Source organism: Mixophyes fleayi, chromosome 3, assembly GCF_038048845.1.
Source record: "Mixophyes fleayi isolate aMixFle1 chromosome 3, aMixFle1.hap1, whole genome shotgun sequence".
Lineage (NCBI taxonomy): Eukaryota > Metazoa > Chordata > Amphibia > Anura > Limnodynastidae > Mixophyes > Mixophyes fleayi.
The window spans coordinates 348,045,599-348,166,169 of NC_134404.1; the positions used below are offsets into that span (position 1 = coordinate 348,045,599).

At 46.1% G+C, this 120,571-nt stretch overlaps 1 protein-coding gene across 8 annotated transcripts; it reads right to left on the bottom strand.

Annotated features, from left to right (window-relative positions):
- Nucleotides 1–24,590: 24,590 nt before the first annotated feature.
- On the bottom strand, nt 24,591–102,789 carry TTBK1 (tau tubulin kinase 1). Of its 8 annotated transcripts, XM_075204514.1 has the most exons (18): nt 102,602–102,789; nt 93,283–93,441; nt 92,892–92,956; nt 88,921–88,944; nt 79,863–80,021; nt 71,689–71,836; nt 69,004–69,077; nt 68,162–68,302; nt 67,435–67,539; nt 65,838–65,903; nt 65,130–65,222; nt 64,913–65,038; nt 64,392–64,546; nt 59,488–59,707; nt 57,895–58,067; nt 50,632–51,172; nt 27,166–28,631; nt 24,591–25,946 (listed from the first exon to the last, which is right to left on the bottom strand). In XM_075204514.1, the coding sequence occupies exons 3-18, from the start codon at nt 92,892–92,894 to the stop codon at nt 25,523–25,525; spliced, it is 3,918 nt and encodes a 1,305-aa protein (XP_075060615.1). In that variant the 5' UTR covers nt 92,895–92,956; nt 93,283–93,441; nt 102,602–102,789; the 3' UTR covers nt 24,591–25,522. The 8 variants fall into 8 exon arrangements, with proteins under 8 accessions (XP_075060615.1, XP_075060616.1, XP_075060617.1 ...); XM_075204515.1 differs by lacking the exon at nt 93,283–93,441; XM_075204516.1 differs by lacking the exon at nt 88,921–88,944.
- Nucleotides 102,790–120,571: the final 17,782 nt, after the last annotated feature.

Consider the following 120,571-nt stretch of genomic DNA (forward strand, 5'->3'; position numbering starts at 1 on the left):
CAGTCTTCAATCCGTGGGACACAGGTCACATTGTATTATCAGAGTAATGCGCCCTTTATCTATTGAAGGTCACCAGGCCCATCTCGCCCCTATGAGGAGGCACAATTATAGATCTGCAGAGTTCTCTATTCAGGTGAGAGGGCCAGAGATCTAAGGGGGGGGGGGGACGTCACGTGGCCTCACAGAAGTAAAAGGCTCATACGGCCTGAGAAATGACTAGAAGAGTAGAGAATGGGAGTGATCCAGTGTTAGAACCGTCGGATGTCTCTATAAACTCTGGTTCCATGGTGGACGATGTCCATATACAACTAATAGATATAATGATGTATAATCCATCTGGTCACACACTGCACTACGCTCTGAAATACTGATGTCTCCCAGATGATTAGATATCACGGATACAATCTCATCATTAAATAAAGGCCACTTTGTGTGACAGCAGCTTAACCACAGCAGGACAGAGGTGTCCAGCAGCCGCGGCGCTGTCAAAGGAGCGTCCGCGGCGGTGCTGTATAGGACAGTGCCGCTATGGTGGGCACTAAGTTAGCGCAGGGGGGGGGGTTCTGGAGACTCAGAAACCCCCCCTGCATGCGCCACTGGTCATTGGTTTCACCAATGTACAATAAAATATAAATCAAGGAGAACAGAACACTGCCACCCAGTGGACAGATTAACGTGTAGTGCACGTGATATAATATCATGCAATAAAGAACATTTATCAAACTGCACAAGATCAGTACAAATGCTGTCTTGTGGCATCAGCCCCTAATATTGCCCCTGATTTTATGGTTAGGTGGATGGATTTGTGGGTATGTGGGGGGAGGGTGAAATCTCGCTGATTCTAGTTGCAACATCTGGGGAGATTGGGGGTTTCCTGTCTGAATTTGTGCACTTACCTTGTATTGTGGGATGTGAGGTAAACAATGTGAAGGTTTGTAGAGCGAGCACTGAACGGGATGTTACCGGATTTGCACTGTGCTCCCTGCAGATTACTTGCATTTTATGGGAAATCAGGAGCCACCCACAGGGCACAATTAAGGAGACACATGTAATACAGACAGTCCTGGTATCCCCTCACTCTCAGGACACATGTAATACAGACAGTCCCCGTGTCCCCTCACTCTCAGGACACATGTAATACAGACAGTCCTGGTGTCCCCTCACTCTCAGGACACATGTAATACAGACAGTCCTGGTGTCACCTCACTCTCAGGACACATGTAATATAGACAGTCCTGGTGTCTCCTCACTCTCAGGACACATGTAATATAGACAGTCCCTGTGTCCCCTCACTCTCAGGACACATGTAATATAGACAGTCCCTGTGTCCCCTCACTCTCAGGACACATGTAATACAGACAGTCCCGGTGTCTCCTCACTCTCAGGACACATGTAATACAGACAGTCCTGGTGTCTCCTCACTCTCAGGACACATGTAATACAGACAGTCCTGGTGTCCTCTCACTCTCAGGACACATGTAATACAGACAGTCCCGGTGTCCTCTCACTCTCAGGACACATGTAATACAGACAGTCCTGGTGTCCTCTCACTCTCAGGACACATGTAATACAGACAGTCCCGGTGTCCTCTCACTCTCAGGACACATGTAATACAGACAGTCCCTGTGTCCCCTCACTCTCAGGACACATGTAATACAGACAGTCCTGGTGTCCTCTCACTCTCAGGACACATGTAATACAGACAGTCCCGGTGTCCCCTCACTCTCAGGACACATGTAATACAGACAGTCCCGGTGTCCCCTCACTCTCAGGACACATGTAATACAGACAGTCCCGGTGTCCCCTCACTCTCAGGACACATGTAATACAGACAGTCCTGGTGTCTCCTCACTCTCAGTACACATGTAATACAGACAGTCCTGGTGTCTCCTCACTCTCAGGACACATGTAATACAGACAGTCCCTGTGTCCTCTCACTCTCAGGACACATGTAATACAGACAGTCCTGGTGTCTCCTCACTCTCAGGACACATGTAATACAGACAGTCCTGGTGTCTGCTCACTCTCAGGACACATGTAATACAGACAGTCCTGGTGTCTGCTCACTCTCAGGACACATGTAATACAGACAGTCCTGGTGTCTCCTCACTCTCAGGACACATGTAATACAGACAGTCTCGATGTCCTCTCACTCTCAGGACACATGTAATACAGACAGTCCCGATGTCCTCTCACTCTCAGGACACATGTAATACAGACAGTCCCTGTGTCCTCTCACTCTCAGGACACATGTAATACAGACAGTCCCGGTGTCCTCTCACTCTCAGGACACATGTAATACAGACAGTTCCGGTGTCCTCTCACTCTCAGGACACATGTAATACAGACAGTCCCGGTGTCCCCTCGCTATATGGACACATGTAATACAGACAGTCCTAATGTCCCCTCGCTCTATGGACACATGTAATACAGACAGTCCTGGTGTCTCCTCACTCTCAGTACACATGTAATACAGACAGTCCTGGTGTCTCCTCACTCTCAGGACACATGTAATACAGACAGTCCCTGTGTCCTCTCACTCTCAGGACACATGTAATACAGACAGTCCTGGTGTCTCCTCACTCTCAGGACACATGTAATACAGACAGTCCTGGTGTCTGCTCACTCTCAGGACACATGTAATACAGACAGTCCTGGTGTCTGCTCACTCTCAGGACACATGTAATACAGACAGTCCTGGTGTCTCCTCACTCTCAGGACACATGTAATACAGACAGTCTCGATGTCCTCTCACTCTCAGGACACATGTAATACAGACAGTCCCGATGTCCTCTCACTCTCAGGACACATGTAATACAGACAGTCCCTGTGTCCTCTCACTCTCAGGACACATGTAATACAGACAGTCCCGGTGTCCTCTCACTCTCAGGACACATGTAATACAGACAGTCCCGGTGTCCTCTCACTCTCAGGACACATGTAATACAGACAGTCCCGGTGTCCCCTCGCTATATGGACACATGTAATACAGACAGTCCTAATGTCCCCTCGCTCTATGGACACATGTAATACAGACAGTCCTGATGTCCCCTCACTCTCAGGACACATGTAATACAGACAGTCCCGGTGTCCTCTCACTCTCAGGACACATGTAATACAGACAGTCCCGATGTCCTCTCACTCTCAGGACACATGTAATACAGACAGTCCCTGTGTCCTCTCACTCTCAGGACACATGTAATACAGACAGTCCCGGTGTCCCCTCACTCTCAGGACACATGTAATACAGACAGTCCCGGTGTCCTCTCACTCTCAGGACACATGTAATACAGACAGTCCCGATGTCCTCTCACTCTCAGGACACATGTAATACAGACAGTCCCTGTGTCCTCTCACTCTCAGGACACATGTAATACAGACAGTCCCGGTGTCCTCTCACTCTCAGGACACATGTAATACAGACAGTCCCGGTGTCCCCTCGCTATATGGACACATGTAATACAGACAGTCCTAATGTCCCCTCGCTCTATGGACACATGTAATACAGACAGTCCTGATGTCCCCTCACTCTCAGGACACATGTAATACAGACAGTCCTGATGTCCCCTCACTCTCAGGACACATGTAATACAGACAGTCCCGGTGTCCTCTCACTCTCAGGACACATGTAATACAGACAGTCCCGGTGTCCTATAACTCTCAGGACACATGTAATACAGACAGTCCCTGTGTCCTCTCACTCTCAGGACACATGTAATACAGACAGTCCCGGTGTCCCCTCGCTATATGGACACATGTAATACAGACAGTCCTAATGTCCCCTCGCTCTATGGACACATGTAATACAGACAGTCCTGGTGTCCCCTCACTCTCAGGACACATGTAATACAGACAGTCCCGGTGTCCTCTCATTCGCAGGATACATGTAATACAGACAGTCCCGGTGTCTCCTCACTCTCAGGACACATGTAATACAGACAGTCCCGGTGTCCTCTAACTCTCAGGACACATGTAATACAGACAGTCCCGGTGTCCTCTCACTCTCAGGACACATGTAATACAGACAGTCCCTGTGTCCTCTCACTCTCAGGACACATGTAATACAGACAGTCCCAGTGTTCTCTCACTCTCAGGATACATGTAATACAGACAGTCTTGGTGTCTCCTCACTCTCAGGACACATGTAATACAGACAGTCCCGGTGTCCTCTCACTCTCAGGATACATGTAATACAGACAGTCCCGGTGTCTCCTCACTCTCAGGACACATGTAATACAGACAGTCCCGATGTCCTCTCACTCTCAGGACACATGTAATACAGACAGTCCCGGTGTCCTATAACTCTCAGGACACATGTAATACAGACAGTCCCGGTGTCCTATAACTCTCAGGACTCATGTAATACAGACAGTCCCGGTGTCCTCTCACTCTCAGGATACATGTAATACAGACAGTCTTGGTGTCTCCTCACTCTCAGGACACATGTAATACAGACAGTCCCGATGTCCTCTCACTCTCAGGACACATGTAATACAGACAGTCCCGGTGTCCTATAACTCTCAGGACACATGTAATACAGACAGTCCCGGTGTCCTCTCACTCTCAGGACACATGTAATACAGACAGTCCCGGTGTCCTATAACTTTCAGGATACATGTAATACAGACAGTCCCGGTGTCCTCTCACTCTCAGGATACATGTAATACAGACAGTCCCGGTGTCCTCTCACTCTCAGGATACATGTAATACAGACAGTCTTGGTGTCTCCTCACTCTCAGGACACGTGTAATACAGACAGTCTTGGTGTCTCCTTACTCTCAGGACACATGTAATACAGACAGTCCTGGTATCTCCTCACTCTCAGGACACGTGTAATACAGACAGTCCCGGTGTCCTCTCACTCTCAGGACACATGTAATACAGACAGTCTTGGTGTCTCCTTACTCTCAGGACACATGTAATACAGACAGTCCCGATGTCCTCTCACTCTCAGGACACATGTAATACAGACAGTCCCGGTGTCCTCTCACTCTCAGGACACATGTAATACAGACAGTCCTGGTGTCTCCTCACTCTCAGGACACATGTAATACAGACAGTCCCGGTGTCCTCTCATTCTCAGGATACATGTAATACAGACAGTCTTGGTGTCTCCTCACTCTCAGGACACATGTAATACAGACAGTCCCTGTGTCCTCTCACTCTCAGGACACATGTAATACAGACAGTCCCAGTGTTCTCTCACTCTCAGGATACATGTAATACAGACAGTCTTGGTGTCTCCTCACTCTCAGGACACATGTAATACAGACAGTCCCGGTGTCCTCTCACTCTCAGGATACATGTAATACAGACAGTCCCGGTGTCTCCTCACTCTCAGGACACATGTAATACAGACAGTCCCGATGTCCTCTCACTCTCAGGACACATGTAATACAGACAGTCCCGGTGTCCTATAACTCTCAGGACACATGTAATACAGACAGTCCTGGTGTCCTCTCACTCTCAGGACACATGTAATACAGACAGTCTTGGTGTCTCCTTACTCTCAGGACACATGTAATACAGACAGTCTTGGTATCTCCTCACTCTCAGGACACGTGTAATACAGACAGTCCCGGTGTCCTCTCACTCTCAGGACACATGTAATACAGACAGTCCTGGTGTCTCCTCACTCTCAGGACACATGTAATACAGACAGTCCCGGTGTCCTCTCATTCTCAGGATACATGTAATACAGACAGTCTTGGTGTCTCCTCACTCTCAGGACACATGTAATACAGACAGTCCCTGTGTCCTCTCACTCTCAGGACACATGTAATACAGACAGTCCCAGTGTTCTCTCACTCTCAGGATACATGTAATACAGACAGTCTTGGTGTCTCCTCACTCTCAGGACACATGTAATACAGACAGTCCCTGTGTCCTCTCACTCTCAGGATACATGTAATACAGACAGTCCCGGTGTCTCCTCACTCTCAGGACACATGTAATACACACAGTCCCGATGTCCTCTCACTCTCAGGACACATGTAATATAGACAGTCCCGGTGTCCTATAACTCTCAGGACACATGTAATACAGACAGTCCTGGTGTCCTCTCACTCTCAGGACACATGTAATACAGACAGTCCCGGTGTCCTATAACTCCCAGGACTCATGTAATACAGACAGTCCCGGTGTCCTATAACTCTCAGGACACATGTAATACAGACAGTCCCGGTGTCCTCTCACTCTCAGGACACATGTAATACAGACAGTCCCGGTGTCCTCTCACTCTCAGGACACATGTAATACAGACAGTCCCGGTGTCCTCTCACTCTCAGGACACATGTAATACAGACAGTCCCGGTGTCCTCTCACTCTCAGGACACATGTAATACAGACAGTCTTGGTGTCTCCTCACTCTCAGGACACGTGTAATACAGACAGTCTTGGTGTCTCCTTACTCTCAGGACACATGTAATACAGACAGTCCTGGTATCTCCTCACTCTCAGGACACATGTAATACAGACAGTCCTGGTATCTCCTCACTCTCAGGACACATGTAATACAGACAGTCTTGGTGTCTCCTCACTCTCAGGACACATGTAATACAGACAGTCCCGATGTCCTCTCACTTTCAGGACACATGTAATACAGACAGTCCCGGTGTCCTATAACTCTCAGGACACATGTAATACAGACAGTCCCGGTGTCCTCTCACTCTCAGGACACATGTAATACAGACAGTCCCGGTGTCCTCTCACTCTCAGGACACATGTAATACAGACAGTCCCGGTGTCCTCTCACTCTCAGGACACATGTAATACAGACAGTCTTGGTGTCTCCTCACTCTCAGGACACGTGTAATACAGACAGTCTTGGTGTCTCCTCACTCTCAGGACACGTGTAATACAGACAGTCCCGATGTCCCCTCACTCTCAGGACACGTGTAATACAGACAGTCCCGATGTCCCCTCACTCTCAGGACACATGTAATACAGACAGTCCCGGTGTCCTCTCACTCTCAGGACACATGTAATACAGACAGTCCCGGTGTCCTCTCACTCTCAGGACACATGTAATACAGACAGTCCCGGTGTCCTCTCACTCTCAGGACACATGTAATACAGACAGTCTTGGTGTCTCCTCACTCTCAGGACACATGTAATACAGACAGTCTTGGTGTCTCCTCACTCTCAGGACACATGTAATACAGACAGTCCTGGTATCTCCTCACTCTCAGGACACATGTAAGGGGTGGGAGTCTGGGGGTCAGTACCGAGCAGGGTGAGATTTTGGGGTCAGTACGATCAGGGTGAGACACAAGTTATATAACAAGATGAAAGAAAACTTCTCATTTCTCTCACTCCAGATTTAACACCTTCACTGCTACTCTGTTTAGTGTTTTGGAATTGCGGAGAGATTAACCCCTTGCATGCCTTGTGACTGAAGTGGCCACCATTAATGAGAACCTTGTGAATCAGACAGTGTGACGTTGATGTGATTATCCGGCTGACAGTCACACACTGAAGTTTGACGTCTGCCCCCACCCATCTAAGTTACACAGCATGTTAGAGGGTTATTGGATAATATGTAATATAATCTGCTCCTCAGTGTAAAAGAGCTGCCCGCCCTCAATAGAGTACAGGCAGCTATTACATTGTGAGGTACAATATAGGATGCGGGGTACTGTGTACCCCATAGTGTGTAACGCATTATGTAGTGTAAAGCGTTCTGCAGTATTAGGAAGTTGTGATTAAACTGTCTAATGGCTGATGCCCACTGTCATAGACAAGCTAATTACTAGTCCTATAAAACTGTAAGTACATGTTTTTGAATTCATTCATAGTATTAGCTTGGTATGGGTCATATGAACTTCTGCTCTACCCATGAGGTATTTATGGATAGAGAGTTCCAGACACATAGTGACAGATGAGGGCCCAATACCAGTTTATGGCTCCGGCCGTAAAAAGTAAAGGTCTTGAAATCTCTCTTTAAAGTTATATCAATATCATCAGTGATATCCAACAAACAGACCCTCACTTTCTTGGTGATCTGTGATATCTCAGGATATCTCAACTAGGGGACAGAGCACCTGGAATAAGTTTGAATGAGGGGAAATAAGGAAAATATCATATTTTCTCAGGAGTCATATTTGGTATGCAAATAAAAAGAAACTTGTGATTTGCTGTGTGGAGGTATTATCATCTTTGTAGGACAATCTGGGAAGTAGTTCAGTCAGTGTAAATAAACCCTGACTTTAAAAGTGTTTGAAAAGAGGTCATAAAAACTCTTTAGCATTTACACAGACTTTCCGGGTCTGACATCACAGGAAGGAGGATGTGAGTTTCTGCCGCATGTTTAAAATGCCCTGTAAATCTAACAGATATGTTCACTTTTGGGAATCAATTTCATATTGAGTAGTGTCCTGGTTTTCATGCTGTCCCACCAGAAACTGATCATTCGTAAGTTTACAATATCTACTTGTTTACTCCATTTTATTTACAAGAAACCAGGGCCGGACTGGCCATCTGGCAAATGCCAGAAGGGCCGATGGGCCGGTGCGGCCCCGGGCAGCCAGTGCACAGTGTACTGACAGCGTACCCCATGCACTGACACAGCGTGAACTGACAGCCTGTCAGTGCACCTAGCAGGCTTCCTGGTGGCTGGCTGCTCCCCAGGAACCAGCCACCAGATCACATGTGCACGCTGCACGCTGCACTGTCCAGTCGGCCGGGTCAGAGGAGCGTAGAAAAGAAGAAGAAAGAAGACAGAAACAAGGAAAGATGAAAAGGTAAGTACAGTAAAACGGGAGGGGGGGGGGGCAAATAAAGGGTGAAGGATGCCAGAAAAAGGGAAAGGGGGCTAAAGAATGGCACACAGAAAAGAAAAATGGCACACAGAAAAAGGTGAAATGAGGGGGAGGATGGCACACAGGGAAAGGGGGGGAAAGAATGGCACACAGAAAGGGGGCTAAACAATGGCACACAGAAAAGAAAGAATGGCACACAGAAAAAGGTGAAACGGGGGTGAGGATGCCACACAGGAAGGGGTGGGTCAAGGAGAGGAAGAGAGAGGATGCCACACAAGGGGGGGGGGGGGGGAGAAGAGAGAGGATGCCACACAAGGGGGGGGGGGAGAAGAGAAAGGATGCCACACAAGGGGGGGGGGGAGAGAAGAGAAAGGATGCCACACGAGGGGGGGTGGGGGTGCTGTATATTCCTACTTGATATTTATATAAACTCACAGTTTATGCAAATATAATTTAGTTTGTTAATATGTTTACTCTGTGGCATAATATGATTTTGGGGCACTACTGTATGGTATACAATTTGGGGGCACTATTGTGGCATAATATCAACTGGGGGCAGTATGGTGGTATAATATCATTTGGGGGCTACTAATTGAAAGTGGGGCTGTTTGGGAAAAAAATAACGTTTATTTATTAAATGTGATTAGGAATTATTTAATGGCAGTGATGGCTGCGGGAAATAGGTATATTTCTTAAACGTAAATGCGATTTAATTTATTGCTGGGGTTGTTTGGAGGGAAGTATATAGGTTTATTTATTAAACGTGAATACTAGTATTTGAATGTTTAGGCTGGAGGGAGGCCTAATTATAAAACATGGGTTGCATTGATTAAACACCAGGGCTGGTTGGAGGTTTCTAAATTACATGTACCCATTTTTTTTTTTCCAAATAGGGCCTCCAGCATTTGAGGATCCAGACAAGCAGCAACTACAGACACCAGCAGCCACAGGTGGTGTAAGTGACAAGAACACTGTTGGGGAATTCCCGAATTTTGATGACTGTCTCGTTTAGTGAGATTTGGTCCGACTACAAGGACAGTTGGGAGGTAAGTCCCACTTCCCACTTTACTGCTGCTTGTGAAGGCCGAGCTGCGTGTACCTAACAGTATTGCACACAGTATTGCCTGTGTATTTGTCTAACATTGTGTCTAATATGATAACCATGTTACATAATAGGGGCCCCCTGTCTTAAATACCCCGTGCCCCCCGAGTGTTAATCCAGCTCTGGTTAGGGGAAGGGAGCGGATAGTTGCTCCCAGTCCCTGGACAGGACACAGCCTGCAGAGCAAGCCGAGGATCTCTAAGTCTGGTAATCTCGTGAGACTAAGAGCTTCCTGCTCACTCTATAGGAAGTTCCCACCCTGATGGATGTCAGCAGCATAGATAAGTACAGTGGGCTGGGGGTGTCAATGTGCCTGGGGGGAGGGCGTGATAAATGTAATGTATTATTATAATATATGTATCAGTGCCCCATGTTGGCCACACCCACAACACAATGTGGCCACGCCCTTTTCGGCACCACCGCTGGGCGGCGGCTCATGATTTCTTTCCTACTTGACCTGAGGTCGGCCTGTGTACTTTAAATGCCAGGGCTGATTTTTAGTCCCAGTCCGGCCCTGCAAGAAACTATTGTATTATATCTATCTAAGCCATACTTGCCAACGAGAAGTAACTAGAGAATAGACAAGTATGTCTTAAGCATTGTGGATGTAATTTCCATATTAGATTAGACATCATAAATTCATGTCTCTTTGTTCTTATGAGTTCACGTGACATAGTTGAACAGGGGAGATCATTGGGTTTATGATAACCCTCATACAAGTAAGTTGTGATAGATCAGTTTGAAGGAAGAACTGAAGCCTTCCTGCATAAGAGTGTCAGCTCTTCACAACAAATCTTGGCGGTAAGGCCAAGTCTGTGTGTGGGATAGACAGTGGGAGCTTTAACAATTTAAACAGACCAGGAGGTACATTTATCAAATTGTGAGTTTGAAAACGTGGAGATGTTGCCTATAGCAACCATTCAGATTCTAGCTGTCATTTTGTAGAATGTACTAAATAAATGATAACTAGAATCTGGTTGCTATAGGCAACATCTCCACTTTTTCCAACCCGCAGTTTGATAAATTTACCCCTAGGTGGTTGTTTTTGATTAACCCTTTATCACACATGTCACACAGGCCCAGGTGAGTGTTAGAATGTAACATCCACCCTTTTTTCTCATGACCTTCCCCCTTTTCATTGAAATAAATTCAGTACATGAGATTTGTTTGGTGAAATAAAAAGTCACAGCTTTATTTTAATCAAAGTTTAGAAATGGTGGCAAAGAAAACCAGCATCCATCAGCTCCAGCCATAAACGTAAATTGCATCAAGTAAGAAGGGGCATTTCATGCTCCCTGGCAGCTCCAGTCCCTGAGGATCCCACCCCCCTTAATCCGGGCTTATTACAAGATCCCCTATAAGGGTGGTATCTAGCCTTTCAGCTGCACTTACAAAGGACGGTAGGACGCTTTCACCAACGCTAGGTACCCCTACCTGGAACCACAGCCCGCCACCACTAACACCTCAATGTGACCTTCATGACCTTGCCAAATATCTTCTCAATAATAATATCCGACCCCTGATCCGATAAATGTCCCTGTCTTTTGCACAAATGTGACTGGTTAAACTGAATCCTGACATGTCTGACACAACAGCCATCTACCACTCTTACAAATTATTCCACTGCAGAATTCACATTTCTACGTGCCCCATCTACAGAGGGGTCACCCATTGTGTCAAGCCATTTGATCCTGGGTATTATTCGAGTGTGGGGCCATTGACCCCTCCCCCATACGATGTCCCTTTTTACTCTCAAAATCAGTTCAATGGATTTTATGTTCCCTAAATAATTCCTAAACACGTAACTAAACAGGGCCCAATGTCCTTCTACACTACCTAGGGCCTAGTGCTATACAACTATAAGGCCTACTGTCCTGCTATCAACAGGGACTTAAGTTCCCTCAAACCACTAGGTCCTAATGCACTGGTACCTGCATCCATAAACAGGTACAGTAAGTGAAGACTTCTTTTCTTTTTTTCCTTTTTTTGGTCTTCCATCTTCTCTTCTATTTTCTTACCTTATATTTTCACCCTCTTCCAGGGCATGACAGCGGGTCACATCTCCACAACTGTACACTGATTACACATACGCACCTTCCCCTCCACATTCCGCCCATGGAATTGGCCAAACCCTTGTACCATTAAACTGTTTCACAAAATAACTCAACTTCTTTATGTCCTCTTTCATCTCTTTACACAGTCTTAGATAATGATGTGGTCTCTTTGCTCCCTTCGTAGCCTTTTCCAAATTTCTGCAAATATTTCTGCCCACTGGGATCATTCTACCCAGTCCTATCAATGATTGCTACTGTTTCAAAATGACCATGTCCACCTGTGACCGGATGGACCTCCTATGCCACCAGGTTGTGCTGCTGGGGACCAGCTGGGCATTCCCTTGCCACCGTCCCCTGTCTTTATCTCAAATGCATCAACTGTGAACACTATAGGAGGAGCTCTGCTGCCAACACCAGGCTCCTTCACCGGCACCTAGAACCACTTCCTTCTGGGTAACTGCTGCTGCTAGGGTACCCCCCCCCCCCCCCCTGATGGCCACCTGGGCTGGTACCCCTGACCTCTTACTCATACTTGCCAACTTGCTGAAGTTGGCTTCCGGGAGCCTGCCGGGGGAGGTGGCATTTTGGCCCCGCCCCCGTAACGTAATGACGCAAACGCGTCATTTGACAGTAGGGGGCGGGGCCAAACGCTGCGATTCCCGGTGAATCGCAGCGTTTTGGACCTAATTCTACCCACTTCACTAAGAAGTGGGCAGAATTCTGCCAGATGTGGGAGATTGCCACACTCTCCCGGGAGTCCGGGAGACTCTCGCAAAATGCAGGAGTCTCCCAGAATGTGGCAAGTATGCTCTTACTATGGATCAGGGTTGCTGTGGATGCTTTCCTCTGGCCTCTCACTATGAACCAGAGCCGCAGGGTAGTGGGCAGAGTGTCCTTAACAGCTCTCCGCCTGATATATCAGGCTCAATGTGTATAATCTGGAATAAGGACACCTACTAATTATTTAGGATGTAATAAGACACCTCTCAGCACTATGACCTTGTCCCCTGTGCTTGTTTGGCCACAGAGCTCCCAGGTGAATAACAAACATATAGCAAAAATCACGCAGCCCCTTGAGTCCCGGCACGCCGGCCGTCCGACTGTTCTAAATGACAGCCGGAGAAGAGCTGAACTGTTGCGTAAGCGCAACAGCTCAGTGCCGGCAGCGCAGTTCCTCCCAAGCACCTTTGCGGACAGGATCACTGCTAGAAGAGGTAAGTATAAAATTATACCATTTTTTATTAATTTATTAGTGTCCTCAAATTTTTTTTTATCCAATTCTGAGGCCATAAGAGTCAATGTGGACATTACTGTGGCATAAAAGATATTGGGGGCAACTGTGGCATATTATGTGTTTCTGGGGGCAACTGTGGCATAGTATGAATTGGGGGCACAATTATGAGGTATGAAGTGACCTGGGGCACTACTGTGCGGCATAACATTTTTTTTTGCTGGTCCCTTACTGTTAATATGATATTAGCCTCATAAAATGAGAGATAATTATATATATACACACACACACACACACACACACAACTATCACCTGAGCTTGACTAGATTTTAGCCGGCACTCCCATAGAAAAAGGTTGCCAACCCCTGTTATATATCATGGTTATCGGGGGGATGTGACAACCCCCTATTAAGCCTGTGCTAGCCAACCAATTCATATCCATCAGATATTTAATATATCTTGCAGACCCTTGGCCACACAGAATTTGATTTAATCATTCGGAAAATCAGAGTAATATAATGCATGTTAGCTGCAGTATGTCACCATATTAAGTCATCTACAATCTTCACTGAGATTCCTGTTCTTAATTACCGTCCCAAATCAGTATTACACAGTGAAAATATATATGGCTGCTACATATTTATATATATAAATATGTATTATTATTTTTATTAATGTAGCTCATGAGACTAAGTCCAGCTTATGTGATGACAACAATTCTGCTAATGATATAATGTAAATGAACGACCCACATAATAAATGAAGCTGTGCAGCATAAATGTATTTTACATTCACCTTGTAATCAAAATCAAAATTCATGTGATTGGGGAACTCTGATTCCATGTAATCAATGTAAATAATGTAGGTATTATTGGTGAGGTGTAGTATCATATATTTATATGATATAATGTATGTAGTCTTTACATTATTATACTGTGTACAAACAGTGTAACATGACACCATTAAGTGGCCTCTATACGTGATCTCTATGTAAGTATACACACTTGTTAGTCCTGGGGCAGCTGGACATCTGCATGAAAATGTGGAATATGAATTCGCAAAAGAACACACAGGAAAAAATATATAATATTCAATTAATGTCACCTGTTAATAATAGTCAAAAGACAAAATCTTTAAAAAAGAGTTATTTCCCTACAGGAAATACATTTATCAGGATGTTATTAATGTCTCCTGTACATAATATACATTGTTACAGCTGCTCCTGATTACAGACACATGTCCTAGCTGTACACACATGTCCTAGCTGTACACACATGTCCTAGCTGTATACACATGCCCTAGCTGTACACACATGTCCTAGCTGTACACACATGTCCTAGCTGTATACACATGTCCTAGCTGTACACACATGTCCTAGCTGTATACACATGTCCTAGCTGTACACACATGTCCTAGCTGTATACACATGTCCTAGCTGTACACACATGTCCTAGCTGTACACACATGTCCTAGCTGTATACACATGTCCTAGCTGTACACACATGTCCTAGCTGTATACACATGTCCTAGCTGTACACACATGTCCTAGCTGTATACACATGTCCTAGCTGTACACACATGTCCTAGCTGTACACACATGTCCTAGCTGTACACACATGTCCTAGCTGTATACACATGTCCTAGCTGTACACACATGTCCTAGCTGTATACACATGTCCTAGCTGTATACACCTGTCCTAGCTGTATACACATGTCCTAGCTGTACATACATGTCCTAGCTGTATACACATGTCCTAGCTGTACACACATGTCCTAGCTGTATACACATGTCCTAGCTGTACACACATGTCCTAACTGTACACACATGTCCTAGCTGTACACACATGTCCTAGCTGTACACACATGTCCTAGCTGTACACACATGTCCTAGCTGTATACACATGTCCTAGCTGTACACACATGTCCTAGCTGTACACACATGTCCTAACTGTATACACCTGTCCTAGCTGTACACACATGTCCTAGCTGTATACACATGTCCTAGCTGTACACACATGTCCTAGCTGTACACACATGTCCTAGCTGTATACACATGTCCTAGCTGTACACACATGTCCTAGCTGTATACACATGTCCTAGCTGTATACACATGTCCTAGCTGTACACACATGTCCTAGCTGTACACACATGTCCTAGCTGTATACACATGTCCTAGCTGTACACACATGTCCTAGCTGTATACACCTGTCCTAGCTGTACACACATGTCCTAGATGTACACACATGTCCTAGCTTTACACACATGTCCTAGCTGTACACACATGTCCTAGCTGTATACACATGTCCTAGCTGTACACACATGTCCTAGCTGTATACACAGCCGTCATCACTCAGCACCCGACCTATAGATGGAGCAAGTCATACTGGCAATAAGAATATAACGAAACGCGTGTCGCAGTCTCCCCCACGCACGCTGTTATTCTGCTGAATAATAATCCATCATAGAGCTCACCTCAGATATCGCTGTTAGGAAGGCTGCAGTTATTAGCAAGTATCCCAGCACTTGGGTGTATTTATCCCCTGTATATAACATATGTCTGAGGGTATGCATGCAGTAGTGGTTGATGTATGTGTGAGGCCATTTATAGGGGGATCCTTTTAGCCAAGGACTTATAGAAAGGGCAGATGATAGAGTTTAGAGTAAAGTGCGCGCTTAGTACTTTTATGAATTATTTTTAATATATATCAATAAAGATTGCCATTTTATTGTTGTCTATGATAATCACTAAGTGCCTCAGTAATAGACACTTTTTCTTTTCTTCTCTGCTTCCAATTGACCATGTTATGGGTGTGTAAGTGCACTTCAATCATATTTAGCTATAATTACCATAAATTTACTAAACTAATGAAGGGTAGTTGATTCACTCGGTGCAGCAAGTGATACGACAGAAATCACGCACCTTATAGATCCCCATAGCTTGAATGTGCTTGAGCTTGGCCGTCCTTACTGTATATTAACTAAAATCCAGTATAGCTTTGAAATGGAGATGAAATACCTGCCCTACTCTCCTTCAGCCCCTATCATGAAGTGGTTCCATGTGTACGTCACGGAGGGGGGGTGCAACTAGAGGAATTTCTCCCTCCTCTTCCACTTCTTCGCCCCTAGCTCTGCTCGACTCCCCCAGGACGATTAGTGATCCTGTTCACAATGTTTCTTTGATGCACTATATTATTATAATAAAATATTCACTTAAATGTCGTTCTTTGCATTGTTGTGTTTTATTCATTTTCACAATCTGTGGATTCACAACTGCTTTAATACTCATTGAGCAACCACTCCCCCTCCTCTGCGAGGGGATTCCCCGTGTCCCCCTTTATGTGACGCCTTCATTATTTTCAGCACCACAAATACTTAAAACTTTCAATAAAAATTATTGATGATAAAAAACAAACAAAAAACTCCTAATACTATAATCATTAATAGAAATATGTTAAAAAAAATATTTTTAAATACATAAATTAGGATGTTCTTAATGCAGATTTATATACAATATGTTCTTATATTCTCTCCTACTTAAATACACATGTTCTAGTGGCTGCATATATGTAGATTATAATACAAACATGATGCCGTCAGTCATCACTATCAGTCCTGTACCTGATACAAGAGATATGGCTAAAAAAACCCTCGTACTTAATTGAAGCCCAGGACTTGGATTGTCCGTATCTGTGCCCTCACTGCCCATGGCCGACATTCATCTGCCCAGTCCCTCCCCCGTTGTAGGCTGTTGCGTCATTTGTGTTCACACTTCAATTGCATGTAATTGTGTTCATTGGTATAAGGTCTGTTCCTGAGCATGTGCAGAGTCATTTCACGCCACACACGGCACGCAACGAGACCTAGTTCCAAACCTGTGTGGAGAAGTGCCCCGCGGACCAGCTGCCCGTGAAGAGGGCAAAAAAAGAAGAGGAAAACCACTCACTGATCCAGCGTTCCAGCGATGAGTATGTCTTCTCTCTTCTTGCAGGTCCCGGTGGCAGTGGGCAAGTGAGTCAATCAAGGCTCACTTCCCACTGCTGGCCAGTCAGTGGCTGGACCGGCGAGCCAATCCTGGCCCTTGTAAGGGCTGTGAGCTACACTGCCGCCCGAAGACCCAGAAGAAGGTGAACATCGGCGGGGAGCCCTTGTAAGGGCTAAGAGCGCCACAGCCAAGAAGACTCCGGGAGCGTCGAACGGGAGAAGTGGCGCCGACGGCTCCAGGGTCTGGAAGACCCAAAGATAGCGAGTCAAGCTGAGTTTCCTGCGCGGAGCAGGTCAGTATAAATTACTCAATTAGGTAGGGCATAAGGCCTGGGGGCATGTTACAGGCACTAGGCCTGGGGCACAGTTCGGGGTGGCCACTGTAGGAGTTTCTACTGCACAAGGCCCCATAGTTAGTTAGGAGTGGGCGCAAGGCCCTAGGTAGTTAGAGGGGGCGCAAGGCCCTAGGTAGTTAGAGGGGGCGCAAGGCCCCAGCATTAGACTAGAGGGATACCAGGCCCCATACCTAGAGAGCCAGTAGGGTACGAGACCCTAGAGTTGAGCAAGGCACGAGGACCTTGTAGTGTAGAAGGGCACGAAACCCGTGGAGCAGCGTAGCAGGGCACTAGGCTCTTCAGTGCTAGCGCTCTTGACACTAGTGTCCGAGTTCTTCTGAATACGAGTGGAATACATTGGAGAACCTTTGTGCAGCAGGAACGTACAAAACGGCAGTTAAAGCAGGTGCACCTGTAGGAACACGTGACACGCCGAGAATGACGGAGAAGTAATCGGGAGTAAACAGTGAGTCACTTGTGTTATCCACAGCGGTAAACTTCCGTGTAATACTCTCAACTCCGTGGACTCAATCTTTAGTCTTGGAACGGGTAAGAAGTCACTATTTTCGTATCTCTGTCAGCCGGACATCTGTTTTTGGACATATTCCGCTGCTTAGGTTAACTCCACTGATTACCAATCTCTCCCCATTGGAGGACAAGTTTGTACAACTTGAGATTATAACTCTTTGTCTCTATACCAAGCTCCCCCGCTCCATCACAACTTCCCCTAATCTGTCCTCTTTCAAACGAACATTAAAAACTCACCTTTTCCTTAAAGCCTTCCAGTCTCATGCCTAAACTCCCACCGGTCGGCTACCTCTCTTTCTCATCCCTTCCCTTCTCCACCTTTCTCGACTCCGTCTCCGTTTCTCCCGTCTCTCCGTCTCATCCATGTGTCTGTCTGTCTTCCCCTCCCTTTAGATTGTTCGCTCCTTTGAGCAGGGCTCTCCTACCTCCTGTTTCCATCACTTTTAACTGCGCTCTCCAGCTACTCAACTCACCTCCTCTCAGTCCCTCTGCCCTCTGTCTCCTCTCGCTTCTCTCCGCTCCCCTCAGTGACTCTCAACCTGTCACCCGTGCCCACCCTCTTGGGCCATAGTTACCTGCCTGTACTCACTTTTCCCCTCCCTCCCTCTCTTTCATGCTGTGCCTGAGCCCCCAGAGTTATAGTGCTTACTGTTACTTGTACTGTGCTGTTTCACCTTGTACTGTGCCATTGTTTGTCCTTGTACGGCGCTACGGATACTTTGTGGCGCCCTATAAATAAAAATTAATAATAATAAAATAATAATAATATACCATGATCTATTTTTGAGGATTTACGTGATCCTCTCACTATCTCTGGACTGCACATTTTTTAGAGAAAGTTACTTTATATTAATCATTCCGTTATCCAATTTCTGGATTGTCTATCATACCACCTTTTAGGAGACCTTATGCAATTCCAATCGTGTATTTTGTATAAATGTCATTGTTTGTACGCCTATATATCTGGTGATTTATTACATTTTTATATCTGAGATTGTACCCAGGTTTTATACATTTTTCTATGTATTTACTTGAATGATCTTTATTACCCCAGCGCCATTTCTATTCATTTCTGGTTTTTAAGGTGTCAATAGCCCATGAATCTGCCGCAGGGGATATAAGTGATCCTGTTGAATATCACTATTAGTGTTTTATTTCTTACAAGCCCTGGCATATATCAATATTGGAAGAATTTCATTTTGAGTTGCCGAATTAGTGATTGATATATTAATTTTTATATATATAAGGTTTTTATTTTATATTCTATATTACCTACTCATGAGTGCGCCGAATTATCACCTCTGTGGGTGCTTGGGTCTTCAGTGTAGAGAGGCACAGGCCTCTGGGTAGGGCAGCGATAGGCTCCCGCCAGTGTAGCAGGCCGCCTGCCCTGTAGTGTAGTAGGACATTGGGTCCTTGCCGTTAGAGGGATAGTGGGTCCCTGATGGTTAGCGGGGTAGTAGGCCCTTATAGTTGGTAGTGGGCGGTCGGCCCAGGTCTAGCAGGATGCTAGGTCCCAGGGTAGTGTAGGGGACACTTGGTCCCTTGGTAGTTAAGAAGTACAGTTCTGGAGCGGTTTACAGAACCCCTTTATCCGTCCGGAAGGGCAGAAGTCCTGAGTCCCAGGACAAGGTGGACTTAACAGTCGGGGCTCGGGCTGCGGACGAAGGCCTGTGGAGTACAGCGTCTCAGGACGTGGGAGTGTTCCGTGTGAGAAGCAAGGTACGGTGCATTCCATATTGGTCCCTCGGAATTGAATGAGTATCTGGGATGTTGGGGAAGGGATTAATGTTTGTGGCTGTGTCTCCCTTGTTTTACAGCTGCTGGTCGCAAGACAAGGTCTGCGGGAGACCCGGCGAGTGGAAGGGATAGAGGGAGTCGCCGTCGCAGACACGCGTCCGTGAGTAAAGCCGCGGCAAGGGCTGTTCCCTTGGTGCACTCACCTTGTGGAGCTGCCCCTCCTGTACTTTCCCCTTACAGTAAAAGACAGGAGCCCTTTTCCCCTGCAGCATTTTGGGTACTCGGACATCCCCACCCCTCCCCCAGTGGACCCCTCACACCTGAATCAGGCCCTTCATATTAAAATATATATACATATTACATTTACAAATACTGCCATATCATTAGCTGTCAGTGTGTGGTGGGTACAGGCAGTGTGAGGGTACAGGCAGTGTGTGGTGGGTACAGGCAGTGTGAGGGTACAGGCAGTGTAAGGGTACAGGCAGTGTGGTGGGTACAGGCAGTGTGAGGGTACAGGCAGTGTGGTGGGTACAGGCAGTGTGAGGGTACAGGCAGTGTGGTGGGTACAGGCAGTGTGAGGGTACAGGCAGTGTGGTGGGTACAGGCAGTGTGAGCGTACAGGCAGTGTGTGGTGGGTACAGGCAGTGTGAGGGTACAGGCAGTGTGGTGGGTACAGGCAGTGTGAGGGTACAGGCAGTGTGGTGGGTACAGGCAGTGTGTGGTGGGTAGAGGCAGTGTGAGGGTACAGGCAGTGTGTGGTGGGTACAGGCAGTGTGAGGGTATAGGCAGTGTGTGGTGGGTACAGGCAGTGTGAGGGTACAGGCAGTGTGAGGGTAGAGGCAGTGTGTGGTGGGTACAGGCAGTGTGTGGTGGGTACAGGCAGTGTGAGGGTACAGGCAGTGTGTGGTGGGTACAGGCAGTGTGAGGGTACAGGCAGTGTGAGGGTACAGGCAGTGTGGTGGGTACAGGCAGTGTGAGGGTACAGGCAGTGTGAGGGTACAGGCAGTGTGTGGTGGGTACAGGCAGTGTGAGGGTACAGGCAGTGTGGTGGGTACAGGCAGTGTGAGGGTACAGGCAGTGTGAGGGTACAGGCAGTGTGTGGTGGGTACAGGCAGTGTGGTGGGTACAGGCAGTGTGAGGGTACAGGCAGTGTGAGGGTACAGGCAGTGTGGTGGGTACAGGCAGTGTGAGGGTACAGGCAGTGTGGTGGGTACAGGCAGTGTGAGGGTACAGGCAGTGTGGTGGGTACAGGCAGTGTGAGGGTACAGGCAGTGTGGTGGGTACAGGCAGTGTGAGGGTACAGGCAGTGTGTGGTGGGTACAGGCAGTGTGAGGGTACAGGCAGTGTGGTAGGTACAGGCAGTGTGAGGGTACAGGCAGTGTGGTGGGTACAGGCAGTGTGTGGTGGGTACAGGCAGTGTGAGGGTACAGGCAGTGTGTGGTGGGTACAGGCAGTGTGAGGGTACAGGCAGTGTGTGGTGGGTACAGGCAGTGTGAGGGTACAGGCAGTGTGAGGGTAGAGGCAGTGTGTGGTGGGTACAGGCAGTGTGTGGTGGGTACAGGCAGTGTGAGGGTACAGGCAGTGTGTGGTGGGTACAGGCAGTGTGAGGGTACAGGCAGTGTGAGGGTACAGGCAGTGTGGTGGGTACAGGCAGTGTGAGGGTACAGGCAGTGTGTGGTGGGTACAGGCAGTGTGAGGGTACAGGCAGTGTGGTGGGTACAGGCAGTGTGAGGGTACAGGCAGTGTGTGGTGGGTACAGGCAGTGTGGTGGGTACAGGCAGTGTGGTGGGTACAGGCAGTGTGAGGGTACAGGCAGTGTGTGGTGGGTACAGGCAGTGTGGTGGGTACAGGCAGTGTGAGGGTACAGGCAGTGTGGTGGGTACAGGCAGTGTGAGGGTACAGGCAGTGTGAGGGTACAGGCAGTGTGGTGGGTACAGGCAGTGTGAGGGTACAGGCAGTGTGGTGGGTACAGGCAGTGTGAGGGTACAGGCAGTGTGGTGGGTACAGGCAGTGTGAGGGTACAGGCAGTGTGAGGGTACAGGCAGTGTGTGGTGGGTACAGGCAGTGTGAGGGTACAGGCAGTGTGAGGGTACAGGCAGTGTGTGGTGGGTACAGGCAGTGTGAGGGTACAGGTAGTGTGGTGGGTACAGGCAGTGTGGTGGGTACAGGCAGTGTGAGGGTACAGGCAGTGTGGTGGGTACAGGCAGTGTGAGGGTACAGGCAGTGTGAGGGTACAGGCAGTGTGAGGGTACAGGCAGTGTGGTGGGTACAGGCAGTGTGAGGGTACAGGCAGTGTGGTGGGTACAGGCAGTGTGAGGGTACAGGCAGTGTGTGGTGGGTACAGGCAGTGTGAGGGTACAGGCAGTGTGAGGGTACAGTCAGTGTGTGGTGGGTACAGGCAGTGTGAGGGTACAGGCAGTGTGAGGGTACAGGCAGTGTGAGGGTACAGTCAGTGTGTGGTGGGTACAGGCAGTGTGAGGGTACAGGCAGTGTGGTGGGTACAGGCAGTGTGAGGGTACAGGCAGTGTGTGGTGGGTACAGGCAGTGTGAGGGTACAGGCAGTGTGAGGGTACAGGCAGTGTGTGGTGGGTACAGGCAGTGTGAGGGCACAGGCAGTGTGGTGGGTACAGGCAGTGTGAGGGTACAGGCAGTGTGTGGTGGGTACAGGCAGTGTGAGGGTACAGGCAGTGTGTGGTGGGTACAGGCAGTGTGAGGGTACAGGCAGTGTGAGGGTACAGGCAGTGTGTGGTGGGTACAGGCAGTGTGAGGGTACAGGCAGTGTGTGGTGGGTACAGGCAGTGTGAGGGTACAGGCAGTGTGGTGGGTACAGGCAGTTTGTGGTGGGTACAGGCAGTGTGTGGTGGGTACAGGCAGTGTGTGGTGAGTACAGGCAGTGTGAGGGTACAGGCAGTGTGAGGGTACAGGCAGTGTGGTGGGTACAGGCAGTGTGTGGTGAGTACAGGCAGTGTGAGGGTACAGGCAGTGTGGTGGGTACAGGCAGTGTGGTGGGTACAGGCAGTGTGAGGGATATTGAGTGCTGTTTATTAGGGATTTATTGAGGAATAACTGTCTGATATTGGGCAGCATTTGAGTGGTTTTGTGCTTTGATATAATAGTTTCTGGATTTGGGAGAACAGTAACAGCTCTAAAGTCTCCTACAAACCTATATGCCTGTATAGGGGTCTTACAAGGTGATACTGCTGGATAAGAACATCTTGTCTGGAAAGGGCCCGGTGTTACAAACCTCATACCTCTCTGCGTTACAGACCTCGCACCTCCCTGCATTACAGGCCTCGCACCTCCCTGCGTTACAGGCCTCACACCTCCCTGCGTTACAGGCTTCGCACCTCCCTGCGTTACAGACCTCGCACCTCTCTGCGTTACGGACCTCATACCTCCCTGCGTTACAGGCTTCGCACCTCCCTGCGTTACAGGCCTCGCACCTCCCTGCGTTACAGGCCTCACACCTCCCTGCGTTACAGGCCTCACACCTCCCTGCATTACAGGCTTCGCACCTCCCTGCGTTACAGGCCTCACACCTCCCTGCGTTACAGGCTTCGCACCTCCCTGCGTTACAGGCCTCACACCTCCCTGCGTTACAGACCTCGCACCTCTCTGCGTTACGGACCTCATACCTCCCTGCGTTACAGACCTCGCACCTCCCTGCGTTACAGGCTTCGCACCTCCCTGCGTTACAGGCCTCACACCTCCCTGCGTTACAGACCTCGCACCTCCCTGCGTTACAGGCCTCACACCTCCCTGCATTACAGACCTCGCACCTCCCTGCGTTACAGGCTTCGCACCTCCCTGCGTTACAGGCCTCGCACCTCCCTGCGTTACAGGCCTCACACCTCCCTGCGTTACAGGCCTCGCACCTCCCTGCGTTACAGGCCTCACACCTCCCTGCGTTACAGGCCTCGCACCTCCCTGCGTTACAGGCCTCACACCTCTCTGCGTTACAGGCCTCGCACCACTCTGCGTTACGGACCTCATACCTCCCTGCGTTACAGGCCTCACACCTCCCTGCGTTACAGACCTCGCACCTCCCTGCGTTACAGGCCTCACACCTCCCTGCGTTACAGACCTCGCACCTCCCTGCGTTACAGGCTTCGCACCTCCCTGCGTTACAGGCCTCGCACCTCCCTGCGTTACAGGCCTCACACCTCCCTGCGTTACAGGCCTCGCACCTCCCTGCGTTACAGGCTTCGCACCTCCCTGCGTTACAGGCCTCACACCTCCCTGCGTTACAGGCCTCGCACCTCCCTGCGTTACAGGCCTCACACCTCCCTGCGTTACAGGCCTCGCACCACTCTGCGTTACGGACCTCATACCTCCCTGCGTTACAGACCTCGCACCTCTCTGCGTTACAGACCTCGCACCACTCTGCGTTACGGACCTCATACCTCCCTGCGTTACAGGCCTCGCACCTCCCTGCATTACAGGCCTCGCACCTCCCTGCATTACAGGCCTCACACCTCCCTGCGTTACAGGCCTCACACCTCCCTGCGTTACAGGCTTCGCACCTCCCTGCGTTACGGACCTCAAACCTCCCTGCGTTACGAGCCTCGCACCTCCCTCAGCTCAGAGAATATTGAGGGACTCCTGTAACAATGTAGCTGTGAATTATTACACATGTAACTTTACCTGACAGTAATCACTGGAGTCGTATGATCTGGGACAATGTTCCTATGTGTTATATGTGAAGTGTGCTTCTGTCTCCCAGCAAGTACCTCGTATCCCCCTCATTCACCCATTGCACACACATCATGCTCTCCCCTAATATGACCCATCACATATATCTAATATAACTCTCTTACACCTAGTGGCGCTCACCACATGCAGCTGAAAGAACAGTCCAGGTTGTCGTAGCAGGCTTTATTTCATGATATAATGAGATGTTTTAATGCAATAAGAAGCGTTAAATACTTCTGCTCTACCCCAAAGTCTTTCGTGCTCTGCGAGGTGAGGAGACCACCGTCTGTTGCCTCCCCCATGACATGCGTGTGGGGTTGGCCAGACACCGCTGGGAAGCCATACATTCTGGTTGCAGTGTGTAAACAATTTGGACAACTCTTGTGACCCCTACGTGGTCTCCGCTCAGTCCAGGATGTTTCTTTCTAGTAACAGGGGAACTTATCTACATGTTGTGCTGCGCTGTGGTATACTGCGGTGCCCTAGAAATAAACAGAATGACGTGTGTATGTGGTAGACACAGCTATGTGTTATATTCAACAGTGTGCTCAGCCCTTACACTCAGCAGTCATTTAACCATAAATCTGTGCACTATTAGTAATCATGTAGCTGCAAACAGAACAATCCTGAATCTTGTAGAAACTTCTGGGTTATTCCTGGGTCCAGGGACAGGATTGGTGAAGCCTCTCATGTATGTATACATAGCAGTAACACATACTATATATAATATTGGATGTCTACATACAGTATATGTTTAGTCTATGTAGTTTGTCAGCAGTAAAGCAGCGCTCACAGACCCCGGGCGAGCCAGAGAGAAGCAGAGATGTGGGACCCGCCTCAGTGCTAATTAGGACAATGTTTCCATCACCAGTCACTAGCTGGTCTTACACAGTGAAATAATCTGTTACTATGATAATACGCCCTTCATTCTGACAATCTTACAGATATACCCTCCGATCTGACAATAAAATGATTGGGTTGTGGATAGCTCTTCGCTCTTTGTAGGGTCCTGTTCTCCAAGTGTATATTGCGTATTACAGGTTGAATGAAGCGCAGTGTGAGGGTAGTGGAGGCTGTACATGAAATACGTAGAGGGGGCATTATCTGCCATCAGCTCTGCCATCACTTACTCCCTGCTTTGCTTTGGTTGCCAAACTTGGCACTTGGACCTTCAGTTTTTGCCCCTTTCTTGTAACAGCCGGGGTTGCTGGACACTCCCCAGGAACCTGCGCTCGGTGCTGGAGTTTGGGAGGGGGGTGCACTCGGGGAGTTGTGGCGACCGGTCTTCTCTGTCGGGATGGTGATGGGCTGTCGGTCCTGGAGAGGGACTGGCTTCGCGGAGAAGCACTAACTGTTCGTGCTGGGACCACAGGACTTTTGGGCGGCCCACGAATGACCCTCCTTACATTTGTTCTGGAGGGGGTTGGACTGGAAAGGGGTGGAAGTCTCATGTGTAGAGATTTGGGTTTGTGGTCAGGGGAGAGGCCGATAGTCCCACATATGGCTGCCCGCGGAAGCTGGTACCTGAAATAAAGAAAAGGCATCAATGAGGAGAAAGACTAATATCATCAACATTTATTTATATAGCGCCACTAATTCCGCAGCGCTGTACAGAGAACTCATTCACATCAGTCCCTGACCCAATGGAGCTTACAGTCTACATTCCCTAACACACAGACAGACTAAGGTTCATTTGTTAGCAGCCAATTAACCTACTAGTATGTTTTTAGAGTTTGGGAAGAAACCGGAGAACCTGGAGAAAACCCCATGCGACAACATACAAACTCAACATAGATAAACATCTAGGGCCTGATTCATTAAGGAAAGTAAACCAAAAAAAGGAGTAAGTTTTCTCCTGGACAATGCAAGGGGTGCAAATTAGTTGATTATTTTGCAGATGTTGTTCCCTCTGTCACGTGGCATTACCATACAGTCTGCTCCTTCTGTCAGGTGGCATTACCATACAGTCTGCTCCCTCTGTCTATCACGTGGCATTACCATACAGTCTGCTCCCTCTGTCACGTAACATTACCATACAGTCTGCTCCCTCTGTCACGTGGCATTACCATACAGTCTGCTCCCTCTGTCACGTGGCATTACCATACAGTCTGCTCCCTCTGTCAGGTGGCATTACCATACAGTCTGCTCCCTGTGTCACATGGCATTACCATACAGTCTGCTCCCTCTGTCTGTCACGTGGCATTACCATACAGTCTGCTCCCTGTCTGTCACGTGGCATTACCATACAGTCTGCTCCTCCTGTCATGTGGCATTACCATACAGTCTGCTCCCTCTGTCACGTGGCATTACCATACAGTCTGCTCCTCCTGTCATGTGGCATTACTATACAGTCTGCTCCCTGTCACGTGGCATTACCATACAGTCTGCTCCCTCTGTCATGTGGCATTACCATACAGTCTGCTCCCTCTGTCACGTGGCATTACCATACAGTCAGCTCCCTCTGTCACGTGGCATTACCATACAGTCAGCTCCCTCTGTCACGTGGCATTACCATACAGTCTGCTCCCTCTGTCTATCACGTGGCATTACCATACAGTCTGCTCCCTCTGTCACGTAACATTACCATACAGTCTGCTCCCTCTGTCACTCGGCATTACTATACAGTCTGCTCCCTCTATCTGTTTTGTGGGATTACCATACAGTCTGCTCCCTCTGTCTGTCATGTGGCATTACCATACAGTCTGCTCCCTCTGTCTGTTACGTGACCACCAAACACTCTTACCTCTGAGCAGCTGAAGACTCTCTCAGTTTGCTGACACTCGGGCATGGCGGTACTGGAGACCGTATATCTTTTACTGGTGTGATGGGACGTGGAATTCTGCTTCTTGTAGACTCTTCCTTCTTCATGTAGATTGGTTTATCCTTAACAATTTTCCGTGGGATTGAGTCATGTGACTCATGTGTGTCTTCTTCAGATCCTGTTGTGGACAAAGTCTCAGATGTCCTTCTCCTTTCATCACTAGAGGAAGCAGAAGATGAGCCTGCTGAGGCCAACCTCTGTAGTCGGATCTGTCTCTTCTCCATCACAAGTCGAGCTAAGTCCAATTGCTTTGTTTTCTTGTGGAACCTCTCTTTGGCAGAGTTTGACATAGACCTATCTGACCCTGTGTCCTCTTCTGACAGGAACACAGGAATGCGACTCCTAAAACGAAGACCAGTGGCCTGGGTGGAAGCTTTGCTGGTGCTAGCTTCAGTTTCATTAAGGCGATTGGTGGAAAGCACAATCTTTTCCGGCTCGGTATCGTCTTTGAAAACAAGGTTCATAGCATCTTTCTCTAATTGTTCTTCAGATTCACCAACTCCGTTAGCAGCATGTTGGTCTGTCTGAATCTCATCTTCATCATTACTTGCTGACATAGCACAGCTGTCAATCTCTCCTGGTTCCACATTTACATTCGGCAGATCAAACTCTTCAGTTTCTTCCTCAATAATTGGCTTGTCAAACTGCCCTGGGATAGAATGATCCTCCAGTCTCATCAGTTGCCCGGTGGAAGACATGATGTTTAAATGTGTCTTTTCTGCAATGTGAACAAATGTGCGTTCTACTTTGGTAAAGGGGGAAGAGGTTGTGGCTGCAGCAGCTGTGCTTAGTGGTTTTGGTTCGGATTTAAGTATGGAAGATAAAGTACCTGGTTCAGACATATCTAACTGACTGCCTGTGGGCTGGGGCTTCTCTCCTTGAGGCGTCAACACAGCAAGCGTTCCCAGGTCAACATCTGGCATCAGTTCATTCGTGACTGGTGACTTTTTCATGTCTCCAGGAGAAAACAGCACTAAGGTCTTTGAACCTTCTTCCAATTCTAGGTCATTCTCCGCCATGGATATTCTCTCTCTTGAATCTTTCTGGTCATCTGCCAGTAGTGTAGAGGGAGCTCCTTCCTGACTCCTCTCGGTACTTTTCTGACTTACATCGCTGCTGGATTTACTTTGGAGGTCTATGTCCTGTCCCAGGATCTCATCCTCCTCTGTCTCTTCCTCCCGTGGAGACCTGCCATTGATGATTATGTGGGGTTCTGGTGCATGCATGGCCGGCAGGACCACACTAGAAAAGTCAACTCTCTTTATCCTGTGTGGTACACGCAGCATCTCCTTGCTATCTGAGATATCCTTCTTAAAGTCTTGGTAGGACAAACTTAAAGGCACCACCCTGGGCAGTCCATTAATATCAAAGTGCTTCAAGTTGAGGACCTGTGTGAAAGGCCACAGAAAGAATATTTATTATAGTAAATACTAATATGAAGAGATGATTTGTAACTGATAATAGAACATCTAATGGGATTAAACAAGAAACATCTAATAACTATGGCTGCTTCAAACCTCCCTGTGACCTGAACATCTAGAGGGAATTCAAGTGTTATTTATAGACTAGAAGACAAATCTGTTATTTTTGAATAAGTGAGTACAGAAACTTTCACAATCCTTTCATATATTAAGCAGTGGAAAGGGTTTCATTGCGGTAAAATGTAAATGAAACATGTTTTGTTCAGTTTTATTTTCAAAGAGGTCAACTTTATTTCCACATTTTAAAGAATATAAAAGGATGACAAATATATTAAAATACGACACTTTAGCATTTCAACATTCTCCATAATATTGTCCTGTAAGGCAGAGATCAGCGAAGCGGTTATGTTTGCAGAGCAGGAGAGGGAGCACGGCCGTAGAACAATAGATACAGTAAAAAACTATAATTAATAAAGCTGTATCTGAAATAGACTAGATTCATTATCGCTGTTAGTGTGACCATAAAATAATATATATAGATTATATATGGACTAGGTGATGACCTATGGCATCCATAAGAACCAACATGAACTGTATAGCATAGTATTGTTTGGTTTGCAGAGGTGACATAAATCCCCACAAGTTGGGAGAGGAACCACAACAAGATCAACCATCCGAACAATGCTGAGCTTTGTGGAGGAGGTTCTATAGATTTGTACCATACTGGACTAAGAGAAGGTGGAAGAGAGTAACGAGGGGTGAGAAATATAGACCACAAACAGGAGATGGCACAAGATATTTGAAAATGGGCAAAATCTCAGTGAAGTGACAAAAATGTTTCACTATTACAGATAAGTCTATGAGATTGAGCGGTATCCTGGTATAATTCCTTTGGAGAAGGAGTAGAATGGTTTGGGTATGAACCACAAAGTATTGTCCACATCTGTACATGAAGAAGGCTGAATTTGAAGCCACAATCTCTAGGATATCTTTGCGGGGAGTAGCACACAAGTAGCTTCTAGAAACAAATGATAACATCATCCTGACACCCAGGACGACTGGAGAATTTAGACTGGTGTGCCCGCTGTAATAGCTTAGTACAGGCCTGTGGGTGCTCCCCGGGTACAACAGTAGTACTTCCCACAATGTAAGATGAGTTTGGGTACGTTAGATTCATCAACATCATCTGAATCAAAAGATCTAGATAGGGCCTCAGCTTTAGTACCTGGGCATCAGGTCATCTTAAAGTTGAAGAGTTGAGAGAAAAAGAGTCACCACCGAGCCCGTCTTGGACTCAGATGATTGGCTGACTGGAGAGGTCTCCTCTAGCAGATGTCACCGCTCTTATAATGCCAATTTAATTATTAGTTCCCAATCCTATAATTTTTCTTAGCAGGGAAAAAAGGTGGGAAGTACCCACAAGGATGGAGTTTACCAGAAGCTGCTCCAACCCCCATGGTTGAGAAAAGTCTGACTGTTGCAGGATGGGATTGTGAGAAATCTCTGATTCCAATGTCTAGGACAAGGTCTAATCAAATAACCTTGTTGTACTTGTGATATGCAAATGCTATTTAAAATACAATGATAATTAATTGTATAACTTATGTTATACTGTGTGTGTATTGAAGTGATGTCAGGCATTGGTTGGGGGAAGTGATTTAAGTATAGAAGGAAGAAGTTAATGTTAGGTAGAATGTAAGCTCCAAAGAGCTGAGGATATGTGATGCGAGGCCGGGGCCTTATGGCTCTTATGTATTTATTTATTAACATGAAGCACTTAGCACTAAGCACTTTTTCCACGTTTTGTTGGTGTGTTTATGTCCCGTCTCTTGAGGGGTTTGGGTATAGACCCTTATGACCGACCCTCTCCCCAAGTCATCCAAAGTTCTCTCCTTTTAGCGGCTTTATCCAACTGCGGGGTCAAGGAGACCACCCAAGCCTTGCTTCAGAGGTGGTCCTGAAGACCCTTGATTCCTAAAGGGCCTTATGACTCCAGAGGTCAGGGATGTAAAGGGGCTGCCCCTCGCATCTTATTATCTGTGTGGATTTGCTCTTCAGCTCCTGTGTGAATTTGAGCATCTCTGTTCCTGTGGGGATTTACTGTCATTGTTATTCCTTGAGTGGAATTATTGTGTGGAACTCTACCCTTCAAGGACCCACTGAACTGCCATCTGCAGGACGCTGTTACTCACCTGACTATTGTGTATTGTATATTTGGAAACTTGTTGTGTCAAAGTACACCGTCAGTACTAATACTAACACCTGTACACCGTCAGTACTAATACTAACACCTGTACACCGTCAGTACTAATACTAACACCTGTACACCGTCAGTACTAATACTAACACCTGTACACCTTCAGTATTAGTAGAATGGTGTTGAACCGGTACCTGGTATCGATCCGAGTGATCTAAAGGACCCCGTATCTTCACATTGGTACAGACTGAGAGAGATGTAGGTAGTACCTTGGTTAGACAGTGGGAATAAAACTGACTTGAACTGCAATGAATAATAGGAGCATGTTATAGAAGCCGGGTAATCCTAGAATCAGAGACTACTTGGGTAAGTACACAGAATGTGATTTCTTCTTTATTTGTTTGGCAGGAGACTGTACCTTCAGGAACTGTATTCCCATCAACAGCTACCAATGCCAGTGGATTGGGTATTGGAGTCATACAGATACCCAATTGTTTGACCAAAGCAGCAGAAATAAAGTTCCCTGCTGCCCTAGAATCGAAAAAGGCAGCGAACACAATTACCCCCTTAGGGATATAAAATTGCACAATCAATGAAAAAGGTACAGAGCTCTGTTTGTCGGGAACACAGGATAATACACCTAGCGAGATCTCCCCAGTACTTCATAGGCTTCTAAGGGTATTGTTTATTAAATGCTCAGGAGCTGCACAGAACAGACACAGGTTGTGTTTAAATCCCTTTTCTTGTACTTCAGTTGTCAAACAGGGTCTCTGAACGAGGTACAAGCCAGAAACTATAACACCGGGCTGGCGCTTGGGTCTTTATGCTGATTTCTGTTCCCCTTATATTACAGATGGATGTGTCTGAATTAAACAATTCTTAAAAACCCCAAAGTAACCCATGTTGATTAATTAGGTGAGTAACAAATTTCACTGTGTTTCAGGCTGTGTTCTTCTGAATTTCAGAATTGTAATATTTTCTGCTACAGCAATTTACAAATTCAATTGTAAAGTTAATAAACAATATATTTATTTGCATTTTATATTATAGACTGGACTGAGGAGAGAGATCGCTATGAAACCTTTGGCAATGTTCTCCTGTATGGTCTTAGTTAATTGGTAAGATTAGGGATAAAGATTGAGGGTCATTGGACATGGGCTCTGATCAATACTGCAACCATAAAATCAATTAAAAGTCTGCAGATTTTGCACTTGTCTTGTAAGTCAGTATATTGTAAAAGGAGCTGGAGAGAGCAAAGGCCAGAATGGAGACAACGCAAATGACCATTCCTGAAGATGTCTGAGGGTATACTCAGGGCTGATGGCCGGGTATTTGTTTCTTGGATGAAGGTGCCAACTGCTGAGGCTTCAGATAGAAGACCAATAGACTTGGCATATTCCAGAATCCAGGAAAACACACTTGAAATTAAGGTATAAGGACAAATCTGGATGAGAGTGTTCTATAATGTAGCATTAGAAAATGATAAGGACTCCAGATCGTAGAGGTCTGAAGAGCAAAATCTGAGACAGTGAAAGAACCAAATGTGCATCATAATGAACTGAAAGATCTCTGGAAGGACTTATGTGTTAGGACTAGCTCAGGAGTAGGATCACCAGGGACCGGACTCACCTGGGGCCAGGATTAGTGGTTTTTCATATAGAGATGGGCTTGTAACTCTGGTTAGGCCACCGAGAGGGAGTACATGTCTGCACAGGGGTTCATGACCCAAAACACCACGTACAGCTGCTCCAGATCAGGAAGAAAACAGCACATTCAGGCGTTCAGAAACAAAACAGAAAAAGGAGCAGAAAATACCAGGTACACGTGGCAGTTCCACAGTTTACTTAGGTAACGAGCTGTAGACGGCGCACTGGGGATGAGATTTGTCAGGTGAACCACTGGGATTATACCCAGAATGTTACCCACATTCCAGGGCCTATGTGGATCTCTCTCTGACCTGTATGTTATAAGCAGGAAATGGTGTAATATTATGATTCTTGCATCACTCAGTAGCAAGAAAACAATCACCAGGATGTAGCCCCCGGTCTGGTGGGTTCTGGGATCTGGGTCTCTGCTGTTCCTTGTAACATCTGCAGTGTGTTGTCTTGGTGGACACTGAAGCACTACAGATCCCATCATGCCATGTTTACTGAATTTAAGAATAATTCACTCCCCTATTGGTGGGAATGGACTAGACATTAGTTAATGCCCCAATATATAGCCCCTCTTCACCCCCTTTACAATTATCTTGCTCCACAAAAGTAAATCTGTGCCTCACTAGGATCACCCCCAACATCTCCCCTCCATTAATGCATCATCTTATACCACAAATACAGAAACTTATGGGCACTAAATACCTGGATGTCTGACAATAACTCTGAGTAGTGTCTGTGAATGAATGTGTCTATATTATGTGTTACCTACATTCACTCCCTCCTATAAACACCGGGATGTCTGATAACTCTGTGAATGAATGTGTATACTGCGTGTAAGAAGCACACAGGAGAACAAGAAAGGTGTCGCAACCTCATTAATAAATGGAATGGACAGGTGAGGACGTGTTTGAGGTGACTTAATTCAAATGTATAAATACATTCATTGTGAATAGATAATAGAAAAAAGATTTATCTAATTAACTTTTCACACCAAGGACCATACAGAGAACGAGGGGTCATCAGCTGTGAATGGCATAAAGACGCTTTCACCAACAGTGCAGGAAGGGTTCTCTACTGTAAGAGTGGTAGAGCTGTGTAATTCCTGCCCATATGAGGTGGTGTTGGCAGATTCACTAAACAGGATGTATAAATGGTGTCTGTAGCAGTAACAAGAGGACGTCATGTGGGTGATTAATCCTTGGAATTATGGGATTGCCATTTATTGAGGTTAAACAGACAACTGCCTCCCTGGGGGGTTTGATTTACATTTCTCTGGATCAACACAATTAGAATTATGAACGGAGCAACTTGTCGGACCTGTATCTTTTTTCAAACCATACTAACTATATAACCATTGTGAGAAAAGCACTGGCAAACTAGTGGAACTTGTGTGTGCTCCAAAAACGCCAAGAAATTTTAGTGTGTTGTTGGAAAGAGAACTTTCCAGTATGTTTGGCTCAAGTAAGAGCTGGTCAAGGGTCCCTGAAGTGCATGGAGGAGAGAGATCGCACCCCAATTCATTTGGGCCACATTGCGTCTTCTGTCCTCCCATTCCGGTAACAAGCTGATTAACAGGCTACATGGCAGTTTATACTGAGAGAGGAACCATTTCTTACAAACTTTGGACAAACTTGCTTTTTACTGAGTGTGGGACTCCCCCCTCACCCCGATAAGAGAGGAAAGTATGTGCGAGTTAGAGATGGACAGGCTATCCTATTGGTTTCTTATGTTTTATAACTGTTCAACTTTACAGAACTATAACTATATAACTAAGAAATAATAGTAAACTCAGACATTTCAGTTTAATGGGTATTAGTGACATTTCGATCAGTGGTTCTCAGATTCTTTTCACCGAGACTCAGCACCAAGAACCATGCGGTACCTGTGTAAAACCATTATATTCACTGGGAACGGTGTACAAATTCCATATTATCTCACATTTATAATACATTGTATCCAGAAAACCAATATCATACATAACAAGCCACATGTATCTCTTCTTAGCGTCTCCCATGCTTACAGTACATGGCCTCACAAGTTAATGATCACTGATCCGTGGGTAGAAGACAAGCAGCTTTATCATATCAGGTTTACTGTAAATCTCAGTTGAGCCACAAACCAATATAAGACGGAGCTGTAACTGACTTGGGCTATAGGTGCAGATTTATCTGGGGAAGGGGGTCAGGGCAAAACTGGGACAGATACAGCGGGGCCCAGTGCAATGCGGGGCAGATACAGGGGAGGACAGAGTGCAATGCGGAGCAGATACAGGGGGGGATAGAGTGCAATGCGGAGCAGATACAGGGGGGGACCCAGTGCAATGTATAGCAGATACAGGGGGGGACCGAGTGCAATGCGGGGCAGATACAGGGGGGGGACCCAGTGCAATGTGTAGCAGATACAGGGGGGGACCGAGTGCAATGCGGGGCAGATACAGGGGGGGACCTAGTGCAATGCGAGGCAGATACAGGGGGGGACCTAGTGCAATGGGAGGCAGATACAGGGGGGGACCCAGTGCAATGCGGGGCAGATACAGGTGGGACCCAGTGCAATGCGGAGCAGATACAGGGGGGGACCGAGTGCAATGCGGAGCAGATACAGGGGGGGGGGGACCTTCCACTCCATATAGAGGCACTATGTGCCATTTGTCCCAAATTATTTTGTTCCTAAACTTTCCTCCTACTGACTTACACATGTTCTGCAATACTACTTCTTGTACAACACTAATGCCCCCCGACAGCCCAGTTTGGGTGCTCACGTGACATGGAGGTGTGGCTTGTAGTTTGTGCTGTTCACATGACGTGGAGGTGTGGTTTGGGTGATCACGTGATGTGGAGGTGTGGTTTGGGTGCTCACATGACATGGAGGTGTGGCTTGTAGTTTGGGTGTACAATATCTCGTTACACGTGGTATCTTTGCACTTTTTATTATTGCATACAATACATTTTTCTCTCTTTGCGTCCATGGAAACAATCTGCGAGGAAGCATCACTTCTGCTGAGAGATCAACTAATTGATTCCTTTGGATATTGTAAAAATTCTACTAAATAATTTACAAAAAAACAAAACAATTATACTGTAAGTCCCCATCACACGAAGCTGCTACCTGAGCTGTGAATACGGCGCTACCTGTGCAATAACAGTGACGCACCACAGAGGCAGCGAATCAGAATTCACTTCCATTTCTCAGGTATCGCACATCATGTAGATCTTCCAATAGGAACGATGCATGCACCATACGATCAGATACAGTCACTCTGATTGGCTCAGAATGTTGTCATGGAAACACCGAACCTCTTCTACACAACACTGGAACATTCCATTCAGCCACATTCTGCGGGGGATAGTAGCTCACAGTTTAACCTCAAGTGCACATTATTTTTCTTTCCACAAGTCCATACATGAAATAAAAGTTAGCGGGTCAGCGGCCTCCGTGATAAAATCTTTTCTCCCGTCACAATAGAGGTGGGTGCCACTGACCCTATAACTTTCAGCAGCAGCATCAATTTAAAGTCAAGCTCAATGAGGGGAGCGCTGGGTAACAGACAAAGTCTCCCCTCCTCAAGTGAGGTCTGCGTGTGTGATAATCTCCTACATACAGTCCATGTAAGGCTGGAGCAGCGTCCGTCTCCGGGGTCTGCAAACATACGCAGCTTATAGTCATACCAACAGCACAGGCCCGTGCGCTTATAGGTTGTATGGAGCGCATATAGAATAACAGGAGCAGGTATAGGCAAGCGTTATATTGGGGATAGTGAGCGGTAATATAGAATGGGAGGAGTTATAGGGATGGGTTGTATGGGGCAATGAGAGGAGGTATAGGGAGGAGTTATATGAGGAAATGGGAGGAGTTAATGGGATGGGTTATAAGGGGCAATGAGAGGAGGTATAGGGAGGGGTTATATGGGGTAATGGGAGGAGTTATAGGGAGGGGTTATATGGGGTAAGGGGAGGAGTTATAGGGAGGGGTTACATGGGACAATGGGAGGAGTTAAATGGAGTAATAGGAGAGATTGTAGGAAGGGTTATGTGGGGTAAAGGGAGGAGGTACAGGGAGGGGTTACATGGGAGGAGGTACAGGGAGGGGTTATATGGGAGGAGGTATAGGGAGGGGTTATATGGGGCGAGGTATAGGGAGGGGTTATATGGGGCGAGGTATAGGGAGGGGTTATATGGGAGGAGGTACAGGGAGGGGTTACATGGGAGGAGGTATAGGGAGGGGTTATATGGGAGGAGGTACAGGGAGGGGTTATATGGGGCGAGGTATAGGGAGGGGTTATATGGGAGGAGGTATAGGGAGGGGTTATATGGGAGGAGGTACAGGGAGGGGTTATATGGGAGGAGGTATAGGGAGGAGTTATATGGGAGGAGGTATAGGGAGGGGTTATATGGGAGGAGGTATAGGGAGGAGTTATATGGGAGGAGGTATAGGGAGGGGTTATATGGGAGGAGGTATAGGGAGGGGTTATATGGGAGGAGGTACAGGGAGGGGTTATATGGGAGGAGGTATAGGGAGGGGTTACACGGGAGGAGGTATAGGGAGGGGTTATATGGGAGGAGGTACAGGGAGGGGTTATATGGGAGGAGGTATAGGGAGGGGTTACACGGGAGGAGGTATAGGGAGGGGTTATATGGGAGGAGGTATAGGGAGGAGTTATATGGGAGGAGGTATAGGGAGGGGTTATATGGGGCAATGGGAGGAGGTACAGGGAGGGGTTACATGGGAGGAGGTACAGGGAGGGGTTACACGGGAGGAGGTATAGGGAGGGGTTACACGGGAGGAGGTATAGGGAGGGGTTATATGGGAGGAGGTATAGGGAGGAGTTATATGGGAGGAGGTATAGGGAGGGGTTATATGGGAGGAGGTACAGGGAGGGGTTATATGGGAGGAGGTATAGGGAGGGGTTACACGGGAGGAGGTATAGGGAGGGGTTACACGGGAGGAGGTATAGGGAGGGGTTATATGGGGCAATGGGAGGAGGTACAGGGAGGGGTTACACGGGAGGAGGTACAGGGAGGGGTTACACGGGAGGAGGTATAGGGAGGGGTTATATGGGGCAATGGGAGGAGGTACAGGGAGGGGTTACACGGGAGGAGGTACAGGGAGGGGTTACACGGGAGGAGGTATAGGGAGGGGTTACACGGGAGGAGGTATAGGGAGGGGTTACACGGGAGGAGGTATAGGGAGGAGTTATATGGGAGGAGGTATAGGGAGGAGTTATATGGGAGGAGGTATAGGGAGGGGTTAAATGGGGCAAAGGGAGGAGTTAAATGAAGTAATAGGAGAGATTGTAGGAAGGGTTATGTGGGGTAAGGGGAGGTGTTATAGGAAGGGTGGGGATTGAGGCTAATGGGAGGGACTGTAGTTATATGGGATTATGGGAGAAGTTAGAGGGAACGTTCTATGGAGTAATTGGAGGAGGAGGGAGAATATATAGGGTTATATGAAGGAATATCAGGGCTTAGAGTGACAATATAAAACAACATTCAGAGACCAGCCATATAAACAATAAGAAATAAGACAGAAGATCCTGCACTACACTGATGGGTTAGTAACGCTCAGTAACACTATATGCTGCTGTATGTTTACATGGCAGAGCACCCCTCTATATAGAGCCCTTGTTCCTATAGGGGCTTACAGTGCATTATAAGGATTAGCAGGACTGTTAGTATAGGGGCAGGCAGGTGGCGCAGGCTTGGGGTGTGAGACATGCATGCAGTTTGCTGTGCTCAGGTCCATCTTCCTTCCGCAGTGCAAATGGTCTCCCAGAGACCGGTAACTGAAAGAAGACTCCATACTCCATCATAGTGCATGTTGGGGCTGGCTTGTATCCATGACTCTAATCTCCATCCATCAGCACTACGGTCGCTGTAATGCAGCAGAAGGTGAGACAGGTTTCTGTGCTGGTAAAGGAAGGTGATAGAGGGAAGAAATATATAGAGACATTGTCCAGTTGCTGACTCTATCACAGAGGATGCTCCGTACAGCTCCTACGCCCAGACAATGATGGATTCCCTCTGCAGTCCCCAGCGCAGGCAGACAATGTACAGAGCCAGCTTCATGGAGCAATAATTCGTTATCAATGAAGGGGTGAGATCCTCAGTACTCCGAAAGAAAGATGAGATGGGAAGATCCGAGATGTCGATGCGTGGGCACAGCCTTCATGAGTGTTCTTAACGACCTCTTGTATTTTCATCCATCCCCTGGCCCTTAACGCCTCACATGGATGATCCTCCAGCACTATGTTTTGTGTGTGAAGCGCGCCCACACCTGCTGGAGCTGGGAGCGGGAGATACGCAGCACTGAGGGCACTAGTCTGTGATTGCCACCTGGTAGTGGTGGGTGCCGGCGATGGGGCAGACGTACGGGACTGCTCTCCGCAGAGCGGCTCCGCTGGATGAAGGTGCCTGCAGGGTGAGGATAATGTTCTGTCTCCAATGTAGAGGATGAGAAGACGGAAGATGCCAGTCTACGGAGGGGGCTGTACCTCGGCATAGGGTGCTGGGAGAGCCTGTCCTCCTCCAGCTGAAAAACATCAAGAAGAGCGGAGGGAAAGGAGTCAGGCAATGATGAGACTTGCTTCCTGCTTCTAGCTACGTGTTGCGTTAAGTGCATGCTTTGGGCGTCTTCGGGGAGCCCCCTGTATCATGAGCCTGCACCACCTGCCCCTCCCCAATGGGCTTCCCTTACAGAAGAAGTAAAGCTGCTTAGTCAGTCCCTGCGCTGGGGGAGGGTGGGAACAGAGGAGCGGCTTTTGCTGTAGTAAACTGTACATAGTATAAAACCACAAGAAACAGAAATAACCCCGACACACACAGACATATCAGTAGAACAAAACAGGTTTCCTTGTGCACTAAGGATACAGTGATGAGTGTAAACCAGGTTCACAATCTCCCCTCTAAGTGCAGTCACAGTGGTCTGATTCTGTAAGTTTCATTTACATTTCAGCCAGTGAGTGGCCACTAACAGGGGAACACTGACAGGCGGAAGCAGCTTCAGGAAAAATTATTAGATTAGAAGAATGGAGTTTTAGTGGCTAAATACATGTAATCTGTCCTGACAAGTTCCCTTCCACAAGCACAGTATCACCTGGTAACACGACCAATGCTCTGTAAGATGGGATCTTTCTGCATCTTTTCTGCTTCCTGTAAATGTATCATCTTGTGTCACTATGTACATCGTGTTCTCTTCCAGTATAGAATAGATTAAGGAACATTTACACTTTGCTGAGTAGGGTTCAGAAACTAACTCACCGACTTACTATAGGGGGTAAATTTATCAAGCTGCAGGTGTGAAAAAGTGGAGATGTTGCCTATAGCAACCAATCAGATTCTAGCTGTCATTTCATTCGTACATTCTACAAAATGACAGCTAGAATCTGATTGGCTGCTATAGGCAACACCTTCACTTTTTCAAACCTGCAGCTTAATAAATTTACCCCTAGAGGAGTCCTTTACATATTTGTGTGACATTTTTATTCTGCAAATCAAAACGAGATAATACTGTCTCTATTAGACTTGTCATAATAATGGAGAGAAACATAAACCCTAACTTGTACATAGGAGGCCAGAATATGTTTCTAGTCCTTCAGCTCTCAGAGGTACGAGACACCTGAGCTGCTCTATCTTTCTCTTTAATAATAAGGCAATATTCACACCTGGCCCTTCTATCATCTCACATAAATGTCACTAAAATTGTGCTCCATTCCCTCCTCATCGCTCATCTGGACAACTTCATCCTAAGGTATACATACATACATACATACACATAATACAAACATATACATGCTAAAACACAACATTACCTAAATACTATATATTATAAAATAAAATATATAACTAGCATTACTTAAATAGTTATCATGAATAGCCTATCCCATCTACGCCTCTTCCTAATGTCCATCTCCTCTAAGCCTGTCCCCAATGTCCATCCCATCCACGCCTCCCCCCGATGCCCGTCCCATCCACGCCTCCCCCCGATGCCCGTCCCATCCACGCCTCCCCCCGATGCCCGTCCCATCCACGCCTCCCCCCGATGCCCGTCCCACCCATGCCACTCCCTGATGTCCGTCCCACCCACACCTATTCCTGATGCCCATCCCACCCATGCCACTCCCTGATGCCCGTCCCATCCACGCCTGCCCCGATGCCCGTCCCATCCACGCCTGCCCCCGATGCCCGTCCCATCCATGCCACTCCCCGATGTCCGTCCCACCCACACCTATTCCTGATCCCCATCCCACCCACAACTTTCCCCGATGCCCGTCCCATCCACAACTCTCCCTGATGCTCACCCACACCTCGATCCATTGCACATAGTGAATACTTATCCATGATGCCCGTCCCATCCACGCCTCTCCCCAGTGCCCTCCCCATCCACGCCTCTCCCTTATGCCCGTTCCATCCACGCCTCTCCTCCATGTCTACCCATCCACGACTCTCCCCGATGCCCGTCCCATCCACGCCTCTCCCCCCGATGCCCGTCCCATCCACGCCTCTTCCCTATTTGCGTCCCATCCACGCCTCTCCCCCGATGCCCGTCTCACCCACGCCTATTCCCCGATGCCCGTCTCACCCACACCTATTCCTGATGCCCGTCTCACCCATGCCTCTCCCCCGATGCCCGTCTCACCCACGCCTATTCTTGATGCCCGTCTGACCCACGCCTATTCCTGATGCCCGTCTCACCCACGCCTATTCCTGATGCCCGTCTCACCCACGCCTATTCCTGATGCCCGTCTCACCCACGCCTATTCCTGATGCCCTTCTCACCCACGCCTATTCCTGATGCCCGTCTCATTCACGCCTATTCCTGATGCCCGTCCCACCCACGCCTATTCCTGATGCTCGTCCCACCCACGCCTATTCCTGATGCCCGTACCACCCACACTGCTCCCCAATAACCGTCCCATCGACACCTATTCCTGATGCCCGTCTAACTCACGCCTATTCCTGATGCCCATCCCACCCACGCCTCTCCCTGATGCCCGTCCCATCCACGCCTCTCCCTCTGATGCTCGTCCCACCCACGCCTATTCCTGATGCCCGTACCACCCACACTGCTCCCCGATAACCGTCCCACCGACACCTATTCCTGATGCCCGTCTCACCCACGCCTATTCCTGATGTCCGTCTAACACACGCCTATTCCTGATACCCGTCTAACTTACGCCTATTCCTGATGCCCATCCCACCCACGCCTCTCCCTGATGCCCGTCCCATCCACAACTCTCCCGGATGCCCGTCCCAATCACGGCTCTCCCTGATGCTCACCCACACCTCAATCCATTGCACATAGTGATTACTTATCCATGATGCTCGTCCCACCCACACCTCTTCCCAGTGCCCTCCCCATCCACGCCTCTCCCCAGTGGCCGTTCCATCCACGCCTCTCCTCCATGTCTGCCCACCCATGACTCTCCCCGATGCCCATCCCTTACAAGCCTCTCCCTGATGCCCGTCTCATCCATGCCTCTCCCTCTGATGCCCATCCCAACCACGCCTATCCCTGATGCCCGTACCAACTACACTGCTCCCTGATGTCCGTACCATCCACAACTCTCCCCGATGCCAGTCTCATTCATGCCTCTCCCTGATGCTCACCCACACCTTAATCCATTGCACATAGTGAATACTTATCCATGATGCCCGTCCTTTATATGCCTGTACCATACAAGTCCCTCCCCAATACTGATCCCATCCACATCTTTCCACGATGCCCATCACACTCACACCATTCCCTAAAGCCCATCTCATCGTCTCTCCCTAATGACCATAATATCAATAACCTATCCCTGATCCCTATTTTATCCATGCCTCTTACAGATGCCCATCCCATCTATTCTGTACAGAGGCAGATTATTAAAGGGGCAGAGCAAGTATGTGACCTGAGCCCATATGAAATTCCAGCACTGTTAAACAAAAATTAACCTTTAAATAAAAATACAAAGCTTTACATGAAACCTACATTTGTTAAGTGTAAACCTGGCACTTGGTGTAAGACATGATTGTGTCTTAGGGCAGCTGGGAGCTGTTGGAGAAGTGTATAAAAATAAGTAGAGTTTCCAAGCAAGGAGATCACAAAGTACAAACAGAAAAATGATCTGTAGTCCAAATCTTCATGTGATGCCGTGAGTCAGGAGGTCTCACAGATAATGCACAGCTGCCACAGAAGAGAAAAGTGTTGCAGGAGGCAAGAAGGCAAAGTCAGCAGTGGTAACGCAGCAGAAGGAGCTGCCGGGCAATCACCACAGGGGGCAGTATACAGCAAGAAAGAGCTGCAGTACCTGTACAATCACCACAGGGGGCAGTATACAGCAGGAAAGAGCCCTAGTACCTGTACAATCACCACAGGGGGGCAGTATTCAGCAGGAAAGAGCCCTAGTACCTGTACAATCACCACAGGGGGCAGTATACAGCAGGAAAGAGCCCTAGTACCTGTACAATCACCACAGGGGGGCAGTATTCAGCAGGAAAGAGCCCTAGTACCTGTACAATCACCACAGGGGGCAGTATACAGCAAGAAAGAGCTGCAGTACCTGTACAATCACCACAGGGGGCAGTATACAGCAAGAAAGAGCTGCAGTACCTGTACAATCACCACAGGGGGCAGTATACAGCAGGAAAGAGCCCTAGTACCTGTACAATCACCACAGGGGGCAGTATACAGCAAGAAAGAGCTGCAGTACCTGTACAATCACCACAGGGGGCAGTATACAGCAAGAAAGAGCTGCAGTACCTGTACAATCACCACAGGGGGCAGTATACAGCAAGAAAGAGCTGCAGTACCTGTACAATCACCACAGGGGGCAGTATACAGCAGGAAAGAGCCCTAGTACCTGTACAATCACCACAGGGGGCAGTATACAGCAAGAAAGAGCTGCAGTACCTGTACAATCACCACAGGGGGCAGTATACAGCAAGAAAGAGCTGCAGTACCTGTACAATCACCACAGGGGGCAGTATTCAGCAGCAACAAGAAAAATGGCAATTGATGGTATTTTTACAAATATAAGGCCTGATCCATTAAGGAACTTAAGCAAGAATTTGAGTAAGTTTTTTTACTTTTCTGGACAAAACCATGTTGCAATACAAGGGGTGTAAATTAGTTTATTATTTTGCACATCTCTGCTACTGATTTTGCCTCTTTTTTCTCCTCCAAAATTGAGGCCATCCGTCTTGATATTTCCTCCTCCCTTTCCTCTCTTGCCCCCCTCTCCGCTCCTCCCTCCCCCGCTTCCCACCCTGGTGCTCCTTCCGCCCTACTGCGGGCGATGAAGTCCACTCCTCCTCCCTTTCCTCTCTTGCCCCCTCTCCGCTCCTCCCCCCCCGCTTCCCACCATGGTGCTCCTTCCGCCCTACTTCGGGCGATGAAGTCCACTCCTCCTCCCTTTCCTCTCTTGCCCCCTCTCCGCTCCTCCCCCCGCTTCCCACCATGGTGCTCCTTCCGCCCTACTTCGGGCGATGAAGTCCACTCCTCCTCCCTTTCCTCTCTTGCCCCCTCTCCGCTCCTCCCCCCCCGATTCCCACCCTGGTGCTCCTTCCGCCCTACTGCGGGCGATGAAGTCCACTCCTTCATTCTTTCCTCTCCCCCGTCTACCTGCCACCTGGATCCCATCCCCTCTCCCCTTCTCCGCTCCCTCTCCCCCACTGTCTGTGACTACTTAGCTCACCTCTACAGTCTCTCTCCACTGGCACCGTTCCCTCCTCCTACAAACATGCCCTTATCTCTCCCATTCTCAAAAAACCTAATCTTGATCCCACCTCACTCGCCAATTACCGCCCCATTTCTCTTCTCCCCTACGCCTCCAAACTCCTCAAGCGAATTGTTTGCAATCGCCTCACCTGTCACCTCTCTGACTATTCCCTCCTTGACCCCCTCCAATCTGGCTTCCGCCCCATCCACTCTACTGAAACCGCCCTAACCAGTGTAAATAATGATCTCCTCTCTGTTAAATCCAGGGGTTACTTCTCCCTGCTTATTCCCCTGGACCTATCTGCAGCCTTTGACACCATCCTCTTGCAGACCCTTCACTCTCTCGGCCTCTCAGGTTCTGTCCTTACTTGGTTCACCTCATACCTCGCTAACCGCTCTTTTTCTGTATCCATTTCCGGTTCATCCTCCCACCCCCCTCTGCCCTCCCAGTAGGAGTCCCTCAGGGCTCTGTTCTTGGCCCTCTACTCTTCTCACTCTACACTTCCTACCTTGGTGCTCTCAGCACCTCATTCGGCATTCAGTATCACCTATACGCCGATGATATTCAACTTTACATCTCTTCTCCTGATCTCCACCCCCCCCTCTCCCCTCTCTTTCGTGTATCTGACTGCCTCGCTGCCATCTCCTTTTGGATGTCCTCACGTTTTCTCAAAATTAACATTGCTAAAACCCAACTCATTGTTTTCCCACCGTCTAAATCCTCATCCCATCTGGATCTCTCCATCACTGTTAACAACTCTAACATCTCCTCTGTTCCCCAACTCCGCTGCCTGGGCATCACCCTTGACTCCTCGCTCTCTTTTGCCCCCCACATTCAATCCCTTACCCAATCCTGTCGCTTACAACTTCGTAATATTGCCCGCATCCGGCCCTTTCTTTCTCATGAAGCAACCAAAACCATTGTCCACGCGCTTATCATCTACCGGCTGGACTACTGCAAACTTCTCCTAACCGGCCTCCCCTGCTCTCGCCTCGCCCCCCTTCATTCTATACTCAATGCAGCTGCGAGGCTCATCTTCCTTTCTCGCCGCTCCTCTTCTGCCTCACCTCTCTGCCTTGCCCTTCACTGGCTCCCCTTCCCCTACCGTATCCTTTTCAAACTTCTTACCCTCACCTACAAGGCCCTCTCCCACTCTACAGCCCCCTATATCTCCAATTTCCTCTCCATCCACACGCCCGCCCGGTCCCGCCTCTCGTCCACTCTGATCACCTCATCCCACTCCAGAATTCAAGACTTCTCCCGAGCTGCCCCACTACATTGGAATGACCTCCCACGCTCCATCTGTTTGTCCTCTAACTTGTGCTCCTTCAAACGGGCACTCACAACTCATCTCTTCCTTATAGCCTACCAGCCTTCCACCTAACCCGCTCTCCATGCTCAATCTCATCTCCTGGCTCCTCCTCTGTAGAGGTGTGCGCTAGCTCCCCTCCTCTGACTCCCTTTGTGCCGGCCGTCTATTTCCCTTCCCTTTAGGATGTAAACTCTTATGAGCAGGGCCCTTCTCCCTCCTGTCTCTCTACCTTTTAGTCTGCTCCAACTCCTTTATATTTGCTTTGCTTGGAGCCTGTGAAGTCTTGGTATTAGTAGTTTATTGTTCTGTACTGTTACTCCCTGTACTGTCCATTGTTTATACTGTATTCGGCGCTGCGGAAACCTTGTGGCGCCTTATAAATAATAATAATAATAATAATAATAATAACATAAGTTAAATACTGGCTGTTCTTTCATCTAGCACACAAATACTTGATAGCTTATTTGTACACTGAAATTTAAAGTTGATATTTGTGTGCTACATGAAAAAACAGTCAGTATTTAACTTATGTGCAAAACAGAATACTAATTTGCACCCGTTGTATTGTAACATGGTTTTGTCCAGGAGACTGAAATAAGAAGTTTCTTAAGTTAAGATCCTTAATGAATCAGGGCCCAGGTTATTCCATGAAGTTAAGCGGGATCTCATTACATCTCTACCAGCGGCTATGGCCGAGGATTTCATCAATGTTTGGACACCAAGTGACAGATCTTCTTGCAGAAAGATCAGTAGAGACTCCATAGTCCTGAATAGTACTATCCTGCAGACCGGCTGTCTTCAGGCCTCACTGAAGAAGCTTATCACCATCATGTGGCCCTGTATTCCTGCTTTCATACATCCTATATCTCAGACTGCAGACAGAATTGGAGCCACTGGAATCATAATCAGTATAGTAGAAGTTCTCACCTAGGGATGCTGAGAACGTCCATCTTCTCAATCACTGGAAGGCAGAGGTGGGTCTGCTCTTCTTTTTACTATAGACCCATTTCTGAGGCCATTACAGGAGTATGGATTCAAAGGGGTTACGCCTCCCCCCACTAGTCATGTGACCTAGTCTCAGGCCGCAGTCACATGACTATGGAGGTGTCCGAGCCTCATGAGGTGCATCTGTGGCCATCAGATGCTGTTCAGAGGACTCTGGTGAACCTTGAAGAATGAAGATCTATGGACACCGCATGGTAATCTGCCTCTTCTCATATTAAGGGTTACATTTAGGAGGAAAATTAATATCAAGTTAAACTGGGAGGAGAAATTGGAAAAACATGATTGCAAAGGCTTCACAGTTAAAGAAGTGGTGGTTAGACATCAGGGGGTAAATGTAATAAGCAGCGGATTCTGCGAGACATTGTCGCTTTAAATTTCCTCTGCAAAGTCGCAGAATATTGGCAACTTGCAGAATCTGCCGCTTAATACATTTAACCCCCCCCGGGGGTACATTTATCAAGCTGCATCTTTCCGGCGGGTTTAAAAGGTGGAGATGTTACCCATAGCAACCAATCAGATTTTAGCTGTAATTTTGTAGAATGTACTAGATAAATAACTAGAACCTGATTGGTTGCTATAGGCAACATCTCCACTTTTCAAACCTTCCCGGAAACAGGTTGATAAATTTAACCCCTGGAGTCTTGTTTTTTGTGTATTGCTGATATCTTTTCCTTTTGCAGAATCTTTTTCAGCTAGGCCGTTTCGGGAGGGAGCAGGTTAAAGACAGCTCCAATAAAGAGAGCAATACTCACCTGCCGCACAAGATAGTATTTGGGATATGTTGAATAGAAGGATCCACACTGTGCGTTAATGGTATCAGGAATTGAATTTTTTATAATGATTGAGGCTCCTCAGTATGTATTGCACAGAGAGATCTTCACTAGAGTTAATTTTAAATTCTTAAATGATTGAATTGTCCTGTATTGCAGAATCTACCACTGATAACACTTAACTGGATGTTGTGAAAACAGGAAAATATGGAAGGAAATTGCAGGCAGACTTAAGGTCAGGTTACATTTTCCAAAATAGTCCGTTATGGTCTATGGCATGCGAATAACTATAAATAGTATCCATAGAGAAACAGTATATCTGGTTATAATTATTGCACAGTATAACCACTGGCATAGGAAAACCAAAGCATCGAATGTACATCGATTTTTAACAAACTCACATCCGTCCATAGATCTGTTAATCTGCAATTCCAGAACGCTGGTATCCATCCTCTGATACTAGGCTCCTATCAGGGACTGTACCTCAGACACACTCCTAGACCTCTCCGTCTCTTCCTTTGATGCTCACACCATCTGTTTCTTCCCCCACTCAGTGTCCCAACTCCTTGACAACTGCTCACATATGTTCTGTCCTTTGACCGGCATTTTACCAAATACCAGGTGATTTCAACATAACTATGGACAACCCCACTGTCTCTGCAGACACAACATTTATTTTGCTTACTTCTTCCTGGGGCTTCTCTCAATGGACTAAATCTCCCACCCACTGTGATGGATACTTCCTTGACCTCGTCTTCTTCCACTATGGTTCCATCTCCAGTTTCTCCAACGCAGAGTTCTCCCTATCCAACCACCACCTCCTTTCCTTCAGCCTGACCTTACTTCACACTCCAACCTAGTACCCAAACTGACAAGCAACATAAAACCACTGCCCCCTCCTATAACTACCCTGTTCCAGCTGCCACTTTCTTATTTTTATTTCAGCCCCAGGCAACGCAGCTCCAGCCACCATAGACCGCCTCAACCACACCTAACAGACCTGTTAACTGCAAAAGTGCTCCCACATTGCGGAGTGCTGAGCACCAGAGGTGGAAACCCTGCTCCAACTTCCCCCACTATAAATTCACCCTTTCATTTGCTAAGTTACTTCACTTCTCTAACACCCACAAAGCCTCATTGCTACATTCAGTTCACTTCACGCCTCCTGCACCACTTTCTCCCCTTCCTCCATCACAGCTCATGACTATTCCCCCTACATCAAACATTGACACCATTTGGCAGGATATGTTTTTATGCTAAACCGACCTTCACGTTTAATCACTCAATCATCTGACCAATCCTTTAGAAACCATCTCTTTACCCAGCCAACTATCGTTCTATTCCTCTCCTCCCATGGGCTTGTGTACAAACGCCTATCTCACTTTCTCTCCTCTTATTCCATTCTCCGCACACTGCAATTGGGCTTCTGCCGAATAGAAATAGTGACAAGATGTTACAAAATGATGGAAAACCGTACACAATACGCATAGCGGGTACAGCTGAAATATGTCCATCAAGTTCAACTCTTATACATTCTAGTTGTGTTGATCCAGAAAAACCCCAGTATGGCAGCTGGAGGAGGCTTCCTGACTACAACGTGGCAGTGATTTCATGTGGACGGTGTGCGAGGGAAATCCCTTCACAAAGTTCTTTCTTGGTTAATTCCTACATATCCAACCTCTCCATCAGCGTCTCCACCGTTGGAACATTATCCCCTTTTATCTGTTGGGTCCGACAAGCACTCTGCTTTCTCACTGTGCACCACTTCTCTTGGGGCCTCCAGTACCACCTCTATGCTGACAACACCCACACCTACCACCCCTCCCCTGGAGTGCTCATCAATATTGTCTCGCTGTTGAAATAGGTTAGTTTGACTCTGGCCTTGGGCTGAGTCATTAAAAACAAGGTAAAAAAGGGAGTAAGTTTTCTCCTGGACAAACCATGTTACAATGTAAGGGGTGTACATTAGTTTATTATTTTACACATAAGTTAAATACTGGCTGCTTTTCCATGTAGGACACAAATACTTGACAGCTTTGATTTTACACTGAAATTTAAAGTTGATCTTACCTCAACTATAAATCTGTTTCCAAATTTTAAATTTACGTCCCCTCCAATGTAACATGGTTTTGACAAGGTGCAAAGTTACTTCTTTTTGTTAATAAATCAGGCCCCTTGTCTCCACTCATTACTCCATATAACCTTATGACCAACCTACAGCATAAACTCTGTATGTATGTGTGACGGAACGAGTGTGATAACACTGTAACCATCCTGTTTCTCGTTTCTCACATAATGTGGATTATAGCAAGTACTTTTTATATCCCTTGCATTTGTTCCCCAGCTCACCAGACTACAACTGCAGTGTCTAATTACATGTGGATAAGGGGACATTTTAACTCATTGTAAATAAGTTTATTGTGTATTGTATATTGATGATGTGGCAGTGAGGTTGTAATTCATTGTCCTTAAAGTGAAGCCGGGTGGGTTATGTGTAGGGATCAGGTCTAGGATACAGGTGAGGGGGCTGGAGCTGCATTCATTCTCCCCCCCTCCTTCCTCTACAGGAAGCATAGCACAGCTGGGGACCCTGTGACTTCACAGATCAGTGCAAGGTGTTAATTTTAGGAGGGGCTGACTGCTACCCTGACTTTGGAGGTGGGGGAAGCCAATCAGTATCAATTGTTCTCCATAGGACTAGTCCAGACATTTTGTCTGCATCCCAGCAGGGGGCTTCTGTGGAAGCACAGCTCATTTCCACTCCCCACTCCAACCCCCTGATCCAGGACCTACCAATGTTTAAAGAGAGAGAGGTCCAGGGCTTTGCCAATGGAGGAGAAAGCATTGTGGAAATTTGACCCTAGATATAAGGAGGCACTCCAGGGAGGGGGTGTTCATTCTGGGATTTCATTAATGAAAGGTGAGTTGTCGTTCTCTTCCAGAGTCTGCATATGCATCTGAGAGAGATCCATGGGACGTCAAATCTGGACAGCCAGGTGACTAACTCCTAAAGCTAGTAGGGTAAGGGACAGATGATGTGGTAAACCTGCCTGGCATTTATTTACTGTGTGTACATAATAATCTAGTGATTGTTTTAATTACAATAAATGTTTTCCTTTACTTCCTAACTGTATTTGCCTGAGTAACTGAGAATCCTAGAAGGTACTGGGTAGACTTCACTGGCATAGGAAGGCACCCGTAGGTGGCCAGCCAGTGTGAAGTGAGTAGCATTGGGCCAGATAAACCCGGTATCTTCACAGCATGGGTGGTTGGTTCCCTTTCATTTCACCTGGCAATATATGTCCTTGTGTTTTTCACAAGCTCTATTCTTACCTGTCTTTGAGGTCCAGTGGGATCAGACTCCCTCCTCCGTTGTCGAGTTGCTGATGCTGAATGGGAGTGTGATGGGCTTGCAGGTGGAGGATCTGGCCTGCTTTCTGAGCCTTCATTTCGGGAAGATGTCTCTTCCTCCGCTACAGTCTGCATGGCCCGAGGCCTAACTTCATGCACTTTAGGCCTGACGGCTGCATCTGCCCCCCCAGACCTCCGTCTCTCCTCCCCATCATCCAGAGGCCTAAGCTCCTCAGGTTCTTCATCTGTTGTCCCTGAAGTTGTTGGCTCTGCCCCAGGGTGGAAGTCCTTGAGCTCAGTCTCTTTGTCGATGATAACCCATTCTTTGCTGTCGAAGTCCTCCTCTTCGGCAAGTGGCACAGAACGGAAGGCATTACTTAGGGCTTCATGCTCTACGGACGCTGAAACCTCCATGCGGCCACTGGCTTGTCGGTCAACCTGACCTGTGTCAATAGACAACATCTGAGCTGGCTGTGAGGAGCACGCCTGTCGTGAAGGAGATGCAGGGAGGTCCATGCGGGATCTGGTGGGGAGAAGACACACAAAGTAGTGATAAAGAAAATAGGAGACGCATATACATGAAAATACACTGAGAACTAGAGGTGGGAAGGGGAATGTATAAATGTTACATTGGTGTTTATTCATGAAGTCTAGGCTTGAACGTTGAAAATAGTTATTTTATAAGTTTCTTGTATGACATGATCCTTATAACCAAGTAAAGCTCTCCTTCGGCAATTGCTCTGCATTGCAATATGAAAGAATAAAATGAGTCACGAGACAGAGGAGTGCCGGACCAAATACCAGCACATAAGGCAACCTAATAATACATGACTTGGGTGTATGTGCTGGGATATAAGCAACGGTATGAATAAATATAAAGGGTGAACTCCTGAATACTATTTCATTTTTAAGGGAAAATTCAACTGGCCGCGTTACTTTCACAAGTAATGCTGGTGGTGCACCATTACTGTTAATACCGTAAATTTAACCCGGATTATGCTCGCAGCTCGGCGAAACCCAAACAAAAATCCAGCATTAAAATGACCGTACTAACGGTAATAAGGCGCACTATTACCATATTAACGGTAATATTGTGAAGGCCGCGTTACTTTCGGCAGTAACACGACCAATTGAATTCCCCCCTTAAAGTTAGATTATTTAAACCTAGATTTCATATATTTATCTAGAAATACTCAATTCATTCTACATAAATTATTCAATATTAGAAGATACAATTTCTATACTTGATCCTATAAAACCATAATGTGATATAATGAGTATTGGAAATAGTGACATCACATATCGATGGGAAAAACATACACAGCCCTGTACACAAAACCTTGTGACATAGGGCGTGATTCAGAATGAGACGCACACGCTTTGTGGAGCGAATCTTTGCATTTTCTTGCACGGTGCAGGCTCAGAAAGTCAACGGACACAACTGCCCGAGACCTGCGACTTTTTGCCACTTACAATGCCTTATGCAGGAAGATGTGTAAATGTGTGACGGAGGGGAGAGGAGTTCTAACATAGGCAATGTACACCAAGGGTGTGTTTAAGCACTTGTGGGCAGATTCCGACTGGGACAGTCAGATATGGCTGAAAAAGTGGTTTTATTTGCAGCGTATATACAGACATGAAACTTTTCAATTGCAAGCTCTGCTCACGCTTGTGTACAAGTCTGAATCGGGACCCATAGAGAATAGAAGGCGATTCACAACCCTTGCGGAGGGGGATGTATTCTTTCTATTCCCCCAGAAAAACAATCTGTGAAAATGGCAGGTATATAGTCTTTCCATTCTCACACCCTCTAACAACACAATAACTCCACTTGTTTTTCAACATTGTAGATATATTTGCTGCAGAGCACCGTATGGACTAGTGTTGAGTTGTTCTCCATCTTCATGACTCTGTTGAGGGGTTACAGACAGGAAATAGCTCTCACTATCACAAGTACCATCATTCCTGATAAGCTACTAAGACTTTTACATAGTATTAGTAGAAGACAAGTTTAAACTATCATAACTCACAAACAGCCTGTTAGATTATTTAGGAAGCAAAGTGTCAGTTTCCCCCCTTCACAGTCATCATGCAATGACGCTACAATCCCCCTTTTGTCGGGACCTTCATTGCTGGGCCAGACTGACTCTTGGGCTGCTCCAGAGCAGAATGTTAATGATTGTCCTAAAGTCTCCATGGAAGTCATTTATACAATAAGAAACAAGAGTCTCAGACATGGGCGGTCTCCAACACTCAGCAGCCACTGACTGCTGCCTCAATGAGAATTCCCAGCAGAACTCGTCTGGGCTCAGCGTTCGGCTACAGATGACATAAGACCTCTCTCAGGTGTGACCACTGTCCTCCATTACTGATGACACATGCGGGGAAGCAGCCACTAGAAGAACCTGCTTAGTGCCTGAGTATCCATACTCCGGCTCCAGGATTATACCAGGAAGTACAGCCGCCCATCTCATGTGCCCAGTCTCCCCGACAGTGGCACACACATACCCGCATTTCCATCTGCGTGTTTTCAGCAGAGTCCTCATTACTCTGCTGCTTTCATGGGGGGAACCAAGTACACAGGATTACGACCTGGGCCCTCAGTGACTGAAGTCCATATCCTCTAGCAGGGGTCCCTGGTGAAGTCCTGTGGGGGTCTTAAACTCTGCACCAGTGTATTTGGCTGTGCCAATCCTGCCTGTTAGTTACCATCATTGTGTGTGTACTCCACTACACTTGCTGTCTGTCTCTGTTCTACAGAGTAATTGTGATATACTGAGCTGTACCACCAGCATTTTGCCTACAGTGACAAACCTCAGTGTATTCCAGTGGGACAGCCCCTGTTTGTTTTGCATCCATACATCAGTATGTTGTTCTCTATTCAGAAAACAGGTGGAACCTCCCATGGTCAATGCCCCAACATTACAGCTGACCAATAACACCCTGTCTCTCGGTGATACAATGGGCTTACTGGGGGAAATCTTCTCGGCTTCATGGACAGGTTTGCAACACATTTTGAAATAGCTCGGATAAGTCAGGATACAACAGTGATAGGTAACCCAATACACTTCATGGGCCGCACACATTACCCTTAATATCAGTAATAACTTATACATGTAATCAATGAAAGAGACACCTATCTGTAATAACATATCAGACGGGATTTTAAATAAGTGATAAAAGCCATAACAAACAAATCTGACTGACAGGATGGACCGCCTGTGCCACCCTGTCTGTTGCTGCTGAGCTTACTTTGCCACCATTTCCTTTCGTTATCCCAAATGCGCCCTCTAACCACAGTAGGAGGGGCTTACAAATTCTACCACCACTGGACTCCTTTACCGGCATCCAGTACCAGGTTTCTTCTGGGTAACTGATGCTGCGAGTGTACCCCGTTACTGGTGAACCTGGGCTGGTACTCCTGACTTCGTCCTATAGATCAGGATCATCCCTGGCCTATCACACTGACCAGAGTTGCTGGGTAGCGGGCAGAGAGGTGGTACTGGATGCTGGGTCCAAACCTCAGAAACAGCTGGGAACGGATTCGATTTTGGGTATAATTTGTAGGTCATAGGATAGAGAGGTTTCCAAGCAGGTCTTTGAAGCAAGTGATGTTTATTTGCTCACCCTGGTTGAAGGTACCGGGGAGCAGGTCAGATCAAACAAGATGAACAATTTTTTAAACAAGACAGTGCTTTTTATACAGATTTGAACACAGCCTCACAGGGTAAGCCAGCCCCCTGAGGTCTGAGCTATTATATTGGGCTTATTGTATCAGATATATATCTCAGAAAAAATGCATTTCCTCTAGCAAAGTTAAAACAAACAAATTTCTTGCCCTGGTCTCAGAAATAAAGATATCTCCTTTACCAACATATCCACAATATTAAACATAAGTACATTTGCAATTATATAAATAAGCGCCCTGCGCTATGTCCTTTAAATAAATTTATACCATAAGCTATTTATAAGTGATCCAGTCACACTAAGCTCCCCCCCCCTTGTCCATGCTGCAACCAGCGTGCCATGTGTCAACAATTTGGCTCCTGGTCCCGCAGTTTTTAGGGTTACCTGGGGTGACCCAGAGGATCCGGCTCTTCCTGCTGAGACAGTCCATCCGCATTGCTGTGAGCCTTTCCTTGCTTGTGAATTATGTGAAAGTCATAAATTTGAAGTACAAGGCTCCAGCGCAACAAACGGCCATTTTCCCCTGAGGTGTGTTGTAGCCACTTTAAAGGATTATGATCAGTCACCACAGTAAAATGTCGTCCATACAAATAAGGTTGTAGTTTTTTCATTGCCCACACAATGGCCAAACATTCCTTCTCAATTGTGGCATACCCCAGCTCCCGGTTTAGCAGTTTTCTGCTCAAATATGCCACATGGTGCTGCTGCCAGTCTGGTCCCACCTGGCTAAGTACTGCTCCCAGTCCATACTGCGACACGTCAGTTTGCACAATAAAGTCCTTGTCATAATTGGGCACCAACAGTACTGAAGCATGAACCAGGGCTTCCTTTAGCGACTGAAATGCCAGCTCACAAGCGGGTGTCCAGTACACTACTTTGGGCAGTTTATTCTTAGTGAGATCTGTCAGGGGCTTCGCTACAGTAATAAAGTCTGGGACAGAACGTCTGTAGCAGCCTGTAGTCGTTAAAAATGTCAGTACATGTAACTGGGCTGTGGGCCGGGGCCAATCTCGGATTATCTCTACCTTAGCCGGTTCTGACCTAACCCTACATCCCCCCACACGATGACCCAGGTACTGTACCTCTGACATCCCCATCTGGCACCTCAGTCCATCATGGCTCTTCCAGAATCAGGATCCTTTGACACAGCTGTGTAAGGGGGTGATGTAGTCCTCCATACACACCCTTAAAAAGGTTACAAACCCCACAGATGCCAGTTTTGGACAGAGGGTGGTGCTTGGAGGATGTTTTCTGGTTGTTTTGCTGCCTTCAGTCCATTTATTTGTTTGCTGTTTGTAACAATACCGTTGAACATGTACTTTATATCCCCATGTCCCCCTAGTGTCTGCCCTAGCACACATTATGTCTTTATTCCCCATAGTATGTCTGTGCTCACCCCATACTGTGCCTGGATATCAGCCTTAATATATGAGACTGTGTCATATTATCTATTACACTGTAGGTGAGGTATTCATGCTATTCCTAGGGCTTCCTAATGTTACTTCTACCAACAGAGTAAGTCTATGTGTATTCTAGGTCTGCAGAAACAGTACATCAATAATTATATTACCAGGTCGACCAGACTATTGTTTTACAGATACTATCTTTGTTTACCTAAATCACAGGAGATCTAGCTAGGGGTAGTGTCCCCTCCTCTGTCCCAAATCTAGCCAGGCAAGTGTTATGTTTAAAGCACAATGTAGTGAATAGTCACAATTACATTATGCTGTAACCATTTATATAGATTGTAATTGTCCTGCTATTTACATTGCTATTTAACCACACGTTACAGGCTAAAAATTAGACACTGTAAGATGCGCTTTTAGCTTCATCCGTATTCTACCTATTAAATGTAATGAAATACAAACACCCCGACATTCGGCCTCTAGAACCCACTTGTCACGTAAGTATAGCCGTCCACCTAACGACACACGATATGCTTGTGAGGAGGCGTATTATTGTGTGGAATCGTTACACTTGAATGGGAGATGTAATCACCAGAGACCAGGCTGATGTTGCAGATGTAGAAGCTGCGTAGAGCATTGATTACAACGGAGGTAACTAGGGTGGTGTGACCTCTGCTCAGAGCGCAGGGCTGATGGGGGTGCCGGCTCAGGTGACGGATATGTGTGATCTTAGGGGAAGTACTGACTATGATAAAAGCCAGAGCGGGTCTTCGCTCAGATAATCACACTATCCAGCGGTTTCAGCCACTGCTGTGCTACTGGCGGCTGGCACTCTGCGGACAGGACCTCACTTCTCCTCGCTCCTTCCTGTCCCAAGGTGCTGCCCTACGACGGAGTTACTGCTCTACAATAAGAACTGCTTTACAAAAGGTAAATGTCATTAGTCAGCGTGACACAGACTCTTTCCAGGTATAAGAATTAGCGATCGACTGAGAAAGAAGTGTTAATATTTGGGGGATGATATCATAGTTCTTTCTACATTACACCCCGGATGTCAGACTTGTTTATGTGAGACCTCTTGTCCTGATTCAGAATCAGCACATGTAATACATCACATGGGAAGAAGAGGCGTGGAATCTGTTTATATAAAGAAACCACAAAATGTTCAAAAAAACTGTGAACGTCTTATAAATAATAATCTGATTTTCCTAATTTGCATGGTAAGCATTATGTTATGAGAATTAAGCGTGGCCTTAATTAAGGGGCTGGTTGAGGGAAACATGCCTGTTTATTAAGTAGTAATGCTATTACTGTTGGGGGCTGGTTGGAGGGAAGGAGGCCTAATTACAGAATGTGGGTGAAGAAATAGGCAGATCAAATGTGAATGCTACTTAATTTTAGGTTTGGTTGGCGGTAAGTGGGTCTATTTATCAGACATAAACACTATGGGACTGCAAGGTGACGGCACTCGTCTCCGGAACAGTCCGCAAACACATCACATCCCATAGAGATACGAGGGAAAGTGAGCAGACATTTATGTACAGTATTAGCTGGCAATTTGTGAAGCCGAACATGGAGGCAATGTTCAGTGGCACCTAACAGATAATTGAATCTGTCTCTATTAAGAGGAAGGAGGCCTAGTATTAAAGGTTTAATGTTGGGAAGTTTATGGGGAGGCCACTCACTGCTCAGCTTTCCAGGGACCCAACATTCCAGGATCTGGCTGAGCAGCAACTGATCTCAAGACACCAGCAGCCCCACCAGGGAGTCAGGGACAGTAAGGAAAGAGCAGCACAGTGTTGCAGCTGTAGTGATTCTGGTGGGGCAGTGACTGTCCCATGGTTTCAGGACTTTGCCCCAATTGTCCTGATTCACTGCTCCGTTTGGGGGAAGGACGTGCACCTAACAACAGTACGCGCAGCATGTCTAGTGCAACTGAAGTGGAAGGGCCAAGATGATGGTGACCTAGCACAGAGAAAGCCACACAAAGATCAATAAGAAGTCAACACATGAGGAGGGAGGTTGGGAGGGCAGGTGTGCATTGTAAGTACTAAGAACGCCCCCACCTTAGGCACCATCTAATATCACACTCACCATGGAGGGGAAGGGGGAGCAACAAAACATCTAGTTACAGTGCTGTTGATGACCTCACCTTCTCTCTGGCAGTTCCGCTCTCTCGCCTGTGGACAGCCGGTCGGACTCAGGACTGTTGACACGTCGGTAACGTAGAGAACGCGCCTGTGTAGTGGGGGACTCCGGAGGGGCCCGGACAGGAGAACTAGGACACCCATGCCGACTGTGGTCATCTTCCATTAGGCACTGTGTCTGGGAAGAAAAGGCACGCACCCGGTTATTATACGGTATAATGAGCTCTTCAAAATATCAGAGCACTGGTCAGTGGCAGGCCTGGGACAGAAGCTCTCCAATGTGGCTACTGCAAAGCAGGTGATACCGTGACAATCAACACATCATCATCATCATCATGTAGAGAGAGCGAGAGAGAGAGCAAGAGAGAGAGCGAGAGAGCGAGCGAGAGAGAGAGAGAGAGCAAGAGGAGAGAGCGAGAGAGAGAGCGAGCGAGCGAGAGCGAGCGAGCGAGCGAGAGAGAGCAAGAGAGAGAGAGCGAGAGAGAGAGAGCGAGAGAGAGAGAGCGAGAGAGCGAGGGACTAGGGTCAATTTTGATAGCAGCCAATTAACCTACCAGTAGGTTTTTGCAGTGTGGGAGGAAACTGGAGCACCCGGAGCAAACCCATGCAAACACGGGGAGAACATTCAAACTCCACACAGATAAGGCCATGGTCAAGAATTGAACTCATTACCCCAGCGCTGTGAGGCAGAAGTGCTAACCACTGAGCCACCGTGCTGCCCCCAACACTAATCTTTCTATTGACAGACACGATTATTAGAGTGTTTCTGGCAACATACACAGATATATATCTAAATCTCCAGAGTTGTCTGAGCTGAAGATATTTGAGGTGATTTCCTGTAATACCATTGGAGGATGTCTGAAATCGCCAATAACAGACTAATTGTACAGCAATACAAATACAATGTTCTGTCGTGGCATCTGTTACACAGAAATGAACTTCGTAACACTGCTATAAAAGCGCGTAGTTTAGTTATTTGAAAGTACATAATGGGCCTGATACAATAACACACAAAGCGAACAAAATATGTGCTTTTTTTTTTTAATAAAAAAACATCCGTATTCAACTCTGAAGAAACGTCTCTTGTTGGATACGGATCCAGGGGCGCTATACATATATGACACGCAGCATCGAGAGACAATACACAGCAGGATACAAACATCACACATGTGGAATATAAAGTCCCAGCAGAACGCACAAAGAAAAAAAAATTAATTACTGTCACCTGTTAATGATAAAAACAATTAACAAAAAAGGTTTATTTACATTCATTAGGATGTTATTCACGTCTACTGTCCTGGCCCTTCAAATCGTAGGGCGTTGAAAGTGTCAATCACGTATGTACATTAATTGTGTGCGTTCTTTGGGGTATGTTGCGCAGGAGCAGAGTGACAGAATGTAAAATATACAGAGTATATGGAATTACGTTCCGCAATGAACCAGGCCCCTTGTGTTTTAAATGTTTGTGTGTTAGATATCTGTACTTTAGTTATTTGTAGGTTAGATACGTGGGATTTAGTAAGATTGATACATTTTTTCCATGGATATTGGAGCCGCTGCCTCCTCCTTCCTTCCCCTCCACCACCTTGAGCGCTCACCTTGCTGATGCTGATCCTTAGCTTATTCCGATTGACGTCCGTCTCCTCCCAAACCTCAGTGTCATTAAATCCAGTGTTGGGGAGCTGCCCAGTGATATCTACTGGCCGGCCAGGAAGAACAGGGGGAGCATTCTCCTGGTCGCTGAGGTGCTCTCCCTGTAAGACATCTTCAGTGTTCTCCCGAAGTAAGTCCCCCGGTACCGGCGTCACGTTCACCACACTGTCAGTCACAGAACAAAAGCATTGATGACCGAGCTATAAGATGTGATCTGTAGACATGTCGCCCAATTCAACCACCGACAGACTGCAGACTCCACCAATAATGTACATTATACTACCTCTATCCACACCTATAGTACGACTCTACCCCTCTCCATACCTATAGTACGACGCTACCCCTCTCCATACCTATAGTACGACGCTACCCCTCTCCATACCTATAGTACGACGCTACACCTATCCATACCTATAGTACGACGCTACACCTATCCATACCTATAGTAGGACGCTACACCTATCCATACCTATAGTACAACACTACACCTATCCATACCTATAGTAGGACGCTACCCCTCTCCATACCTATAGTAGGACGCTACCCCTCTCCATACCTATAGTACGACACTACCCCTCTCCATACCTATAGTACGACGCTACACCTATCCATACCTATAGTACGACGCTACCCCTCTCCATACCTATAGTACGACACTACACCTATCCATACCTATAGTACGACGCTACCCCTCTCCATACCTATAGTACGACGCTACCCCTCTCCATACCTATAGTAGGACGCTACCCCTCTCCATACCTATAGTACGACGCTACCTCTATCCATACCTATAGTACGACGCTACCCCTCTCCATACCTATAGTACGACACTACACCTATCCATACCTATAGTACGACGCTACCCCTCTCCATACCTATAGTACGACTCTACCCCTCTCCATACCTATAGTACAACGCTACCCCTCTCCATACCTATAGTACGACGCTACCCCTCTCCATACCTATAGTACGACGCTACCCCTCTCCATACCTATAGTAGGACGCTACCCCTCTCCATACCTATAGTACGACGCTACCCCTCTCCATACCTATAGTAGGACGCTACCCCTCTCCATACCTATAGTACGACACTACCCCTATCCATACCTATAGTAGGACGCTACCCCTCTCCATACCTATAGTAGGACGCTACCCCTCTCCATACCTATAGTAGGACGCTACCCCTCTCCATACCTATAGTAGGACGCTACCCCTCTCCATACCTATAGTACGACGCTACCCCTCTCCATACCTATAGTACGACGCTACCCCTCTCCATACCTATAAGTACGACACTACCCCTCTCCATACCTATAGTACGACTCTACCCCTCTCCATACCTATAGTACAACGCTACCCCTCTCCATACCTATAGTAGGACGCTACACCTATCCATACCTATAGTACGACGCTACCCCTCTCCATACCTATAGTACGACGCTACCCCTCTCCATACCTATAGTAGGACGCTACCCCTCTCCATACCTATAGTACGACGCTACCCCTCTCCATACCTATAGTACAACACTACACCTATCCATACCTATAGTAGGACGCTACCCCTCTCCATACCTATAGTACGACACTACCCCTATCCATACCTATAGTACGACACTACCCCTATCCATACCTATAGTACGACGCTACCCCTCTCCATACCTATAGTAGGACGCTACCCCTCTCCATACCTATAGTAGGACGCTACCCCTCTTCATACCTATAGTAGGACGCTACCCCTCTCCATACCTATAGTACGACGCTACCCCTATCCATACCTATAGTACGACACTACACCTATCCATACCTATAGTAGAACGCTACCCCTCTCCATACCTATAGTACGACGCTACCCCTCTCCATACCTATAGTACGACGCTACCCCTATCCATACCTATAGTAGGACGCTACCCCTCTCCATACCTATAGTACGACGCTACCCCTCTCCATACCTATAGTACGACGCTACACCTATCCATACCTATAGTACGACGCTACCCCTCTCCATACCTATAGTACGACGCTACCCCTCTCCATACCTATAGTAGGACGCTACCCCTCTCCATACCTATAGTAGGACGCTACCCCTCTCCATACCTATAGTACGACACTACCCCTCTCCATACCTATAGTAGGACGCTACCTCTATCCATACCTATAGTAGGACGCTACCCCTCTCCATACCTATAGTAGGACGCTACCCCTATCCATACCTATAGTACGACGCTACACCTATCCATACCTATAGTACAACACTACACCTATCCATACCTATAGTAGGACGCTACCCCTCTCCATACCTATAGTAGGACGCTACCCCTATCCATACCTATAGTACGACACTACACCTATCCATACCTATAGTACGACGCTACACCTATCCATACCTATAGTACGACGCTACACCTATCCATACCTATAGTACGACACTACCCCTATCCATACCTATAGTACGACGCTACCCCTCTCCATACCTATAGTACGACGCTACCCCTCTCCATACCTATAGTACGACGCTACACCTATCCATACCTATAGTACGACGCTACCCCTCTCCATACCTATAGTACGACGCTACCCCTCTCCATACCTATAGTAGGACGCTACCCCTCTCCATACCTATAGTACGACGCTACCCCTCTCCATACCTATAGTACGACGCTACCCCTCTCCATACCTATAGTACGACGCTACACCTATCCATACCTATAGTACGACGCTACACCTATCCATACCTATAGTACGACGCTACCCCTCTCCATACCTATAGTACGACGCTACCCCTCCCCATACCTATAGTACAACGCTACCCCTCCCCATACCTATAGTACGACACTACACCTATCCATACCTATAGTACGACACTACACCTATCCATACCTATAGTACGACACTACACCTATCCATACCTATAGTACGACACTACACCTATCCATACCTATAGTACGACGCTACTCCTCTCCATACCTATAGTACGACGCTACACCTATCCATACCTATAGTACGACGCTACCCCTCTCCATACCTATAGTAGGACGCTACCCCTATCCATACCTATAGTACGACACTACACCTATCCATACCTATAGTACGACGCTACCCCTCTCCATACCTATAGTACGACGCTACCCCTCCCCATACCTATAGTACGACGCTACCCCTATCCATACCTATAGTACGACGCTACACCTATCCATACCTATAGTACGACGCTACACCTATCCATACCTATAGTACGACGCTACACCTATCCATACCTATAGTACGACGCTACACCTATCCATACCTATAGTACGACACTACCTCTATCCACACCTATAGTACGACGCTACCCCTCTCCATACCTATAGTACGACACTACCCCTCTCCATACCTATAGTACGACACTACACCTATCCATACCTATAAGTACGACACTACCCCTATCCATACCTATAGTACGACACTACCCCTCTCCATACCTATAGTACGACGCTACCCCTCTCCATACCTATAGTACGACGCTACCCCTCTCCATACCTATAGTACGACACTACACCTATCCATACCTATAGTAGGACGCTACCCCTCCCCATACCTATAGTACGACACTACACCTATCCATACCTATAGTACGACGCTACACCTATCCATACCTATAGTACGACACTACCCCTCTCCATACCTATAGTACGACACTACCTCTATCCACACCTATAGTACGACACTACACCTATCCATACCTATAGTACGACACTACCTCTATCCACACCTATAGTACGACGCTACACCTATCCATACCTATAGTACGACACTACACCTATCCATACCTATAGTACGACACTACCTCTATCCACACCTATAGTACGACGCTACACCTATCCATACCTATAGTACGACACTACACCTATCCATACCTATAGTACGACACTACCTCTATCCACACCTATAGTACGACGCTACACCTATCCATACCTATAGTACGACACTACCTCTATCCACACCTATAGTACGACACTACACCTATCCATACCTATAGTACGACGCTACCTCTCTCCATACCTATAGTACGACGCTACACCTATCCATACCTATAGTACGACACTACCTCTATCCACACCTATAGTACGACACTACACCTATCCATACCTATAGTACGACACTACCCCTCTCCATACCTATAGTACGACGCTACCTCTATCCACACCTATAGTACCAGGGGCGTACGCAGGATTGTCAGGGGGGGGGGGGGGAGGTTTACCCCCTGACCCCCCACCCCCCCCAAAATAAAAAAAAAACCCGCGAGAGAGCTGCTGCGCATGCGCCCGTCCGTTTTGGCAGCGCTGTCCTACACAGCAGCCGCGGCGCTGTCAAAGCAGCGTCCGCGGCGGTGCATACAATACAATACAGCACCGCCGCGGATGCTGTATAGGACAGTGCCACTATGGTAGGCACTTAGTAAGCTGAGGAGGGGGGGGCTTCTGGAGACCCAGAAACCCCCCCTGCGTGCGCCACTGAGTACGACACTACCCCTAGCCATACCTATAAGTACGACACTACACATATCGATACTTATACTACGATACTACACCTATCCATCCATATGTTTTATCATATTATATCTATCCATAAATATAATATATCTATACTAAGTCATACAATCCATCACTAAACCATTACCATGCTACACATATCCATACTTTGACTATAATAATCTACCCAACCACCCCTACACTCTACCTATACTACATCTAGTAAAAGTCACAATCACAGAAAAATAGGTGCAAGATATTTGTCTATGTGGAATAAAAATCAGGGGACGTTTATTTTTATCTGTAGAATTAATATTTGGGCATATTAGTCCTTTACTCACCCAAACATAGCGGCTGTTTGTCGGGTGTTCTGCTGTGGGGGGGTAGATGTGCTGGTGGAGAGCAAGATGTCCGTCCCTCCCTTCTCCCAGTCAAAGGCCTCGTTCTCTGTGATCCCCCGTTCCTTCATGCTGTTCTCAAACACAGACATGATCATCTGCAGGGCGAGAGCACGGTGACATATAGCACATAATGCAGTGTCCCCTTACACAGTTACCATCTGGAGGACATAGCAATATAAGGTGAATGCACGTTTTGGAATTTGCATTTTGTTATTTTATTCTGCGTATCGGTTGGACATAAGGTTTGGGGACAGTGTTCCCCCTACTCAGATTTAACCCACAGGCCAAAACATGTCAGTGCTCCTCTCTAGACACCCTATTATCTACACTGGAATGACCACGGGCATAACTACCTGGTCTGGTGTGATGGCCACGTGGCACACACAGAGTATACTGTACAAGTCATATGTGACCTAGCTGTATGATGTGCTGGAGATGGGTTCCCAACGTGACTCGAGTACCTGATAGTCTGGCTTAGTAAAGTAATCCAGAGTGGAAATGTGCTCCAGGAAGAGATGGAATTCTGAAGGCATATGTTTCAGGAGCATTCGATGGTCGTACTTCTCTTTAATCATCCCCACCTGCTCCTAGAGACCAGAAAGAGTAAGAGGGTCACACTCCAGACCATTACTGCAACACCCCGATTACATGACATGGACCAGAGCTTCAGTCTCTTACTTTGTCCTTGATCTTTCTCCAGGGCAGCTGTCCTACTGCAAACTCCACCAACATGTAAAATAATGACCACAAGTCATCATGTCGCCCCATCTCCTAGATCAACAGGGTAAAAAGAGTTTAGTGAGGCAAAGTAATAAAGACCATCAGATAGGGCAACAAGGACAAGTACAAGTACAATAGTCTAACGGGCAATGACATGTACAGCAGACTGAGGATCGAGGGTAGATACAATGGACAGAGACACATACAGTAGACTGAGGATCGGGTGCAGATACAATGGACGATGACACATACAGTATACTCAGGTATTGTGGACAGATACAATTGACAAGGAGACATACAGTAGAGTGAGGATCATGGGTAGATACAATGGAGTAGACTGAAGATCGTGGGTAGATACAATGGACAGAGACACATACAGTAGGCTAAAGATAATGAGCAGGTATAATGGATAATGACACATACAGTAGACTGAGGATCGGGTGCAGATACAATGGACAGAGACACATACAGTAGGCTAACGATAATGAGCAGGTATAATGGATAATGACACATACAGTAGACTGAGGATCGGGTGCAGATACAATGGACAGAGACACATAGTAGACAGAGGATCTGATATAACTGGTAGAATACAGTAACATGTAGTCAGGGCCACATAAAGGACGATTCCAGCTTATTCTTGAGGGGGCTGAGTACACATCTTACCCTGTTCTTGTGTGCATTGACTGATGCATACCGGACGGTCCCACGGAATCCAGCGACATTGCGAGGCTGTGAATGGAGGCAGAGATTACTATATCATGAAGAGATGGGTAGAAGTCTGCATTGTTTTCATACGCCAGCATCGCTACCTAGGAGATGGCCGCTTCATGCTTCACGTTCCAGATGGTTCTGTGACAGATGAGTTCTAGGTCTCATACAAAGATTGATGAGATTCTCCTTCCTGGGTTTGTGTGTTCTAACTACTGCCTGTCAGGATCTCTGGCTCCAATGCTTGATCATCACGGCTTCCACTTATTTATAGCTCATATACATTGTGACACCATCTATAATAATCACATTTTTAATAGGGAAGTTTTAGTTTCCCATGAAGTTTAGTTATAATACTATAATTTCCAAGGATATCTTCCAGACTAGTAGGTAAAGACCCGTCATGTTTATTTCACTTAAGGCAGCTGCATGGGGACCATACTCCATGTTCTCTGAGGTTGGTTACTGTCATCATATATGTTCTATACTTTACCAGCTAGCAGAATAAGAACATATATGATACTGGCAGCAGAGGCAGCACCTTCAGATCCTGCTCCTGGCTGCTATTCCATAAAATGCTGATGGAGCACATGTTCCAAAATAGATTTGTGTAAAGAAGGTGGAAATCAATGAGCGTGACAGGGAACGTGGAGATGTTACCATAGGCTTCTCCTCCAGCCTCTCTACCATGTATAACTCTCCTTATAGTCTCCTATTTACCACATGTCCAGTGAGAAGTGTCTGGAATGAGGATCTCTCACTAAAGAGGAATGTACCGACAAGCCCCATTATGGAGGCACCAAAGTTGTCAATCGCTCATTATCAGCACCATAGGATACTTTTATTAGATGAAAAACTAATAATTAAAAAAAATAACAAAAATAATAATTAAGCATGAGTAATAATAATAGAAAGAGGAAGAGGAAGAAGGACATAAGCTAAAGAGGAAAGTAACAGATGCTTGAAAATGTCCATTACAGAGAACCAGTAATTCCATTGTTTACAGAGCACTGCTGGGGAGATCTATACAAGGATCATACATGGATCATACATGGATCATACATAGATCATACATAGAATGGTTTCTAAAACCAATCACATATTTCATATATCTTATGGGAATGGTGGTATAACAGAATTGGCTTTAACAACTGATAATCGCTGTAATGAAGACATTTAAGATATCAGGATTATCCCATCTCTCCCATACCATAGAAACAACAGCAACAAATGAAAACATTTTAAGAAATAAAATAAAAGGATGAAGGCTGAAGACTCACACTGCGCTTCCCAGTCGCCAAAACTAAACTGCGGAGCAACAGCTTGAAAAATAAACTGAAAAACAGAAAGCATAAAATAATGGAAACAAAACAATTAATCAACTTAAAATGAGCAATAAAATGACCCAACCCCACTTGGAGAGGACACGGTCACGTAAGGTGGACCCCAACAGGCTTTACCTGCTCTCTGCCCACTGAGGTCACATTGTTTGGGGTTCATAATTCCCGCTTATCCCCCATTCCCACCGTCTCATTCTTATCCCATCACTCACCGGTCGCACCTCTCCAGTGGTGTTGGTGTATTGCCGTGCCAAACCAAAGTCCAACATATAGCACTTCCTGTACGTTGAGGGAAGACGCCCCATGGCAAAATTAGACTGTAGAGCAGACAAAGAAACCAGCATTAATCCGACAGGATCTGGTACATGTGAAAATAACTCTCACCCATTAATGCCCTACCGAATAGCCCACCGGTCAGACAAAGCCAATTTGTGGGTTGTGCCTAGTTGGGGGCAATCACTACCACAAATAAAGAACCACAAATTGCTGAGATGAATCATAATCAATGTTCTTCACTGAGACAAGAGATGTTCCTGGTAAAGTGAAAAGGTTTTACCCAGGTGGTGTCACACAAACAGATTTCCTGCTCTGTCAGCTCTTAAACAACCAGTAGGAAACTAACTGGAACCGGCATGTGTTTCATATATGTTATTTCTCCAGCAGCTGTCAAACAAGCAATGTAAACCTGCACATATATCACGGCCATAATGTCAATCTTTCTTTCAGGTTTACCAGCTAACTGAAAACAGCTTGTGTGACACCAGCCCTTAACATTGCAGCAAAGTTGAGACATTTAAATGATTTTTATGCCATATGACAGCAGTAAATGTAATAAGAAAATTGAACAAGTTGCAGACATAAATCTGTTTTATTCGCCCAGTGAAGTTTCCATTACCAGCATGTAAATAACACGGATGTCGGATGTAGAACAGGACTCACGGGTTTGATGTCGCGGTGCAGGAACCCCACAGAATGGATGGAATCTATTGACTCCAGGATCTGTTTCCCAAGCCGCAGGGTGGTGCTCATGGTGAATGTACCGCGAGGCTGACTTCTGCGCAGGTCTGCCAGGTTCCGACCCTGTAAAGTAGGAGATCAGGAGCCCATGGGTACAGAATTCCTGGGACTAGACCTGGTGCACTGTATGTGCCGGCAACACATAACTGAATTTGACACGTACAGGATAATAAGTCATTTGTATTACGCAAAGTGAGGGCGACCAGCAAACTGTCTTATTGTAGTTTCTACTGTGATCTGTACACGTGTGACCAGAACATCTCAGCCCTCCCTCTCCGACATCAGATTTCTAAAATATTCCATGAATGTTTCTTGATGTCACATATGTTTACACGTGTGACTATATCTTACACACAAGTATCTCACTGCTCTTAATTCGGTGCATTAGTTAAATAAAGTGGAAACAGTGCGACGGAGGTAACCAGGAACACTCATAAAATACCCTGTTCTGAATGACACAGATGACAGGGAGTTCTGTATATGTCAGATCCCCAACTTGTGCTCCCAGTCATTAAATCTATCTTCAGTGTATTCATATGGTGCCCTCACCCCACCAGCAAGTAATACAGGTAAAATGCTCTTATTTATACCCTCCCAAATCATCGGTAGCTCCATGGCTGTTCCTACTGCTCAACTAACGCTCTGTCCCCAACCTGCCCATCGTCATTCATCTGTAAACAGACTGCAGATGAGGGGAAATGAGGACATGAATTAATAACCACCCTACGGACCACACACAGACTCATCGCATGTCCAGTCTCTACCTGAAGCTGCATGACAACGTAGTTAAACTTCTCATTTCTTCCACAGCCAATAAATCTGCAGACGTGATCTTTACCTGTACAGAAGGAGACACAGATTGTGAGGAGCAGTCAGAGAAATTTGTTTCAAAAATATCCAGTAAGATCAGGTAAAGAGTTTTCCATAAAAATAAATTTTAGTTGAAAATACGATCACAGTCCTAAAACATAGTATGTATATACTGTAAGTAAATGTAACCTCATAGAAAGCGTGGGCAGTATCACATGGTTGACAAGAGTGAGATTATGGGGGGGTTGGGGAAGAAAGGGTTTCAGGTAATGGAGTGAAGGGGACCTGGATGCAGAGTAACATGATGTGGTTGAGGGGACCCAACGCATTTCATCGTGAGGATTCTATCAGAGGGGTGGACTTGGCAAAGGGTTAGTTAGTGTTAAAAGACAAGACCGTTAATATTAAGAACAAGAGGTGTGTATTAAACCATTAACCAATTGGCTGAGTGGGTGTGTTTATATCAACCAATTAAACACCTTATTCTTGGCAGTGCTTTCTATTTACAAACCAAAAAGGGGAAACAACCTTGATGAATTCTTCAGTATAATTAATTCCAATGATCCACAATGTGCCGCTGAGAACGGTCACGTGGGCCCTCTGGGGCGATGCAACACCCCAAAGAGAAGCCGTACTACCTGGAATATCGCTGTGATGTTCGGAGGAACATGACTCAGAATTTCATTTCCCCAAATGTGTAACATATATTTTTAAATAAAGTGAAAAGCTACGATTCCTAATTACAAAGGTATCTCCATTATTCACATCTAACAATAGCCTTGTTCATTATAACAGTTATACACATATATATATATTATTCATTATATATCTCCAACAAACAGAATTATACTTGAATAATTAATAATTGATAGGAGATTTATAATTGAGTAATGCTCCCTTTGCCGAGCCCCCCTCCCGCTGACAAAATGCATCGAAACATGGCTTGGCGCACTACTGCTCCCAGAAGTGGGTGTTTTCTTTGTCCTGAATCATTCGTGGAACGGTTCATTGAGAAGCATTCATTCAATACTGGTTTTAAGAAGCTGAAAATTATTTATTACACTATGAAGCCCCTCCCCCCAATTATATTATATACAGACACGCATATACAGGCGCACGTATATGTACACACACACATATATATATATATATATATATATATATATATATATATATATATATATATATATATATATATATATATATATGTATGTACACACATACGTATATATGTACACACACACACACACACACACGTATATATGTACACACACACATATATATGTACACACACATATATATGTACACACACACACACACACATATATATGTACACACACACGTATATATGTATACACACACGTATATATGTACACACACACACACACATATATATGTACACACACACATATATATGTACACACACACATATATATGTACACACACACATATATGTACACACACACACATATGTACACACACACACATATGTACACACACACACACATATATATGTACACACACACACACATATGTACACACACATATATGTACACACACACACATATATATGTACACACACATATATATATGTACACACACACACATATATATATATGTACACACACACACACATATATGTACACACACACATATATATATATGTACACACACATATATATGTACACACACACACACACACACACACACACACATATATATGTACACACACACACACACACATATATATGTACACACACACACATATATATATGTACACACACACACATATATATATGTACACACACACATATATGTACACACACACATATATATGTACACACACACATATATATGTACACACACACACACATATATGTACACACACACACACACACATATATATATGTATACACACACATATATGTACACACACACACATATATATGTACACACACACACACACATATATGTACACACACACACACACATATATGTACACACACACACACACATATATATGTACACACACACACACACACACATATATGTACACACACATACACACATATATGTACACACACACACACATATATATGTACACACACACACACACACATATATGTACACACACACACACACATATATGTACACACACACACACACACACACATATATGTACACACACACACACACACACACACACACATATATATGTATACACACACATATATGTACACACACACACACATATATATATGTACACACACACACACACACACACACATATATGTACACACACACACACACATATATGTACACACACACACACACACACATATATATGTACACACACACACACACACACATATATGTACACACACATACACACATATATGTACACACACACACATATATATGTACACACACACACACACATATATGTACACACACACACATATATGTACACACACATATATACACACACACACATATATATGTACACACACACACACACACATATATATGTACACACACACACACACACACACACACACGTATGTATGTACACACACACAATCACTCCCCAGGAAGCAGAAGACGTACGTCCCGCTGACGACTCCAGGACCATCGCTCACCTTGGAGCTTTTTTAACACTGCCACCTCCATCTTCAGAACCTGTTTGGGTTGCTGAGCTGACTCCACCTTTAGAGCAACATTTTCTCGAGTCAGCAGATCCATGGCCTCATAAATCTCCCCAAACCCTCCGCCACCAATCTTCTTCAGCTGCAGGAAGCACAAGAATCAGCAAGATGATGAACAGGAGACATTGGAACAGGAGTAACTGGTCCAGATTTAGAGGCAAAAAAATAAAACAAACATATACATGATCAAATGAATTAATTCACTAAACAGGGAACACTCCCTTCACAATACAGCATTGCTGTGTCGCCATTATAAGCAGTGTATTATAATCACCGCCGCCACAATGGGTGACATATTTCAAACACCAAAGATCATCATCACCAAGGGTGACATACACCTACACACCTACACACCAGAGATCACCATGACCACGGGTGACATACACCTACACACCACACACCAGAGATCACCATCACCACGGGTGACATACACCTACACACCACACACCAGAGATCACCATCACCACGGGTGACATAAACCTACACACCAGAGATCACCATGACCACGGGTGACATACACCTACACACCACACACCAGAGATCACCATCACCACGGGTGACATACACCTACACACCAGAGATCACCATCACCACGGGTGACATACACCTACACACCACACACCAGAGATCACCATCACCACGGGTGACATACACCTACACACCACACACCAGAGATCACCATCACCACCGGTGACATACACCTACACACCAGAGATCACCATCACCACGGGTGACATACACCTACACACCACACACCAGAGATCACCATCACCACGGGTGACATACACCTACACACCACACACCAGAGATCACCATCACCACGGGTGACATACACCTACACACCACACACCAGAGATCACCATCACCACCGGTGACATACACCTACACACCACACACCAGAGATCACCATCACCACGGGTGACATACACCTACACACCATACACCAGAGATCACCATCACCACGGGTGACATACACCTACACACCACACACCAGAGATCACCATCACCACGGGTGACATACACCTACACACCACACACCAGAGATCACCATCACCACGGGTGACATACACCTACACACCACACACCAGAGATCACCATCACCACAGGTGACATACACCTACACACCACACACCAGAGATCACCATCACCACAGGTGACATACACCTACACACCACACACCAGAGATCACCATCACCACGGGTGACATACACCTACACACCACACACCAGAGATCACCATCACCACGGGTGACATAAACCTACACACCAGAGATCACCATGACCACGGGTGACATACACCTACACACCACACACCAGAGATCACCATCACCACGGGTGACATACACCTACACACCAGAGATCACCATCACCACCGGTGACATACACCTACACACCACACACCAGAGATCACCATCACCACGGGTGACATACACCTACACACCACACACCAGAGATCACCATCACCACGGGTGACATACACCTACACACCAGAGATCACCATCACCACGGGTGACATACACCTACACACCACACACCAGAGATCACCATCACCACCGGTGACATACACCTACACACCACACACCAGAGATCACCATCACCACGGGTGACATACACCTACACACCACACACCAGAGATCACCATCACCACGGGTGACATACACCTACACACCACACACCAGAGATCACCATCACCACCGGTGACATACACCTACACACCACACACCAGAGATCACCATCACCACGGGTGACATACACCTACACACCACACACCAGAGATCACCATCACCACGGGTGACATACACCTACACACCATACACCAGAGATCACCATCACCACGGGTGACATACACCTACACACCACACACCAGAGATCACCATCACCACGGGTGACATACACCTACACACCACACACCAGAGATCACCATCACCACGGGTGACATACACCTACACACCACACACCAGAGATCACCATCACCACAGGTGACATACACCTACACACCAGAGATCACCATCACCACAGGTGACATACACCTACACACCACACACCAGAGATCACCATCACCACGGGTGACATACACCTACACACCAGAGATCACCATCAGCACGGGTGACATACACCTACACACCACAGATCACCATCACCACGGGTGACATACACCTACACACCAGAGATCACCATCACCACGGGTGACATACACCTACACACCACACACCAGAGATCACCATCACCACGGGTGACATACACCTACACACCAGAGATCACCATCACCACGGGTGACATACACCTACACACCATACACCAGAGATCACCATCACCACCGGTGACATACACCTACACACCAGAGATCACCATCACCACGGGTGACATACACCTACACACCACACACCAGAGATCACCATCACCACGGGTGACATACACCTACACACCATACACCAGAGATCACCATCACCACGGGTGACATACACCTACACACCACACACCAGAGATCACCATCACCACGGGTGACATACACCTACACACCACACACCAGAGATCACCATCACCACAGGTGACATACACCTACACACCACACACCAGAGATCACCATCACCACGGGTGACATACACCTACACACCACACACCAGAGATCACCATCACCACAGGTGACATACACCTACACACCACACACCAGAGATCACCATCACCACGGGTGACATACACCTACACACCACACACCAGAGATCACCATCACCACGGGTGACATACACCTACACACCACACACCAGAGATCACCATCACCACGGGTGACATACACCTACACACCACACACCAGAGATCACCATCACCACGGGTGACATACACCTACACACCAGAGATCACCATCACCACGGGTGACATACACCTACACACCATACACCAGAGATCACCATCACCACCGGTGACATACACCTACACACCAGAGATCACCATCACCACGGGTGACATACACCTACACACCACACACCAGAGATCACCATCACCACGGGTGACATACACCTACACACCATACACCAGAGATCACCATCACCACGGGTGACATACACCTACACACCACACACCAGAGATCACCATCACCACAGGTGACATACACCTACACACCACACACCAGAGATCACCATCACCACGGGTGACATACACCTACACACCAGAGATCACCATCACCACGGGTGACATACACCTACACACCACACACCAGAGATCACCATCAGCACGGGTGACATACACCTACACACCAGAGATCACCATCACCACGGGTGACATACACCTACACACCATACACCAGAGATCACCATCACCACCGGTGACATACACCTACACACCAGAGATCACCATCACCACGGGTGACATACACCTACACACCACACACCAGAGATCACCATCACCACAGGTGACATACACCTACACACCACACACCAGAGATCACCATGACCACGGGTGACATACACCTACACACCAGAGATCACCATCACCACGGGTGACATACACCACACACCAGAGATCACCATCACCACGGGTGACATACACCTACACACCACACACCAGAGATCACCATCACCACGGGTGACATACACCTACACACCACACACCAGAGATCACCATCACCACGGGTGACATACACCTACACACCAGAGATCACCATCACCACGGGTGACATACACCTACACACCACACACCAGAGATCACCATCACCACGGGTGACATACACCTACACACCAGAGATCACCATCACCACGGGTGACATACACCTACACACCACACACCAGAGATCACCATCACCACGGGTGACATACACCTACACACCAGAGATCACCATCACCACGGGTGACATACACCTACACACCAGAGATCACCATCACCACAGGTGACATACACCTACACACCACACACCAGAGATCACCATCACCACAGGTGACATACACCTACACACCACACACCAGAGATCACCATCACCACAGGTGACATACACCTACACACCAGAGATCACCATCAGCACGGGTGACATACACCTACACACCAGAGATCACCATCACCACGGGTGACATACACCTACACACCATACACCAGAGATCACCATCACCACCGGTGACATACACCTACACACCAGAGATCACCATCACCACGGGTGACATACACCTACACACCACACACCAGAGATCACCATCACCACAGGTGACATACACCTACACACCACACACCAGAGATCACCATGACCACGGGTGACATACACCTACACACCAGAGATCACCATCACCACGGGTGACATACACCTACACACCACACACCAGAGATCATCATCACCACGGGTGACATACACCTACACACCACACACCAGAGATCACCATGACCACGGGTGACATACACCTACACACCAGAGATAACCATCACCACGGGTGACATACACCTACACACCACACACCAGAGATCACCATCACCACGGGTGACATACACCTACACACCACACACCAGAGATCACCATCACCACAGGTGACATACACCTACACACCACACACCAGAGATCACCATCACCACAGGTGACATACACCTACACACCACACACCAGAGATCACCATCACCACGGGTGACATACACCTACACACCACACACCAGAGATCACCATCACCACAGGTGACATACACCTACACACCACACACCAGAGATCACCATCACCACAGGTGACATACACCTACACACCACACACCAGAGATCACCATCACCACAGGTGACATACACCTACACACCACACACCAGAGATCACCATCACCACGGGTGACATACACCTACACACCACACACCAGAGATCACCATGACCACGGGTGACATACACCTACACACCAGAGATCACCATCACCACGGGTGACATACACCACACACCAGAGATCACCATCACCACGGGTGACATACACCTACACACCACACACCAGAGATCACCATCACCACGGGTGACATACACCTACACACCACACACCAGAGATCACCATCACCACGGGTGACATACACCTACACACCAGAGATCACCATCACCACGGGTGACATACACCTACACACCACACACCAGAGATCACCATCACCACGGGTGACATACACCTACACACCAGAGATCACCATCACCACGGGTGACATACACCTACACACCACACACCAGAGATCACCATCACCACGGGTGACATACACCTACACACCAGAGATCACCATCACCACGGGTGACATACACCTACACACCAGAGATCACCATCACCACAGGTGACATACACCTACACACCACACACCAGAGATCACCATCACCACAGGTGACATACACCTACACACCACACACCAGAGATCACCATCACCACAGGTGACATACACCTACACACCAGAGATCACCATCAGCACGGGTGACATACACCTACACACCAGAGATCACCATCACCACGGGTGACATACACCTACACACCATACACCAGAGATCACCATCACCACCGGTGACATACACCTACACACCAGAGATCACCATCACCACGGGTGACATACACCTACACACCACACACCAGAGATCACCATCACCACAGGTGACATACACCTACACACCACACACCAGAGATCACCATGACCACGGGTGACATACACCTACACACCAGAGATCACCATCACCACGGGTGACATACACCTACACACCACACACCAGAGATCATCATCACCACGGGTGACATACACCTACACACCACACACCAGAGATCACCATGACCACGGGTGACATACACCTACACACCAGAGATAACCATCACCACGGGTGACATACACCTACACACCACACACCAGAGATCACCATCACCACGGGTGACATACACCTACACACCACACACCAGAGATCACCATCACCACAGGTGACATACACCTACACACCACACACCAGAGATCACCATCACCACAGGTGACATACACCTACACACCACACACCAGAGATCACCATCACCACGGGTGACATACACCTACACACCACACACCAGAGATCACCATCACCACAGGTGACATACACCTACACACCACACACCAGAGATCACCATCACCACAGGTGACATACACCTACACACCACACACCAGAGATCACCATCACCACAGGTGACATACACCTACACACCACACACCAGAGATCACCATCACCACGGGTGACATACACCTACACACCACACACCAGAGATCACCATCACCACGGGTGACATACACCTACACACCAGAGATCACCATCACCACGGGTGACATACACCTACACACCAGAGATCACCATCACCACGGGTGACATACACCTACACACCACACACCAGAGATCACCATCACCACGGGTGACATACACCTACACACCACACACCAGAGATCACCATCACCACGGGTGACATACACCTACACACCACACACCAGAGATCACCATCACCACGGGTGACATACACCTACACACCACACACCAGAGATCACCATCACCACGGGTGACATACACCTACACACCACACACCAGAGATCACCATCACCACGGGTGACATACACCTACACACCAGAGATCACCATCACCACAGGTGACATACACCTACACACCACACACCAGAGATCACCATCACCACAGGTGACATACACCTACACACCACACACCAGAGATCACCATCACCACAGGTGACATACACCTACACACCATACACCACCATCACCACAGGTGACATACACCTACACACCACACACCAGAGATCACCATCACCACGGGTGACATACACCTACACACCACACACCAGAGATCACCATCACCACAGGTGACATACACCTACACACCACACACCAGAGATCACCATCACCACAGGTGACATACACCTACACACCACACACCAGAGATCACCATCACCACGGGTGACATACACCTACACACCACACACCAGAGATCACCATCACCACGGGTGACATACACCTACACACCACACACCAGAGATCACCATCACCACGGGTGACATACACCTACACACCAGAGATCACCATCACCACGGGTGACATACACCTACACACCACACACCAGAGATCACCATCACCACGGGTGACATACACCTACACACCACACACCAGAGATCACCATCACCACGGGTGACATACACCTACACACCACACACCAGAGATCACCATCACCACGGGTGACATACACCTACACACCACACACCAGAGATCACCATCACCACAGGTGACATACACCTACACACCACACACCAGAGATCACCATCACCACAGGTGACATACACCTACACACCACACACCAGAGATCACCATCACCACGGGTGACATACACCTACACACCACACACCAGAGATCACCATCACCACGGGTGACATACACCTACACACCACACACCAGAGATCACCATCACCACGGGTGACATACACCTACACACCACACACCAGAGATCACCATCACCACGGGTGACATACACCTACACACCACACACCAGAGATCACCATCACCACGGGTGACATACACCTACACACCAGAGATCACCATCACCACAGGTGACATACACCTACACACCAGAGATCACCATCACCACAGGTGACATACACCTACACACCAGAGATCACCATCACCACGGGTGACATACACCTACACACCAGAGATCACCATCACCACAGGTGACATACACCTACACACCAGAGATCACCATCACCACGGGTGACATACACCTACACACCAGAGATCACCATCACCACGGGTGACATACACCTACACACCACACACCAGAGATCACCATCACCACAGGTGACATACACCTACACACCACACACCAGAGATCACCATCACCACGGGTGACATACACCTACACACCAGAGATCACCATCACCACGGGTGACATACACCTACACACCATACACCAGAGATCACCATCACCACCGGTGACATACACCTACACACCATACACCACCATCACCACAGGTGACATACACCTACACACCAGAGATCACCATGACCACGGGTGACATACACCTACACACCACACACCAGAGATCACCATGACCACGGGTGACAGACCAACAGGAGACTATACGAGTAACCTGCAGAACATTAGGCCTCCTGCTGAAGACTACTCACCACTTTCCAGCGGTCCTTCACAACGTAGCTGACCGGCAAGATGTCTGCTTGTTCTGCTCCACCACTCATGTTTCCGTCGTCCCTTATAACAGCCACTAGACACTGCATGGGCCACCCGGACAGGATCCGTCCTGCCCCAGACCTAATAGAGACATTGACCTGTGGGGAAAGAGATTGGTATCTCAGTATGAGGAGAACGCTCATAGCCATCTAACAACCACAACTGATATAAGTGTCTACGTATATCCCCGCTGTTACCAGATTTATTTGTCTACATGTATTTCACCTCACTTCACCTACTTGCAGCCAAGCAACGGACTCCGCACCAGTTATTGTACTGCACTACATTCTATGCAGCCACTACAGAGACCGCATTAAGCGGAGGATTCCAGCATGAATGTGATCTTGAGGCTAACACCGAGTGTGCTCAGCTCTAATGCTAAATCAAGACTTTCTTCCACTGTACTGTTATCCTACAGTTTGCAATATATGTCTAGAGCTTATTTGGGGAATACAATGAAAGTGTTTTTAGATGTTTTTATAGCTCACAGAATTATCTGTCAAATTTCGGCAGCCTATCCACCTGTTGTGTGACTGATACACTGCACACTGTTACATATGTTCTTCCTGGTCATTTGCATGTTGGGGTTAGCGGACCCCACGCAGCTAAGTGTGGATGTGAACTACAAGTTCCATTAGGGTCGCTGTGTTTTTACACTGCTTTGAATCTGATCTTGGCGGCAGCACGAGAGCTCTTCTTGTCTCCGCTCGTCTATTCTGGACCTGTCCTGGTCCCAGGGGTTTAGACTCACTCGCTGGACTAGGAGAACTCCATTCTCTGGCCTCCGTTATATACCATCCTGCAGCTATAATCTGCACATAGACACAATGTTATACACATAGTACAAGAACAGGGTCACTAAAACACTTACAATGAGTGATGTCATTGTACTAGTTTGTATCCGTGGACATGGAAGGAACGGATGTCTCTTAGTGTGTAATGTATGTGACAACAGTAGTCTTTCTTGTGTAGTAAGGTGGACACACTGGAGGCAGCCATTTTATGGGCAGAATTCAGCCAATCAGTTGAACATGGATCAGTGACATCACTGAGGCACGAGGTACGATAGCCGAATTCTGATGACTACAGATTCTGCCCACAAACTTATGGTCCATTATGAAGGCTTCTTGTACTAACACACACATGTATGATGTGTGTGGTAGCAGCAGATCCAGGCCTAGCATGGATATAATATTCTCCTTGCACAACAGGCGTAGACAACATAACGAATACACATTCATGTAACGTATGTAGCATGAAGTCATCACCCTCCTACATTATATGTTAGTCAATATATTACAGGGTGGATTAATGACTGAAGTCATCCAACCTGTGGCCATCAACATTTTCCAGTGTTTTCTTCAGCTTCTACAAAATCTCTATAATCTCTATATAATTTATAATCAAGTAATTCCAATAAGTAAGAGAAGCTGCCAGAAAAATCTGTGTAGTCTGTAACTGCAATAAAGATTATACATAGAGGGGAAACTGGCTGCGCTGACACTTATATAATAACTTCAATGTTATCCTACAATCATATTAAAAATCACATGTAATTAACAATGTTAAACACAATATACCAGCTGGCATCATAAAGCTAAACATCAACTATCTAAATACATTCACATTCTTGTCCATAGTAAGTTTTAACTTACAGTGTACTGTATATTCTACCATAGGAACTACAATGGCAGCAGGGGTGTACCGGATGGGATTCATCACACCGTATTTATTTTAGAGGCAATCGGTGGTTTGCATAAGTTAATATCGCAGGTGTAGTGTTATACTGTTTAAAGTTGTTAATTTATTTTATAATGTAATTTTATATATTCTGATGTGATCTTATATTGCACATATGCTTGTACCGTGTAGGAAGTGCGTATTTACACCCAGATTCAAATTGAAATGCATCTTGAGATCCACTTGGATTTGAATACGGTTAAAACTAAGCTAAAGCCCCATGTTCTTTTTTTAAACCTCAAATTGTACGCACGTTGCATTCTAATTTGAATCATGTCCAAAATCGCTAAAAAACATGGTTTTCTAAAACCCCACTTTGATAAATTTCCCCTGTAGTGTCCTATGTCTCTATACAGTGTAATAGAATTGTATTATGATCATGTCCAGTGGTCAGGTCATGTTGGGGGTGTAGTGTCCTATGTCTGTATAGAGTGTAATAGAATTGTATTATGATCAAGTCCAGTGGTCAGGTCATGTTGGGGGTGTAATGTCCTATGTCTGTATACAGTGTAATAGAATTGTATTATGATCATGTCCAGTGGTCAGGTCATGTTGGGGGTGTAGTGTCCTATGTCTGTATAGAGTATAATACAATTGTATTATGATCATGTCCAGTGGTCAGGTCATGTTGGGGGTGTAGTGTCCTATGTCTGTATACAGTGTAATAGAATTGTATTATGATCAAGTCCAGTGGTCAGGTCATGTTGGGGGTGTAATGTCCTATGTCTGTATACAGTGTAATAGAATTGTATTATGATCATGTCCAGTGGTCAGGTCATGTTGGGGGTGTAGTGTCCTATGTCTGTATAGAGTGTAATAGAATTGTATTATGATCAAGTCCAGTGGTCAGGTCATGTTGGGGGTGTAATGTCCTATGTCTGTATACAGTGTAATAGAATTGTATTATGATCATGTCCAGTGGTCAGGTCATGTTGGGGGTGTAGTGTCCTATATCTGTATAGAGTGTAATAGAATTGTATTATGATCATGTCCAGTGGTCAGGTCATGTTGGGGGTGTAATGTCCTATGTCTGTATAGAGTGTAATAGAATTGTATTATGATCAAGTCCAGTGGTCAGGTCATGTTGGGGGTGTAATGTCCTATGTCTGTATACAGTGTAATAGAATTGTATTATGATCATGTCCAGTGGTCAGGTCATGTTGGGGGTGTAGTGTCCTATGTCTGTATAGAGTGTAATAGAATTGTATTATGATCAAGTCCAGTGGTCAGGTCATGTTGGGGGTGTAATGTCCTATGTCTGTATACAGTGTAATAGAATTGTATTATGATCATGTCCAGTGGTCAGGTCATGTTGGGGGTGTAGTGTCCTATGTCTGTATAGAGTATAATACAATTGTATTATGATCATGTCCAGTGGTCAGGTCATGTTGGGGGTGTAATGTCCTATGTCTGTATACAGTGTAATAGAATTGTATTATGATCATGTCCAGTGATCAGGTCATGTTGGGGTGTAGTGACCTATGTCTGTATAGAGTAAAATAGAATTGTATTATGATCATGATCAGGTCATGTTGGGGTGTAGTGTCCTATGTCTGTATAGAGTGTAATAGAAGTGTATTATGATCATGTCCAGTGGTCAGGTCATGTTGGGGGTGTAGTGTCCTATGTCTGTATAGAGTGTAATTGAATTGTATTATGATCAGGTCATGTTGGGGGTGTAGTGTCCTATGTCTGTATAGAGTGTAATTGAATTGTATTATGATCAGGTCATGTTGGGGGTGTAGTGTCCTATGTCTGTATAGAGTGTAATTGAATTGTATTATGATCAGGTCATGTTGGGGGTGTAGTGTCCTATGTCTGTATAGAGTGTAATTGAATTGTATTATGATCAGGTCATGTTGGGGGTGTACTGTGGGTACACATTTACTGGCCCTACATAAGCATCTGAATACATCCCATACCCAGTAGGACATTACCAGAATGATACAATCATGACAAACAGCAATATGAACAAGTTATATGCTAATTTGGGTAAATAATATCAACTGCCAAATATAATTGAACAATCAAATTTGAAAAACTTAATCATCTTGTTAAACCACAAATAATTAAATCATCTGTTCTAAACCTAGAGGACCTATTTACCCCTCACCTCAGCATCTTTATCATTGTCCACTTAATCCCCTTCTTCATCTTCTCCTCTTAATTCACCTATCAACTTGTCCCTTTAAACCCTACTGTCATCACATCCTCCGCATCACCACCACCTGGCCCTCATCAACTCCCCTTTATGATTATAATAATAATTACCCCCCCAAACCTAGTCCTCATCAACTGGTCATTCCTACATCATTAACATCAAATCTCCATCATTAATCCTGCATCAATCACAGTTAGCGTATTCTGCCTCACTCTTACCCCTCCCCTGCTGGCATGCTTTTCCTCCACACCTACGTTATATCAGAGAGGAACTGAGCGCTCTAGGATGCAGCGCCACGAGCACAGCAATTCGCTGCTGGTGTCTGCGGTCAGAGCAGAGAGCTTATTACACCAAACCTTCTCTTCCAAGCGCTGAGCTCGTCGGAGAAGAAATGTGTCTGGATTCACACAAGGCTCCCTAGGAATCAGGCACCATGGTGACCTGGCATACAGAATGGTCTAGCTCTTAGTATACAATAAGTTGTCCCATTTGTTCACTATACATCGGAAAAAGGGTTTTAAATAATGAATGTGGCTGTGTCCCGAGTTACCGTCTTGGAATTGACACTGGCGCTGGCATGGCTAATACCCAGCGCCGTAGGCGATAGAAACACCGACGCTAGGTGCCACGTGTAGAAAGCAAATGTTTCAAATGTTTTAAATAAACACAAGTGTGGTTTTTGATGTGCACTGCGGAAGTAATACCCAGCACCACAGCATTGCAGGGGTTAAACCCCAGCGCTAGGCGCCAGGAAGTGTAGAAATGTACAGAGTTCTAATGTGTAAAGTAATGAACGTATTTGATGTATAGGTGCTGCAGCGACGGTAGTTAACCAGACATAAGCCCCTCCTACTGCGGTTAGAGGGTGCATTTGTGATAGAGAAAAGAGGACGGTGGCAAGCCAAGCCCAACCGGTCCCCAACAACACAACAGACACGGTGACATAGGTGGTCCATCCCGTCACAATGATAATCTACGAAAACGGTTTTAAAATTGAAGACTGTTAGAAATGCCCCTAAATAATCCATCACACAATGGCGGCTAAGTGTAATTCATAGGCTCAGATGATGGGTGTTATCCATAAAGGTAAGATAACATGTGGCAGCCATGCCGCACTGCATGTTCAGTCTCCATGGCCAAGTTCCTGAATGTTGCACACAACCTTCATCATTAGCATTTAAATCCACCTTATCCCATAGCCTAATATTTTCACCTATATTAGTCATCTTTACATTAGGGAAGAATGGCCGATAGGTGCTCTAGATAGGAACCTTTATTAGTGATCCATGGGGATGTGGGATCCCACAAAATATTCTGTTTTTTGAAGCCAACGATATATAAAGTATGACCTGCTAGTACTGAGAGGAGATGGAGGATTATGATGATTCTCAAGCTGCTTCGGATGAGAACAATGATGCTTCAGGCACTGCTGCTGAAGCTGATACACGTTTCCAGTGGGCTGTCATGGTAATGTAGTCCTTTGTTTGACCAGTACTGTTTGTCCACATGTCCGTAGTTAAGCGAGTTGTTGGTACAGTGGCATTTCCATTTTACTTTATCTTTATTCTCATGGACAATTGCTGTCCATGAAAAATCGAATCGAGATGGAATTTGGTAGTGTTGACACATGACCTAACTAAACTTCAAAGATGAATTGATGGCACACATTGAGCACAGATCCAATGCTAGCATAGCAGTCATGGCTCTAGTAATCCACTGTGAAGTAGGATGTTGGCTCTCATATTTGGTGCCTTGTTTTCACAGTCAGTTGTTGTACAATTTGTAACTTTCTTATTCTTCATAGATGTTTCGCTCTGTGTCAGAGGTCCGGATTCTGCAACAGCAGCCATAGCGCCCAAGGATGTTTATTAGGAAAACACAATTGGGTTAGGGGAGTCTATTTGCAATTGCCCTTACTACAGGACTTGATGAGGATGGTGATAAAGACAACATGTATCTATCAATGCTACAAGTAGCTGAGTCTGGACTGCCCATTACTATACATGAGCTTGTGAAAAGCTCCTGAATTGAGCCAGCTTCAAATGACGTAGCAGAGAGGGACAGGGCCTAGCCAGCAGATTCATTGGGACCATTACCCACACACAAACTTGAAAAGGGGTCATATTTAAAGATGCGCTGCTCCAGCTCAGCCACTTACAATGCCACCACCAGATACACAAGGACCTCCAACAGGAATACATTGGGTCCTCTCTGTTTGAGCTGATGTATAGGCAGAAATCCGAGGTTCCCTAGGCCAGGTTTGCAAGAACTGAGAGACAACATTCAACAATAATTGCATACCAAGGCAGTGCTGGAGATCCGACAGCCTCATTTCAACAGCTTGGGTGTACTCATTTCATGGTCCACTATGTAGATTCTGGAGTGGCACAGCCAACCTGATGCCAACCTAACAAGCTATCCATAGAGGTCCAGGCAATCATGCAGAAGAAGGTGGAAGGACCCAAGAAGCTATTCCCCTCCAATAACACCCTGGGCAGCAAACACTGTGCATGTACCCAACAAGGACAGGACCACCTGGTTTTGTGAGAACTACAGATAAGTGAATGAGGTCATCGTGATGGATACCCTATGCTTGGCCAACTGAACTTGAGCATGGGGCACTGACAGGTAACTCTAGGAAGGTCCAGGAGAGGTTGGCCTTCACCACTTTGTTTGTATTCTATGAGTTGTTGGTGATGCCCCTGTCGAAGTCGTATAATTGGATGAACGAAAGTATATTGGTTAATATTGTTTTGCCGTGCGATTGCGATTCGTACGCCCCCTAACACAGCGCGTGGTGCGATCGCACGGTAAAATACGCACGTACACACTGGCATTACAACATTTAGTTATTTATATAATTCCTATACATGCTAGTCCGTTACACTGTAATTTATGAGCAGATAGTATTTGGTTTATTATTAGTTTATATAATATGATTATATGTACACTTCAGTGATATTTAGGTTCAGCTTATAGGAAAGGTGTCATGTCTAGTATCATATTAAACCCCTATTCATCAGCAGCTGTCCGGTGCATTCGGCGAAGAGATCGCACATTGCATACTTTAGTTATTGATGTTAGGGTATAAACCTTTGTATGATGCTGGCTATGAAATGCTAATGGTTTTACTGTAACTGGAGCACATCCCCTGGAGAGACTACCCCCACCTTTGGATTCCTTAGTCTGAACTAGCCTATGACCTGTTTACCCTGGACCCATCTGATGTATGGACCTATAGAAGCAAGCCACGTCATCTCTATTGTTCACTCTAACACGGACTGTATATATAATCATAGCTGCACCCCCACTAGCCTCAGTCTACTCTGACCACAGTATTCCATAGAGATATACTGTTCACTGGGTCCCATGGGAGTGCAGCGAGCGCATGCGATTGCAGCGGTATGTATTTATCTTTTGGTATTGGCTGTACTGTATCTTAATATAATAATGTATTGAATTGTTAACTATTTACATCTGCTAAAATAAATCACTTTGTGCGTTGGAAACACAATACAATCGCCTATGCAATGCTTATTTGAAAACTATAGAATTACTTTAATACCCCTTAGAATGGAGAACACCCCAGTCACCTTCCAGTGAATGGTGGACTGGATTCTGACAGGATACCTAGATTTCACCCAGGTAAACTTGGATGGCATTGCCATATTTTAGTGAGAAGACTATCTGCAGCACATCCTCATGATCGTGGCTGCGCTCAGAAGGCAGGGTTGATGGTTAGGCCTGATAAGTGTCAGGTGGGCATGGTGAAGGTACATTATTTGGGGCCCTATGTTAAAAGGATTCCAAATTTAGTCTGTTCCAAATTGGAGGCCATCATCATCATCATCATTTATTTATATAGCGCCACTAATTCTGCAGCGCTGTACAGAGAACTCACTCACATCAGTCCCTGCCCCATTGTAGCTTACAGTCTAAATTCCCTAACACACACACACAGAGTAGGGTTAATTTGTTAGCAGCCAATTAACCTACCAGTATGTTTTTGGAGTGTGGGAGGAAACCGGAGCACCCGGAGGAAACCCACGGGGAGAACATACAAACTCCTCACAGATAAGGCCATGGTCAGGAATTGAACTCATGACCTCAGTGCTGTAAGGCAGAAGTGCTACCCACTGAGCCCATCCTGACCTGGTCCCTTCACAACAATCAAAGGCAGGTGAGGGGCTTCCTGGACAACATCGGGTACTACACACTGTACCTTAGTAGAGCACCCTCAACAAGCCTCTGACCTACCCAACAGCTAAATGACTGCCCAAACCCTGGACTGATCCCTGCAATGTGATGTGATGTGATGTGGCAGCCCCAGACTCCAGGAATAGGTTTATCGCCCATACCGATTACCCCACCTGTGGCTTTGGAGCAGTACTAAGGCACGTGAAGAACACAGGATACAAGCAGCCACTAACTTACATCTTGAGGAAGCCAGAGGCTGAGAGATGGCATACACATACCCAATACCCTGCAGTACAGACCCTTCCTACAGAAACTGCTAATCCTTTCACAATATTTGTTACTACATGGCTTTTTACTGACACACTTCCCCTTCCTTCGTGATACCATAAACTACAGATCTTTGTCACAGAAACCCTCCTGTTTCCTCCCAATAACATGCACAGGGCGCCTCTCAGGGACACTTTAAATTCTATCCCAATACTCAACACCTCAGACATTTGTTACAGAGAAGAACCAACTTTATTACTAGTAATCAGCACTACAAACCCGTCCACAGACATACTGCCTCAGTTTTGACATTAACCAGCACTACAGATCATCCCCACAATTCCTTCCCAATATCATACTTCACAGACCCTTCCAAATACACTCCCCCCCCCCCCCCCCCATTTACTTACAGGAGCCAGTGCTACTTCTAATTCCTTCCTGACTCTCTACATTATGGACTCTTTCAACAGACACACTACTCAATTCTCCTTGATACTTCGCACTTCTGGACCTTCTCATAGACACTCCCAATTCCTTCCTAATACCAGTAACTCAGACCCTTTCCACAGGCTTGACCCCCTCCATTATTAATACCCAGCTCGACAGACCCTTCCCACAGACATGCTTCTTACTGTGCTCTTCTTGCCGTGGCTGGACTGGGATGAGAGGAAGTCCAGGGTACAGTAAAGGAGGAAGACAAGACAAACGAATGATGTAAGACACAGGAGAAACACTTAGATACATGCAGAAAGAAAAAAAAAGCAAGAGGGCAGATGGACACAAGCCTGTCAAAGCAGAAGGTTCCATCCATTATTCATGAGAGACAAAGTCACACTGTCCACAGAATGCTTCAAGAGATGTTACACTATCCTAATCACATGTAGAAAAATACTGTTTACACCAGTATGAAATCCAAATAAAATGCATTTACTCATGTAAAAGTTTACAGAATATTCCCAATTTACTATCTGGAAATATTGAGCCCTATGGGCTTAAATGGAAAGTATTCTCTCTACTGTTTCTTTGCTATTAGATGACCATTGGTTTTCTGATCTTGTTAAGTCTAAGAATAGTATTATTTAGCATTAGCAAATGATTCCTATGAAGGACACTACAATGTGGCACTGTCCTGATGACATTCCATGAGGGACACTACAATGTGACACTGTCCTAATGACATTCCCTGAGGAAGTCTACAATGTGACACTGTCCTAATGACGTTCCATAAGCGACAATACAATATGACACTGTATTATAGACTTCTCATGAGGGACTCTACAATGTGACACTGTCCTAATGACATTCCATGAGGGACACTACAATGTGACACTGTCCTAATGACATTCCATGAGGGACACTACAATGTGACACTGTCCTAATGACATTCCATGAGGGACACTACAATGTGACACTGTCCTAATGACATTCCATGAGGGACACTACAATGTGACACTGTCCTAATGACATTCCATGAGGGACACTACAATGTGACACTGTCCTAATGACATTCCATGAGGGACACTACAATGTGACACTGTCCTAATGACATTCCCTGAGGGACTCTACAATGTGACACTGTCCTAATGACATTCCATGAGGGACACTACAATGTGACACTGTCCTAATGACATTCCATGAGGGACACTACAATGTGACACTGTCCTAATGACATTCCATGAGGGACACTACAATGTGACACTGTCCTAATGACATTCCATGAGGGACTCTACAATGTGACACTGTCCTAATGACGTTCCATAAGCGACAATACAATATGACACTGTATTATAGACTTCTCATGAGGGACTCTACAATGTAACATTGTCCAAATGACGTTCCATGAGGGATATTACTATGTAACACTGAAGTGCCACTAATATAGTTTCTTTTATAGTGGCTCAGCCATCCCCTTATATGTTACATGCACAGTGATATCTCTGTGGATACATATGGAGTCTAATTTTCACTTCCAGTACTGGGGATTTTTGTGGATAACTGTTTACAAATGTGGTATTTTAAGAAAGGGGCAAAGTTTCTTGGTAATTTTTACATGAATAGATAGGATTTCATTGCATCTCAAACAAGTGTTCAACACTATTTTTCTACATATGCACATAACCTGACTGATTAATGTTTCTCCTTATGGTGTAAGGGTCACTTCAACTTAATGCCTTATGGGTGATGTTACAATGTGACACTGACCTAATAACTTCTCATGGATGATGTTACAATGTGACACTGACCTAATGAGGTCTCATGGGTGAAGCAACAATGTGACACTGACCTAATGAGGTCTCATGGGTGAAGCAACAACGTGACACTGACCTAATGAGGTCTCATGGATGATGTTACAATGTGACACTGACCTAATGAGGTCTCATGGATGATGTTACAATGTGACACTGACCTAATGAGGTCTCATGGATGATGTTACAATGTGACACTGACCTAATGAGGTCTCATGGATGATGTTACAATGTGACACTGACCTAATGACTTCTCATGGATGATGTTACAATGTGACACTGACCTAATGACTTCTCATGGATGATGTTACAATGTGACACTGACCTAATGAGGTCTCATGGATGATGCTACAATGTGACACTGACCTAATGACTTCTCATGGATGATGTTACAATGTGACACTGACCTAATGAGGTCTCATGGATGATGTTACAATGTGACACTGACCTAATGAGGTCTCATGGATGATGTTACAATGTGACACTGACCTAATGAGGTCTCATGGATGATGTTACAATGTGACACTGACCTAATGAGGTCTCATGGATGATGCAACAATGTGACACTGACCTAATGAGGTCTCATGGATGATGTTACAATGTGACACTGACCTAATGAGGTCTCATGGATGATGTTACAATGTGACACTGACCTAATGAGGTCTCATGGATGATGTTACAATGTGACACTGACCTAATGAGGTCTCATGGATGATGCTACAATGTGACACTGACCTAATGACTTCTCATGGATGATGTTACAATGTGACACTGACCTAATGACTTCTCATGGATGATGTTACAATGTGACACTGACCTAATGAGGTCTCATGGATGATGCTACAATGTGACACTGACCTAATGAGGTCTCATGGATGAAGCAACAATGTGACACTGACCTAATGAGGTCTCATGGATGAAGCAACAATGTGACACTGACCTAATGACTTCTCATGGATGATGTTACAATGTGACACTGACCTAATAACTTCTCATGGGTGATGTTACAATGTGACACTGACCTAATGAGGTCTCATGAGTAATACTACAATGTAACGCTGTCTGACAAATCACACTACTACAATGCAAAACTGTCCTACAGTCTTCTCACAGGTGAAATATACTGCCCTACTTTCTACTGAATGGTGTTACACAACATGACCCTGTCCTAGGGTCTTCTCAGGCGAGATGCTCTACTAGGTGTTACCTCCTGCAACTGACTTCTAGCGAGTGACTTCTCCCTGATAATGCTGTTCAGGCTGCTCATTATCTTCTTGGAATAATTTTTCAAACCATAGTCTCTCACTCAGTAAAGTTTGCATATGACAGTGTGAGGTGAGTCAGTGGGAGGTTACACATGCAGAGGAGCCATCTGCTGGCTCACTGCTCTAGCAATCGGGGTTATTGCAAAATGTGAAGTAGAAGCATGCAGCACTAGAGGTTTAGCAGACATGACAGACCAGGTCCCCCAGCTGGAAGCATGGTAAGGAGATTCTTACACCCCCAGAGAAGCTCTAGATGGGTGGCTCATGGAGTAAAGAAGAAGATATAGAGTGGCAGGATACAGTCGTTTAAAACCATGCATTGCCAAAAATAATACAGGCTCAGCATAATAGAGAGTTGAATCATTTGCAAGAATTGAACTCAAACATCTCTAAATATCTTTAAATACAATCAGTCTTACATTATCTAATATATATAAAAAAATCTTTCCGTCCATTATATAAAATTGCTCATACATCTACCAATATTCATATATCTACTCCTAGCATTATATAACTCTACCTATAGCCCCTTGTATAACTTATAAGCCATCCTATTACCCAATATAACCCCTCTATCAATAATGTCTCCTATTACTCACAATAAACTATGGCTATAATTCTGACTGTGACCTCCTATAATATAACTCCATTTATTTTGTGGTGCATCTTAATGTATATCATCTTATTATAACCACATCTATTACCCTCCAGCCTTATTAACAAGACTCTACATTATCATAATGTCATGTTGGACCCTTTGGAAGAAGTTTAGTTTTCTTTTGAACAACAAGTAAGTTGAGGTTCTCACTCAAAGAAGCTAAATTTACCCATCGAATAAGATTCTTCCACCTCTACCAAAAGTCAATGTCATGCGTCCACTAACTCCTTCCACTGTGCGTGGTGCTCGCTCAAGGTCACCACCCTTCTGGCAGTCAAGGAGTTAGGGCATTAAAGCTCACCATGCACTGAAAGTTTGTTGAACGCTGTTATTTCAGATACATCAAATGTATCATTTGGGGTGCTGAGGAATCGGCAGTGGGAGAGAGTGATGCCAATCAGGAAACATGCCAGAAATTACCCATTGTCTCTCACCATCTCGCCAGTGATTCCAGAGCCGGCAGATGCTCACCTGTTCGGGGGCTCATTCAGCTACGAGCCTGTGAATTAGAACAAGGTCCATGGTGTGTCAAGAAAGAAACAACCACAATGACTACAACAATTCACATCAGAAACGTCGTATACCTTTACTAAGGCTATGGTAGCACAGCCAAGCACCACCGGACCCTAGGTTAGGTGACGTCTAAAGAACCCCTACTATCGTTATGTGTCTATTAAGCCTTGTTCCCATGTTGCCCAAAGCTTTAATGCATCACCAGGATGAGATGATATGAGGTCATTAACTATATGTGATAACAAGAGAATAACATTCCCTGATGGACATTAATATAGAACAAAAATTGGATTATTGTGCTTAACTATATACCTGAATAAATGCGGTGATTGTGCATAACTAAAGCTATGAGCAGGTAGGTGTCTTTCTATCAGTCTCCTCATCCGAACAGTGCACATGGGAGCTCTATTGTCCCCCATTACTATTCCTCAATTGTCTCTCCAGACTGCTCATCTCTATGTAAGAATCCATCTGTCCTCCATTCATCTATCAAAACACAAGACGGATATATAAAAAAAATTCAGAGTGAGGTAGCAGGGGGCAAAATATGAGGGAACAGGACTGAGAGGGCGCAGACATTTCTTTACTCTCAGAGTAGGGGACATTTGGGAAATTCCATTTATAAGCATTGTTACTCATTTTTCAATTATTAGATGGGCGAGGCAAACCATGTTATGATTTTGATACTAAAACAATCAATACACACACACATAAATAACAAATATACTGTCTACATACACACACATAATTAAATACATACATATATAAACACATCACATAAATATAATACAAACATATGAAGACCGAAACCACACAGTGGGGGGAGGGGGTGAAACGAGGGATGGCTCTCACTTTACTCAGTCTGTACCTTTTTTCTCACAAAATATGGACTAAGGAACTGGTACTTTTTGTTGTCATTTATTTATATAGCGCCTTTACTTCCGCAGCGCTGTACAGAGAACTCACATCAGTCCCTGCCCCGTTGGGGCTTACAATCTAAATTACACACACACACACACACACACACACACACACACACACATTAGGGTCAATTTGTTAGCAGCCAATTAACCTACTAGTATGTTTTTGGAGTGTGAGAGGAAACCAGAGGACCTGGAGGAAACCCACGCAAACACAGATAAGGCCATGCTCTGGAATTGAATTCATGACCGCAGTGCTGTAAGGCAGAAGCGATAACCACTTAGCCACCGTGCTGCCCCATGTGCCCTTCTACCTTTCCAATTGTCCTTGCCTGTGTGATCTGTGAATGAGGACTTTACCCAGTATAAGTTCATCCACAAGAAAAGGACTTTACCCTGCACTAGTTCATCCACCAAATGAGGATGCTATCCAGTACTAGTCCATCCATGTGAATATTAATTCACCCAGTACTAGGCAATTCACCAATAAAGGACTTAACCCAGTAATAGTTCATCCATCAGACAATAACTTTGCCAAGTATTACTACGTGAAACAGAGTAGGACTTTGCAAACTACGAGTACATCCCCTAAACTATGACTTTACCAAGAATTAGTTTCTTCACCAGTACTAGTTCATTAACAGACTAGAATTTTTCCCCAGTATTACTTCAGTACCAGACTACGACATTACCCAGTACTAGTTCATCCATCAGACTACGACGTTACTAAGTACTAGTCCGTTACCCGGTACTAGTTCATCCATCATACTACGACGTTACCCAGTAATAGTTCATTACCCAGTACTAGTTCATCTCTCAGACTACAACGTTACCCAGTAATAGTTCATACATCAGACTATGACGTTACCCAGTGCTAGTTCGTTCATCAGACTATGACGTTACCCAGTACTAGTTCATCCATCAGACTATGACGTTACCCAGTACTAGTTCGTTACCCAGTACTAGTTCATCCATCAGAATACGACGTTACCCAGTACTAGTTCATCCATCAGAATACGACGTTACCCAGTACTAGTTCATCCATCAGAATACGACGTTACCCAGTACTAGTTCATCCATCAGAATACGACGTTACCCAGTACTAGTTCATCCATCAGACTACGACGATACCCAGTACTAGTTGGTTACCCACCAGTACTAGTTCATCCATCAGACTACGACGTTACCCAGTACTAGTTCATCCATCAGAATACGACGTTACCCAGTACTAGTTCATCCATCAGACTACGACGTTACTCAGTACTAGTTCATCCATCAGACTACGACGTTACCCAGTACTAGTTCATCCATCAGAATACGATGTTACCCAGTACTAGTTCATCCATCAGAATACGATGTTACCCAGTACTAGTTCATCCATCAGACTATGACTTTACCCAGTACTAGTTCATCCATCAGACTATGACGTTACACAGTACTAGTTCATCCATCAGACTACGACGTTACCCAGTACTAGTTCATCCATCAGACTACGACGTTACTCAGTACTAGTTCATCCATCAGACTACGACGTTACCCAGTACTAGTTCATCCATCAGAATACGATGTTACCCAGTACTAGTTCATCCATCAGAATACGATGTTACCCAGTACTAGTTCATCCATCAGACTATGACTTTACCCAGTACTAGTTCATCCATCAGACTATGACGTTACACAGTACTAGTTTATCCATCAGACTATGACGTTACCCAGTACTAGTTCATCCATCAGACTACGACGTTACTCAGTACTAGTTCATCCATCAGAATACGATGTTACCCAGTACTAGTTCATCCATCAGAATACGATGTTACCCAGTACTAGTTCATCCATCAGACTATGACTTTACCCAGTACTAGTTCATCCATCAGACTATGACGTTACACAGTACTAGTTCATCCATCAGACTATGACATTACCCAGTACTAGTTCATCCATCAGACTATGACGTTACCCAGTACTAGTTCATCCATCAGACTACGACGTTACCTAGTACTAGTTCATCCATCAGACTACGACGTTACCTAGTACTAGTTCATCCATCAGACTACGACGTTACCTAGTACTAGTTCATCCATCAGAATACGACGTTACCCAGTACTAGTTCATCCATCAGACTATGACGTTACCCAGTACTAGTTCATCCATCAGACTACGACGTTACCTAGTACTAGTTCATCCATCAGACTACGACGTCACCCAGTACTAGTTCATCCATCAGACTACGACGTTACCCAGTACTAGTTCATCCATCAGACTACGACGTTACCTAGTACTAGTTCATCCATCAGACCAGGACGTTACCTAGTACTAGTTCATCCATCAGACTACGACGTCACCCAGTACTAGTTCATCCATCAGAATACGACGTTACCCAGTACTAGTTCATCCATCAGACTACGACGTTACCTAGTACTAGTTCATCCATCAGACTACGACGTCACCCAGTACTAGTTCATCCATCAGACTACGACGTTACCCAGTACTAGTTCATCCATCAGACTACGACGTTACCTAGTACTAGTTCATCCATCAGAGTACGACGTTACCCAGTACCAGTTCATCCATCAGAGTACGACGTTACCCAGTACCAGTTCATCCATCAGACTATGATGTTACCCAGTACTAGTTTGTTACCCAGTACTAGTTGATCCATCACACTATGACGTTACCCAGTACTAGTTCATCCATCAGACTATGACGTTACCCAGTACTAGTTCATCCATCAGACTATGACGTTACCCAGTACTAGTTCATCCATCAGACAACGACGTTACCCAGTACTAGTTCATCCATCACACGACGTTACCCAGTACTAGTTCATCCATCAGACTACGACGTTACCCAGTACTAGTTTGTTACCAAGTACTAGTTCATCCATCACACTACGACGTTACCCAGTACCAGTTCATCCATCAGACTATGATGTTACCCAGTACTAGTTTGTTACCCAGTACTAGTTGATCCATCACACTATGACGTTATCCAGTACTAGTTCATCCATCAGACTATGACGTTACCCAGTACTAGTTCATCCATCAGACTATGACGTTACCCAGTACTAGTTCATCCATCAGACAACGACGTTACCCAGTACTAGTTCATCCATCACACGACGTTACCCAGTACTAGTTCATCCATCAGACTACGACGTTACCCAGTACTAGTTTGTTACCAAGTACTAGTTCATCCATCACACTACGACGTTACCCAGTACTAGTTCATCCATCAGACTACGACGTTACCCAGTACTAGTTCATCCATCAGACTACGACGTTACCCAGTACTAGTTCATCCATCAGACTACGACGTTACCCAGTACTAGTTCATCCATCAGACTACAACTTTGCCAAGTATTAGTACATCCAACAGAGTAGGAATTTGTCATGAATTAGTACATCCACTAAACTAGGACGTTTCTCAGTACTAATTCACCCATTAGATTATGACTTCACCCAGTCTTAGTTCTTTACCAAATAATGCTTTTACACAATAATAGTCCATTACCATACTATCAATTTACTCAGTACTAATTCATTACCGGAACTATTTTTACCCAACATCCGAGGACCAGTAAAAGACAAATGTTCTGCAGCCTCCACTAATCAGGGATCTCTCCATAAAAGTGACTGTACCAAAGTATGAATCATCCACCAGTAATTCTTCTACCAGAAAAAGGTTTCCCAGAACTACTTATCCGAATAATCTACCACTACATCATTACTATGAGTATACCCAGTACTAGGTCACCAAACAGACTAGGAAATCACAGAATACTACTTCTAGTCTAGTTCATAACACTGACAATTACCGTGATACTGGACTATACTTCCCTCTTTATTTCCACTATAAAATCATCCAGCCTAACTCATTAACCATATTGCCACTTTGGGTTTTTTTGTGGATGGGGTTACACAAGATTCCAGCGCTCAGTCTCTCTCTCACTTATTACACAGGTTATAGAGTTGCTGAATCTCCCCCAAACAGCGCTCTCACCCCTATACACACCTGTGATCTGCCACCACCAATTGAATAAGGGCAATAGGGCCCCGCTATACTGCCACACACTATGCTCCTTATTTCACACAGGCTAGCAATGCACGCACCAGCAGTCCAAGGGTTAACACCTCTGTTACACAAATGTACAAGATGGGTTGTTAGTCAATGGATTAACAGTTCCCACACCAGCATACAAAGGGTTAACATGGTCAAGCAGTACTCTCCATAAAAGGCTAAGGAATTCATTAGAGTATCAAGGACAAAACTTATAAAAGTTTTGATTTAATATACATAGGCACAGGGCATGCGGATATAATAAAAAAAAAGAACATATAATAAATGACAAAAAATAATGCTATAGAGTTATAAAATAAATGGGAAGAAATTACAGAGAATACAACTTATGCATAATTACCAGCCACAGATACTGTAACTACAACAGACATTGGTTGGGGTCACAAGTTTTTAGGAATATAGAACAGAATATATAGAATATAGGAATAGAATGATGTGAAAACAATACCTTTCCTAATCTATATTTGAGAAGGCCTCTGTACAGATCTATAGCCAGTGAAACTAGCCACATGACATTGGTCCTCTAGAAATGCCAAACTGAAAAAAAAGAATGTATGTTTCTAAAGAATGTATCAACCCTATTCATGTATCATATGCATATGTGTGAAAAATCATAAACGGTGTGATGAATGTAATATTATATCTTGATTATGTTCCAGAAGAGAGATATCCTATAAATAGAACTCCTTACGAGAAGTGTTTTGAACAACTAAACTATAAAACAGTCGCAAAACAGAATAGCATATCCACACACTCCTACCGTGAGTTAACACGTAAACGGTGGTTTGGTCAAAGAAGAGAATGTTTAAAAGGTAATGAAATTACGTTAGAAACTGTCAGTTCTGGGGGCTGTCTTCTAATAATGAACTGTCCAAAGCTTTTAGGTTTCCCCTGGCTGCAGAATTACAAAACAAGTATGTGAGCGTGCACTCACAGTATTTGATTTTAATCTTTTTTTTTTTTTTTAAGAAAACAGTTTTGTAATTCTGAATGTCAATTTGTTATCAACATTTATGTTAAATAAGCATTGTGACCTCTTTTGTCATATTAAACTCCATTTAATAATGTTTTGTCCTTGTGTCCACTATACTTTGTTTTATAATGCTACTTTTAGGCAGAAAGTTGTTTGATTTACAGTAGCTTCCATTAATTTAAGGAGTTATTATATTTTTGATAAGTCAGGGAACAACTGTAGACCTCCTCAAGAGTCTTAGCTTTTGAATAAAATCCTAGGTGGCAGAACTAGGTGTTAGTGTTGAGTATGAGATATAATTTGGGGGGATTTTAGTAACTGTTAGATATACAAGGTAGTTTTGTTTTAATTAACACTTTCACACCCATGTCACACATGCTCAGGTGGGTTTGGTTGTGACATCTAATAATTCATAAATAAAGCTAAATCAACATGAACTAATTAAGCATTGCATGTAATCACCCATCTCAATGTCATTAGACTAAGAAATCACCCATCTAATTTAATAAGAATATAAAATATTTAATCCGGACTACAAAATCACCTACTGCTAACTCATCAACAAAATTATCAAAAAAATGATGCAGTAACCCATTATCCAGACTATGAAATCACGCAGTGATAACCCATTAACCAGACAATGAAATCACGCAGAGATAACCCATTATCCAGACTATGGAATCACCCATCTCTAACTCACTAACCAGACCATGAAATCACCCATCTCTTACTCACTAACCAGACCATGAAATCACCCATCTCTAACTCACTAACCAGACCATGAAATCACCCATCTCTTACTCACTAACCAGACCATGTAATCACCCATCTTTTACTCACTAACCAGACCATGAAATCACCCATCTCTAACTCACTAACCAAACCATGAAATCACCCATTTCTAACTCACTAACCAGACCATGAAATCACCCATCTCTAACTCACTAACCAGACCATGAAATCACCCATCTCTAACTCACTAACCAGACCATGAAATCACCCATCTCTAACTCACTAACCAGACCATGAAATCACCCATCTCTAACTCACTAACCAGACCATGAAATCACCCATCTCTAACTCACTAACCAGACCATGAAATCATCCATCTCTAACTCACTAACCAGACCATGAAATCATCCATCTCTAACTCACTAACCAGACCATGAAATCACCCATCTCTAACTCACTAACCAGACCATGAAATCACCCATCTCTAACTCACTAACCAGACCATGAAATCACCCATCTCTAACTCACTAACCAGACCATGAAATCATCCATCTCTAACTCACTAACCAGACCATGAAATCACCCATCTCTAACTCACTAACCAGACCATGAAATCACCCATCTCTTACTCACTAACCAGACCATGAAATCACCCAACTGTAACTCACTAACCAGACTTTGAAATCACCCATCTCTAACTCACTAACCAGACCATGAAATCACCCATCTCACTAACCAGACCATGAAATCACCCATCTCTAACTCACTAACCAGACCATGAAATCACCCATCTCTAACTCACTAACCAGACCATGAAATCACCCATCCTTAACTCACTAACCAAACTATAAAATCACCTATTTCTAATTCATTAAGCAGAATATGAAACCAACCACAGCTAATTCATTACCACAGAAAAGAAAAGTCACTCGATGGGAATTCATCAACAAAACTATAAAAAATGAACACAACTCTCTGCTAACAAATTAAAACAACCAGTGATAACTCATTAACCAATGAAATTACCCATCTCAATCTCATTAAACCGATTATGTAATCATATATCTCTAACTCGCCCATAACCAAAAATGAAACCCCCCCATCTCTCAGTAATCAGACTATGGGGACCCCCAATCTCTCAGTAATCATACTATGAGGACACCCCCATCTCTCAGTAATCAGACTATGGGGACCCCCCCATCTCTCAGTAATCAGACTATGGGGACCTCCCCCCAGCTCTCAGTAATCAGACTATGGGGACCCCCCAGCTCTCAGTAATCAGACTAAGGGGACCCCTCATCTCTCAGTAATCAGACTGTGGGGAACCCCCCAGCTCTCAGTAATCTGACTATGGGGACCCCCCCAACTCTCAGTAATCAGACTATGGGGACCCCCCCAGCTCTCAGTAATCAGACTATGGGGACCCCCCCAGCTCTCAGTAATCAGACTATGGGGACCCCCCCAGCTCTCAGTAATCAGACTATGGGGACCCCCCAGCTCTCAGCAATCAGACTATGGGGACCCCCCCCCCATCTCTCAGTAATCAGACTATGGGGACCCTCCCCCCATCTCTCAGTAATCAGACTATGGGGACCCCCCCATCTCTCAGTAATCAGACTATGGGGACCCCCCCCCATCTCTCAGTAATCAGACTATGGGGACCCCCCCATCTCTCAGTAATCAGACTATGGGGACCCCCCCAGCTCTCAGTAATCAGACTATGGGGACCCCCCATCTCTCAGTAACCAGACTATGGGGACCCCCCATCTCTCAGTAACCAGACTATGGGGACCCCCCCCAGCTCTCAGCAATCAGACTATGGGGACCCCCCCCATCTCTCAGTAATCAGACTAAGGGGACCCCCCATCTCTCAGTAATTAGACTATGGGAACCCCCCATCTCTCAGTAACCAGACTATGGGGACCCCCCCAGCTCTCAGTAATTAGACTATGGGGACCCCCCATCTCTCAGTAACCAGACTATGGGGACCCTCCCCCCATCTCTCAGTAACCAGACTATGGGGACCCCCCAGCTCTCAGTAATTAGACTATGGGGACCCCCCCATCTCTCAGTAACCAGACTATGGGGACCCCCCCAGCTCTCAGTAATCAGACTATGGGGACCCCCCAGCTCTCAGCAATCAGACTATGGGGACCCCCCCCCCATCTCTCAGTAATCAGACTATGGGGACCCTCCCCCCATCTCTCAGTAATCAGACTATGGGGACCCCCCCATCTCTCAGTAATCAGACTATGGGGACCCCCCCCCCATCTCTCAGTAATCAGACTATGGGGACCCCCCCATCTCTCAGTAATCAGACTATGGGGACCCCCCCAGCTCTCAGTAATCAGACTATGGGGACCCCCCATCTCTCAGTAACCAGACTATGGGGACCCCCCATCTCTCAGTAACCAGACTATGGGGACCCCCCCCAGCTCTCAGCAATCAGACTATGGGGACCCCCCCCATCTCTCAGTAATTAGACTATGGGAACCCCCCATCTCTCAGTAACCAGACTATGGGGACCCCCCCAGCTCTCAGTAATTAGACTATGGGGACCCCCCATCTCTCAGTAACCAGACTATGGGGACCCTCCCCCCATCTCTCAGTAACCAGACTATGGGGACCCCCCAGCTCTCAGTAATTAGACTATGGGGACCCCCCAGCTCTCAGTAATTAGACTATGGGGACCCCCCCATCTCTCAGTAACCAGACTATGGGGACCCCCAATCTCTCAGTAACCAGACTATGGGGCCCCCCCAGCTCTCAGTAATTAGACTATGGGGCCCCCCCCAGCTCTCAGTAACCAGACTATGGGGACCCCCCAGGTCTCAGCCCCCCGGGTATGACACACTAGTGACACCGATACTGTTACTATCCTCACCCAGCAGAGGTCACTCCCTCCCCGGGCATCTCTCCCCCCGCTCACCGCTGGGCTCCGGTCCTCCCGGGGATCTGCTTTGGGTCTGAGCTGCGGACAGGTCCGGGCGGCTCATGTGAATACATTCGGCATATCCCGGGTGTAGCAGTGACCCGGCGACTCCCTGTAACCCGCGTGCAGCGGACGCCCGGTGCTGTCCCTGGTGCTGCAGAGGATCCGGATACTCCCACAATGCACCGCGGCCACTGCACTGACGTCACAGCCTGCAACACACCCACTGACACAATGTAACACAACCCTCAATGACACAACCCAACTGATACACTGTGACACAAAACAGACACAATGTGACACAACATAGACTGACACATTGTGACACAACCCAACTGACACAATGTGACACAATGTGACACAACCCTCACTGACACAATGTGACACCACATAGACTAACACAATGTGACACAACCCAACTGACACAACATAGAATGACACAATGTAACACAACATAGACTGACAGAATGTAACACATCCCAACTGACACAATGTGACACAACATAGAATGACACAATGTGACACAACCAAACTGACAGTGTAAATCAACACACACTGACAGAATGGCACAAATAAAGAGACACAATGTAGCCCAACATAGACTGACACAATGTGCCACAATGTAACACTACCCAACAGAAACAATGTAGCACAACAGAGACTGATACAATGTGACACAACATAGACTGACACAATGTGATACATCCCAACTGACACAATGTGACACAACATAGACTGACTGCCTGCAATTCTCCAAAATACTCCAATATATTTTGTTCCCTCAGGAGTAACTTCGGGCTCAGATATAGGACAGATTTTTCTACTGTGACAAGACTGCACCTAAGCCGACACCAGAGGCATCGGTTTGGAGGAAGAACCTCTGGGTAAAGTGCTTGTAGTACTGGAGAGGAACAAAGGGCTAAGCAAGGACCTGACCAAGCAGCCTCTGCAGAGACAGACCAGGCAAACCGATCTGGACAACCTTTCCTTAACATATCCATAAGTGGAGTCTCTCTAGTGGTGAAATGGATTACGATTCCCTCTAGACCTAGGAAGATTCTTAACTATGTTTTCTTTCCAGGTCCTGGCCAGTTTTTGACTACTTCCACCTTGCCTAGTTGGGGATCTACTTGCCTTTGGCCAACAATGTACCCCAAATGTTTGGCTTCCTTATAGCTTCTCCCTAGCTAAGGCACACTTTTCTAAGCTAGCTGACAAGCCCATGGACCTCAATGGCGCTTAGACTGGCTCGACTTTGGCCAGATGTGACTTTTGTCTAGTCTGAGGTAAAAATCACTTTGTTATCTAAGTAATTGGATGCATAAGTCATATTCTGCCTCTCAGTTGTGCCCCCAGTTATATCCTGCCTTATAGTTGTGCCCCCAGTCATATTCTGCCTCTCAGTTACGCCCCCAGTCATATCCTGCCTTATAGTTGTGCCCCCAGTCATATTCTGCCTCTTAGTTGTGCCCCCAGTTATTTTCTGCCTCTCAGTTACGCCCCCAGTTATATTCTGCCTTATAGTTGTGCCCCCAGTCATATTCTGCCTCTCAGTTACGCCCCCAGTTATATTCTGCCTCATAGTATAGCGAGTGGAATGGTTAACTTCACCCTATATGTAGATATGTAGTGAGAAGCTGCCAAAAGGAGACGGATTAATATGTGACCCCTGTCCCTATGGAGTGTATGCATATGGGGAGAAACTCCTTTGCGCTAGGGAAGAATGTAAACAAGTAGCTGGAGGAAAGGTAATGGAGCTGGAAATACCTGTCTAGAACAAAATCTTGTTTGTTCACAATGCTGTGTGTCCTCCCAATGAAGCATATAGTTCTGTCAAGAACAAAAATAACATAAATGTAAGGCTGTTTTAGTTTGACAGAGCTCGGCGTGCCAGACAGAAGTGGTCCGTGTGCCATGGCTGGCACGCGTGCCGGGGGTTGCTGACCCCTGTCCAAGAGTCAGGATGACAGAAGGGTGCGATGTTCTGCAACACTGGTTGCCGTAGAAGTCCTGTGGAGCTGGGAAGCCCCTAGAATTAGGATGACAGAGAGGCGAAATATCCTGCGACAGGCTGTTAGTGTAGTGCGGCTAACAGAGAATCAGGCGCTGACAGAATGCGAAGTCCTACAGGCAGAATATCAGGTAATAGCAGCAGAGATCTGGAGGCTATGTTAAAATAGGAACACCGCAGGCTTGCAGGAAGAAACAGGAGCCAAGCCTTGGAAAAGTCTGATCAGGAGATGAGACCTGAAGATCTGGCACCATTCAACTGCAGGAGGAGCCCTATATAGTGAAGCTGGCCAGCTGATTGGTCAGATAGACTGAAGATGCAAGGTCTGCACATGCACAGACCCCAGGAAGGTGTCCGCACAGGAGAGGTGCAGCGTCCGTCTGGAGAGCTGTCCCTCTCGAAAATAAGGTAAGTGACAGCGAGGGTGCCTGTCCGTGATCAGTAAGTCTGAGGGGTGACATAATTTAAAGAAGCCAACATGGTAGGAGCGTCAGGATTCTTCCAATGGTTGGCTATTAGGGATTTGGCCGCAGTGAGGATATGGGAGATCAACTTGTTAGAAGGAGTGCTCTCGTCAGGCAGGGGATGGGAGAAACGGAAGGTCCGGGGTCTTTAAACAATGTCTGCTCTGAAACAGAGTTAAGAACAGAAAGGACCATATTTCAGAAGGGGACTACACAAGGACAGGTCCACCAAATGTTGAGAAGCATACTCCTCTAACCACAGTTCCGCCAGTAGCTCGGATTGGACCGAAGGAATATTTTGGAGAGTTTGCCTATAATACAATTTATAGGCCGTTTCCTTGATTTGCATGGAAATAGACATACTGTAAATCCCCTTGCTAACCTCCTCCCAGCAGGACTCATCCGGAGGGGACCCAACTCCCTCACCCATTCCCACTCATGGTGGCCTTGGGAGTCAAAGGCAATCTCAATCAATCAATTATAGATGGAGTAGATCATACCCTTTGTAAGCAGGAATCTCAAACATAGCCGTTCAAAAAAGCTAAGGTCTCCTAGTATATGAAGCGGGGAAAGGGGGGGGGAGTGATAAAATTACAGAACTGAAAAATTCAATAGGGGAGGTCAGAAGGGATCGTATTTTTGTTTGTAAATCCACATGGATGCCCAGGTGTCATTAATGAGTAGGTCATAAATCACCCTGATCCTGTAACAGATACTGGATCACTATTACTAATCTTGATTAGCGCTGGCTTACCTGAGGTGCGGAGTCTAACGATCTCCCAGGTGTTCACCAAGAACCGCTGCAAGGCGGGGTGTGCTTCGCTGCCAGGAGTCGCAGGTCGCGGTCCCCAGGTTCGCCCCAACATGTAGTGCTGCGGAGTGGAGCGGAAGATGCGGAGTCAATTAAGCCGGGGTCGGTACACGGGTCACAAGAGTAGAGGGATAGTCAGCAAGCCGGGTCGGTACACAGGGGTTGGAGAGCCAGGATAGTCTAACAAGCAGAGATCAGAACACAGGAAGACACAGGAGACTAGAAGACACAGCAATCCACGAAGCACAGGAGCCAGAAACAGGTAAGAGGTAACTCTGACAAGGCTGCAGTGTCCAGTTGAGCTTAATATAGTCTGTGGATAGTAAAAGCCGCCTCCCAACCACGATCATTTGACCACCCAAACCAGGAAGTGCTGCTGTACACAGAGACAGGAAAATCAGCAGAATGAAAGCAAGTAAGTTTGTGACAGTACCCCCTCCCTTAAGGGTGGACTCTGGACACCTAACAGGGTTTGAGGGGAAATTTTTTATGGAACAGTTTGAGTAGACGGGGAGCGTCAGGATCAGTGGCTTTTACCCAGGAGCGCTCCTCAGGGCCATAACCCTTCCAATCCACCAAGAACTGTATGGAACCTTGAACTTTGCGAGAATCTAGAATAGTCTTAATCTCATATTCCACTTGATCCTGGTCCACAATAGGAGGAGGAACTCTTGATGGAGAGGAGAATTTGTTGGTTACCATTGGTTTTAACAAGGAGACATGAAAGACATTTGGAATGCGTAGGGAAGGAGGCAGACTCAATCTGAAAGCTACCGGATTGATGACCTCAGAAATAGCGAACGGGCAAATGAACTTGGGAGCAAATTTCTTACTGGGAACCTTTAAACGAATGTTTTGAGTGGATAGCCATACCCTATCACCGATAGAAAAGCTTGGGCTTACTCTCCTCCTCTTATCATAAGATTTCTTGGAACGACTGATTGCACTCTTTAAATTCCTCTTGGTTTGTTCCCAAATAGAAGAGAAGTTACGGAACAATGAGTCCACTGCCGGAACTTCGGAAGGTACAATTTGAGAGAAGGTGGGTAGTCTAGGATGGCAGCAATAAAGAACAAAAAACGGGGAGTTAGAGATGGCCTCATGAAAATGATTGTTATGGGCGAACTCGGCCCAAGGGAGAAGATCCACCCAGTTATCTTGATTACTTGAGATAAATATTCTTAAGAATTTTTCTAATTCTTGGTTGGTTCTCTCCGTAGACCCATTGGACTGGGGATGATATGCAGAGGAAAAATCAAGCTTAATTCCGGACTTACTGCAGAAGGACCTCCAAAATTTTTATATGAACTGTGTTCCACGATCGGAAACAATATGTTGAGGACAGCCATGGAGGCGAAATATTTCTTTAATAAAAATATCAGCTAAGGAGGAGGAAGATGGAAGACCTTTAAGAGCAATAAAGTGGGCTGTTTTAGAGAAGCGATCCGTGACCACTAGCACCACAGTACAGGATTTGGAAGGTGTAAGGTCTGTGATAAAGTCCATCGAGATCTGTGACCACGGGTATTCAGGAATGGGTAATGGGAGCAAACATCCATAAGGTCTTTTCCTAGAGGTCTTGTGTTGAGCACATTTGGAACAAGCAGAAATAAATCTCTTCACATCTTCCAGTAAAGAAGGCCACCAGTAACTTTGGGACAACAAGTCCCAGGTTTTTCTCAGATGCCGGCGTGCCCAGCAAAGAGAGAGCGATGAGCCCAGCTGAGGAGTTGAGTGCATAGACGTGGCAAGATGAATGTTTTGCCCGGAGGGCAACCCTTGTTAAGGTGTGTAGTTGCCAAAACTTGACAGGGGTCTACAATGAATTTATTGTCCTCCAAAGGTTCCATATCAGCTGGATCAAAAGAGCGAGATAAGGCGTCCGCCTTCATGTTCTTGGATCCAGAGTGAAAGGTGATGTTAAAATCAAAACGTGAGAAGAATAAGGACCATCTTGCTTGTCGAGGGTTTAGACAACGGGCAGTACGTAAGTATAGTAAATTCTTGTGATCGGTATATATGGTGATTGGAAATCGTGCCCCTTCTAGTAGATGTCTCCATTCGGAGAGAGACAACTTGATGGCCAGAAGCTCCTTGTCACCAATCCCTTAATTCCTTTCCGCAGGTAACGAGCGGTGGGAAAAGAATCCGCAAGGATGAAGTTTGCCAGAAGGACTTCGCTGTGAAAGTACGGCTCCAGTACCAACGGAAGACGCATCTACCTCCAGTATAAAAGGACGTGAACAATCAGGCTGTTGCAGAATGGGTGCAGATGAGAAGAGAGACTTTAATGATATGAAGGCTTGGATAGCCTCAGTGGACCATACGCTAGCATCAGCAGATTTACAGGTCAATGCAGTGATGGGAGCCACCAGAGAAGAATAACCTTTGATGAACTGACGATAGTAATTGGAGAATCTTAGGAAGTGTTGGGTAGTCTTAAGACTTGAAGGTTGAGGCCACACATATAATACACACAGACAGTGGCCCCTCACACACATAATACACACAGATAGTGGCCCCTCACACACATAATACACACAGACAGTGGCCCCTCACACACACAATACATACAGACAGTGGCCCCTCGCACACACATAATACACACACAGTGGCCCCTCACACACACATAATACACACAGACAGTGGCCCCTCACACACACAATACACACAGACAGTGGCCCCTCACACACATAATACAGACAGTGGCCCCTCACATACATAATACACATAGACAGTGGCCCCTCACACACACATAATACAGACAGTGGCCCCTCACACACATAATACACAAAGACAGTGGCCCCTCACACACATAATACACACAGACAGTGGCCCCTCACACACATAATACACACAGATGTTGGCCCCTCACACACACAATACATACAAACAGTGGCCCCTCACACACACATAATACACACACAGTGGCCCCTCACACACACATAATACACACAGACAGTGGCCCCTCACACACATAATACACACAGATAGTGGCCCCTCACACACACAATACACACAGACAGTGGCCCCTCACACACATAATATACACAGACAGTGGCCCCTCACACATACATAATACACACAGACAGTGGCCCCTCACACACACGTAATACACACACCATTAATATACTACCCTACCCCTTCCCCTAACTTACCTTTTTCCATCTAGGAGCTGTGGACTGGAGTCTTCATCCCCTTCACACAAGGGACGGTACCTGTCATGTGGTGCACGTCCCATGTGACACAGAGCAGGAGACCAGCCACCACACTAGCCCCGTGTGGCCCCTCCCCCAAATTGTGGCACCTGACCCCCCTCCCCCAACTCGCGGCAACCCAACTATCCCCATTGCCCCCCTCCCCCGCGCGAGTCGGGGGAGGGGCTGAAATTTTTATTTTTTTCAATTTGCTCTTGTCCCCCCAGCTGGGCCCCCGAGAGCCGCTAGGCCCTAGGCAGGTGCCTAGGTTGCCTAGCGGTAAACCGGCCCTGAGCAGAATGGTCAGATAATACGCTAAAGGTCAGGGTCACAGGCAACATCATCATCATCATCATTTATTTATATAGCGCCAACATATTCCGCAGCGCTTTACAATTGGGGACAAACATAATAAACTAATAAACAAACTGGGTAAAACAAACAAAGAGGTGAGAAGGCCCTGCTCGCAAGCTTACAATCTATGGGACAATGGGAGATTGACACATAAGGTTAAGTCTACATTATGCATTTTGGCCCAGCCAGACTGCAAAGGTAAAAGTGACTCATAAGCTAAATGATCCCGTCACACAACAATGTTGGTCATGGAGTAGTTGTCTTGTGTGAAATTGGGTAACAGGCTAAAGGTAGCGAGGTTAAGAGGGTGGCTGAGGAATATTATAAGCTTGTCTGAAGAGGTAGGTTTTCAGAGAACGCTTGAAAGTTTGTAGACCAGAGGAGATTCTTACTGTGCAAGGGAGAGCATTCCATAGAGTGGGTGCAGCCCGAACAAAGTCCTGTAACCGGGAATGGGAGGATGTAATGAGGGTGGATGAGAGACGCAGATCTTGTGTAGAACGGAGTTGCCGAGTTGGGAGATATTTTGAGACAAGAGAGGAGATGTATGTTGGTGCAGCTTTGTTGATGGCCTTGTAGGTTAGTAAAAGTATTTTATATTGGATTCGGTCCAAAACAGGCAGCCAGTGTAGAGACATACAGAGTGATTCAACAGAGGAAGAACGATTTGCAAGGAAAATCAGTCTTGCCGCAGCGTGCAAAATAGATTGTAGAGGTTTGAGTCTGTTCAAAACAGCCAGGTCCAAGGTACAGGCCAAAGGGTCAGGGTCACAGGCAAGCAGTCAGAGTCCGAGGTACAGGCAGGGGTCAAACACAGAGGTCAATCCAAAAGGCTATCACCAGACACAGCACAGGAGCAGGCTAGCTAACAGCAAAACTGGACGCTATAACTGACAGGGAGGCTAAGCCCTCCCTTCCTTAAATAGTGACATTGACCAACAGGAGCAAGTTAATGGTGCTTAATTAATTTAATCAGCCCGCAGACTGATTCCTTTCTGAATGCACTCGCCCGGCTGCCCTGTATTGCCGGGCCGTGCTTATCTGAACAGGAATTGACGTCACTGTTCGTCAAAGAGACGGCCGGGACGCCGGGACCAGAGAGAAGTGAGCCGCGGCGGTGCCCGCAGCCGCCCCGACTCCTGACATTCACCAGGTAATTCAGAGTTTGGAACATAAATTAGGTTTAATTAGCAGGACTGGTTAAGCAACATAGAAGTGATTTATATACAACAACAAATCTAGGCCCGATGTGCTAACTCTGTATCACGCGGGCATTACTAGGAATTTACTGGTCACTATAGACAATGGAATCTAAATTGATATATATTAACCACCCAGGTCCCGTGCAGTGGTCAGAAGATGAACACACAGGGCGCGATTCATTAAGAAAAATAAGGCAAAAAAAGAGTAAATATTCTCCTGGACAAACCATGTTTCAATGCAAGGGGTGCAAATTAGTTTATTATTTTGTACATAAGTTAAATACTGGCTGTTTTTTAATCTAGCACACAAATACTTCAAAGCTTTATTTTTATACTGAAATTGATCTATTTATGCTTTGCTCTCCTTAATGACTCAGACCCATAAAGACTATTTTAATGCAGATTCTTTTCCTATATACTAAAGATATTTATTTATGTGGCATGCAGACGGCAGCTAGAGTAAGCTGTACACTGGCTCAGCTCTTTGCCCAAGCTCCCATTTTTCTTTAGTCTCACAAATATAAAGCGTTGGATATTTCTGAATACTGTTGGCAAATGTCACAGCAGCACTGAGGATCAACGTTCTACCGAAACATAAGGCTGTTTTAGAGATCTAGGGCCTGATTCATTAAGGATCTTAAATGAAGAGGTATCTTATTTCAGTCTCCTGGACAAAACCAAGTTACAATGGAAGGGGTGCAAATGAGTTTTGTTTTGCACATAATTTAAATACTGTTTTTTCATGTAGCACATAAATACTTGATAGCTTATTTGTACACTGACATTTAAAGTTGATATTTGTGTGCTACATGAAAAAATAGTCAGTATTTAACTTATGTGCTAAACAGAAAATTCATTTGCACCCCTTGCATTGTAACATGGTTTTGTCCAGGAGACTGAAATAAGAAACTTCTTAATTTAAGATCCTTAATGAATCAGGCCCCTACTGATCTCTATTCAGCTCTGGGACCCACAGAGATCAACTGTGTCGCTGTTTCAACATCTGTGCAGCTGCCGACTGAGCTCAATTATGATTGCCGTTGCCATCTTTGTTTGGCTGCTGGACCCTCGGTACCTTAGCATCCTGGACCACGTCATGTCAGAGCTGCAGAAACTGCCTACTCTATTAACCACAGCCAGGGCACAGTAAAGATTCCTTCACCTCTGTCATTGCCCTGCACAATTTGGACCAATTGTCCCTTTCCACTCTCTCATTACCTACCAGAGCTAATACACATTCATGCACATCTCTCCATCGTGCACCTACTTAATTTACACTCTCTTCTATTCACTGTCACCACACTTCTCTTCAAACTCCTCTTCTTTCTCCATCATCTTATTTCTCCCTCCCCTATTATTATACTTCTCTCCTCACTAGTCTGCACACATTAACTATTTTGTCTCCTCTAAACACAAATAAACCTCATACCCACAAATCCTCCTCGCATGTTCCCTTTCTCACCCTACTCCTTCTTATTTCTGCTTGTGACATTTCACCTAATCCTGGGCCCCGTACAATCCCAACACTCATGCTCCTCACTCCACCCAAACCTTAAAATCAACCCTGTACTTGAAATCTCAGCAACCTTATCCATTTATCTCCATTACCCTCTCTTTCCTTTTCCTGTGGAATGCCAGATATGTTTGTAACAAATTTACATTCATTCATGCTCTATTCATTACTACATGCCTCAACCGCCTTGCTATTACAGAAACTTGGCTCACCTCCTCCGACACTACATCACCTGCAGCTTTCTCCTACGGGGGACTCTCACTCGGCTGTACTACTAGACCTGGAAACAAGTGGTGGAGAAGGCATTCTACTTTCTCCAAGATGCACCTTCCAAGTCATACCCTCTGAACCCTCATTCTCTTCCTTTAAAGTCCACACTATTTATTTTATCCTGTCCACCTTCTTGTTGCTGTAATTTATCACCTCTCCCAGGTCCAGTTTCCCAATTCCCAGACAACTTTGCCTAACTCACTTTTTTCCGATCCTTTGACCTACTCTCATATTAGTTGATTTCAACCTTCCCATTGATAATCCCACTGTCTCTTCTCCAAAATAAAAACTTTTTTGACTTACTTCCTCCTTTGGTCTCTCCTAGTGATATCTCATCTCCCACTCACTGTGATGGACACACCCTTGACCTTATTTTCTCCCGCTATTGCTCCATCTCTAGTTTCTCCAATTTAGCCTTCCCACTCTCCGACCACAACCTCCTTTCCTTCAACCTTACCTAACCTCATGCCCTCCCTCTTGCACCCAAGGCAACACATACACAACAACACCTAAGTGCTCTTAACCCAATCCACTTCACATTTTCACAAAAAAAACTATTTTCGCTAATGACTGCATTGTCTAGCCCTAAACAGGCTGCCTCTTTCTACAACAAAAACACTCACTTCATCCCTGGACAATGCAACTCCAGCTACCACATACAGTCTTCTATGTTCCAAACCCTAACCATCGCACACTAAACAGACCTGCCACCTGGAAAAGTGCTCCCACACTGCAGAGCTCCACTGGAGGAAATCTCGTTCCTATCCCGATTTCCTCCACTATAAATTCATCCTCTCATCTTACAGCTCTGCCCTTTAAATTGCCAAATATTCTTGAAATATCCACCCAGTCTTCTAACCCATGTTACCACTTTGCCACCTTAAATTCACTTCCCTGCCCACGTGCACCTCCTCCCCCTTCCTCCCTCACAGCCCATGATTTTAACACCTACTTCAAAGATAAAATCGACACCATTCAACAAGATATTTCCTCATATCAAATTCTACACTCTCCACTCAATCTACCTACCATCACCTACACTCCTCAATCCACCCTTAATTAATTCTCTCCAGTAACTGAAGACGAATTCTCTGCACTTATCTCATCAGCTCACCCTACAACCTCTCCCCTCAGCCCTATTCCCTCCCCACTTCTCCACTCCCTTTCCTCCACTAAATACCCAACGCTAGCTCACCTCTCAACCTGTCTCTCTAACTGGCACATTTCATCCTCTTGTTAAACATGCGCTCATCTCAATTCTAAAGAAACCATCTCTTGATCCAGCCGCTCTCTCCAACTACCACCCTATTTCTCTCCTCCCCTTTGTCTCCAAATTACTTCTGCCTCCTGTTAATTTTCCTTTTTCATTTCACATTGCATTAGTCCATCCTCCTATTTATCATTATATGACCATTTACATTTATTCATTTATTATAGTGCCCACTAATCCAGTTGTCAAATCTCCAATGATAATAATAATAATCATTTCAGGTACATTAAATAATATCCCCCTTATATTTATACCCTGAACCAGGGTCAAGCTGCCTTTTCCTCCTGGCTCAATCAAAAAAATATCTCAACAGAGAAAGGGGGAAGTGATACTGGCTGGGGACTTCAACACAATCCTAAATAACTATTTGGACAGGTCAATCCCACTCCCGACTTCTTCTTTATTATCCCAGTAAAGGACTTCTATGGCTTTAGGAACTCTGTGTTAAAACTCCTTCTCTCTATGATTGAGAATTAAGGTTCCATTAGCCAAGGATTTAATTTTTTACTCTTGTGTTCATGACCTACAGTATCTCTGCTCCAATTCTATACAAAGGTCTCAATTTCTATTCAGCTATATCAGGTTAAAAGATAAACTATTCTAAGTCTGAGACTCTCCCATTACATAACCCTGAATCTGATAAATGTCTTTTATCACATAATTATAATTTTAATTCAAGAACTAAAAAAATAAAATACTTAGGATTATACCTTACAACCTCCTATTCTTCACTATACAAAGAAAATTTTCCCACTCTCTTTACTGACATCCAAAAGGATCTGCATGCTTGGAAGAGGTACTATTATGTCCTGATCTGGTCATATTTCAGCTGTAAAAATTAATATTCTACCCCGTCTTTTGTATGTATTTCAGATAGTGATGTGCACCGGCCACTTTTCGTGTTTTGGGTTCTGATTACCTTCAGGTTTTGGGTTCTAATGGGTTTTGCCAAAACACCCCCTCAAGGTTTTGGGTTTTGGGTTCTGATTTTTTTTTTTAAAAAGCATAAAAACTGCTAAAATCCAGTTTGTTTGGTTTTTTTTTTCACTCCTACGCTATTATTAACCTCAATAACATTCATTTCCACTCATTTCCAGTCTATTCTGAACACCTCACCATATTGTTTTTAGGCCAAAAGGTTGCACCGAGGTAGCTGGATGACTAAGCTAAGCTACACAAGTGGGCGGCACAAACACGTGGCCCATCTAGGAGTGGCACTGCAGTGGCAGACAGGATGGCAGTTTGAAAAGCTAGGCCCCAAAGAGCACATAATGCCAAAAAAAGAGGTGCAAGATGGAATTGTCCTTGGGCCCTCCCACCCACCCTTATGTTGGTGAAATAGGACATGCGCACTTTAACAAACCAATCATTTCAGCGACCGGGCCTACAAAACTGTGGCTGAAATGATTGGTTCATTTGGACCCCCACAAAACGAGCTGGCAAAGAAAAAAAAGAGGTGCAAGATGGAATTGTCCTTGGGCCCTCCCACCCACCCTTATGTTGCGGAAAAAGGACATGCACACTTTAACAAACCAATCATTTCAGCGACAGGGCCTACCAAACTGTGCCTGAAATGATTGGTTTGTTTGGGCCCCCACACAAAAAAAGCTATTCATCTCTCCCTGTACAAAGTAAACTGGCTCTACTGAGGCAAGATGTCATCCTCATCCTCTGATTCCTCGCCCCCTTCAGTGTGTACTTCCTCCTCCTCACACATTATCAATTCGTACCCGCTGGACTCCACAATCACAGGTCCCTCTGTAGTCTCTGGAGGCCATTGCTGGTCTTGATTGAAGAATTGATAATTCATTTTTATGAACATCATCTTCTCAACATTTTGTGGAAGCAACCTCCTTCGCCGCTCACTGACCAGGTTCCCCGCTACACTAAAAACTCTTTCGGAGTACACACTGGAGGGGGGACAACTCAGGTAAAATAGAGCCAGTTTGTACAGGGGCTTCCAAACTGCCTTTTTTTCCTGCCAGTAAAAGTAAGGACTGTCTGACATGTCTACTTGGATGGTGTCAGCAAATTAATCCTCCACCATTTTTTCAATGGTGACAGCATCCAATGCAGCAACAGTAGACATGTCATCAATGATTGGCAGGTCCTTCAGTCCGGCCCAGATGTTCTCTGCATCCCCGCCAGCGGGTCGTTTATGAAATCTCAGCTGTTTCCTCGCAGCCACAGGTGTGGAAGAAAATGAAGGAGAAGCTGTTGCCATGTCACGGTCTTCTTCAGATGACAATCTCCTGACCAGCAGGTCTTTGCACCGCTGTAGACTTGTGTCCGCCGGAAACAGAGACACAACATACGCTTTAAACCGAGGATCGAGCACGGTGGCCAGTGTTACAACTCCGTCTGTCATTTGTACCTAGCAGCAGTACCTCATACCACCAGAGGTGCTGCTGTTCTGTTCCTGAACTTTTCTACATGCCTGAAGGAGTTAATCACCTTGCATTATGCCTGATTGGAACTGCACCTGTTGCACTGCTTTAAGTACCTGCCTCAAGCTGTGCTCTGAGCAGTTCATCCTTGTATACCTGGCTGCTGCTTGTGTTCCCCCTGTTCCTGTTTGATTCTGCTGATATTTGATCTCCCGTTGTGACCTTGGCCTGTTTACCGTTTATGCTTGTCTGCTCGTGACCCCGAACCTTGCCTGGATACTGGATACTGCTGGACTTCTCGATACCTTAGACCTTGGCCTGATTACCGGACTATGCAAGTTTGCTTGTGACATTTACTTTGCCTGGACTCTGTTTGCTTCCTGGACTAAACTTTTGCATTCTGGAATTGGGTAACTCACCCTTATTATCCCTGCATTCAAACTATATTAGTTTTCTGTGGAACCATTTATTTCTGTGTACCTTACTGCCATACCTGTTCATTATACCTGTTTATGAAAACCTGCATGCTCCTGGAACTGAATCCTTGCTTATATATTTTGCTGGAATAAAGACATTTGTATTATACTTCCGTGGCTGCTTGCTGAGTTTACTAGGAATCATAACAGCCAGAATGTATTCCTCTGACTTTAAAAGAGTGACCACCCTCGGATCCTGGCAAAGCGTACGAAGGGCTTCATCCACAAGAGCTACATGCTTTGTGGAATCGCAATGGTTTACCAGCTCCTCCCTCATTTTCTCCAGCTGCTTCTGCAACAGCCTGATCAGGGGAATCACCTGACTCAAGCTGACAGTGTCGGAACGGACTTCTTGTGTGGCAAGGTCAAACAGCTGGAGAACCTTGCACAACACGGAAATCAGTCTCCACTGCGCTTGACTCAGGCGCATCCCCACTCCTTTGCCTATGTCGTAGGTGGCTGTGTAGGCTTGAATGGCCAGTTGCCTGTCCATGCGGTCCAGCCCGAGTTGCCTGTCCATGCGGTCCAGCCCGAGTTGCCTGTCCATGCGGTCCAGCCCGAGTTGCCTGTCCATGCGGTCCAGCCCGAGTTGCCTGTCCATGCGGTCCAGCCCGAGTTGCCTGTCCATGCGGTCCAGCCCGAGTTGCCTGTCCATGCGGTTAAGTCCGAGTTGTCTGTCCATGCGGTTCAGCCCGAGTTGCCTGTCCATGCGGTTCAGCCCGAGTTGCCTGTCCATGCGGTTCAGCCCAAGTTGCCTGTCCATGCGGTTCAGCCCGAGTTGCCTGTCCATGCGGTTCAGCCCGAGTTGCCTGTCCATGCGGTTCAGCCCGAGTTGCCTGTCCATGCGGTTCACCTCGAGTTGCCTGTCCATGCGGTTCAGCCCGAGTTGCCTGTCCATGCGGTTCAGCCCGAGTTGCCTGTCCATGCGGTTCAGCCCGAGTTGCCACTCTATGCGGTTCAGCCCGACTTACCACTTGGCGCTGTCTGCTCTGAGGCATCTCACAGTGATGTCTGCTCTGAGGCATCTCACAGTGCTGTCTGCTCTAAGGCATCTCACAGTGCTGTCTGCTCTGAGGCATCTCACAGTGCTGTCTGCTCTGAGGCATCTCACAGTGCTGTCTGCTCTGAGGCATCTCACAGTGCTATCCAGTTGGAGTGCTGTGCCCAATCCAGGCTTCCCGTCAAGTGTACTCAGCTTGCCGTCTCAGCCGGGGACCCCTGCCCTGCCGTCCCAGCTGGGGACTCTCCAGAGTCTGCTATTGAGCCTGAACGCCCAAAAGCTGCTTCTGAATCTTCAGACCCTCCTCCAGCCTTCTTTGATGGAGACCTGAAACAATTTGCTTTTAATCCTTCAACTTTGTATGAAGCAATTTGAAGAATTTCCTGCATATTTCTCAGACCAATTTAACCAAGTTGGAACTATTATCATGAATTTCAGAGAGAAGCCGCAGACTTGGGCTTTTTCCCTTCTCAAATCTGATGATCCCATTACCCACAACACCATAGACTTTATAAATGCAGTCTGCCAGAAATATCTTCCATCTCCAACCAAGTCACCTGAACCAGTTTTCTCTGTGCCACTTCAATCACAACAAACCTCAACCTTGGTAGCTGGCTTTTTGGATATATCACCATCCTGCAATAAAAAGAAAAATAAGAGGAGGAAGGGAGCTTGTTTGGAGCATCTGGAATCCGCTCCTTAAAGGGGGGGCTATGTTACAACTCCGTCTGTAATTTTTGTACCTAGCAGCAGTACCTCATACCACCAGAGGTGCTGCTGTTCTGTTCCTAAACTTTTCTACATGCCTGAAGGAGTTAATCACCTTGCATTATGCCTGATTGGAACTGCACCTGTTGCACTGCTTTAAGTACCTGCCTCAAGCTGTGCTCTGAGCAGTTCATCCTTGTATACCTGGCTGCTGCTTGTGTTCCCCCTGTTCCAGTTTGATTCTGCTGATATTTGATCTCCCGTTGTGACCTTGGCCTGTTTACCGTTTATGCTTGTCTGCTCGTGACCCCGAACCTTGCCTGGATACTGGATACTGCTGGACTTCTCGATACCTTAGACCTTGGCCTGATTACCAGACTATGCAAGTTTGCTTGTGACATTTACTTTGCCTGGACTCTGTTTGCTTCCTGGACTAAACTTTTGCATCCTGGAATTGGGTAACTCACCCTTATTATCCCTTCATTCAAACTATAGTTAGTTTTCTGTGGAACCATTTATTTCTGTGTACCTTCCTGCCATACCTGTTCATTATACCTGTTTATGAAAACCTGCATGTTCCTGGAACTGAATCCTTGCTTATATATTTTGCTGGAATAAAGACATTTGTATTATACTTCCGTGGCTGCTTGCTGAGTTTACTAGGAATCATAACAGCCAGAATGTATTCCTCTGACTTTAAAAGAGTGACCACCCTCGGATCCTGGCAAAGCGTACGAAGGGCTTCATCCACAAGAGCTACATGCTTTGTGGAATCGCAATGGTTTACCAGCTCCTCCCTCACTTTCTCCAGCTGCTTCTGCAACAGCCTGATCAGGGGAATCACCGACTCAAGCTGGCAGTGTCGGAACGGACTTCTTGTGTGGCAAGGTCGAACGGCTGGAGAACATTGCACAACACGGAAATCAGTCTCCACTGCGCTTGACTCAGGCGCATCCCCACTCCTTTGCCTATGTCGTAGGTGGCTGTGTAGGCTTGAATGGCCAGTTGCCTGTCCATGCGGTCCAGCCCGAGTTGCCTGTCACAACCTCTTGTTTGAAGTGATGGCAGGGCAGGTTCAGGCGTTTTTGATGCTGCTCCAGTCTTCGGTAGGCAGTGGCAGAATGCCGAAAGTGTCCCTCAATTTTGCAGGCCACCGCAAGCATATCCTGCACACCCCTGTCACTTTTCAGATAATGCTGCACCACCAAATTTATTGTGTGGGCAAAACATGGCACGTGCTGGAAATTGCCCATATGTAATGCCCGCACAATGTTACTGGCGTTGTCCGACACCACAAATCCCCAGGAGAGTGTAAGTGGGGTAAGCCACTGCGAGATTATTTCCCTCAGTTTCTCTAAGAGGTTGTCAGCGTTGTGTCTCTTACTGAAACCGGTGATACACAACGTTGCCTGCCTTGGAACGAGCAGGCGTTGTGGAGATGCTGCTGCTGCTGTTGCTGCGGAAGGCGATACATCTACCCAGTGGGCTGTTACAGTCATATAGTCCTCAGTTTGCCCTGAACCACTTGTCCACATGTCAGTGGTTAAGTGGACAGTGGGTACAACCGCATTTTTCAGAGCACTGAGGACACTTTTTCGTACTTCTCTGTACATCCCGGGTATCGCCTGCCTAGTAAAGTGGAATCTAGACGGGATTTAGTACCGGGGACACAATACCTCCATCAACCGTCTAAATCCCACTCCACTGATGGCGGACACCAAACGCACGTCTAACACCAACATAGCTGTCAAGCCCGCAGTTATCCGCTTTGCAATAGGATGACTGCTGTCGTACTTCGTGCTCATGGCAAACGACTGTTGTACGGTCAATTGCTTTGTGAAAGACGTAGCGGTCTTACGACTTCCCCTCTGGGTAGATGACCGACTCTCAGCAGCAACAGCAGCAGCGGCAGTAGTAGGCGTAGCGCTACAGGATCCTCCGGAAGAATCCCGGATTGAAGAGGACTCAGTCATGCCGGTGATATGGCCTGCAGGACTATCTCCGGTCCAGATTGAGGAGGAAATTGACGAGTAGGGTGTTGCTGGTGTGGATACAACAGGACCAAGGGATTTAGGTGTCCCTGGACTGCTGACGGTCCTAGCCACAGTTCCTGAACTAAACACTGAATTATGAAGGGTCTTCAGGTGACGTAGAAGGGGGGATGTCCCTAGGTGGCCAAGATCCTTAACCCTGCTTATTGCAGCTTTACATAAGCTACATATGGCAATACAATTGTTGTCCGGATTGGGATAGAAATAATTCCAGACTGAAGAGGTGGATTTTTTTGGTCTTCTGCCCAGGCAT

Excerpts from the sequence above, each read along its gene's own strand:
- TTBK1 (XM_075204515.1), bottom strand. Across the intron at positions 71,837-79,862 it reads TGAAGGACCGCTGGAAAGTG|CTGAAGAAGATTGGTGGCGG; the intron begins GTGAGTAGTCTT and ends TGCTTCCTGCAG. Across the intron at positions 59,708-64,391 it reads CAAACAGCCGCTATGTTTGG|TGTGGTGAACGTGACGCCGG; the intron begins GTGAGTAAAGGA and ends TGTGACTGACAG.